Source organism: Tamandua tetradactyla, chromosome 2 (genome assembly GCF_023851605.1).
Source record: "Tamandua tetradactyla isolate mTamTet1 chromosome 2, mTamTet1.pri, whole genome shotgun sequence".
Classification (NCBI taxonomy): domain Eukaryota; kingdom Metazoa; phylum Chordata; class Mammalia; order Pilosa; family Myrmecophagidae; genus Tamandua; species Tamandua tetradactyla.
In genome coordinates this window covers 200,140,861-200,255,530 of record NC_135328.1, presented here as the reverse complement: position 1 = coordinate 200,255,530, position 114,670 = coordinate 200,140,861, and the positions used below count along the sequence as shown (strand labels likewise).

At 45.4% G+C, this 114,670-nt stretch overlaps 4 protein-coding genes and 2 long non-coding RNA genes across 10 annotated transcripts; 2 read left to right on the top strand and 4 right to left on the bottom strand.

Moving 5' to 3' along the window:
- Nucleotides 1-19,268: 19,268 nt before the first annotated feature.
- On the bottom strand, nucleotides 19,269-54,370 carry PAFAH2 (platelet activating factor acetylhydrolase 2). The gene is given in 12 exon segments (XM_077150763.1): nucleotides 19,269-20,855; nucleotides 29,630-29,784; nucleotides 31,543-31,713; nucleotides 33,176-33,267; nucleotides 38,595-38,708; nucleotides 39,653-39,794; nucleotides 40,180-40,248; nucleotides 44,053-44,149; nucleotides 44,998-45,025; nucleotides 45,027-45,152; nucleotides 46,172-46,312; nucleotides 54,049-54,370. Coding segments are annotated over 11 exon segments (1,179 nt in total). The 5' UTR covers nucleotides 46,262-46,312; nucleotides 54,049-54,370; the 3' UTR covers nucleotides 19,269-20,760.
- LOC143674698 (uncharacterized) lies at nucleotides 54,258-64,321 on the top strand. Its single transcript, XR_013171178.1, has 3 exons — nucleotides 54,258-54,432; nucleotides 61,621-61,738; nucleotides 61,835-64,321. It is a non-coding gene; the product is annotated as an uncharacterized LOC143674698 (long non-coding RNA).
- Nucleotides 64,322-69,462: 5,141 nt separating this feature from the next.
- Nucleotides 69,463-71,142, bottom strand: LOC143674696 (uncharacterized). The gene is made up of 3 exons (XR_013171177.1): nucleotides 71,046-71,142; nucleotides 70,462-70,652; nucleotides 69,463-69,588 (listed from the first exon to the last, which is right to left on the bottom strand). It is a non-coding gene; the product is annotated as an uncharacterized LOC143674696 (long non-coding RNA).
- A 2,645-nt stretch (nucleotides 71,143-73,787) lies between these two features.
- On the top strand, nucleotides 73,788-87,707 carry EXTL1 (exostosin like glycosyltransferase 1). Of its 4 annotated transcripts, XM_077150758.1 has the most exons (11): nucleotides 73,788-75,299; nucleotides 80,120-80,210; nucleotides 80,490-80,597; nucleotides 81,466-81,585; nucleotides 82,137-82,269; nucleotides 82,494-82,600; nucleotides 83,441-83,536; nucleotides 84,239-84,325; nucleotides 84,714-84,874; nucleotides 86,105-86,276; nucleotides 86,449-87,707. In XM_077150758.1, exons 1-11 carry the CDS (start codon nucleotides 74,521-74,523, stop codon nucleotides 86,617-86,619), a joined length of 2,025 nt encoding a protein of 674 aa, XP_077006873.1. In that variant the 5' UTR covers nucleotides 73,788-74,520; the 3' UTR covers nucleotides 86,620-87,707. The 4 variants fall into 4 exon arrangements, with proteins under 4 accessions (XP_077006873.1, XP_077006874.1, XP_077006871.1 ...); XM_077150759.1 differs by lacking the exon at nucleotides 80,490-80,597; XM_077150756.1 differs by having other exon boundaries at nucleotides 86,105-87,707.
- On the bottom strand, nucleotides 84,053-95,912 carry SLC30A2 (solute carrier family 30 member 2). Of its 2 annotated transcripts, none has more exons than XM_077150761.1 (8): nucleotides 95,664-95,912; nucleotides 94,763-94,983; nucleotides 94,046-94,192; nucleotides 93,190-93,343; nucleotides 92,256-92,412; nucleotides 91,385-91,490; nucleotides 90,723-90,857; nucleotides 84,053-85,068 (listed from the first exon to the last, which is right to left on the bottom strand). In XM_077150761.1, exons 1-8 carry the CDS (start codon nucleotides 95,711-95,713, stop codon nucleotides 85,040-85,042), a joined length of 999 nt encoding a protein of 332 aa, XP_077006876.1. In that variant the 5' UTR covers nucleotides 95,714-95,912; the 3' UTR covers nucleotides 84,053-85,039. The 2 variants fall into 2 exon arrangements, with proteins under 2 accessions (XP_077006876.1, XP_077006875.1); XM_077150760.1 differs by lacking the exon at nucleotides 84,053-85,068 and adding an exon at nucleotides 88,954-90,219.
- A 5,535-nt stretch (nucleotides 95,913-101,447) lies between these two features.
- Nucleotides 101,448-112,519, bottom strand: TRIM63 (tripartite motif containing 63). Its single transcript, XM_077137620.1, has 9 exons — nucleotides 112,222-112,519; nucleotides 111,166-111,338; nucleotides 108,602-108,770; nucleotides 107,730-107,825; nucleotides 106,266-106,499; nucleotides 105,513-105,535; nucleotides 105,220-105,344; nucleotides 102,709-102,786; nucleotides 101,448-102,020 (listed from the first exon to the last, which is right to left on the bottom strand). Exons 1-9 carry the CDS (start codon nucleotides 112,378-112,380, stop codon nucleotides 102,010-102,012), a joined length of 1,068 nt encoding a protein of 355 aa, XP_076993735.1. The 5' UTR covers nucleotides 112,381-112,519; the 3' UTR covers nucleotides 101,448-102,009.
- Nucleotides 112,520-114,670: the final 2,151 nt, after the last annotated feature.

Below are 114,670 nucleotides of genomic sequence, written 5' to 3'. Positions count from 1 at the left end.
CACAAATGCCTCAACATGACAGAATGTTTCCCAGGCAACAAGATTTAGCTGTAACTCACTAGAATATCTTCACACAATTAAAGAAAGAATGTGCTGATTGGAACAGAAGTTAGGAAACCTTGGAAGCACAGAAATGGAGAGTTGTAAAGGCAAATGCAAGGCTGTCCCCATTCAAGCCACAAGATACACCAAGAACCCTGGTACCCTGGCCCAAGAACCCATTTTAATGTCCTTGGTGGCAATGGTTTAGCCATATCATGGACTCACCTATTGCCCCTTGCTGCATTTCACTGCTCAATCTTCTGATTACAACATGGGTCGATCAGTGGAGGGTTAACCTGGACAGAAAGCTCTGGCTGGGGGACAGTAGGGGTTGTTTTCCTTCACTTAAATTTCTCATTGTAAATTAGTGAATTGGCATTCTGGGTTTGTAAAACAGTCTGTGAGTATGGCTAACCCTTCTTCCTCTGCTGATATACTTACCAGTTTTCTATGCCTACACGTCATCTTGGGTGATAGCCAGTAAATCCGACCTGCTGAGATTGAGAACTTTTATTTCTTATTGAATTTTCTTATGAGTCAATTTCTCTCATAGGAACGTACCCAAGGGAAAATCAGAAGTTGAAACAAACATGTGCTTACAAAAGAGGTTACCTATAGTGGTTTTTTAAAAAGCACTTTATGAGATCATTGTAGATGCAGATGTAGTTGTAAGAAACCATACAGAGATCCCATATAATCCTTCACCTAATTTACCCCAATGGTTACATCTTGCATGATCACAACCAGGAACTTGACACTGAAGAATCTACTCACCTCATGCAGATTTTCCAAGTTTTACATGCATTCCTATGTGTGTGCGTCTATTTAATTCTATGCAGTTTTTAGTTATTTAACCACCACAATCAAGGTAAAGAACATCACAAGAGTAACTGGTAATTTTTAATAGTTAACTTTCACATTAAAAAGATCAAAACAACCTCACTATCCAAGATTAGGAGATTAATTACATAAATTATGGTATAGTCATAAGGAAAATATTATCCAGCAATTTAAAGTGGTGATTATAAAGGTTTTTTAATATGGGAAAATGCTCATAAGTTGTAACATACACAGTTTGATGTTTGATATCTATTTTTGTTTTGCATTACATATATATTTAAATTAGTGTTGAGAAATACTTGAAGTAAATATACTAGATGTTTCTAACTATTTATCTTTAGATGGTAAGAGCTGGTGCTTTTCTTCTGATCTACTTTTTTATATTTTTCAAAAATGTCTACAACAAGCATTTTCTACTCAAAGAACAGGGGGAGGGGAGTTGTAAAACACGGGAGTTAAAAAAAAGAGAGAAATCAAAACAAAAAATAACAAATAAAAATAGTGACTCAAGCCTGAGATCCTAAAGTGAGGAGGAGGTGCTCCCTGGGGAGGTAATCACCTTGTTTAAACCAGGGAGCAAAGGTCTAAGGACTGTGACCTCTTTCTTCTCCCAGCCACCCAAACCAGCTTAAAGGAAGTTTTACAGGCTCACCTGCTCCTGGGTTTGAACTGGGTGGAGCAGGAAGGCATGGGTGCCCCTAGGCCACAGCTTTATTTATTAAAGATGAGGAAGCTGGGGAGACTGATTGGCAGGGCCTGGTGTGGAAGCAGCCAGCTAATTCACCCTTGCCGGTTCCACCCTCACCTTCCAGATCTGCAACCTAGAAGGGAGATGAAAGGGGTGCCGGGAGTCAGAGGAAGGATGGGTAGAGCATCACCTCTGTCCGACTGTCCTGGCAGTGACCTACAGGAGACAAAGGAAGGCAGAGTCTGGGCCTGGAATCTGCCTGCCATGGCCCAGGCTCACTCTATCAGGAGACTGTGCCCTATCTGATATGAATATTGGTCTGGAAATTGAGCCACCTGAGAGCCATCTGATTCCTAGTCAACTGTGCCTCAAAGCAGGGCAGTTTGGCAAAGCCATTTGGCACAGGGGACATTTTAACAAGGAAAGACTCTTGATAGAAGTGAGTTAAAATATAAAATCCCTGTTCAAAACAAAGCAAAACAGAAAAGCAACAAGTAGTTTACGAAAGTTATATACCCAATCCTTACTTTCTCTTTGACTTTTACTCTGTCTCTGACTTTCATTCTACCACTGACCTCTACTCCATTCCTGATTTTCAACATGTCTCTGATTCTCTCTCCACTGCTGAGCATGCCTGATCACCAAAGGTGGGAGCTGGCATTGAGGTGAGGTCCACAGTAGAAATGAGGATATCTGCTTTGTACATACCACTTGGAAGTTTAAAAACAAAAACAAAACCCAAAAAACCTACAAATTTAATGATTTTGCTTTTAGGGTATGGTAGGTTGAATTTTATACCCCCCAAAATGTTAATTTTAATCTATTCCTGTGGTGTGAACCCACTGTAAATAGGACCTTCTGAAGATGTTATTTTTAGTTAAGGTGTGGCCAAATGAATGCTAATGAGTTAAATCCTGTTACTGAAGGCCTTTTAGAGAAGGCCACCAGAGAGCCACAGAGAGGAGTAGAAGCTGGAAGTCAATAACCAGGAAGAGAAAGAAGATGCCACTATGTACACTGCCATGTGACAGAAAAGACAAGGACCCAAGCTACGCTGGCAGCCAGCCCCAGTAGGCTACACAGTCTTTGGGGAGAAAGCACCACCTTCTTGACACCTCCATTTTGGTCTTCTGTTAACCTCAAAACTATGAACCAATAAATTACTATTGTTTGGTCAACTCATTTAATGGTATTTGTTTTAGCAGCTGGGAAACCAAGACATAGGTAAATGTCTTGTAATGAAAAGTGCTGTTTCAATGATTGATTGACTGCCTCAAAATCTGCCAAAGGGAAGGGAAGTGCTTTTTATACAAACTGAGCGAGGAGGGCTTCTTGCTGAAATTGCCTGAGAGAAAGATAAAGGCATCCCCATTAGGGAATGAAATACTGTAGAGTCCTTATGAGGTTATGTGTGGTCTGTCTGGAATCCTGCCCTTTGGACAATTGAATGCCCTCCTGTCAAGTTACATGGTTCTGGTAAACAGTCAGCCACGGCGTCATACCTGTTCTGGGCAGAAAAGGTGGGCCATGACCCAGACCTGGGCAATCTCAATGACTATGCTCTGTCCACAGTGGCTGGTCCCAGAGGTAAGTACATGTTCCAAGTAAAGCCAGTCTTCCTCAATGGGATTTAGTAACATGGTCGCTCGGAGATAACACCTCCAGCGTTTTCCTCTGGGACTGGGGCCCAGAAGGATGATGGGCATGTGGAGCTGCTCGCAGCCATCTTCCATCATGAAAATATCCTTCTGTGCTCAAAGCCAGTTAGCAATTCCACTTCAAACTTCCCAAGCCACTAAATTCCCTTTTTGCTTAAACTAGATTAAGTCTGTTTTCTGTCACTTGCAACTAACAGATCCCTAACACATTGTTCCACTTCTTATTTTGGCACTTAACAGGGGGTTCCAAGATTGCCTAGAGGGAAGCTGGGTTATTGAGAGGCCCCACTCACTTACCCAGAGCCTACAGTGAGACTTCCATTTGGAAAAGAGATACTCTATGTCAAGAAAATCTCATACAACTAAGAAGAAACCTATGCCAATTAACTATCTATACCAAGCAACCATGTTTTTTATTCATAAAACTCTTTCAATTGAAAAGAGATGCATATCTAAGCACAAATTGATGAAGTTTATGACCTTTAAGGATAAAGGTCAACCTCAAAAGATTTCAGAAATAAAAGAGCAAGACTTAGATTGGCATCAGATATTTCATGACAGTACTGGATGCCAAAAGAGTGAGGTCTTCAACATTTTGAGGATAAAAAATGAATTTGTACCTAGAATTTTCTTCCCAACCAAATTAGCAAACACCCAAGAGTAACTACAAGGACTTCAAATTTCCCTTTCACACATCTTTTCGAAATATTATGCATACTCCGGCAAAATGAAAAGGAATCCCAGAAAGAAATAGGGGGACTAACCCAAGAGACCTGTGAAAATGATATTTTACAAATTGCATGAAAAAGAATCATGAAATTCTTGAATCTAGGCAGTAAATTTCTTTGAACTATTATTTTAGCTTTTCTCTACGTTTGAATAAAAAGTTGGAAAAAGTAGTAGTACAAGGATTAGAAAGAAAAACAATAACAGCCTATATCTTTGCATCGACAATAAAAGAGGCAGTTATTTACTAGGATAAACAAAAATACTGTACAATAGTCATGATTCAAATGTAAAGCAAGCTAAAAAATGCTTTCTGGCATGACCAATTCAAACCACTGTCAATCAAGTAAGTTAAGAAGGGAGAAGGAGACTGACTGACCATCTGAATTTATAGATGAACTCAGAAAATAAGGGGTTTGTTTTTTGGCAAGGGATTTTTTTTTCTTCCTTTTGTCACCCCCACTGAATGTCATTTGACACTTAAAGATTGGCCTTTCCCTATTAAGGAATATTAACTTTAGCTGGAACATTATAAGAAAGAATAATTTTTGCCATGAAGGAACATTTTTGTATGTGTTTCATTGCACACACAAGCAAGATATCAGGGAGGACAACTGCATTGCAACTCTATTAGATATTGTCAAATTGCTTTCCACAGTGGTTATATCAACTTACTGCTATCCCACCAAGAGGGTATGGATGTTCCCAGTGCCAACACTCATATTTTCAGACTTACACATTTTTGGTTTGAAATCTGAACCTTGTTTTTATGGAGTAAGGGTGAGTAGTACATGGTCTGTCAGCTTAAAGGTGAAGACAGTATCCAACACCTGGTTCAATAGGAACTTGTCCTTCAGAAAGCCCTTTGTGTTAAGGGAGGAACCACGGTACACAAAGAGGATCTGGATAAGAGATACATACAGAGAAAATAGAAATGGATAAACCTGAGTATAAATCCAGGCATTGATAGCAAGACAGGAGAGAGAGGATGCTGGAGAAGATTACACGAAGTCGGCAGGGTAGGCTTCTGAGAGGAGAATTGGCAGCAATACTGGAACAGAGGGCAGAAACAGAAGTTGGTGAAGAGAAGATGTGAGGGGGTCTTTAAGAGATTATAGACTATTTCAAAGCTCAAAACGGGAGAATTCTTAAGCATAAAAGGAGAGAAACATCAAGGTAGAGAATCATCAGGAAAAAAAAGGGACCCCAAAGTAAAATTAAATCAATCCATGTCTCAGTATCATAACTTCACAAAATTGGAATACTAATAGTACTTGTATAATTGTTGGCAAAATTAAATGAAATAACAGCTCTAAGGTACTTAGCTTAATGCTTGGAACATGGTAAATTCAATTAGCATTAGGTATTGTTAAGTAAATAGTCCAACATCACACAGTTACTAAGTCATTGTCTAGGATTTGAATAGTTTCTCTGACTCCAAAGCCAAGGCTGTTAACCACTGTTCTTTACTTTATAGTAATTACCATTTACTGAGCATAGTGCTCCATATTCTACGTTATCTCATCTAATCCTTACATCTTCCCTGAGCTGGGTGTCTCCATATTATAGAAGAAGAAACTGAGCTTCATTTAACTCACTTGGAAATTCCCACAGCTGAGATTCATATCCAGGCCTGCCTGGCTCCCTATCACCCCACTGGGAGTCAGGAGGCTTGGGTACTGGTCCCACATTTGCCACATAACCCCCCAGCTGAATTACTGAGCTTCAGTTTCTTCATTTTTTAAGTAATAAAAATAAAAGCTGGGTTAGAAAATTATCTCTATGGTTCCTTTAAGCTCTATGTGTTCTAGGTGGATGGATTCAATGAAATCAGACAGCATTCCAGGTAGGAAAGAGGAGTGTATCTGAGTCAGACAGGATCTCCGTCCCCATCTGACATACGACATCAACCAAGAGAGATCCAGAGGCGCCAAGAAATGAGCCCACGTCTCCAAAGCATTAGTCATCGGCTGCTTCCACTCCCCAGGGGTCCAGGAGAGCTGCTGCTCCAATTATATTGGATTAATGAGGGATCTCCAGGATGATGAAAGAGTAGGAGAGGAGAGACAATAGGAAAGCTGGATCATTCAGCCTGGAAAAGAGAAGGCCAAAAGGGCCAGTCTTCAAGTCTCCAGTGAGTATGGGGACTAGGTGGCAGGGTGGGAAGAATATTAGGTCAAGACTTGGGTACCTGGGACCAGAGCCCTAGTCCTACTCTGTCACTAACAAGAGATGTGACCTTCAACAAGTTATTTTACCTCTCCAATCTTCGAGTTCCCATCTAAAAAATTTTAGGGATGTGAAACTTAAGGGAAATAATTCAGAAGGAGAAACAGCCTGCCAGTTTATACAAAGAAGTATATAATATTATAGCTAAAAACTAGAAAAGGCTCAAATAGCTGGTAAAGGGGAGAACTCCTCAGCAGAATGGAGTGAACTGATGCAACAGGATACTAAAATGCTATTTGGAATGCTGAATAAGAACTAACATTTCTTGAGCACTTACTATGTGCCAGGCACTGGATGGAGGTCTTTTTTCTTTTTCTTTTTTTTTTCATTTATTTTTATTTACGGTACATAACCACATACAAACACAAACATTCTTATCATATGATCATTACGTTCTTGTTATATAATCAATAACTCACACCATCATCACATAGTTGTATATTCATCGTTATGATCATTTCTTAGAACATATGCATCAATTCAGAAAAAGCAATAAAAAGAAAACAGAAAAAAAAACATACATACCATATCCCTTACCCCTCCCCTTCACCAATCACCAGCATTTCAATCTACTAAATTTATTTTAACATTTGTTCCCCCTATAATTTATTTATTTATTTATTTTTAATTAAAAAAAAAATTTTATTAATTAAAAAAAAATTACAAGAAGCACAAACATTCCCAACACATACACTCAGCAATTCACAATATCATCACATAGTTGCATATTCATCATCATGATCATTTCCCACACATTTGCATCAATTCAGAAAAAGTCATAAAGCGACAACAGAAAAATAAAACAAAAACAGGAAAAAAAAATTTTGCATACCATACCCCTTACCCCTCACTTTCATTGATCACTAGCATTTCAAACTAAATTTATTTTAACATTTGTTCCCCCTATTATTTATTTTTATTCCATATATTCTATTCATCTGTTGACAAGGTAGATAAAAAGAGCATCAGACACAAGGTTTTCACAATCACACAGTTACATTGTGAAAGCTATATCATTATACAATCATCATCAAGAAACATGGCTACTGGAACACAGCTCTACATTTTCAGGCAGTTCCCTCCAGCCTCTCCATTACATCTTGAATAACAAGGTGATATCTACTTGATGCATAAGAATAACCTCCAGGATAACCTCTCAACTCTGTTTGGAATCTCTCAGCCATTGACACTTTGTGTCATTTCCCTCTTCCCCCTTTTGGTTGAGAAGGTTTTCTCAATCCCTTGATGCTAAATCTCAGCTCATTCTAGGGTTTTTCGCAATTCCTTGATGCTGAGTCTCCGCTCATTCCAGGATCTCTGTCCCACGTTGCCAGGAAGGTCCACACCCCTGGGAGTCATGTCCCACGTAGAGAGGGGTAGGGTGGTGAGACTGCTCATTGTGTTGTCTGGAGAGAGGGGCCACATCTGAGCAACAAAAGAGGCTCTCTTGGGGGTGACTCTTAGGCCTAAATTTTAAGTAGACTTGACCTATCCTCTGTGGGGTTAAGTTTCATATGAACAAACCCCAAGACTGGGGGCTCTGCCTATAGCTTTGGTTGTCCACACTGTTTGTGAGAATATCAAGAATTCAACTTGGGGAAGTTGAATTTCTCCCCACTCTCACCACTCCCCGAAGGGGGCTTTGCAGTTACTTTTCCACTCACTGATCGAATCACTCTGGGATTCATCGGGGCATCACTCTGGACAAACCAACAAAATCTCATGTCCTACCTGAGATTCCAAGTACTTATAGCGTTCAATCAAACTATCTACATAAGTTATATTAGGAAATGCACTAGTCAAAATATTAATTTTGTAACAGATAAACATTTTTTGCTTTAGTCTCACACAGAAGGTGACATTTTAAAATATTAATACCATCTATTTTCAGCACCCTGCAATAATGACATTCCTTTGTTCTTCCTCATGCAAAAACATTTTTAAAATTGTACCTTGTACATTTCACTGTTATTATACACTCTAGGCATTCCTAGATTATACCATCTCAATCTTTAACATCTATCTTTCTGATTTCAATATGTCCCCAGCCCTCCTCCCTCTATCATTCTCACATGCAGCTTCATTCAGTGTTTTAACATAATTATATTACAGTTAGGTAGTATTGTGCTGTCCATTTCTGAGTTTTTGTATCCAGTCCTGTTGCACAGTCTGTATCCCTTCAGCTCCAATTTATTTATTTTTAATCCGTATGTTTTACTTGTCTGTTGATAAGGTAGACAAAAGGATCATCAGACACAAGGCTCTCACAACCACACAGTCACTCTGCGACAGCCATATCATCATATGATTATCTTCAAGAAACATGGCCACCGGAGCACAGCTCCACATTTTCAGGCAGTTCCCTCCAACCTCTCCATCACACCTTAACTAAACAGGTCATATCTATTTAATGCATAAGAATAACCTCCAGGATAACTTCTTGACTCTGTTTGGAATTTCTCAGCCATTGACACTTTATTTTGTCTCATTTTGCTCTTCCCCCTTTTGGTTGAGAAGATTTTCTCAATCCCTCGATGTTAAGTTCCAGCTCATTCTAGAATTTCTGTCCCATGTTGCCAGGAAGGTCCTGGGAGTCATGTCCCAGGTAGTGAGGGGGAGGGCAGTGAGTTTGCTTGCTGTGTCGGCCGAGAGAGAGAAGCTGCATCTGAACAACAACAAAAGAGGTTCGCTTGGGGATGACCCTTAGGCCTAATTTTAAGTAGGCTTAGCCTATCCTTTGCGGGACTAAGTTTCATATGAACAAACCCCAAGTTTGGAGGCTTGGCCTATTGCTTTGGTTGTCCCCACTGCCTGTGAGAATATCAAGAATTCAACTTGGGGAAGTTGAATTTTCCCCCTTTCTCACCATTCCCCCTAGAGGACTCTGCAAATACTTCCCTATTCACTGTTCAAATCACTCTGGGATTTATCTGGGTATCACTCTGGACAAACCTACAAAATCTCATGTCCTACGCAAGGTTCCAAGTACTATGGTGTTCGATTAAGCTGTCCACATAAGTTATATTAGGAAATGCACTAGTCAAAATATAAATTTTGTATCAAATAAACATTTTTTTGCTTGTCTCACACATACACTAAAGTTTTAAAATATTAATTACAATCTATTTTCAACACCCTGCATTACTGATGTTCCTTTGTTCTTTCTCATGCAGAAACATTTTTAAATTTGCACATTTAGTCACTATCATTATACACTCTAGGCACTCCTAGATTATACCATCTCAGTCTTTACTGTCTATCTTTCCTTCTGATTTCATTTGTGCCCCCATGCTTCCTCCCTCCATCATTCTCACATTCAGCTTCATTCAGTGTTCTAACATTGTTGTATTACAGTTAGAGAGTATTGTGCTATCCATTTCTGAATTTTTACAATCATGGATGGAGGTCTTAACATGCAATATCTCACTTAATATCTCAAGAATCTTCTGAGGTAGATATTAATGTCATCTTTCAAATGAGTTAACTGAGGCCCTAAGAAATTAAGTCACTCAATTAGTTAATAAGTGATGATGTCAGGACTTAAACTGGAGATCCATGTAACTCTGAAGACCATACCCCTAAGTTTTATGCTTGCTGTCCCAGACTGTTGACTGTGAGTACACAAAATTAGAGAAAGGAATATATGAAACAGTTCTAAGAGGAGAAAACTCATGAGTGATTATTATAACTTAAGAATGTTGCATCAACATTAGGTTTGGAGATTTGTAAATAATTGGCAATTTAGGATGCTGGGAATTTATTTTGGGCTGCTACCATTTAGATATTTCTGTTTAATTTTTGGCAGTAGAGATGATAAAGCATATAATACCAAAGTGAGGTGATGAGGCCTTTCTGGCACAAATACATTTCTAAAGGAACAGCAAAGGAAGGGACAGCTGCTCTTCACTATTGAGAAGACACTGGAAATCTGATCACATGACTCTCTTGCTTCAAGATTTTCTTTATTTTATGTTGCCTACAGTGCTGGTTCTCCAATCTTGGCTGCATATTGAAATCATCTGGGAAACTTTAAAAAGAAATACTGATGTCCAGGTCCCACCCCCAGAGAGTCTTATTTAATTGATAAGGGTATATAGCTTTGTCATTGGGATTTAAAAAATCTCCCAGTGATTCCAATATGGAGCAAAACTTGAAAATTACTAGCCTACATGATAAAGACCAACTCCTTCAATTGGCACAGAAAGCCCTCTCTGAATTTCTTTAATATGCCTCCTACACTCTTAATTTTCACCAGTTTTCTCTAAACCAGTTACAATTCCTGAAACACTATGCCCTGCTATTTCACATTCCCATGCCTGTGGTTATTTTGTCTGCTTGGAACGCCATTCCTCTCCTTCATTCAGCCGGCAAACTCCATTCTTCTTCAACACTCATCTTCAACCTCCACGATGGTCCCCAAAGATCCCCACCCCCCTAGTATTGATGCCCTTGTGTAGTCCCCTCCCACATTAAATGGGGCTGACCTGTGTAATAATAGGATATTGTGGAGACAATGGAGTATGACTTCTAACAATTTATCATACAACACATTGCTTTAGGAGAAGCCAGCTGCCATGTCTTGAACAGCACCAGTAGGAAGAGGTCCATGTGGTAAGGAACTGAGGCCTTTTGCTAAAAGATATGTTGACTGAGACATCTTGGAGGTGGATCCTCCAGTGTTAACTGCCTTGGATGACAGCAGTTCCTGCTGATATCTCGAGTATAACCTCATAAGAGACCTTGGGCCCTAACCACCCAGCTAAGCTGCTCCAGAATCCTGAGTCATAGGAAGGCGAGATGATAAATATTTGTTGTTCTAGTCTGCTAAATTTTGGGATAATTTGTTTTACAGTAATAGATAACTAGTATAAATATCAAATCAAGCATATGATACTCTGAACCCTTCTTAGCCCTCTCCCTTGCTGAAGTTGAACTGATCAACCTATACCACTTCTGTTCTAGTTTGCTAGCTGCCGGAATGCAACACACCAGAGACAGATTGGCTTTTAATAAAAGGGGATTTATTTCGTTTGTTCTTTAGAGGAAAGGCAGCTAACTTTCCACTGAGGTTCTTTCTTATATGGGAAAGCACAGGGTGATTTCTGCTGGCCTTCTCTTCAGGCCTCTTGGTTCCAACAACTTTCCCTGGGGTGATTCCTTTCTGCATCTCCAAAGGCCTGGGCTGAGCTGCGAGTGCTGAGATGAGGTATGCTGAGCTGCTGGGGCTGTGCTACATTGAACTCTCTCATTTAAGCACCAACCAATTAAATCAAACATCATTCATTACAGCAGGTACGCCTCTTAGCCGACTGCAGATGTAATGAGCAATAGATGAGGTTTACGTATCATTGGCTCATGTTCACAGCAACAGAACTAGGTATCTTCACCTGGCCAAGTTGACAACTGAATCTAACTACCACATCACTTCCACCCCTTGTCAACTTAGCAACTACACACATCACCTTAAACAATATTAAGGTGCAAAAATTCTCTTTTAGCTGTGGACCTATGAATCTCAAAACAAGTTATCTGGTGCCAATATGCAAAGGAGGGACAGTCGCAGGATCCATAGGGAGAAACTGGAAGGAAAACCTGCAGGTCAAATGCCATTGGATTTCAAAGTCTGAAAGTCATTTATTCTTCAGCTTTAGAAAGTGGAAGTCCCACCCTTTCTAAGGGCCTATGCAGTGGCCTGCCTCTTTCTAAATCAACCTCAGGGAATACTGAGGAGACCACCTTATTCTCAGCTCCACTCTCCAGGCCGCAGGGCCACACCTGGGCTCTCTGCCATTTCCGGGGCACACGTTCAACCCCTCCATGTGGTGCCATCCAGGCTCTCCCCAGTCCCCAAGGAGTGTGCTGTACCTTTTCAAAGGCCTGAGGCGGCACAACTTTTTAACTGCAATGAGAAGGGAGACTCATCCTCTGCCCTCAGGGCAAACTTGCCCTCTCCATGTATATGGGTGGGTCCACTCTCCTGGCCGAGGTTTCTTGGCTTCAGACCCGAGATTCCATGCTTCTCACTCTGCAAACTCCAATTTGTCCCTTTGTGTTCCCCTTTGTCTAGATTGGCAGTGGTTCCATTTACACCAACAGTCTCTTCAAGCACTCCAGGACTTCTGTATCATTCTTTTCACAGTTCCTCCCAAATCTTCCCCTTATCCATCCAAAAAATCGTTCCAATATATCTGGTATTGCAAACTGCAGCAGCACCCCACTCTCCAGTACCAAAATCTGATCTCGTTTGCTAGCTGCCGAAATGCAACACACAAGAGACAGATTGGCTTTTAATAAAAGGGGATTTATTTCGTTAGTTCTTTGGAGGAAAGGCAGCTAGCTTTCAACTGAGGTTCTTTCTTACATGGGAAAGCACAGGGTGATCTCTGCTGTCCTTCTCTCCAGGCCTCTGGGTTCCAACAACTTTCCCAGGGGTGATTTCTTTCTGCATCTCCAAAGGCCTGGGCTGAGCTGCAAGTGCTGAGACAAGATATGCTGAGCTGCTTGGGCTGTGTTTTGTACAGCTCTCTCATTTAAGTACTAGCCAATTAAATTAAACATCATTCATTGCAGCAGGCATGCCTCTTAGCCGACTGCAGATGTAATGAGCAACAGATAGGTTCAGGTACCATTAGCTCATGTCCACAGCAACAGAACTAGGTACCTTCACCTGGCCAAGTTGACAACTGAATCTAACTACCACAACTTCTGAGCCACATATATCACTTCATCACATGGGAACTGTTGACTTGCCTTTCTTGCCCTCTAGACTCAGTTCCATGAGGACAAGGCCAGTCATGATGGAGGCTTATAGAATAAACGAATAAACATGAGAATTGCCATCTGAGTCAATTCTCACAGTCCTTCTAGCCCAAGTCTGCCTCCAAGGAATGGTTGTTGGAAATCATGGATATCACAGTGAGTGGGTCCTGGGGATTTCTGAATATTCCAACAAAATGCTGACACCCATGAATATATCTAAAGCACTAGACTGGAAGTCAGAAGATCTGGATTTAAATTCAAGTCTGCCAATTACCTGATGAACTGCTTTGGGATCCTTATAGGCCAAATGACTTACAGACTTCCAACTCTAAAATTTAATGATTCCATATTTTCAGCTAGGAGGTATTCTTATTCCATAAAAGATAAAATAGGCTTAAACTATAGCAAAAGTTCTTAAATCTGGCTGTTTATCAGGAATCCCCCTGGAAATTTAAAGAATAATAATATAAGCATACACATACAAATACTTGGGTTATCTGAAATCTGAAGCAGCATCTCTGGAGGTATGGCCAGGACATCAGAATTTTTATATAATTCTCAAGTGATTCTGAGGTGCACTGACAGATAAGAATCACCACTAATCTTTAATAGGTAGGGTAGAGATTTTTAAACAATTTTCAGAGTTGGCTGGCTCCAGGGTTTATAGTGTACACACTAACGGGTTTGTTCCCAGGACTATTAATCTTATATAAGGTATATGAATGGATGGAGCCCATCTCTACTGCTAGAAAAGCAATTCAAGATGAACACTGTATTGTCAGGACTTAGGTCTTCAACAAAAACTGCTCTTTGTATGACCCACCTGATTAGTGCATTTAGCTGGAGATCAGATTCAGGATTACTTTAGCCTATATAGAGTCAAGAATCACTTTATTTTTGTGAGATTGTAATGAGCAGAAGTTAAGAGCACTGGCTTTGGAGCCCAATAGTTTAGGTTCAAATCTCAACCTCCAGCACTTATGTGCTGGGTGACTTTGCGCTAACAAATCTTTCTGAACCTCACTTTTGTAATCTGTAGTAAGGAGGTAACATTCACTTCACTGCCTTACAGGAATGTTGTCAGGATTAAAATGGTACAATATATGTAAAACACTTAGCACTGTGGTTGGCACAGAATAAGTGCTCATGAAGTAATAGGCCACTTATAGCAAAAACAAAATTTGGTACTTCATTAACAATGCATATTTCTCCAGTGTTTTGCCAATTAAAAAGTGTTCTTACATCTTACATTGAAGCCCCTCCCCGCCAAAAAAAAATTCTGAGGTGAACAAGGCAGTCCTTAGTGACCCCATTTTATAGGGAATAAAACAAAGGCTCAGAAGGGTTCACCGTCTATAGGTCAAATGGCAAAAAACTATCAATGACTGGATTCAATACTGGGTGTGATTCCATAAAGATGAATAATTATATATACACGTTTGGCAGGCTGAGCATCTAGGGACCATCTGGCTTAGCAGGCTGAAGAGGACTGTATTTTGAAATAGCTTCTTTTTTTAGATGAAAGCAAGATGGGAAAAATAAGCTGGCAAACTGCTTTCCCTCATTTTCTACACTAGTGTGATTTACGCTTAGCTCTGTTCTCCTCCTAAATCCCAAATATTACATGTCCATGTATTGCAGAAGTTTGTTCCAGCTGCCCTTGGCTGCACTGTCTCTGGCTGTGTCCTGGCCCACACAGCTGGCAGCTACGAAAACCAAAAGGAAGAAGGAGCAGCTGGAGGTATCAGAGGAATGGGCAAACACCAGCTGTTGCCAAGACTGGGTGGGGAACAAGAAACCTGCTGATGGAGTGGAAGGGTAGGAATCCCTGTTCCCTGTGTCAGTCAACCGCAGGATGATTTTTCCCATCTAACAGATGGGTACTGCACCTGGAATAATGTAATGAAGTGCAGTTTTAAATGTGGCACAGATTATGTGCCAGTTTGAAACTGCTGTGTAACCCAGAAAAGCATTGTTCTTTAATTTTGATTTGATGTTGTTGGACGGGATCTTTTTTAAGTTGTTCCCATGGATATGTGACACACCCAGTTGTGAGTGGGACCTTCTGATTGGATTATTTCAACTGAGATGTGACCCGCCCTATTGTGGGTGTGCCCTTTTGATTAGGTGGAAATGTCTCTGCCCATTCAAGATGGGTCTTGATTAGTTTAGTGGAATCCTTTAAAGGCAGAAATATTTTGGAGAAACTTCAGATGCAGATGCTTGGAGAGCTGACAGAACCAACAGGAGACCCAGACATTTGGAGGTGCAGAAAGTAAATGCCCCTGGGGAAGCTGTTTGAAACGAGAAGCCAAAATCCCAACACCAGCCAAGTGCCTTCCCAGCTGACAGAGGTGTTCTGGACCCATCAGCCTTTCTTGAGTTGAGGTATCTTTCCCTGGATGCCTTGGTTTGGACTTTTTATAGCCTTAGAACTGTAAACTTGCAACTTCCATTTCTGGAATATTGCATTCTGACAACTTTAGCAAACCAAAACAGATTATATTTCTCTTGGGGAACAGGAGGCAAAGGGATCAAATATTAGTTGAATTGACTCAAGAAGGCTTTCATAGAAGAGGGGGACTAGAAATGGGCCTAAACTATTTGGATAAACGGAAAGGAGATGGGAAGGCCCAGCAAGATAAACATCATGTAAAAGGTGTACGTGTTTGTTTGGGAAATGAGTGGGGTATATTAAGGGGACTGTGGAAAAGGAAGTATGAACACTAAAAAAGTAAAGGTTGAGAAAAGGAGGGCAAGGTCAGACAGACTGAGGAGGTGAGAGGCAATTCAATGGGAAAGCAGAATCACCACAGATTTTCAATGATTCAATGAGACACAAAATGCCAGAACTGAGAATCCTCAGAGACCAGTCAGTTCTACACTTATTGCTCCACATTCCGATTTACAGATGGGGAAACTGAAGACAAGAGAGGAAAAGCATGCACACAAGTTAACAGAGCAAAAGAGAATGAGAGTCCAGATAAGAACCCAGAGTACCAAACAACCAGTTTGGTCTTCTTTTGATTCAATTGCTTTGCCAAACTGGTAGTTTGAAAACAAAAGCTTTTCAGCAAGAGATGACAGCAGAATGCAGGAGGGAAAGAGAGGCAAGAGGGTTCAGAGTCCAGGAAACTGTAAAAATTAGTCCAGGGGAGAGTTGATGGGGGAGATTAGGCTGAAGTGAAATAGAAAGGACTGACTGGGTATGAGAACCACCAAAAGGGAAGACACAAGAGGACTTGGTAGGAAACTGGATATAGCAGCGAGGGAAAGCCTGTGTTAATTCACAGGCTACTCCCTCCCTACCTGAGGAATTGCTCCTAGGAATGTCACAGGCCACTTTAATCTTCCTCATCCTGGCCTCAAAGGCAGCAGACAAAAATTACTGTCATTAGCCTCTATCCCTTGTCCCCTTCCCTTTGGCCAACCTCCACACAAACCTTCTCTGATTCTCTCTTTCATTATTTCAGGGCCTCTACTTTGCATCCAGTGCAGAGTCAGGTGTGTTTGGATGACTACGGGTGAAATTAAAACCCACCCAGAGTATAAGAGTGTGGGCTATTCCTGGTGGGAAAGAGAACTTGTGAGTTTAGAACTGTGATATGGATTTTGATTTTTGATGCAGGGAGTAGGGAAATAGAAGCAAGGGCAAATTATATCTAACTTTATAGATATGTAATAGGAGGACCAAATAAAACAATGTTAATAATAGCTAACCTTTAAGCTCTTATTACATTCAGACACTGTGCTAGCACTTCACATGGGTTACTTCATGTAATTATCACAATAGTCCTATGAATTAAATATTATTAGGATCCCCATTTTATAGATGAGAAAAGTGAAGCTCACAGAAGTTAAAAAAATTAGTATAAGGTCACAAGGCTAACAGTTGTGTGATTTAAAAAAAAACATGTTCTTAATCCCTGAACTGTTTTCCCTACCTATCTTATTGACAGAACACCTGGCCCTCAGTTCTCAGGAAAGCTTGGTTCTCTCACCCAACTCATTTCTCAATAGCACTGGGGATATCACTGAATCTTAAAACAGGTCCTATAGAAACTGCTGGAGATTTGAACATCCTTGATTCAGTCTGTTATGAAATTACATTCCCTATATTCTGCCAGTTTGAAGAGCAAGGAGAAAGGGCAAAACCGAGTATTGAATATTAGGCAGTATGCCCAGTGACTAAGGGCTTAGATTTCGATGCTAATGTCTCAGGTTTGCCACACTCTTTGCTATGAGAACTTGATCAACTGCACTTTTCTAAGCCTGCTTTCTCAAACATAAAATGAGGATAATAGCAACTGACCTCATGGGGTTATTGTGAGAAGTAAATGAGATAATGCATGTAAAGCACTTAGCCCAGTCACTGACACATAGTAAAGGCCCAATAAGTGTTGGCCATCATCATTATCATCAACATCATCATCATAGTGCCATGCAGCTATAGCCAGGAACGTTTGGCTTCTGCATATGGCTATGATGGGGCATGCTCCATCCTACGGAGAGAAACTTCACTAGATACCTCTAGGAGGCCTCCATGGATACAGTCCTACAATGGAATGCGGAACTGGAAGATGCAAAAGAAACCCAAGATATCTTCTTCACTTTGGAATTCACTAGAATGCAATTTATCTATTCATGCCAATTAGTATGCAGCAATTATGTAGAAGCCATTTGTTTGGTGTCTCTGAAAGCTAACCAAAAACTAGGATAAAACATCAAAGGCCTTGTGATACTCCTTCTGAGCAGTCAGAGAAAGGGTTACAAAGTCCATGCACTAAAGGTAATGCATTTTAGTTGTAGGAGAGTTCCTAAAGCCCTTTCAAACTGACTAGTTTTACTTCAGACACAGAAAAAATGTGGCTGATTGCTCAGTCCACTGCACATCAGAAATCACAAATTTGAAATGAACATTGAGGGCTACTAGGGACTGGCATAATCAAAGGCAATGAAGAGTGATGGCTGGCATCCTGACCTTAAGGGAGACGACACAGACTATGCAATGAAAAGAACGAAAAGAATAGCTGTGGGGAGCCATACAGAAGTACCAACAGCTATCCATACCTTCAAAGACCAGAGGACACCACTGCTCTGGTATTACAGCTGGTCACAAATACTTCAGATCTCTCCCTATCCAGGTATGGGATGTTATGTATGGCTATACAACTTGCTTTGGCCATGAAACAGAACTTAAATAATGGTGGTCACCTGAAGGCAGAAGCTTTCGGAGCTTCACCATGCTCTCTTCCTTCTGCCATGCAACCAATACTGCTTCCAAAGGGTGGCACCTCCACGAGCCTAGGTCCTACAAATGAGGATGATAACAATGTAGGCAGAGCCTCAAGCCAACCCACAGTGGACAAGTGCCAAGGATAAGAAACAAAATTTTGTTGTCTTCTGGGATTGTTAATAGCATCTTAAAACTGAAACATCCTAAAACGTTACATGAGGTTAGTTCACTCTGATTAAGAAGTGTGTGCATTATCTTTGTGGTATACTACCACTGGAAACATAACAGTGAATATTATGTTTTATGACTTAAAGGATAATTTTCATTTTCATGGAAAATTCACCTACTCCAATATTGCTGGGTAAATGAGTCATTATGAAAATACCAACTGAAAGGAAGAGATGAATCCAGCTTCCAAACAAGTTATTTCTCTAGTGAGGCTCCAGGTCTTCTGCTCAGTTTTATAAAATATATTTGTGTTACTTAATGGTCAAGGCTAGAAGCAAGATTCCATGTGCTATTGCTCTAGAACTAGCTCTTCAGCATTTGTGGAGACTGCCTCACACAAGGGGCAGTATCCACTCAGGGTTGGCCAGGGGTTGGTTCTGCAAGTGTCAAGAGGCTCTAATTCCCATTTGGGGGTTGGAAGGCCCAAATATATATCTTTATAACTCTCACAGAAAGAAATGTGTTGTAGAGTGAAAGAGGAAGCCAACAATGTCAGAGTACAGTCTTTCACAGCATACATAGAACATTTATATAAAACTGACCTCTCACTGGGCCACTAAGCAAGTTGCAACAAATCTTGAAAGTTGGGAACCATATGGGTAATTTTCTTTGACCACACAAAACCATTAAGCTAGAAAACAATAAGTAGAAGATAACTAGAAAATCCCTCATATATTTGGAAAGCAAGAAACATACTTTCAACTAACTGATGTCATATATTCTTTCATTAAATCCTAACTATTCATAAGGCAGATCCCCATTTTAGAGATGCAGGACCCAGGATTGGAACAAGAACATAATTTTCTCAAATTTATCCAATTAGTAGTGGTGGAATCAGGATTCAAAACCAGGCTACAAATAATTCTAGAGTCCAAGGCTTTAATGATCTCCTCCTTATGCTGTATCTCATTCAAATACACAGATCTTCCTAAGGGCTCCAGCCTCAATGGATTCACTATTTTACCTCTTACAAAGAATAGTTGGGGAGAATGGGAGACTTAGTCCTAGCTTGCTTTGGTGGCACTGACCTTGGACTGATGGTACAGAGACACATTTCCCTTTTATTCTTGCTTCCTCTGGGATCTCCTACTTGGACTGAGCTGAGAAGTCTAGGGTAGTGTTGAGGGTGATATTCCCAAACAGCTTTGAACTAGATCCCTGGGAAGAATTTCTTTCCTTTTAAAGTTTTTTTCCCACATGGCCCAAGCAGTAAGAGAATAAAGAAAGACAGAAGGCAAAGTCTCTTCCAGATGGCTCCTCATCTTGCTCTAATGTAGATTAAATAGAAAGACTTTTCCAACATATCAATAGGCAAACAGAAGTATTAATATCATTCACATTATAAAACATACAAAATGGAACAGAATAGAAATGCAGACTATACCCTGATTTAAATTTGGGGCTAGGGCATTAGAGCTAAAAAACAGATATCCAAAGGACCTTGATTCTGAGCTACGTGGAGTCTCACAATATTTCAGGTAGGAGGTAAGAGCAAGGTTTTCCTAGACTGCTTCAGGGGTAGCCTCCTGAATTCTGACTGAACTACCTCACTCTGTGGCAAGGGTCTGTGCAAACAGATGCTTAACACTGTTTTTCTCTCTTCCCCTTCTCTACCTATTTGTGCTAATTTCCTGTGAGGATACATTTTTAGCAAAACCTCCCAGAGCATTCAAAACTTCTCAGGTACCCCTCTGGACCTTAGCTTCTCTCCCTGTACTATAGAGACAATGCTGTCTTCCCACCATGGACTCACAAATAGAACTGAATACTAACTGAATTGAACCATGTTTCAAGTAATGGGAAAGCTTGAAAATAAACAGAAAATCTGATGATGGTCCATACTCTAGAAATTCACCTAAAGTGCTTAGAACTCACCAAGTGACCCTGGGAAAGGAGAAGATTGAGAGGTAGGAAGAGACAATGCCAGGTTGGGCAAGAGATCCCGAAAGTAGTAATTTCAACTCCATCCTTCCACTCCATCTCTTCCACTGCAGAAGCCACACTGGCCCAAGATGAAGGAGTAGCTCTCTGGGCTAAGACTGCCTATCCAGGCATCATAGTGCTCAGCTTGGGGCCTGGGTCTCCCATTAGCCCCACCCCCTGCTTGCTCTCTACCCATCAGGGCTCAGATCCCCAAAAGTTAATTTCTCAGTAAGTAATCCAAGTTACGGTGTGAATTTAAGATCAACATGTCCAAGATCAAAGTATCCAATTATCATCAGCAGTGTAATTATATCCTTTCAATCTGTGAAGGATTGTGTTGACCACTTCCTAGTGGGAGGCTGTGAGTGCCCTTAGGCAGCCCCAAAATGGAAGCTCAGCTCAAGTGACATTTTGAAGATGGCTGGTTGTGTCTATAGGCTGGACAAATGGTGTGGGGACCCTGGAGCAAGAGATGGTCCAATGCCTTCAACAAAGTTGTTCCATTGATCGTAGTTCTTCTTTAGATCTGAATGGAAAAAAACAGATAGGTTAGGTAAACCATTGTAAGGTTAGATCAAAGAATAGCTACCATGTAGCTCAGTGGCTGAATTTTTGCCTGCCATGCCGGAAACCTGAGTTCGATTCCCAGAGCCTGCCCATGTCAAAAAAGAGAGAGAGAGAGAGAGAGAGAGAGAGAGAGAGAGAGAGAGAGAGAGAGAGAGAGAGAGAGAGAGAGAGAGAGAGAGAAAGAATAGTTACCATGGACTTAGTGGATCATCATAGAGAAAAGGGGTACCTGGGATACTAAAGGGACTAGTTATGGTGGTGGATGTGATGGTGTACTATTTATTTGGTGCCTTTATAAATGTGCTTTATAAATGAACTTGTTCCATCATAACAACTCAATAATGATAATAATAGAGTGTAACATTTATTGAGGGATCATTTGCCTTCAGCCCTGTGCTAACTGATTTACATGCACTGTTTAATTTTCACAACATTCCTATGACTTTAATACTACTGTTAGCTCTATTTTATAGTTGAGGAAACTGAGACTCAAAGAAGTTATCCAATTTGCCCAAAGTCATTACAGTTGATAGGTGACAGAGACAGAATTTAAAGCCAGAAGGGTGAGAAAATAGAATGCCTAAGGCTTACGGATGCGGCTTAGTAAAACGAGGCCCTTTTACCATAGCGCAGTGGATGCAAAGCCAGTGCCTCCTCAGTGAAAGGCAGAAGAAAGAGGCGGGTAACATCTTAGGGCAGCATAAGGCTGGATATGATTAAAAAGAGGTCCCTGGGATCATGGCAGATAGGTCTAACTACATGGCAAGAACAGTCAGAAAGGGTCCAAGGCGTCAGACTGAAGGAGTAGGGCACAAGCTAAGCAGGAAAATGGTGCCCTTATTTAGAACAAACTAAACATGGGAAGAAGAGAGGGACCATTCTCATTCACCTTTGGATCCCCAGTGCCCTGCCAAGGGACTGGCATGGAACAAGTCCCCAGTTAATAACTGCTACATATTCACTATTCAATAAATATTGAGTATATTTACTATGTACTATGCTCTATTCTAAGTGCTAAAAATACATCTGAACTAAACAAACAAAAACTCCTATACTCATAGAGCTCAAATCTATTAGGCACAGACAAATAAAAACATAATAAATTATGCAGTACGTGAAAAGGTATTAAGTGCTATAGGGAAAAAAAAAAAAAGCCAGAAAAGGAAAATGGTGGTGGTGGCTGGTAGTTAGAGGGTAAGGTAGGAAGACAGACAATATTTTTAAAAGGTGGTCATAGTGGGATCACCAAGGTGAAATTTGAGATAAGACTTGAAGGAGGTGGGGAATGAGCCACAAGGCTGACCGGGAGACTTGTTCCTGGCAGAGGGAAGAGCAGCACAAAGGCCCTGAAGTGAGAATATGCCTGGAGTGCCAGAGGCTAGTGTGGTGAGATCAAAAGTGACCAGGGGAAAAGATTTGAATAAACATTTTTCTAAAGAGGATATACAAATGGCAAAAAAGCACATGAAAAAATGTTCAACATCATTAGAGAAGTACAAATCAAAACCACAATGAGACACTATTTCACTCTTTAGAATAGCTATTATTAGAAGAGTTGAGATGCAGAGAATCAGAGACCAACCAGCTAGTGCAAACAGCCTAGGGTGCCCATTTCAAGACAGAGGCCCCGAGCCGTCAGGAATGCACACATGGGAGATGGGGACAAGAAAGCACTTCCTCGACCCATGCATATATATACCTGTTGTGCTCCTCCCCACGCCCCACATCCTGCTCCATACGGATCCAGCAAATACAAAACTTCGGCTACTGAAGGAAATCAACATCCAAAGTAACCCTATCAAGATATTTTCATGAAAAAAAAGATATTTATAACCTGCAAAGGCAAGAGAAGATCACTAAGCACATGAAGATGCAGAGAGATACAGCCCAGTCTAATGATGAGATTAAAACACCAGAGAAGACACAGACTTTGGAACAACCAATCAAAGATGTTCATATAACTTAATAAAATAAAATCAGTGGGATGGCAAATAACAAAAAGGAGATGAAGAAGACACTAGAATTGTTCATATGAAACTAATCCCCACAAAGGAAAGGCTAAGCCCAGTTAAGATCAGGCGTAAGAGTCACCCCAGAGAACCTTTTTTGTTGCTCAGATGTGGCCTCTCCCTTTCTCAGCCAACACGGCAAGCAACCTCACTGTCCTCCGCCTCTCTAAGTGGGACATGACTCCCAGTGGGGTAAACCTCCGTGGCAACGTGGGACAGAAATCCTAGAATGAGCTGGGACTCAGCATCAAGGGATTGAGAAAATCTTCTCTACCAAAAGGGGAAGAGAGAAATGAGACAAAATAAAGACTCAGTGGCTGAGAGATTTCAAACAGAGTTGAGAGGTTATCCTGGAGGTTATTCTTACACATTATATAGATATCCCCTTTTTAGTTTAAGGTGTTTTAGAGTGGCTAAAGAGAAGCGCCTGAAACTGTAGAGCTGTGTTCCAGTAGCCATGTTTCTTGAAGATGAATGTCAATGATATAGCTTTCACAATGTTACCATGTGATTGTGAAAACTTTGTGTTTGATGCTCCATTTATCTATGGTATGGACAGATGAGTAAAAAATATGGATAAAAAATAAACAAATAATAGGGGGAACAAATGTTAAAACAAATTGAGTAGATTGAAATACTAGTGATCAATGAAAGGGAGTGGTAAGGGATATAGAAAAAAAATAGGGGGAACAAAGGTTAAAATATATTGGGTAGATAGAAATACTAGTGGTCAATGAGAGGGACGAGGGGTATGGCATGTATGAGTTTTTTCTTTTTTCTTTCTTTTTCTAGAGTGATGCAAATGTTCTAAGAATGATCATGGTGATAAATATTCAACTATGTGATGATACTGTGAGCCACTTATTGTACACCAAGTATGGAATGTTCATATGTTAAGAATGTTTGTGATTGTATGTTGTTTTGTCAATCAAAAAAAAAAAAAATCCCAAAAGAGAAAGATTTCTAGCCAAAATTCTGCACCCAGCCAAACTGTCCTTCAAAACTGAGGGAGAGGTTAAAATTTTCACAGACGAAGACTGAGAGAGTATGTCAACAAGAAATTAGCTCTACAAGAAATACTGAAGGGAGTTCCAGAAAAAAAAAAAAAAGACAGGAGAGGGAGGTCTGAAGGAGAGCACAGAATTGAAGAGTACCAGTAAGGGTAACTGAAAGGATAAAAAGAGAAAGAAGGAAAAGAACATATAGATCTGACAAATAAAATCCAAAGGATAAGATGACGGATTCATGAAACACCTTTATAGTAATAACTCTGAATGTTAATGGACTAAATTTACCAATTAAAAGATACAGATTGGTAGAAGGGATTAAGAAATATAATTCAGCTATATGCTGCTCATGAGATTCATCCTAGACACAAGAATACAAATAGACTGAAAGTGAAAGATGGAAAAAGATGTTCCACACAAGCTGTAACCAAAAGAAATCAGAACTAGCTATACTAATATCAGACAAAATAGACTCTAAATATAAAGACATCATAAGTAACAAAGAAGGACAGTATATATTAGTAAAAGGGACAATTAAACAAGAGGAAAAAACAATCATAAATGTTTATGCTCCCAATCAAGGAGCTCCAAAGTTAAAAAAAGAATAGTACCATTGACAAAACAGAAAATTACAAGTGTTGGAGAGGATGTGGAAAAACAGTAACACCCATTCCTTATTGGTGGGAATATAAAATGGTTCAGCCACTGTGGAAGACAGTTTGGCAGTTCCTTGGAAAGTTAAGTAAAGAATTATCATATGGCCCAGAAATCCCACTTTTAGGTATATGCCCAAAATAACTGACAGCAGGGACTTGAACAGATATTTACACACCCATATTCATAGTGGCATTATTCACAATTGTCAAAATATGGAAGCAACCCAAGTGTCCATCAACCAATAAGTGGATAAACAAAGTGTAGTGTGCATGTGTATATATATATAATAGAATATTATTCAGTTGGAAAAACGAATGAGGTTCTAATACATGCTATAGAACATGGATGAACCTCGAAGACTTCATGTTGAGTAAAATAAGACAGACACAAAATGACAAGTAATTATGATCTCACTGATGTGAAATAATTAGAATAAGCAAATTCAGAGTCAGATTCTGGAGCACATGGTTAACAGGGTTAGGAGTAAGGAATGGGGAGTTTTAATGTTTGAATTGTGCAGAGTGTCTGTTTGGGTTAATTGTGAAGTTTTGGTAATGGTGTTGGGGGTACAATATTGTGAATGTAATTAACGGTACTGAATTATACATGTGAATGTGCTTAAAAGGGGAAACTTTAGGTTGTATATATGTTTCTAGAATTGGAAAAAAAAAAAAAGGTAGGCCAGGGGAAGAGCCGCAGTCAAGATCAGGAGGTACTATTGGACTGAATCACATAAGGTCTGCAAGGACACTGAAAGTGGCTTTGATTTTCAGAGAAATGGGAACAATTGGAGGATTTCAAAAAGAGGAATGACAAGATCTGACTTACTTTCTAAAAAGCATCACTCTGGCTGCTCTATTAAGAAAAGACTGTGGAAGGGGGTAAATGTGGCAGTAGGGAGAGCAGTCAAGAGACAACAGCAATAATTTAGGTGAAAGATGATGATGGCTTGGACAGGATGGCAGCTGTGGAAGTGGCGAGAAGTGATTACAGTCCTTACATGTTTGGAAGGTACAGCCAGTTGGATTTTCTGATGGAGCAGATGGAATGAGCGAGGGAAGAGACAAGGACGAAGATTTTGGCCTGAGTAACTATAAGAATGGAAGAATGGAGTTACTGTTAGCTGAGAAGGGAAAGAGTATAAGTGAAATAGGTTTTGGTTTGTGATATCCATTAGACATACCAAGCAGGTAGAAATGGGTTATATAAATCTGAAGATTTATCTGGAGATGTAAATTTGGGAGTTGTCAGCATTAGAGAGGGCATTTAAGCTGTGAGACCAGATGACACCAGGGAATAAAGAGACAGAGAAGAGGTCCAAGGACTGAACCCTGACAGCAGCAAAGTAGACTGAGAAGGTACAGACATTGAGATAGGAGAAAATTCAGTGTGGTATTCTGGAAGCCAAGTAAAGACACCGTTCCACAGAGGAGGGTATATTAATTATGTCAAAAGCTGCTGAGAGTTCCAGTAAGATGAGGAATGAGAATTGACTACTGGATTTAGTATTATAGAGGTCAATAATGACCTTGACATAAGTGGTTTTGATGGAGTACTGGGATGAAAAAGCCTGACTGGATTGGGTTTAAGAGAGAATGGAAAGAGAGGAATTTGAGAAAGTGAAGATAGATATTCTTTTGAAGAGCTTTGCTATTACGCTGTTATGGGGAACATAGAAATGGGATGGTAACAGGAGGGGAAGATGAGGGAAAGAGATGTTTTCAAGATAAATTTCAGCACGTTTGTATTCCTTTGGCAATGAACCAAAGGAAGAGAGGGAAAAGTGATGATGTAAACAAAAGAGAAAAAAGTGCCAATGCAATCATCTTGAGTAGACAAAAGCAGATAGAATCTAGTATGCAATGGAGAGGCTGACCTTAAGTAAATAAGTAGGAAACTCTAGTAACTGTAGGGGAAGCAGAGTAAATGCTGGAATGTGAGTAGATGTGGTATTGGGGATTTGAGGAAGTACTGATATCTCCCATTTTCTCAGTTGAAGTGGGAGGCAAAATTAATTAGCTGAGAGACAGACAGGGAAAGAAGTGTTAGAAGCTTGAGGAGAGAGGAAAAGGTAAGATACAGTAATCCAGGAAAGTGAGAGAGAAAAGGAATAGCTGGAGACAAGAGCCGAGTATAGTTAATGTGAAGGAAACACCAATCTTCATAATAAGATAATATTCCTTAGCTAGAATCAGTGGAACATGTGCTCCAAGAGTTATTGTTTAGGTGTAGTGAGAGACTGGGCTGAGTCACCTACAATCTATTTTAGTTTCCCATGTGACAATGTACTCTGTCCACCAACAAGCTTTTCTTTTTGTAAAGCTAATTAACCCAAACTGAGAGCTCTTCCCTTTTTTTCAGACTTTGTCTCATCACTTACACCTGGATTACAGAAAGAGCCTCCTACCTAGGCTCTCTGCCTATCAATTTTCAGCTATCTTGCCCATCCTCCACAATACAGCCAGACTATAAACACAAAGGCTTTGGAATAAAATTCAAACATATTTTAGCAAATCCATGGGATTCCAGACCTGGCTTATGCTCACTTCTCTAGCTTTATCTTCCAACAATTCACTGTCTTAAGCCCCAAAATTCACTAGCTTACACAAAGCTTTGTGCCTTCTGTTCAGAAGATCCTTACCCCTTCCCTGCCTGGTGGAACCAACTCATCTACTAAAGATAAAAAAAAAAAAAGACAAGCATCACTTGGTTTAGAAAGCCTCCTCCCCTGACCGTGCTTTGCCTCCCATCAGAAGTTAGGTGCCTTTCCTCTGGTGTCTCCCAATGACTAAGTGTAAACCTTGGTCACGGAACTTAGCACTCTGTATTGTCATCATAGTCACTGGCAGTATAGTGCAATGATTAGGCACATGGGCTTTGGAATCAAAAAAGCTGGCTTGCACACTGGCTTGCCACTTAACCAGATAACCTTGGACACATTACTTAAATTTTCTAAGCTTCAGTACCCTCATCCATAAAATGGAGCTAATAATAAAAATACCTGACAATGCATGTAAAGGCATTAAGGCATATTGAGGCATTAAGTAAGGCCTCAACAATCTTTCTACAGTCTAAGTCTCACTTCATCTTCTTTCTGCTGGACTCCCCTATCATCTTTAATCTTTAGCTCTTACCAATGAGATAGGGCTTAAGAGGAAATAGGGAAAATGGGCTGAGGACCATGCAGTTAGGCCCCGTCAAAGTCTTAAGACATGAATCCATTCCTCTCTTTCTAGGCAACAGGAACAATGTTCTAAAGTCTCTATTAACCCTAAAGTCTCTAAACCCAGGCTGGAATAATGGAGCATAATGGGCAAGATGAAATGAACAGGCATAAATATAAAGATACAAATTTAGGTTCAAAAAGTCAATGCATTCATAACAGGACAGACGTGTGAAAAGCAAACTCAGTAGAAACCAAATTTGCTATGTAGTTACCAGAAATGTTAATGCACTCAGGCCATCCAACTAGAAGTCTAAGGTTCAGAGCACTGAGGTAACAGTCCTGACTTCTAGGCACTGGTCAGAACACATCTAGCATGTCATGTTCAGGTCAGGGCAACACACTTTAAAAGGCATACTGATATACAGGGTACATTCAGTGAAAGGGGATAATAAGAATACTTCCTGGGAAACATGTGGAGGTATCAAACCATAATGTTTAGTTTAGTGAACAGAAAACTCAGAGAAGACACTCTGGGTGACTTCAAAAATCTAAAGAGTTGCCATGTGCAAGTTGTCTGAGATGTCTCTGGATAGCTATCGAGGAGATAACAAGAGTAAGTGGAGAGGAATTGCAAAGTATCAGATCTTGGTCTTAGGTTAGCTTTAGGTCAAACCTTAGAAATCCAGGAAAGCCTTGATATCCTTCTGAAAAACAAACAAAACAACAACAACAAAAAAAAAACTGCCCTATGCACAGACTCTGCTAAGGAATCAGCCTTATGCAGATACTGGATCAGAAAGGGGCATTTGATCAAGGGAGCTCTGAACCTAGGCTGGACAGTGACCTACTATGTGTCCTGGCATGGAAAGAAAAGCTAGTACACTCAGATTGAGTCTCTTGAGAATTTGGCTTAATAAATTTAAGAGAATTAAGCAGGAAGCTGTGAAAGATGAAGATGAAAGGATGCCACAAGGTAAAGAGAACAAGCCATGAATGTTTGAAGCCAAACAAAGTTACAAAGAAGCAGAAATTATGAATAAGTAAATGCTATCTTATGTAGAAAAAAAATACCGAGCAGAAAGAAAGAAAAAATCTGCAGTTTGAGGTGAGAGGAGATTAAAGCAAAGAGAAAGAGATGTTACAAGAAGAGACAGAGAAACTGAGTTTATGAGAAAAACCAAGACAGAAGTCAGTCCTGCAAGCTACCTTAATTCCTAACTTCTCACATCCCACACGGTCCAAGTGCATACTCATAAGTAAATTTCCCTTTCCTTGAAGTAAATTAGTGAATCTCTAGTCTGTGTAACCTAAAAAACTTAACTAGACTATCCTCTCTTAAAACTATTAAAGTTTCTAGTGGTGGAAGGGGTGACTCACATAGCAGGGCTCTCTCCAGGCTGTTTGATCATGTAGTAAGGAGAGAAAAGCAACTCTGGGTTGGAAACTGGACCAAATAATCTCTAAAGGCCTTGCAGTTTAGTTGGGCTTATTTATGACATTAATTATAATCCTTTCATCCTTTGTTTTTTAAAGCACTCCCACAAATTTAGCCCATTTATCATCATAGTCTCCACCACAATGTAGATAAAGTAAGAGGTGAGCCTGGATTAGGACAGAGGAGTGGAGAGAAGTGAATGTTCCACCTAAGGTGAGGAAATCAAGGCTCAGAGAAGTTAAATGACTAGCCTAAGGCTATTCACTAGGAAGAGGCAAAACAGGATCTCCAAACTTTCAGTTAAGTGTTTTTTCTAAGATTCTGTATAACGTTACAAAAGCTTTCTTTTGCCATAAAACCCCTGATCCCAAACACATCAGAATAAAACACTGTGTCCGGGGGGGTGGGGAGGGAGGAGTACCCCACAGCTGCCCCCAAGAGCCCAAGTTCTCTCCTTACCAAGGTGCTTCTGGAGGAAGGCCAGCATAGCCCGCACCACTATCTCCTGTCCTTCATAGGGGTCCAAACTCCCACGGGTTTGAGTGGAGAAGAATTTACCAATCAAGTTGCTAGTCACAAAAGCAAAATCAGTTTGACTCCGATGAACAGAACCACTAGAGGCAAAAAAAGAAAGACAAGTAACAGATATATGTTCAGGGGCTAGAGTACACAAGTATTTGTTAAGCATTTACTATGTACAAGGTGCTTTATATGTATTATCTCACTTAATTTTCACAAAAACCTTATAAAGAAAGCATTTTCTCCTTTGACAGAGAGGAAGCTAAAGCTCCAAGCAGTGAGATGATCTGTCCAAAGTCACACAGCTAGTAAGGGGTGAAGCTAGGATTTGGACCCAGTTATGCCTTAATTCAAAGCTGGCTCATCCCTTGAACAAGGCAAGGAAGAAGCAGAATTTGCTGGAGCAGGGATAGAGGCAAGGAGACAAGGTCTGCAGCACTTGCCATCCCTATCTATTACACCATGGCTTTTACCTGGTGACTTCTGAACATTCACAAAACATAATGGCTTCTACTTCAGAGCTTTACCATAAAATAAACAGGGAAAAGGCACTGCTTGCCCTTATTTAAATAATCAGAAATGTGACGGCAAGTGCATATACTGGATTAGAATGCAAGTCCTTTGATACCAATCATATTGAATTTGCAGGTGAATTCCTGACTAGGTTCATTTTGGACAAAATTACTCATAATTAAATGTACTAGTCCATTCAGTGATGGAAGGAAAATCTAACATAATGCAGAAAACACAACTTTAAAAAAATGCATAATTTAAGAACACAAAACAAGTATAAAGAATAATATAATGGAAAATTATTCAGCACCCAAGTTCAAGAAATAATACATTGTCAAATGTATTATTTCCCTTGCAGATCCCTTTCCAACTGCTTTCTCTTCCCTTTCCTCTAGATACTACAATTACCCTGAATTTGACTGACTTAGGGAAACTCTGAAGCAGTCCCCTGACTGCCATGAAATAAAAAATGAAAGGTACTTGAGGGGCTGGCTTCAAGGAAAAGGTCTGGCCCAAGATGAATAAGAGAAGAAGCTGCTGACTACCGAGCAAACCCCTAGCATTCAAGGGCTTTGGATGTGGCCTTGCAACTACCTGGGTGGTTCCACAGGTTGAAGGCACACAGTCACTTGTTGCTTTGCTGAAACAGAAACTTGGAATCCTGAAGCATGTGTGCTGTGACATTTGCAGGCCGGATGGAGCAAGTCGGAGAGCTAGTCAGTGAAATTTAAGTCCTGCAACTGCAGTTCAATGCCACTTCCTATATATAGTAAATTTCTTAAAATGACTTAAAAAAACATATTTCTCTGTAAAAAAAAAATGGTTCCAAAAGAAAGCCAACTGATAGTGTTGGTGATGGAAGTGAGAAAAATGTGGTTTCTCTTAGCCAGAATATAGATGTTTTATGGAAAAAAACATGTTACAGTGATGACTGAATTTAGGTATTCACAAAGATCTCTAAAACTCTATCTTGTAAATATAAAAGGTCTAATAGATACACACTCTTCCAAAGACCCAATAAAATTCCAAAATCAGGCTGAAAAATCTCTGGAATTCACCCAGACCCACATCCCTTCCTCTCTTACACAAAATGCCACTACAGCCTTTCTCTAGAAAGCAGCAGGTAAATTCTGTCACAAAATCATATAAACCCGCCGAAGGAATCACTACAAGTGAAGCTAAGTGGAGAAGGGGAACAGATACAAAATTTTTAAGTAATTAAGAGTTGAAATTCAGGAAGTATTCAGGTATTCTATGAATGGGTAGAAACTTCTAGATAATCCAAGGGCTGAGTGGCAAATGGAGAGGATACTGGGGGCACAACCTTGGCGTTTACTCACAGGACAGTTATGATCCTGGATTGTTCATGCTGCGCACATATCTTCTTCATCATATTGACACTCTCCACTGTCTGAAAATTCTCAGAATTGATGAAAAACACAGGGCCTCGGGCATTGGGGTAAAAGGCACGTTCCAGTGGAAACATCCAAGCATCCAGAGCCACAGCACACCTGAACAGAACCAGATCTTTGGAACTGCATGCATAAACTCCGGGATAGTTAGGACAGTGGGGGAGAGGGGGAAGTTCTTCTCTTCAGTAGGCAGAAGGCTCAGAAAGCCAGGAAAGGGATGCCAGAGACCATACCATTCAGTCAGGATCTTGGATCAGGATCACTGTTACCTGTCACCAAGGGTCCTTCTGGATTTTAAACTCCTTGAGAGCCGAGTTCAGGCCTTCTTCTCTTTTTCCTAAATCTACTCTTGGGTGACTGACTTGAGTTACACAGAATGGTACTTAATCCATTTAATCACTTATTCATTTAACATTCATTGAGTACCTACTATGTGCTAATCTGTGCTGTGGATATGGAGATGAATGACACAGTTCGTGCTCTCAAGGAGTTCCCAGTTTAGCAGGGGAAATGGAACAGATATGTAGTAAAAAAATTGTAGCCAAGGGCCCTTTTGTACAAGGTGCTATATAAGCCTAGAGGGTACTCAGCAGGGAAGGTCAGAGAAAGCCTCCTTAGTGTCACAACTCAAAGACCTTGTCAGCTTGTTATGTAGCAATCTCTGTCATTAACGGCAAAACCCTAAGATTCAGCACCTTGTCCCTGAAATGCTCCTCCAGTCTTCTCCATCTCGATATGGGACATTATCATCCCTCCAAATGGTGGACATGCAAATGAAAAATCATCTTTACTCTCTTTTTCTTCATCTCATACATCACTAAATCCCATAGACTATAAAATATACCCTGACATCATTTACTTCTCTCCATCCCACTATCCTCAGGCAAATCCATCATCTCTCATCTCATCTGGACTCTGAAATTGTTTTCTCTCTAATGAACCTGCTTGCATTTATTCTTGTCCTACCACAATCCATTCTTCACATAGTAGCCAGTAGGATCTTTTTAAATGTAAACAAGATTGATTTTTCTCTGTTAAAAACCTTTCAATGGCTTCCCATCATACTTAGAATAAAATCTAACTTTGTACCCTGACTGAAAGGTCCTAATCTGACCCCTGCTTATCTCTCTGATCACATTTCGATTCAATCTCCCCTCACCCACTATGCTCCTCCCACAATTACACAGCAAGCCTGTTCCACCTCTGGGCCTTTCCATTAGCTATCCTCTCTGGCAGGAATGATCTTTCCATAGACCTCTGAATGGCTGCCTTCTTTGCCTTTTGGTTCTTGGGTTATATCACTTTCTCAGTGAAACCTCCAGACACTCTAGCATATCAGTCTGTTTTAGTTTCTTCATTGCACTTTAGTGCTGGGGATTTTATTATTCATGAGCTTGCTAATTAGTCTGCATCCTCCCATAATGACATAATTACATGAAATCAGAGATCTTATTTTCTTGTTCACCATTGAATCTCCAGCCCCCCAAAATGCTTAGCATTAGTACTTGTGTAACAAATACTGAATGAATAGTGTGTGGGGCAGCATAACTGGAAAACTCACCGAAACTGGGTCTCCTTGACCAAAGCCAGAACAGCTGTGGCCCCTCCAAACGAATGTCCCATCACAGCCATGCGGCTCATGTCAATGCTGCCCTGAGGAAAGGAGAGAACTTAGCCAAGTAAAAAACTCAGGGCTACTTCTTTAGGAATTCTTCAGGGGCAAGAGGAAGAAATAGTGAGGCAAAGAAGCAGAAGACACAATACAGTGGATGAGCCCACCAAAACTACACTATTGAGAACATCTTGCCTATGGAAGAACAGGCAGTCAGGTAATTCCCGGATTGAGGTAACTTCTGTAGGCAGGAATTCTGAAAATCATGTTTTTTCTTATTATTTTTGTAATGACTGGACTAGGGTATACATTCAAATATCTATAAATACATGAATGGGTAGAAATTATGTCAGATTCTACACAACCCTATCAGTCTATGACCACATTAAGAATAAGAACTCTTACTATCTTCTAGGGATTCTAGAACCCCTACCTTATAAACCATCCAACATGAATGACACATAGACCAAGCTGAGGATAGAATGAGGGAGTTTCTACTGCTCAGTCTACTTTGCTCTGGAGCAAGAGATGCCTGTATAGGAATTAACTGAGACTCTAGTTCCTCTGGATGTCTATCCTGATTTTTATCCAAAGCCCAGGAGGAAACAGAGTAATCTGCTTATTTTAACATGCTCCGCAAGTACCTATTTCTGCTTGCCCCCAGAAGTCTTCAGGGCATGATTTTATAAAAAGCTACTGCAGCTGCCTGCTAAGGGACTCAGGAAATTTCTCCAGGCTTTGCTGCCTAGGCTCTGCTCTGAACCCTGGCACTCCTCTGCCATCTCCCAAGGTTTTGGGCCTAAATTCTCCCTCTTTGCTCAGCATCTTCAGATCAATAACTTGGTTATTATAGGGCTTGTTCAGACATTTTTTTTAACAGACAAATATATATTTACATATCACTAAATGCAAAAGTATATAGGGGGCCACGGTGGCTCAGCAGGTAAGAATGCTTGCCTGCCAAGCCTGAAGACCCGGGTTCGATTCCCGGTGCCTGCCCATGTAAAAAAAAAAAAAAAAAAAAGTATATAGGGAAGTCTCCCACTTATCCCCTTCCCTATCTACATGGTAGACCACTTCCTACCCTCAAACAAATAACCAGTGCTATTAGTTTCTTAGCTATTCCTGTAGAGATTGCATATGCATAGCTACAAGTAAACAGGAATATATACACTCCCCCTACAACAATATTAATACATCAAGAGCTTCCTTTTCCTTTCTTACAGCTAAATTTGATTTCACCATGGCACAATCAGCTAGCTGATCGCCACACATTTGTTCCTCTTTTTCCTGACACGTAGCTAGGCTGTATTTCCCTTGCTTCCCTGCTGTTAGATATAGTCTAGAGTTAGATGTTAGATTGAGTTCTAGCAAATAAATGTGAGCAAAAGTGGTATCTCCACTTCCCAGTACTGGTCCATTAAAAAAACTCCCTCATACAAACCTCGATACCGTTCCCATTCTGCAGGCCTAATGTACACAATGTACACAACGAAACTGGGTTTCACAAGTTGAAGAGGATAGAATCATAAGATGAAAGGAGTCTGGATCCAAGTCACTCCTTCAGAGGAACACCCGTTTTTACTTTATGTTGAAGAGAAATAAATTTCTACTATGTTTAGTCACTGAGATTTGAGGTTTATGAAGAAATAAATTTCTATTATGTTTAGCCACTGAGCTTTGGGGTTTATGCGCTATAGCAATTGGCATTACCCCAATTTCTTGTACCAAAATCTATTAAGCCAGCTAGTTCCCTTATTGATGAACATTTTAGGTTACTACCAATCTTTTGCTATCACCTCAAAACTGGAAAGAATAACTCTGCACATACATCATATCACATGTATGCAGGTATTTATGTGGGATAAATTCACATAACTGGAAATTGCAGGGTCAAAGAACACATGCATTTGTACTGCAGATAACTATTGCCAAATTGTCCTCCATGGGGCAATCTGTACTGTCACCAGCAGTGTAAGAGTGTCCACTTTCCTACAGCTTTGTCAACATGGTGAGTAATCAATTTTTGGATCTTACCCAATCTAACAGTTGAACATTTATTAAGCTTATTAACCCTGTATCTCTCCAAAAGGCTGACTTTTCCAAAACCATTCCCGCCAACCCTAAAGAATACCTAGGGCTTCATCTGAAATTCTAGAAAGGTTTCATGCACTATGATTACTTTCTACAACCTCCAGCTGGGTTCCTAGGCCAAATAAGTCCTGAAACCCAGAGGGGCCAATCTCTCCAGAACATCAACTAGTTCCATCCCCATATCCTATATTATCAATAGCCCTTTCCAACATGAAAAATTTAGAATGGTCATAGCCCAAATACCCCTAAAGATTGGGAGAAAGATCAAAGGAGAAGGTACTCTTATAACAGAGAAGCTAAGATTTAACAAATGAGTATGACTGCTGAGTTATTATACTGATATTTCTTTTAGTCTGTAGTGTCTTGGAGCAGCTAGAAGGAAAAACCTAAAATTGTGGAACTGTAACCCACACCGAACTCTGAAATCTGTTCTACAACTAATTGTTGCAGCGTGCTTTGAAATTTATTGTTTTTCCCTTTATAAGTTATTTTTCATGATAAAAAAATGAAAATAAACTTAATTCGAATAATTAATAGTAATACTATACTATTCTTGCAAGGCATTATACTAAATCTAAATATCAACAATAGGGGGATATATCAAGAGTATGGGGTTTTTTTCTTTGGAAGAAATGAGAATGTTCTCATATTAACTGTAGTGGTGAATGCTTAACTATCTGATTATAACAAGAGCCACTGATTATACACTTAGGATGGATTGTATGGGGTGTGAATAAAACTGCTAAAAAAATAATAGGGGGTATGGGATGCTTTGGGTTTTCTTTTTTATTTTTATTTCTTTTTTTTGGAGTAATGAACATGTTCTAAAATTGACTGTGGTGATGAATGCACAACTATGTGTGATACTGTGAGCCAATGATTATATACTTTAGATGGATTATATGGTGTGTGAATATATCTTAATAAAATCGCATTACTGAAAAAAAAAGCCTGCCTTTCAACTAATCCAACTGTACTTGCCATTTCCCGATGGCTATTTCAGGTTCACAGTCATGCGGGTCTTGGTATCAGTGCACTGGGCCCCTACTTGTCTGTGGCGGTTGATTACATGCACCAAATACTTGGGAAAGCACTCTAGGTTTCAGGTTCTGCCTTATCTACTGGCCACCCAGACAGATGCTTCTCCCAGGAGGACATTACCAGAATCTTTCAAAGAAATTTTCTAAAGAGGCTTTGGGGAATACAGGACAGGTTTTAGAATCAAAATGCCCCACTTTAAAGTTTCAGTCTACCACTTACTTAGCTGATTTAACTTTGGGTAGCTATTTAGCCTCTTTGATCCTTGGTTTCTTTCTACATCAAAAGGTAATAATACTCCATATGTTTAAGTGAGGCTCTGTTATCAGAGTAAGTACTTATAAAACAGTAGTTGCTATTTTTTTATATATACCACCCTCATTTATACAATGGATTATTGCATGGCTGTTAAAAATCATTCTGTAGAAATACTGATGTTCATAGCAGTTTTATTCACAATTGCCAAAAAAATGGGAGCAATCCAAGTATCCGTCAACCAACAAATTGATACATAAAATGTGGTATATACTACAATGGAATATTCTTCAATCACAAAAAAGAATGAAGTCCTGATACATGTAACAATATGGATGAACCTTGAAGAGCCAGACACAAAAGAACAAATACTGTAATGATTCACTGATTTGAAATAATTAAAATAAGCAAACTCAAGTGTTAGAATCTAGAATGTAGGTTACTTGGGATGGGGTGAGGGATAGGGAATATGAAGTTAAGGCTTAGAATGTACAGGGTTCCTATTCGGAATGGTGGAAACGTTTTGGTTAATAGCTGGGGGTGATGGTAGTACAACATTGTGAATGCAATTAACAGCACTGAAATATATATCTAAATATGATTAAAGTGGGAATGTTAGATTGTACATATGGTGACAGAATAATAATTTTTTAAAATCCATGGAACTATACTACACAGTGAACCCTAAGTTAAATCATGGACTTTAATTAATAGTACGATTATAAAAATGTGCTATCACCAATTGGTTTCAAACCAATGCAAGGTGGTGGTGGTAGGGAGGTATGTGGGAATCCTGTATTTTATGCATGATTTTTCTGCAGACCCGCAAGTTCTCTAGTAAGGAAAAAAATTTTTTTAATAATTCAAGAAAAAAAATCATGCCCTAGAAATATATGAACTGGGGTGGGCCAGAGTGGCTCAACAGGCAGAGTTCTTGCCTGCCATGCCAGAGACCCAGGTTTGATTCCCAATGCCTGCCCATTCAAAAATTAAATATGTGAACTGGCATGAGAAGACATTTATGTTGTTTTGCTAAGTGAAAATAAAAGCTATAAAACAGATTGTATTAAATAAACATTATTGTTTAAAACACACACATATGCATACACATAATATGTATTTTAAAAGAACTAGAGGGACAAATGCAAAAATGTCCAAAAAAATTGGCTCGGGATAGAAAACTTTTAAGTAAATTTTTTTCTTTCTTCATGTTTTTGTGTGATTTTGTGGTTTTCTAACTAGAACCTGAGCTACTTTTGAAATCAGGAGGAAAAAATAAAGATTGGGAGTTGAGAGAGGTGTGGAGAGAAAAGGGAAGAATGTAACTTTGTAGACAACAAATTTCCTAGCCAGGACTTTCTTTTATTCTCCTGGAAGGGTTATTGGGATTCCCTCAAAGGAAGGAACAAGCTGTTTACTGCTCAATAGCCCATGCATTAGGGAACAAGCCATCTCCCCTCTATCCATGTGGCCCTGATGGGGTCATCAATACCGGTGACCAGCTTCCCATGACCCAGAAGTGGGTGTTTAATCTGAGCAGGCCAATAGAATACTCTATCCCTCTGGCATAGTGACTGGCCCAGAAATGGACATGTAACCCAAGGAGGGCTATAGTCTTCCCAGATTAGTGGATGCTAAGAGAGTTTAAATAAGGAGCTGTGAGTTGAGATGCAGGCTTGGTCTGCCAGCAACCATCTTTCTTAATCAATGGAGAGGGTCTGATGAGAACGAAGCCCACAAACAAAGGGAGAAACTGAGCAAAGAGAAGGCAGATAAAAATACCAGAGCTTTGATGACAGTGTTTGAGTACCTGGATCCAGCTTCACTAGTCTAAAACTAGTCTGTCTTTGGTCTTCCCAGTTATGTGAGCCCATAAATTCTCTTTTGGTTTAAGCTAGTGTTGGGTTAGGTTTCTGTAACTTGTAACCAAGAAAGTTCTGATGAATACATTAGCTTCAACTCAAACCAAATGCTGCCATACCTTCAAGGTCGTCAGATCCAGCCCACCAGGCAAGATGTTGAGGACAGTTCTCCCAGCAGTGACCTCTTGCAGGATCTTCAACACCCGCACACACTCGCTCACCCTCTGATGTACCTGTAACAGAGATGGTTCTTGTGGGCGCTAGAACAGTGCATAATCACCAGAGGGGATCTCACTTCCCTACAGGGCCAAGGAAGAATTAGGGGGTAGTTTGCCCACCACACCTCAGCAAGCACCAAGGGCGCCAAAGTTCTGAGAATGATTCAGACCCCTCACAGCTCCCATAAGCACCACGTAACAGTACAACAGAGTCAAAAGCTGTTCAGACTCTACCTACTTACCCAAAAGTTTCTTGGGAGGATTAAATGAGTTAACGTATATGAAAGTGTTTGTAACAGAAGTAAATAAGAGTGTTCTTATTATCAATCCAGTACTGGGTTCTACTTGTCCATTTTGAGTATACATCTATTGCTCTTGTTTGCCTAGCACTGTCCGCTCTTCTCCTCTTAATCCTACCTTCTAAAGAACTGTCCCCGCTATCTCATGCCAAATCTAACCATGTATTTCTGGTGGGGACTTCCAATTTTGGTACTTCTCCCCAGTACACCCCCAAGATTTTTCAAATTGCAACTTGGGGCTGGGGAAGGGGCTAAAGGTGCATCACCAAATGGTCCTATTCTCTCAAACAACAAGGTTACACATATGCAAGCTCAATGCTGTCAAGAGCTGGGGTTCTAACCTTATAAAGTCAGCCAGTTTGCAGATGAGGTCAACAGGAGAGGAGAAAAAGATAAAAAAATGAAGTGCAAGTCCTAATGGCATTCAAGTCCAGTCCCAGCAGTCTTGCCCTTCCTACAGACTGCTTGTATGAGCCAATTAACTCCTATTTTTGCTTAAACAAACTTAAGTTGAGTTTCTGTCACTTGCAATTGACAATGTGGCAAGCTCAGAACCACGATGATTAATATTTCATGAGAGAGGATTAGTTACAATCCTTACTGAGTATAGCATAGAAAGGATATATTTATTAACTCTCCCTCCAACTGGAACCAGCCTACCTGAGGATTCCGAACATGGAATTCCTTCTCCCCTTCCCCAACTTGACGGTATGGGATCCATTCCTCCTCCAGTGACTCAGTGGAAAGCTGGTTTTCCTCTGAGGCCTGCTTGCAGAAATAGGTGGTTGCAGCTGATCGGTCCCTGAAATACATATGCTATCAGAGAGAAACATGAAGACACTCTTAATCTTATTTTTTCCCTTTACCAACTCCTCCTCTTGAGTCAAGACATCTAGATCATCCTATAGCCAGTAAAGAAGATTTGGGGCCATGTATAGTAGACCAGAAAAAAACACTGATTTGGAGATCGACTTGAATTTGAACCCCAACTCAGTTGTGTCACTTTGGGCAAGTTAATATTTCCTATCTTTGAATATTGGTTTTCTCACTGTTAAAATGAGGCTAATACTTGTCTTGCATGGTTGTGGTGAGGATCAGAAACAAAATATCAATAGGGGACTAGTCTATATCCTAGCCCATTGAAGACACCTAAATCATGATAGTTTATTATGATTGTCATCTCTCACCTGTGTTCTGGCACAGCAACCACAAAGCCATGGGAGGCCAGCTCCATGCAGAAGGCTGAATACAATGTCCTAGAGATCAAGGAAGGAAAACAGAAGCAATCAAAAGAATAGCCCAGTCTTAGCCCCCATTCTAACCATGCTCTGCTCTACTGACCACCTCAAAAGAGTGAATGGAGGATGTTTCATGTGGGGCAGCCCTCATCAAGGTGCTTTCTCCAGCCAGCATATTCCTTTTTTGTCAAGGCTATGGACGTCCTCCTCCAGGAAGCATTCATAAATCAATCCATTGTACTTTCCAATCCCATACAAACACTGACTCATCTTTTCTTCTGAGATATACCTTGATAACTTCGATAACTGTGTTTTTATTGACTATATATATCTGTTTACCTCCCAAAATAATCGGTAAGCTCCTTGAGGACAAAAACCCTGGTTAATTCATTAATATGCAGCTCATCTGTGATTTATCCTGTAGATTTTTCTGTCTGTCCTCCAACTGTACAGGAAAAAAAGGAATACGTTCCTGTCATGCCATCAAAATATCGCATTTCCAAGACTTCCTTGCTACTAGGTATGTCTATGTGATTTAACAGCCCAGCACATTCCAAAAGAGATATAATGCTACCATTATAACAATATAAGGATAATTTTAAATTTTCTGGTACACACATTAAAAAGTAATAGAAAGAAACAGGTGAAATTAATTTTAATAATACACTTTATTTAACCTAATATATCTAAAATATTATTTTAACATATAACCAAAATTTTAAAATTATTGAAATATTTTACACTCTTTTTTCCTAGAAAGTCTTTGAAATCCAGTGTATATTTTACACTTATAGCAAATCTTAATTTGGAAAAGCCATGTTTCAAGTGTTTAATAGCCACATGTGGCTAGGGACTACTAAAATGGCCAGAGCAGCTCTAGTCAACAAGATATAACCAGGTGTGTTACATAAAACTTTCAGGCGGTGTCCTTAAAAACCAAACTGCTCCCTTTTTATTGCCTGGAATGTGGGCATAATAGATAAGAGTTAAAATAACCACTCTGTGTCATGAGATAGCCTTAGCAATGGAAGCCATACATGGTAGAACAAGATCATGGAAGTGTGGCTTTCTGATGATTTTGTGGAGCTACCATATCAACCCTGGACTATTTACCCCTACACTTCTTATCTGGGAGAGAAATAAACTTTATCTTGTTTAAATCACTATTATTATTATTTCTGTTAAATACAACTTACCCTAACCCTAATTGATACAGGAACATCAGTTTCTTATGTATCTTTTTATCTTCTCCCACTTTTCTGAAGGAGGCAGTAAAAGAAATACTGGACCTAGCCAGAAAGAGTTCTGATCCCTTCCTAGCTCAAACGTATAAGCCTGGGGCAGATTGCCCTTATGAGCCATTTCGCACATCTGTAAAATATGTACTCTGCCTGTCTACCTCACAGTACTGCATGAGACTGAGATGAGACAATGGCTGTAAAGGCACACCATAAATGACTAAGTAATATTTAAATGTACTTATTCCTCCAAGAGATGGGAAGCCATAGATCTGAAACCTATGGCAAGGATTTCAGAGCCTGAATTAACCACTAACATAATCAGAGGAAATAACACCCCCTTCCATCCCTGCCATTTTTCTTGGAATTTCACTCTGATTAATGAAGAGTATTTATAACTGACTTACCCAGATTTATAGAGGTATGAAGTCTCAGCATAGAGTCCTAGACCAAAAAGATCACCCTCTAAAGTCATGTGCTCACCTCTATATAAAATATTTATGAGGCTCAGGAGGGAATGATTTTCAGTTTCTTTTCCCCAGTAGACTGTAATCTCCCTGAGGGCAGAAACTCTATCTTCTTTTTCATAACCAATTCTGATAAAAACCTTGGCACATAGCAGGTACACAATTTGTTGAATAAAAAGTGACACTGAAAATCATCTACTTGCCTTCTAACCTCTTCTCCATATCTATTCTCCACCCTCTGCCCTGTGCAATAGTTATGAGGGTCCACATTCCGGCTCCCCTAGTAGATGCAAGTTCCTAGAGGCAGGGATCATGATTTATTTATTTCTCTGTATCCCACCTTTCCCTCATGTCAAGGATCTGGCACAGATCAGGTGCTCAAGAGATGTTTGCTGAATGAATGAATGAGAACCTAGCATGATAGACCTTTTGTATTTATTCTTTTATTCATTCAATAAATATGTATTGAGAAACAACTACATGGTCTCTGCCTTCATGGAGCTTACAATCTAGTGGGGGGGGCAGATATTGAGGAATAATTACACAATTAGTTCATTACAATTATGTTTAATATTGGGAAGTACAGATTTTCTTATGAGGGCACATTACTGGAAAACTTAATTGAATATAATATCTGGAGTTAAGATTGGTGTCCTTAAGGAAGTGATATCCAAACTAAGACTTTAACAGTAGTCAGGAATTAGCTATGCAAAAGAGGGAAAGGGGGAAGAGGATGAGAGAAGCAGAAATATTCTGGACAAAGGGAACAGCCACAAAGCACAGTACAGATGAAAATCCTAAGGCAGGAAATAACATAGTGTCTTTAAGTAAATGAAAGAAGGCCAGTTTGTTTTGAGAGCCAAAGTAGCAATTAGCAAAAACAAGGCTGAAAACATTTGTCTTGGACAGGCATCCAGGTAAGACCATGTAAAGAAATGGATTAAGTTCAGAAAGCCATTAAAATTTTTTAAGTAGGAAAATGACATTCATTCATTCAGCAAGTAGTTACTGAACACCTACTATTACTATATACCATGCACAGTTCCACGTGCTAGAAAGACAAGATCATATATATATATGGTTTTAAAATAGTTATCTCTGGGGTGGGTGATGGTGGCGCAGTGGCAGAGTTCTTGCCTGCCATGCTGAAGACCTGGGTTCGATTCCTGGTGCCTGCCCATGCAAAAACATAAAAATAAAATAAAATAAAATAGATATCTCTGGCTACAGTATGGACAATGTTTTGGGGGATGGGGAAGCAAGAATAGATGTCTTTTAGATTGTAACACTCTGGGACATAAACTAGACTTATATATGCTAATGGATGAAAATACATAGGAACATTCACAAGCCTAAACAGGAACGTATGTATTAGGAATAGTTATGAATAGAATACCAAGGTGTAGAAATGAGAATTCATGGAAAGAACTCTAAATGGATACTGATTTGTAAAACTTAGGCCAAAATTTTCTGAAATCTGGTTAAGATATATTAGCTCACCTTCACCATGTTTCTCCATGCAGAGAAAGGGAGAGAAGTGATGTGCATAAACATCTAGGTGCCAATCTAATTGAATCTCCATAAGCAAATCTGTGAGAGCATCATCCTCACTTAACACATTACTAGATGTAGACTCAGAAAGTTACAAACTTTCCCAAACTCTCAGAGTACTAGTAGTACAGCTGAGACTTATGCATTCAACTGCTAGCTCCACCAGTGCCAAAAACAAGTCTATCATTCACTGCTACACCAGTGCCTTGTACATAGTAGTCACCCAATATTTATTGGATGAATGTTTATCTCACTATAAAGCTCAGGTTCCTCCTAAAATTTCTGGGCTGTTATACAGAAAGAAAGCTAAAAGTGTTTGTTTACATAAATGCTGGAAGATGAGAAATGAAGGATGTGAAACCTCAGAGAAGAGGTGAAAGGGGCTTGGGTGAGGTCTTTCAGAGAAAGTGGACCCAATGCTATAGAATGAAGCAGCAGTAGATAAGATGGAAATAAGATAGAATTCTAACAGATGGAAATGTCTGTTCTCTGCCCTTTGAGAATGAGACTCAGCAGTTGTCACTAGGTAAGGAATATAACAAGGTCTGAGAGAGAAAAACTCTTACCTAAAGGTTCCCAAGCCATGGGAAAAGACGATCAAAGGGTATCCAGAATCCTTTGTCTTAAAGGGGCCATTCCAGCTGACGGGCAGGCGACAAGATCCTAGCAGAGACAGGGGCTATAGAACCTCTGAATGCCGCAAAGCTGTAATCCCAAAGGCAGTACGGGCATAGGCATGGGTGGGAGCATGTGTTTTCCCTTCAGTAGAACCACTGTTCCCCGTTCCCCCCTAAGCAGCCCAAGGCAATTTACTACCTCTTCTTTCCCCTTTTCTTCCCTGGGGAGCATGAACAATAGAACAACAGAAAATAGGAAGTTAAATCCCCAGAAGCAGTACTGAACAACTATGGAATAAATTCCTGAGATGCCAAGGCAGTGGCATCTAGAGCTCCTAGAGATGGGAGCTTTGGGAGAATTGGATGAATCAACATGACCCTACTCAGAAGAGGAGAGAACTGGGAGGGAGAACTGCAGGAGACTCTTTGATCCTTGGTAGTTAAGAATGTTTCTCTGATCCAAAAAATAGCTAGCACAGAATGGGAATGAATACATGCTGATAAATGAGTAATAACCACTATTTATAGACTACACTCTGTGTCCCAGCCACTGCACAAGAATGCTTTACCTACATTCCCAACAACCCTGCAGGGCAGGCATTTTACAGATGAGGAAACTAAAGCTGACACAGGTTAAGTAATTTGCCTAAGGCCCATAGCTAGTAAATAATAAGTGTGGATTTGAACTCAAATCCCAATCCATAACACAAGCTCTTATGTATATAATTCTCAACTCTCTACACTACCCTGAGTGAATGGATGTCCTATTACAAAAGGCTTGGACAATACCCTCCCCTGAGCAATGCAAACTACAAGGTGGTGTGTCTTCCTGGGGATCTCCTAGGAACATGATCAAGCAACTGGAAATGCATCTCGGATCACACTAGCCCTTACCCACAGCCAGATTGAACAGCAACCCCCCCCCAGCGCTTATTAAGCTGCAGGTAATCAGCAAGGCCGGTGCAGTACTCATAGCGGGGAATCCACAGGGGCCGTTCCGTGGTCTCTTCTGCCTCTTGGCAGGGGTAGAAGAGTCGAAAGAAGCTACCCTGCAGGAAAGAAGAGAACAGCTGCTTGGAGCAAAGACGCCCGGCACTGCTAGATTTCCTAATTGATACACATGGTAGGTGTTTAGGTCATCAGCAAAGCAGGGCAGCAAAACAGAGGGAAATTAAGCTTCAGTTAATATATCTGAGTTTTACATTCAGAAAATCCAGAAAAAAATCAATTTTATTTTTAGCATACATGTGAGTCATGTTATTTCAAATATCCAACTGTATTTTGAATTATATCTTGGGGGCACCAAAATATTTTCAGTGTTTGAGACCTTCAAAGGTTTAAACCTAAGTCCTTAGCCCAGATTTAGAAGAGTTCCAGGACCTAGTGATTAGGACTAATACAGAATGAAGTGGCTTGGTGGGTCACCCAGGCCACTCCTCCAGACTTGTCCTGGGAAAACAACAGCACATTTATTTTACACAGGTTACTAGAGTTACTAGAACATGTGGCCTCTCACAAGGGGTAGGGGACAGTCCAAGGGCCAACAGAGAAAGACATGGAAACTAACAGAGGGAGCCAAGAAGCCAAAGGAGGAGAAAACAGAATGAAGTGGGAGAGAAGTAAAAGGAGACCATCTTCCTACCCAGGCTGGGAACCAGAAGCCAATGGCATATGGCTCATTGCTCCTCCTCGCATATACTCAGATTAGGATGAGATTAAAAAAAAAAAACAACACCTCTCCAGAATCAGGCATCTGCCTTCAAGAAAGGTGAAAGGTTCTGACAGTTACCTTTGACACTTAAATCTGCTTTCCTCCTAAATGGAAAAAGAACCCATCATCTCTGTCTATTGGGATATTCAAAATTAGAAAGAGGAAGAAGGGCAGGGAAGGCAGATCTAGACCTGGGGCTGAGCATCAGAATCACCTGGGCCTTACAACCAGACCCACACCAGTTCTGAGTCAGATTCCCCACCCGGGACTCCACAATCAGACTTACTATCAGGAAGTCAAGGTGCAGGCAGAAGGAGTAGGAGGTGCAGCACCAGGGACGGAGGTGGAGACACTTACCTGGAGATTGTGACCCTCCATCACATCTCCACAGCCTACAAGGTGGGGTCCTGTTACAGGTGGAAAGTCCATAGACTGGCTGAGTCCCATTTCATCATCGGCTGAATCAAACAATGACTTGCACGGTGCTGAACTTGATGGCTGGCGGGGTGGAACATAAAAGAGCTTCTTGCTGGTTTCCTCTTAGCTTCCTGTTGCGTACATGTGCTATCTGCTGTTCCTCCCTATCACGCCATCCTCCTGTCAGTTACTTTTTAAATCTTGCACATTATGTTCTTTGCCTCACTGACTGTGCCAAGGTTTAGGGGCAGCTGTTTGTTTATGGTGGGTGGTTGTGGGGAGATAGCTTCCATACTCAAAACCATTAACAAGTGTTTATTCAGCACCTACTACGTGCCCAGCATGGACACATCTATTGCAGAAAATATAATGCAGACCTTGCCCTCAAGAAACTAATAAAAATAACCACAAAGATCTATACTGGGTCAGCACCATACAAAGTTCTTTACATACATTAAATCATTTAATTCTCTCAATAACTCTCTAAGGTAGGCATGATTAAGATCTATTTTACAAAACTCAGAAATGGACAGCACAATACTACCTAACTGTAATACAATTATGTTAAAACACTGAATAAAGCTGAATGTGAGAATGATAGAGGGAGGAGGGTTGGGGGCACAAATGAAATCAAAAGAAAGATAGACGATAAAGATTGAGATGGTATAGTCTAGGAATGCCTAGAGTATGCAATGATAGTGACTAAATGTACAAATTTTAAAAATGTTTTTGCATGAGGAAGAACAAAGGAATATCATTACTGCAGGGTACTGAAAATAGATGGTAGTTAATATTTTAAAATTTCAACTTATGTGTGAGACTAAAGCAAAAAATGTTTATTTGGTATAAAATTTATATTTTGACTAGTGCATTTCCTAATATAATTTATGTAGAGAGCTTAATTGAATACCATAAGTACATGGAACCTTGAGTAGGACATCAGATTTTGTTGGTTTGTCCAGAGTGATTCCCGATAAATCCCAGATCAGTGAATAAAAAAGTATGTGCAAAGTCCCCTTCGGGGAATGGTGAGAACAGGGGAAAATTCAACTTCCCCAAGTTGAATTCTTGATATTCTCACAAGCAGTGGGGACAACCAAAGCTATAGGCTGAGCCCCTAGTCTTGAGGTTTGTTCATATGAAATTTAACCCCACAAAGAATAGGTCAAGCCTACTTAAAATTAGGCCTAAGAGTCACCCCCAAGAGAACCTCTTTTGTTGCTCAGATGTGGCCTCTCTCTCTCAGCCAACACAACAAGCAAACTCACCACCCTCCCCCTGTCTACGTGGAACATGACTCCCAGGGGTGTGGACCTTCCTGGCAACGTGGGACAGAAATCCTAGAATAAGCTGAGATTCAGCATAAAGGGATTGAGAAAAACCCGAGAATGAGCTGAGACTCAGCATCAAGGGATTGCAAAAAACCCTAGAATGAGCTGAGATTTAGCATCAAGGGATTGAGAAAACCTTCTCCACCAAAAGGGGGAAGAGTGAAATGAGACAAAGTGTCAATGGCTGAGAGATTCCAAACAGAGTGGAGAGGTTATCCTGGAGGTTATTCTTATGCATTAAGTAGATATCACCTTGTTATTCAAGATGTAATGGAGAGGCTGGAGGGAACTGCCGGAAAATGTAGAGCTGTGTTCCAGTAGCCATGTTTTTTGAAGATGATTGTCTAATGATATAGCATTCACAATGTGACTGTGTGCTGTGAAAATCTTGTGTCTGACACTCCTTTTATCTACCTAGTCAACAGACAAGTAGAACATATGGTATAAAAATAAATATTAGGGGGAACAAATGTTAAAATAAATTTAGTTTGAAATGCTAGTGATCAATGAAAGGGAGGGGTAAGGGGTATGGCATGTATAATTTTTTTTTCTGTTTTCGTTTTATTTCTTTTTCTGAATAAAAGCAAATGTTCCAAGAAAAAAAAAGATCTATTTTACAGATGAGGAAACAATGGCATAGAGAGGTTAAATAACTTTCCCAAGTTACACTGCTTATTGATGACAAATCCACATCTAACTACAAAACTTGAGCTCTTATCCATGACCGACCCTGCTCATGGAGAGACCCAGTAACAAATATATGAAGTCACTGACCTGAACTACTGCTGGGAGTCCGAGTGATGTTTGAAAGAGAGAAAGACAATGAGAGTTGCCAGGACTAGTCAAGGAAGGCTCCTTGAAATCCTTAATGCCGGGCCTTGAAAGATGAGGAAGTTTAGAGAGGCAAGGAAGAAGATGGAATGCATTTCTAGACAAGACAGAATATAAGAGCAAAGAAAGGCAGTGATAGGGAAGAGTATGATGTGGGCAGTAAGTCAAACAGTAGTATTCAACATGGCAAGTATGTGCACTCCTGACTAGACAGCATTCCCATAGGCCAGCTCCTTCCTAGACTGAGGCAAATGCCATTGCTCCCTGCTCCTCTTTGATTTCACCATCATCATCACAAAGCACTTACTCTGTGCAGGGATAATGCTGAATGCTTTACATATATTATTTAATTTAATCTTTGCAACATGTATTATTATCTGAGATATGTATTATCTCATTTTACACTTGAGGAAACTGATGCTTGATAAAGTTAGAGAATTTACCCAAGATCACACAACTAGATCACGGGCAAAAAACGGGCAATGTGACTTCAACGATGGGCAATGTGATTTAATCTCCTCCATCCATTACATAACAGTCACATGATTTGGGTGACATCTCCCTAATCTCAAGAGTTGGAATTGAACTGATCTGAATCAATCAGTTCTTGGTGTTCCCCAGTCAGTGTTTGGATGAAAAGTGGGCCTATAACATAATTTGATCCAGTGACAGCAAAACCCAGGACTTTGGTTTGATGGCAGAGAACAGAAAAGTTCTTTCTTGCTTTGAACCAGAGTGATGTGCAGATGCGGGGTGTAGAACTCTGGCAGCCATTTTGCTACTCTGAGAATGAAGCCATCCATGGGGGATGGTAAATCTGGGAGAATCACAGAGAAATGGAGTCAGGGTCCCGAAGACATTAAGAATCTCTGGATGAGACTATACCTGACACCTGATTTTACCCCTAGACTTTTTAGTTACATGAGTCAATAAAATCCCATTTTTGTTTAAACCAACTGAATTTAGCTTTCTATTGCTTGCAAGCAAAAACAAAGCATCTAAACTGATAAACTGAATCTGAGGCCCACATTCTTAATCATTAAATTATTCTGCTTTCTTTAAGATGCTCTGGGAATGAGCAGATGGTTCAAGCTAAAGCATGTCTGGGCAAGAAGAGACCTTAGAAATAATTTCTATCAACCCTTCCCATACCCTCCTTTCCCCTTAGTACATACCATGTACTTGTACTGATGGAAAAAAATGAGGTTCTGAGAGGTTAAGTGAACTGTTCAAGGTCACAAGGGAATCACTATTACACATAGATCTCCTGACCGTCACCTTCCAATTGTCTGATCTAATGGAAAACCCAAACAGCCAATAATCCTAATGTCATTCTGCTTAACTGTTGGAAGATAATGAATGCTTTCCTTTCTACTACAGACTTAACTTCATTTTGTTTCTCTGAAGAAAATTTACAAATAAACCCAATTCTTTTTAAAAGAAACTAAGCTCTTGATGCATTGTGAGTGGACTGTTCAGCCAGAGTGAAGTTGGATGTGTGCTTAGTTTCAGACCCTGGCCTTTCTCCCTTGTGACTGAGGGCAGGAACACAGGAGACAGATGGCTGGGGACACATGTCACCCACATGACAATGAGGCAGCTGCAAGTTCTAACTGCCATAAAAGAGGATCAGATAAAATACCACAGGGGTTCTGAGAAGAAAGAAACTACCTTTAGCTTTGAGAGTAGAAAGGAGAAGATTGGAAAGGGTGGTTTAAAGTAGAAGAAAGAGGAGGAGCAAAAGCATAGGGGAAAGAAAACACATATGAGGAACATTAAGTAATCAGTAATGTTCACAAGGTGAGAAAGGGGTGCTGTGAACAGATTTGGAGGGTTGCAAAGTAGGGAGTTGGGACTACTCTGAAAATGAAGTCAAGGGATGAGAGCTATTAAGACTGAAAGACCCAAGTTTGAGTCCTTTGCTGCCTAGTTTTCTTAGCACTGGCAAATCATCTGATTTCTCTACACCTGATTCCCCATCTGTACAATGGGAATATTACCCACCCTCATAGGGTTGCTGTGGAGATAAAACGAAATAGTGCATTTAGAGCACCTAGTGCAGTGCCTCTTAGAAATCACCCAGGAAATATTTGTTGAAATAATAGATTTTGCAGCTGAGTGGACGTGGGGAGTCAAAGGAGAGAGGGAAGAACCAAAGATGAGTCAAATTTCAGAACTGGGTAATCAGGATGACAGTAGCTTCTTATCCAAAGAGATTTTTGTCACACTCTGCATACAGAACAGTGTTTGGGATAGGAATCAGGATGAGTGGACTTGAAAACAGCCAAACAGAAGGGAAACAGAACACTTTGGAGGTCCCTGCAAGTTTCTGGAAGGGTCATTAGCTAAAGTAAGTTTGGAAATAAATAAATACTAAGGAAGTAAGTTAACTTCTTTAGTCGGAGTGAGATTAACATGAAAATGGATCTGTGTTCCCTGGGCTCACACTGATGTCCAAACAGGATAGGGGAGGCGGGTAAATCCTACCTGACTTGCAGATTTTGCCAATGAGCTGTCCACACAGAGCATCTAGAGTCATTTCTAATAAATGCCCATTCTAGTAGTTTTCAATCAGTGACATGCTTATGACCAGCATTCCAGTAGAATCTAGGCTAGGAGTTGCTGAACCTATCATCAGATCACCTGGGAAACTTTTCAGTAAATGTTGATTCTACCACCCCCATTCCCAAAGGTCTGGGATGGAAGTTAGGATACGTCTATTAAAAGTTTCCCAGGAGTTTCTGACCAAGGTTTACGGACTTCTGGTCCAGATGGAACACAGGACTTTTTTTTTTTTTTTAATTGTAAAATATAACATATACACAGAAAAAAGCAATAATTTTCAAAGCACAATTTAACAAGCAGCAACAAAGCAGATCTCAGAATTTGTCATGGGCTACCATTCCATCATCTCAGATTTTTCCTTCTAGCTGCTTCATAGGTCAGATAAATCCTGAAAGCCAGAGGGACCAGCCTCTTTAGGACACAGGACTTTTTTTAAATTCAGACATGCACGCATACAACAAATACAACAAACACTAAGCATACACTATATTCTGTCCACCATTTACATAATGAAATTGTACCTATAATTTCACTTGATTTAATCCTCATGGCCACTGGGAAGTATGTTCTTGCTAGTCACTAGAGCCCAATATAGGGCCTTCCATATATAGCTCCTCTCAATATTAATTTATGAAACGAATGTTATTTAACTTTTTACACACCTATGTCTTATCTCTTCAGACACTGCTGATTTGAAAGGATGTATGTACCCTAGAAAAGCCATGTTTTAATCCTAATCTCATTTTGTAAAGGTAGCCATTTCTTCTAATCCCCATTCAGCACTGTATGTTTGAAACTTTAATTAGATCATCACCCTGGAGATGTGACTCAATCAAGAGTGGCTGTCAAGATGGATTAGGTGGAGTGTGTCTCCACCGACTCCAGGTGGGTCTTGATTACTTTACTGGAATCCTATAAAAGAGAAACATTTTGAATAAAGGGGGAGATTCACAGAGAGCATAGAAGAACCAGAGAGCCACAAGAAAGCCACAACAGAGAACGCCGCAGAACCACGAAGCAGAGAGTCCACCAGCCAGTGACTTTTGGAGATGAAGAAGGAGAACGACTCCCGGGGAGCTGGAGAGGAAGCTAGCAGATGATGCTGTGTTCGCCATGTGCTCTTCCAGCCGAGAGAGAAACCCTGACTGTATTCGCCATGTGCCTTTCCACTTCAGAGAGAAACCCTGAACTTCATCGGCCTTCTTGAAGGGTATCTTTCCCTGGATGCCTTAGATTGGACACTTCTATAAACTTGTTTTAATTGGGACATTTTCTCAGCCTTAGAACTATAAACTAGCAACTTATTAAATTCCCATTTTTGAAAGCCATTCTGTTTCTGGTATATTGCATTCCAGCAGCTAGCAAACTAAAACAGACATACTCCAGGGGTAAAGCCTGTTTTACATTTCTTTGCAGGCTAAATTATGGATCTCCATGCTTGTCACATAGTAGGGGCTACTATAAATGCCCATTCATTTGGCTTTGATTTAAACCCCCTTAATTCTTCTTAAATCTCTGTCTTTTTTATCTAGAAGTATCTGTTATGTGGTATAACAGGAAAAGGCTTTGGTGATAGTCTGAATTCTACCTCTGCCACTTACTAATTGTGTGATCCTGAGCAAGTTCCTTAAATCCTACAGTCTCTGATAAATTCTCAACAAAACACAAACAGTAACAACCATGCATGAGTTTAAAATGAGATAATGTATGTAAAGTACCTAACGTGTAGATGAGGATTAAATGAGATAATGTAGATAAAATATCTGACATATAGAAGGCACTAAATAAAATGGTAGCTACAAATATAATTATTAAAACTAACCACATGACCTCTCTGAGGCTAAGTTCCTTACATATAAAATGGGAACACTTCACAGGTGAAATTTAAATATAAATAATAACATTGACAATGGCCTCTGATAAGTGCTCATAAAATGTTAGGAATTAATGAACTATACCATATCTCCCATAAGTCATGCCCAGCCAAGGTCTCTTTATTTTTTTCTCTCTTTTGATCGTCTTTGCCCAACCTTTATGGGAATGAAACACCCCAGTCAAAGCCAGAGTTTAGGAAACAGGCCGAGAAGGGCCCAGAGGGAATGGATCAGGTTCACACTGCAGCTGTTCATCTCCTGCTGGGGGCCTGTTTCCAGTGAGCAGGGAATGCCCCTCTGCCAGCTCTTTGGACTTTTCATCACTTTGGACTTTTCATCACCCTCTATGTCAGGGCAGAGTCCAAGATAAGCAGTTCTCTGATAGTTTCTTCCAGACAAAGCTTTCTGGAGATTTAAACTTCACTGGCCCGAGCCATGGTCTCGGGAGGAAATGAGGCAATATCATCCTGCTCTTAGAGAATGGAGACACTAAGCGCTCAAGCGAAGGGCCTGCGCACCAAGGTGGCAGACCTAGAAAAAGAGCCAACATAAGGGGGTGCCAGAGCATAAACTGTAATAAAAAACATCTCTCGACCTGTGAAGACTTCAGAGATTACAAAGCACTTTCACAAACATTAGTTCGTTGGCTCCACAACACAGCCTAAGACTGATAGGGCAATCGCCCTCTCCAACTTATAAAGAGAATGAGTTTCAAAGACACGGGATTTGCAGAAAGTCACACACAGAGCGAGCTGCAAAGCTAGACTAGAACCTGGGTGTGCTAACTACTAGTCCAAGACTCTTGCGAGGATCGGGAAGAAGGAATGGGGGCCCTTCTCCCAACAGCATAAAAACAAAAACAAAAACAAAAAAACAGGAAAGCGAGAGTAAGAGTAAGGCACACGCAAAATATGGATGGAGCATAAAGAACCCCACAGAGATGGGGTAGGGAGGAGGGTACAAGATGGGAATGTGGGGTTAAGGTGGGTTCCGCGATTGGCTTCCACGGACGTCAGGACTGAACGCTAGAGTAGGAAGGTTAAGGACATGGGTGGATAACTAAAGTTTCTGAATAGGAAACAGAAAGGACGAAAGACTAATGTGGAATCCCTGGGACTAAGAGACGAGGAAGCCCCAAAAGAGGCTCGAATACAAGAAGCCTCGTTCTAAGCTCACACAGCGACTGAGAACAGGGAGTTTCTCCAGTCAAACTTACCCGTCAAGTTGACCCCTTGAAGCAGCACCAGAAGGCTAACGCGACGGAAACGAAAACCTCCCTGGAGCCCGTTGCCCTTTGGTAGTTGTAGTTTCCAGGACTCAACATGGGAACGTAGACGCGCCTTCCGCCTTTCAGACCGAAACTACAACTCCCGGGATGCACCGCGCAAGAACGCTCATTACTAGCCCGGAACTACAATCCCCAGAAGTCCACGCGACCTCTCGTCGTTGGGCGAAGCCGCCCAAGGTCCGGGTGCGGTACGATCCCTCCCCCTGGTGGTCCGAGGAGGCAGCCGCCACGATTACAAGGGCCGAAGCGGAGGGTTCTTGCGTTACTCTTTCTTAGTAATCCTCCGCGTTCCTGAAATAGTTCCCAAGCGTGGTAAGAAATAACCGCACTTTACATCATTCCCAGAGAGGGAGAGGGAGTAAGTCAGATCTTGCTTTGTGTACGCCGCATTTTGCTTCCTGTGAGAATGTGAGATTGATCGCATTAAGCGTACATTCTCTACCAACTTGTAGCTGTGACGCTTGTGAGTTTCCATTGTCCTCTAGCGACTCACCTGCTAAGAACGGGGAGGAATCTGAGAAATCAGCTGGTCCCTCCTCAACTCCCTCCTCTCCACTCTCAGTTCAGTGGTTCTGTGCTGGTTTTTAGGGCACAATGGTGAACAAAATACAACGGAATTCACGATCAAGAGGGGAGGGGAGTGGGAGGCGTGCAGACAAATGAACAATTACAACGCATGAGAAATGTGCTCTAACGGGAAACACGGGGAGCTGTGGAAGACTTGAAAAAGGTCACCTGCCCAGTCTTGAGGGGGAGGAGGCGGTGTCAGGCTAGGCTTCCTAGAGGAAGAGATGTTAAATTTGACACCTGAAGGAGTAGGAATTAGCCAGGGAGTGTGAAAAATGTTCTAGACAGAGAATGGCAAGTTCAGTGCTGGCTCCAGCACAGAGTGTAAGCAGTGGGATAGAAAGAAAGAAACCTGGGAGTTAAGCAAAACCCCATCATCAAGGACCCTGTGAACTACAATAAGAAATTTAAGTCACTCAGCTCAGAAACTCGACTGTTGCCTACTACCTAGGGAATGAGGTCCCAACTTCTTAGCCTGGCATTCATGATCCTCCCACCCTGGCTTCCACCTCCCCAGAAGTGTTGCTGGAATTACTGCCTGACAGGAATCCCCCATCTCTGTCCCCGCCCCCCTCCCTATTTCAGGACACATCAGGTTCTCATTATTACCTGTACATTTTCACTCATGCTGTTTCCCCGCCAGGTACTCTCTGCCCAATCTTGTTACCTGTTCTTCCTCTGAAGTTCCTCTAGGTCCTCCCTCACCATGAAGCTTCCTTCATCCCTCCAGCTCCAAAGGGTTTTTTCCCCCTCTCAGTTGCTGGGACATTTGTTTGCATCTCTCATTTGGACGCTTACCTCATACCACTTTGTGCCATCTCCTAGGTTGGAGATTTTAACTCTAATCAATCGTGAGTTTCTAGAGGTCAGGTGTTGTGTTCCGCCCTCTCTACCACCATCACTTGCCATACACCCCCAAATCACCAGTGTCCAGAGTTCATGCTTTAGGTTTCTTTGGGCTTATCTTCCCTCCTGACACCACCACCCTGCCAAGAGCCAATGAAGTCATCAGGACAGGGTGATGGCAGCACTACATTGTGGTAATTAAACCCTGGATTTAATTAAACCTGTAAGTTGGTGGTGATGGCAGTGCAGATCAGAGAGCCAGCACTCCCTTTGGCTGATTAATTAGTGCTTTGCAGTTGGCCCAGCACACAAATGACAAAACTAGAGTTCCTGGTCATCAGAAGGAATGCTGAAGGTTGTTGGTCTCCTATTCCCAGACCAGGTCATTTCCCAGGGCCATTTACTGGCCAGCGGAATTTAAAGCTTCCAGAGATAGGAATGTCACAGCTTCCTTTATCTCCAGGAATTTCTTTGTCACTGTTGGGGAATTCTTTCCTGGGGCCAAACTCTTTCTGATTACAAAATAGAATTGAGTACTTGGTGTTCAATTGCATTTCCTTCCAATCTAGTTTTTAAGTTTTCAGCAATCAGTTGGTTTCCCAGACTTTTCATCATAGCTCTCATCTTTCAATGGCCCAAGGTTCCCCTCAAGTCAACCAACATCCTAACGCTGGCCTTTACCTTGTTGTTAAATTGCTTTAAATTGATATCTGGTATTCTCACAAGCAGTGTGGACAACCAAAGCTATAGGCTGAGCCCCCAGTCTTGGGGTTTGTTCATATGAAACTTAACCCCACAAAGGATAGGTCAGATCTACTTAAAATTAGGCCTAAGAGTCACCCCCAAGAGAACCTCTTTTGTTGTTGAGATGTGGTTTCTCTCTCCAGCCAACACAACAAGCAAACTCACCACCCTCCCCCTATCTATATGGGACATGATTCCCAGGGGTGTGGACCTTCCTGGCAACGTGGGACAGAAATCCTAGAATGAGCTGAGACTCAGCATCAACAGATTGAGAAAACCTTCTCGACCAAAAGGGGAAAGAGTGAAATGAGACTAAGTGTTGATGGCTGAGAGATTCCAAACAGAGTAGGGAGGTTATCCTGGAGGTTATTCTTATGCATTAGGTAGATATCACCTTGTTATTCAAGATGTAATAGAGAGGCTGGAGGGAACTGCCTGAAAATGTAGAGCTGTATTCCAGTAGCCATGTTTCTTGAAGATGATTGTATAATGATATAGCTTCCACAATGTGACTGTGATTATGAAAACCTTGTGTCTGATGCTCCTTTTATCTACCTTGTCAACAGACAAGTAGAACATACGGAATACAAATAAATAATAGGGGGAACAAATGTTAAAATAAAAAATAATAATAATAAATAAATTGATATCTAGGTGAACAGCTTTGAATTTCCTGTTCCTTCTCTCCACCCATTAAGGTTGGTAGACAACACTTTTTTTAAAATCATGATACAATATGTATGCAATAAAGTATGTAAAACGCACAAATCTTAAGTGTATAGCTTAGACTTTCTCGTTTTTACATTTGGTGTAGCCACCACCAAGTTAAAAATTTAGAACATTTCCAATACTTTCAAATTTACCTTATGTCCCTTCTTAGTTTATAACCACTCATCCCCACTTCTTAAGGTAACTGTTATTCTTCCTTCAATCATTATCAATTAGTTTTGGGTGAGCAACATTTTATAACTTTAAACAAAGTATATATATATTTTTGGGGGGGGTGCATGGTCCAGGAATCAAACCAGGGTCTCCCACGTGGAAGGCAGGCATTCTAACCACTGAACTACCCGTGTACCCTTGCTTTTAACAATATTTTATGCTCAGTGATCCATCAGTGTATGATACATATGTCAAGGCCTTCTGTTAAAGTCCACGGAAACACACCTGTAATTAATTAAACAAGTTGGGTTACATTTCTCCATTGCAATGAGGGCGAAAGCATACCATGGGGAACCAAGGGGCAAGGTAGTAAGAGGTTGCTAAGAAAGGACTTATTATAGAATTTAGGCTTGTGTTAGATGATTTGGGGGAAAGTTTAAGGAAATAGGGCTTTGCTATGGATTGGATCCTATCAGGGAGTGGGGGTAGTTTTATAACTGGATATCTTTTTCTTTTTTTTAACATAGTGATTTTTTTTTAATTAGAAGAGTTATGTGTTCACAAAGCAATCATGCATAAAATACAGGATTCCCGTATACCACTCCACCACCAATACTTTGCACTGGTGTGGATCGTTTGTTACTATTGATGATAACACTTTTTAAATAATTGTATCGTTTATTTTTAACAGTAGTTACCTTTGTTACAATTATTGAAAGATTATTAAAATAGTTCTAGCTATTGTCCATTATTTACATTAGGCGTATTTTCCCCCATTTACCACTCTATTATTACCACCTTGTAATACATTTCTTATAACCCGTGAAAGAACATTCTCATACTTGTACTATTAATTATAGTCCATCATCTACAATAGAGTTCACTATGCTGTACAGACCTATGCTTAGTCTAGTAACATATACATCCTAAAGTTTCCTCTTTTGACTACTTTCACCTGTATATAGTTCAGTGCTGTTGATCATACTCAATAACTGGGCATCTTAATACATTTTATCTAGAAGGAGGGCAGATTTGTCCAAGACTAAACTGTCATTAGTAAGATGCAACAGTTTCTCAGGGGACAGGAGAACAGCTATTTCTTTTGAGGTTTGGACGATATTCCTATTTTTCAGGCCTGGTTATGGAGTGGGCTTGTTTATGTCTTCATCCATCACAGTCACAGAGTGGCCTGGTATGATGTACATGTTCTGCAAACTGTTTATATTCAACAGAACACCAAGATCTAGCCATGAGTGCCAAGCCAACTTTTCTTTTTCTTATAGCTACCTATGTTGGTGTCTCCTCTGGGCTGGGAGCTGAGTGTATGAAAATGATTCTCTGTGTCCTTGAGAACTTCATAGTTGGTGGGGCAAATGGACAAGGAAACATATATACCATTAGAAAGCACCATAGTTAAGGGTCTGAGTTCTGGGGGCAGGCTTAAGGAGTTTAAATCCCACCTCCTCCACTTATTAACCGTAAGATCTTGGACAAGGAATTTATTCCCTGAGCCTCAGTTTCCTCGCCTCTAAAGGGGAATAACAATAGTACCTACATTGTAGAGTTATTGCAAGCATTAAGTGAGCTAATCCTTGGATCACTGGTTAATTAAATAGGCTGGACTTGAAAACAGGCAGAGATGAATCCAGGTTTTGTGTGGTTTTGAGCTTTTACAATCTGGGGAGGCCCTCTTTAAGAAAAAGAATGTTTAAATTCTTCAAAATTTTCTAAATATATGACTGTGTGAACACATCCTGAGGTCCCCCCTGCCCAGGGCCTCAGGAGGGGTGCTGAGGCTTAAGCTTCATTAGCTTTGAGTTATATCTGACTCCAAAGAGGTAAAATTATACAATAGCTTTATTCTTTTCAAATCACTGCCTTCAAACAAGCTCTCCTGGAATACTTTCATTTGCCCTTAGCTGAGGCATTTTCCAGGGATCTTCATTCTCTCTTGCATTATGTCCTGGAAGTGGCCAATGGGCTAATGATGGAGGAATTGATTTGGGTCCTGATTCTGAATATAGTTGCGCCTACTATTTTCAGCATGGGGACCCAGCTGGAGTCTGGGTGAATCCTCTTTTAACATCCAGTTACTCAGATATAATATATACATAATAAAGGTCAAGAGCAGAACTTGTTATTCTCTGTGATTGTTCCTATAATCATTCTTCCATTCAAAAAGTATTTTTAGAATTCAAAAGAATTGAAAACAGGGACTCAAACAGATATTTGTACACACATGTTCATAGCAGCCTTAGCCACAACAGCAAAAGATGAAAGGAACCCAAGTGTCCATGAATGAATAAACAAAATGTGGTAGAGCCATGCAATGGAATATTACTCAGCCATACAAAGGAATGAAATTCTGTTACATTCTACAACACGGATGAATCCTAAAGGCACCATATTGTGTGTAATAAGCCAGGCACAAAAAGACAAAAATTATTCGATTTCACTTATATGGTGTGGTAGTTAGATTCAGTTGTCAACTTGGCCAGCTAGGTGAAGGCACATAGTTCTGTTGCTGTGGACATGAGCCAATGGCACCTCATGTGTTGCCGATTACATCTGCAGTCAGCTAGGAGGCATGCCTGCTGCAATGAATGATGTTTGACTTAATTGTCTGGTGCTTAAATGAGAGAGCTCAACGTAGCACAGCCCAAGCAGCTCAGCATACCTCATCTCAGCACTCACAGCTCAGCCCAGGACTTTGGAGATGCAGAAAGAAATCACCCTGGGGAAAGTTGTTGGAACCCAGAGGCCTGGAGAGAAGACCAGCAGAGATCACCCTGTGCCTTCCCACATAAGAAGGAACCTCAGTTGAAAGCTAGCTGCCTTTCCTCTGAAGAACTAATGAAATAAATCCCCTTTTATTAAAAGTCAGTCTGTCTCTGGTGTGTTGCATTCCGGCAGCTAGCAAACTAGAACATATGGAATTCCTAGAATATGCAAATTCTGAGACCAGAAATAGATTTTTGGTTACCAGTAGTGGGGGTAGGGTGGGGAAGAAGGGAATGAGGAGTTAATGCTTAATGGGTATGGCATTTCTGTTTGGGGTACAAGAAAGTTTTGGCAATGGATGGTGGTGATGGTAGCACAAAACATTGTGAATGCAATTAATGCCACTGAGTTGTAAACTTGAAAGTAGTTAAAATGGGAAATTCTATGCTGTATATATGTTATTACCTCAATAAAAATGTTATACACACCTACAGAGAATAAAACCATATGTGTGCCTAATAGGCCCAAGGCAGTAGGCTCAGCTCTGGAGATAAAGTGATGAATAAAAGAGATTAATTCCCTGTTCACAGGGTGCTTTCATTCTAATGAGAAGAAACAGAAAATAAACATATAAACAAGACAATTACATACTATGCTAAATGCTCTATATGAAATAGACAGGATCCTTTGATGGAGATTAAAAGGAGTGAGCTGATCTCAGTAGTATGAGCAGAGAAGAATTCTCTGAGAAGTCAGTGTTTGAACTGAGCCAACTATATCTGCCATCTATGGATTATTGATCATGTGTGTTGTCAGGCATTTTCAAATATTTTACCACATTAAATCTTGTGATGTGCATCATATTCTTTCCATTTTTCAGATGAGAAAACAAAAGTTCAAAGAGGTAATAGCAGACACTGGTGTTGCTTGCCTCATATCTGCTTGGCCCCCCTCTGTGTTCCCTTGCTGACAGTTTCCCAATGCCGAGAACCCCTCCATGCAAAGACCTCTTTCTCTCTGCTTCCTCGCCTGAGGATTTACTCAGGTATCTGGGAAGTAGGAAAGGGGGTTTTGTTACTGAACTACAAGGGCAATTCGACCATCCACAGAGTTGACGCATCAATGCTCAGCCTACCCATCCTCAGATAAGTCACTTTTGAGATGCATTTCACACCATCTCTCAGAGGGTCCCCAAGGGAACAGCAGCAACCCACACACCAGTGCACACCTGTTAGCCTTTCTCTCTTCCCTAGTTTACTTTCCTCATGCCCTCACTTTTGCTTCCTGAAATGACATCCCGAATATACTACCAGCACCCAAGTCCTTGTCTCAGCATTTGCTTTTTGGGGAACTCAAGCTAAATCAGAGATTAAGTGCCAACCAAGTGGCAGAACTGGAATTTGAATCCAGTCCACATGGATCACAATCCCATAGTCCTAACTGCTATAACACATGCCAAAAAGTTTAGCTGATCTTTCCTGTCTCATTTTCCTGTTTCATTCTCTGTTACTCCTTGCTCCAGGCATAGCAAACAGCTTGGAAACAAAACATTGTCCATTCCTTCCATTCCTTGCCATCCTTCCATTTAAAAAACAAAACAAAACATATTTAGACATTTTATTTAAAGATTTCTACAATATCAGTTTTCATCAGACAGATAAAGAGCTTTAATACAAGCATAAAGAATGGAGACATTGATTGTACACTTTAGATGGATGTATTTCCATGCCTTTTTTGCAGGTGTTGTATCCTCTGCTGAAAAATGTGTTGAATCTACTGTGGTCTTTTCAATGTCCATCTTGACTTCATCTCTGTCACCTTCTACCTGATAAATTCCAACCACAAGCAGCCAGCACTGGTAAGAAACAGTTGGTGCCGAGCATTTGATATACCTGGTTTCATCCAATTGGCACAATAATTCTGAGAAGTCCATTTCACCATCCCTATTTTGCAGGTGAGGAAACAGAGGTTTACAGAGGCCAGGTGAATTGCCCAACATCTTATAGTTAATAATTGGCAAAGGCAGGATCGAAACCCAGATGTACCTGCTCTACTACCACACTTTGATACCTGGCTCGTGAGAAAGAGAAGGATTTGGGGGTCTCCAAGACTGCTCCCACATTCCCCTCTGCATCAGGTCTTAACTCAAGAGCTCAAGGCAGTCGCTAGAACCCCAGCTGCAAGAAGCAGGGAGTACAGAGCTCAGAGGAAAGAGGCCAGGCTGAAGGAGCTTCCTGCAAAGGAAGGGCCTGGGCATCCCACTCAACCCCACGTGGGAGCAGGAAGCTGCTTTCTGACTCCTTCCAGGCCTCTGGGAGTTTATTTGAGCTTCCCAACTCCCTGCTCTCATCAAAAATAATGAACAGACCAGGGATGCCCAGAGGCCAACGTAGGCCTGAATTCCTAGGTCTTAATCCTCTCTTCCTGGCTCCCAGCCTTGTTATCATCAAGTCCTCCAAATGCCTTGTAAAGGCTTGCTGGCCTGCAGAGCCTGGGCTGGCCTGGTGGGTACCAAGTTCTCAGCAGTCTGAAGAAGGGGGAATGAGGGAAGGGTGCAATGTAGGCCTTATCATCAATTCTGTGCCAGTCTCTGCTTAAGATCCTTCTAGGACAGCTTGCAGTCTCCCTGACAAAGGAAGAGCACAGTTCTTAACAGCAGCCTTCAAGATCTGGATCACCTTCCCTCAGCCAGCCAGATTCACTCCTCCTTCTCATCCAAAGTGACTCCTGCCTCCTAGACACACCAGCCCTTGGCCACCGCTATGCATTTGCTTGTACCGTTTTCTCTACCCAGAGCGGCCTTCCCTTCTGCTTTCTATCCAGTCTTGCAAACCCAGCAGAGATGTCACTTTCTCTTGGAAATCCTTTCTGGCCAGTTCCCCTCAGTGCTCTTCAGTGCTCCCCTCACTTTCATTGACTACCCCATGACAGCACACATAACAAGGCAGTGAGGCAACTTGTATACAGGTTTGCCTTCCCATGTGACTGTGGGTACCTCGAGGGCAGGGAGATCATCTTGTTCATCTCTGTGGGCCTAGCATGGTGCCTGGCACAGTGGGGGTTGGTTAAAGGAATGAGTGAATGAGTAAGAGGCACCCAGAGCAGGAATTGCAAACACAAATGCCTTCAGGGTCCAAGTTTGTTAGGTAAATTGGTAAAGTGGGCCCCTGTAAGGCAATAGGGAGCAGGAAGGACTGTGGCAAACTGAACAGTGAATGACTTGCCTAAAGGAATTAAAATTCAATTAAAACAAACTGGTGGGTGAAATTCAGCCTCTGACAAAATAATAATAATAATAGCTAGCATTTATCTGTGCCAGGAAATATGGTACAGCAGTTCAGGGTGTGGACTCTGGAAACAGTCTGCTAGGTTTGCGTCCTGACTCTCCATAGCTGTGAGCTTTGGTCATTTCACTTAACCCCTCTGAGCCTCAGTTTCCTTACCTGTGAAATGGAAATAATAATAATACGTACCTTATAGGTTCAGTTATCTTGAAGATTTAAAGAGTGAATACATGGAAAGTACATAAAATAGTGCCTGGCACATGGCAAACATTGGTTATTATTCCCCAATAGTGGGTGTTCAGGGAAGAGCTCCCTGAGAAGATGACGCATAAGCTGAGAACTGGATGTTGATAAGGAGTTTTGAAAGAACATTCCAAGTAGAAGTAACAGCTGGGTTAGAGGTCCTACGCTGGAGATGGCTTTGCTGGGGCTGAGAAGTGGAAAGAAAGCAGTGCGGCTGGAGTGGAGTGAGCAGGGACAGGGCAGGAGGCAATGTCCTGGAGGGCAGGCCAAGGCCAGGCCCCAGAGGGCCTTCTAGGCCGTAGGAAGGAGCCTGGATTTTATTCTAAGTGGGATGGAGGGTCACTGGAGGAGTGAAAGCCAAGAAGGGATGGGTTTCTCTTTTAACAAGATCCTGCTTTGGTGAGATAAGAGGGAAGCAGAGAGACTGGGGAGAAGGCCTTCAAACAATGTGGCCTCCATAGGGTGGGAGTGAGGCTGGTCTTGGGGTTTGTTTGGACGCAGGACAGACAGGACCTGAAGAATACCTGGAGGGGTCACTGTTTGGATTATAAGGGGCAACTTGAGGCCCATCCCATCTTATTTCTCTGTTTCCTCCCCCAGTTATGACTGTCCTATCTCACCCCTCTGATGTTAATGGCATAGTGAAGGGATTAGATGGCATACAACCCCCTACCTCCAGGATTAGAGATAGGCATGCAGTGTCCAGTGTAATGCCGGCCTGTAGGTACTCAGCAAGTTGACTGCTTTTCTTCTAAAGAAAGAAACTTGGAAAGTGGAAAGAAATGGGGAACGTGGAAAGTGCAGCAGACCTGGCATCAGACAGACCCAGGTTTGGGTGAACTTAGGCAAGTGATTTCACTTCTTGGTATCTCCCTTCCCTAATCAGGAAACAGAGGTAAGATCACCTAGCTTTTCTGGGGGCTGTGAGAATTAAATGAGGCAATGCATGTAAGATGCCCAGCCTCGCAGGTGTTCCATTCATTATAGTGATGTTTATCACATACCAAGGAATGTCAGTCTGGGGCCAAGACAGAGAGACATGGGACGGAGCCCCCTCCATCTCTTCCTCAGGGCCCACCTCCAGGCCTGCTTCCCCCAGGCCTGATCCGTGGCCCCCAGCTCCCACCCCTGTACTGCGCATCACCTGGAAGAGCCCACAGAAAACTCTGTTTACTCTGCTAAGCAGCATCCCTGGGGAGGGAGCTCGGAAGAAATAAATCTTCTTGCCTTGGGTGTGGAAAACAGGCTGCGAATTACCTGGGGTTTGCAGCAGACTGCCTGCTAGGAAAACACTTGCTGAACTGGCTCCATGGATTAACTCCTTGCACCCAGGGCTGCGGGAGAAGTGCCGGGGTATGTGCTGCCCCTGAGAAGGTCCAGCCGCTTGGGGGAGGCTGGGCATATCTTTTGGAGCCTTCCGAGAGGGTCTGATTCAGGTGAAGCATTCAGGAGCATGGACAGAATGACTTCAGCACCAGGGTATGGAATTCACTTTACTTGGTTTGCTCAGTCCTGTTGCTGCCACCCCTCCTCTCAGACCCCTGTCCCAAGAGTGCAGGTCCTAGAGGAAGGGCCAGGGCTGAAAAGTCAGTGTTCAGTTTGAAGGATGCACAGTGCCCTGTGTGTGCCCTCACAGGTTGTGGACACCTGCTCACACCAAGCCCCTCTGGCTTCTCCTGGCAGTGGAGATCCACCCTACAGGAAGAGGGACTGCTCCCCTCCCCTGAGCTATGCCTAGGTGTGGCTGATTGAAGGCAGCCTTGGGTTGACTCTAATTATTCACATGTACAGACCCGGACAGTGTGCCAAGAACTTTCCCAGATGTTAGCTCTTTCAACAAGTCCCACAGCAAGCCTATGAAGCAGGAATTAACTCCCTGGGATGCGGTGGTTGAAATCTAGGCTCTTTTACTCACTGGCTATGCAGCCTTGGGGCAATCACTTCACCTCTCTGAACCTCACTAACCTTGCCTGTAAAATGGGGAGAATTGCCCTCCACTCCACCCTGGGGAGTTTTGCTCTGAGTGTTGCCCAGCAGTTTTGCTCTGAGGCTTAAATAAAATCATGGATCTAAAGAGTTCCATGATGACTGGCACATGGTCAACAAATGTGGTAGCCTCTCCCTGGAATTCCCTATATTAGAGAAGAAGAAATGAGGCCTCGAGGTTAAAAAATGCATTATACAAATGCGTAGTAGGCACACATTAATGCAGCATTTCACTCATTCATGAGGGAGCTATCAGGAACACAAAGCTGTTTCCGAGAATTCATTCCTAATAGTCCACGAAACCCAAAGAACGCTGAAATAAGATTGCTAGGTTCAAAACCGGTGAATGTCCCAGAGAGCATGACCTCTAACCTTTGGGGTGATCATTTCTATTGATCAGAAATCACTGGTATCTCTATGGAACAAAAGTCGTTTGTATTTTATTTGTTCTCTACAAATCAACGTCTTACTTCTCAGACTTGTGTCTGGGCTCTGATCCACCGTGAGTAAAAAGAAAAAGGGACAACATGGATGCATCCTGAGCACATTCTGCTGAGTGAGAGAAGACACAGAAGGACACAGATGTTATGATTGCACTTCTGTGAAATATCTAGAGTAAGCAAATTCATAGAGACAGAAATGGATTAGAGGTTGCCAGGGACTGGGGGAGGACAGAATGGGAAGTTATTGTTTAATTGGTACAGAGTATCTGTTTGAAAATAGATAACAATAATGGCTGCATAACATTGGGAAGTGTAATTAATTTCACTGAATTCTATACTTACGACAGGATTAAAATGATCAATTTTATGCCGCGGTCCAGCCGCAGCAGAGGGAACGGGCTTGAAGGTGTGGAGGGTCGTCGGCGCAAGAAGAACACCAAGAGACAGCTCAGAGAATTTTCCTCTGAGAAGAGTTGCTTAGATTTATTTTTGCTTAACTGATTTTATACCCTTATTTTTGGCAAGGAAACAGGTATCACAGAATCATGGTTGTGTCATGGCTTACGTTTTAGGTAAAGTTACAGGTTCAGGGAAGCAAAGCGAAAGTACACGTTTTGATTTTCTTAGGAACACTTACACAAGATTTTAATAGCAGCAAGATATTGGCTTAAACCACAGACATTGTGTTTGCAGTTTTCTGAGTTTAGACTTTCTGTTTCTATTATTTTACAGGTGAGGCTATATGTCAAGACCTATTTTAATCTGGTTAAAGGTTAGCTTGTTTTGATTAAAAGGTTACATTGTTTACTTAGATTTTTTATTGTTTTATAGCAATGGACCGGTGCCGTGGTGGGGGAGTAAATTTCCAGGATGGCTCAATGCAGGGTTTTTTAATTGTAAGTGTTTACTCTCTATGGGGTACTTTTCTGTGACTTGTTCTAAAAGCACTTCTGCCTGCTGTATCTGCAGCATGACTTGCTTAATGGGGGCGTCCCAACCTAATTTTTTCCAAACAGTCATTAACAAGGTTTTGCAATTTGTACAATTTGTATCATTTTTTCCAATTCTTTTGCTTTCTGATTCGTTTTGATATAATGCTTGGAGCACAACCAGCAACAAGAAACACACAATTGGTGTCGTTAATCCCAGTATTTTTCTATTACACCATTTTATGCCTCGTCCTCTTTTGGGGCGTTGAAGGCCTTGCCACCGCCCTTCCTTCCAGGGAACCATGTCAAACCGGGGAGGAAAAAGAGGACGCGGCAATTTTAGTGTTATATATATTCACCACAATATATATAAAAAATTAAGCATTAAAAAGCAAAAGTCGAAGTGACCTCTCTAGAGAGTCACATGACACTTAGGGGCTTCTTAGAGGATGCTGCAGTGGGATAACGGAGATCACGCAGCCTCCTCAATGCCCACTTCCAAGTTCTGGAAAATTTTCCTTAACAAAGTCAAGTACTGATAAGATGGGAAAGAGAAGGATTGACTTTTAAACCTGTGTCAGGATGACTTCTAAGCAAGAATTCCAGATCTTTGCTCTGGGAAGCCCAGGTTGATGCACTAGTCCAGCAACCACTTTAGACTGATGATAAGAAAATGAAGACCCAGGAACAGGGCGTGACTTATCCAAGGCCCCATGACCATGCCTGGTAGAAAAGCAGAGGCCAGAACCCACTCCCATCTTGGGGTCCCCTGGACTAATTCCCCGGCCCTGCCCCAGCTGGGGCCCAGGTGTGGGTCATCCCTTACGGGCATGAGCTGCTCTGCACTCTGTGGGTGGGGGTGGCAGGCAGACTCACTCTAGTTGGAGCTCCATCAATGTCTCAGGGTCCTGTGGAGGTTTCATTGAGGTTGGGCTTATCTGTGCTTAAACAAGTGAGAACCGAAGCCCCCGAGCCTCCTGCAGCCTCCTGCAGCCTCCAGCCCCCACACTTGTTCATTCTGCCATAAGTCACATGGACAGCTCAGAGCTGGAGGAACAAACAGCCGCAAAGAAGCGACAGATGGGTTTCCATGGTGATCGCCTACTCCAAGGATCTCCTTTCTTCTGGGGCAGCGACAGAGATGCAGCAGGAGGCACATGGGCACAGGATGGGGAAAACCAAGTCCTGGTTCTGATCTTCCTCTGGGAGGAGGGATGCAGGTGCCTACTCTATGCGAGGTATGGCATGCTGAATGCTGTACACTCATTATTTCATGTAATCCTCCTCCCAGCAAGCCTTTGAAGTTAGCAGCTATTATTATGCCCATTTTGCAGATAAGGAAATAGAAGACAGAGAAGTGAAGAAATTAAACTGGAAACACACAGCTTATTAAGGGTACTTGGGCTGGGCTGTTAACCACAGAACTATACATTGCCCCAGCCACTCTTCTCCTGGAAAACCAAATCCATTCCTTCTGGAGGTTGCAGGCTCAGCTCAGAGAAGGGAGGGAGTGCGGCAGGATGCAGAGAAAATACTTCAGATCAAACATTGTGCTGTTGCCCACCCCCCCACCCCCCATTTTCTGCTTGGACATATTGGCCAGTATAACACCTGGCACCTCGGGCAGGAACTAAACCCATGCTCAGGGCCCCTGAACAGCTGTGACACTGCCACAGCTGTGAAACAAACAAGGCAATGCTCAGAGGCTCCGGGATGCCATCCAGAGCCCTCCTTGTCCTCAAATCCACTCGAAGCCCTGCTCCAATCCTGCCCTTCAGGAACCTAATCTTCTACCCACTCTGGGAAGCCTCCTTATCCTGAAGCAGATTCCAGGTCATGTCCTCTATTTCTCACTGCCGTCTTCTCCCACTCCCTGCTCCCCAAAGTGTCCCCAAAGTGTTCAGAGCCCAGGTATAGGATAGGAACTCCGGGGTGGCTATCATAAGCCCTGAAAAGCCCAATGGCAGCCTCAGAGTTCTTGGCAGTGCCCAGAGATCTATTTTTAGGGCGAGCCCAGCTCAGCCCAGCTTACCAGGATGCCCTTCATTCTCTTCCTTCATCCAAGCCCCAAGGACAACCCTGTGAATCTCAGTCTAGAAAAGCACAGTCTCCAGCTGGTCTGAGAGCCTCCCCTGCAGGGATGGAGGTAGGAGAGGGCTTGTTTGTGTGAGCAAGTATGGACATGAGCCTGAGCAGACCAGGATGATCAAGGCTGGGGGTAGGGGAGTAGGAACAAGATCAGGTGCTTCACCCAAGCCTCATCGGCTGACCTTGACCTTCTAGCTCCCCCATCCATTCACCCAACCATCCTTGCATCCATTCATCCATCCATCCATCCATCCATCCATCCATCCATCTATCCATCCATCCATCCATCTATCTATCCATCCATCCATCCATCCATCCATCCATCCATCCATCCATCCATCCATCCATCCTCTCATTCAACAAGTACTTATTGGGCATTTGTTATTCCAGTGCCAGGGATGAGAAAAATGAATGAGCCTTGATTCTTGGCCTCAGCACTGAGCTCCTGACCTTCTTTCCCAAAACCGTTCCCCTCTCAGTCTTCCCCATCTCAACTGATGATGACTCCAGCCAGCCAGTGGCTCGGGCCAAACCTCACACCTAATTTGTCAGCAAATCTGTCATTTCATTATGGTTCAAGATATATCCAGAATCCAACCACTTCATGCCTCTTCCACCCCTGCCAACCCAGTCCAAGCCACCTACATGGCTCACCTGCATTTTGACCTGGCACAAGAAGTTTCCTGCTCAGCTCCTGACCCTACGAGTCAATCTCTTACCGAAAGCTGAGTGGTACTGTGAAGACAAGATCAGATCATGCCAATGCATCTCTCCCCTCTGGAACAAAAGCCAAAGCCCTTTAATGGCTTTGAAAACCCCTAAGGGACACCCCCACCCCCACCTCTCTGACTTCCTCTTCTGCTCTCCTCTCTCCCTCAGTCTGCTCGGCAGTGTTGGCTGCCTCCAACCTGGCAGAAACACTTCCCTCTCAGAACCAGTACCTCGGCTGTTGCCCTGCCAGGAATGATCTCCCCTGAGAAATCCACTCTGCTCACTTCCTCTTCTCTCCAGGATTTTATACAAATGGCAACTTTTCAATGAGGCTGGCACAAATCATCCCATTTAACATTGCAGTCCCTCCCTTCTCCATAACATCTACTGCCAAACAGCATATGAGACATTTAAAAGATTTATTTGGTTTATTTGCCTATTTCACCTTACTGTAATGTAAGTTCCACCAGGGCAAGATTTCGTCTGCTTTGTTCACTGCCCTTAGAACCTGTCTGCCCCATAGGATGGGCTCATTAAATAAATGTTGAATGAATGAGTGACTTGTGTGAGTGATAGACCTGTATAAAAGCTGTCCCTGCCTCCATTCCTGCCATTTCCTGTCTGTTCTTACACAGCCAGCCACAGTGATTTTCCTAAAACAACTGACCATATCAGGCCCTGGTCTAAAACTTATGCCTTTCCCATAGGAAAGCTCCTTGCATATCCCACTGGCCTCTCCTTAGCACCTCTCAGTTCAGCCTCTACCTGCCTCTCCAGCCTCCTCCCCATCACTCCATATTGGACTCCCTTCAATCCTCAAACCCACCATGCTTTCTTCCCTCTGTGTTTTTGCCTTTACTGGTTCTCCACCGGAAGCATTCTCTCCCACCTCCTCACCTGGCTAAGTCGTCTGTCAGGTCTTCGGTAGGTGTCACTTCCTTGGAAGACTTTTCTGGCCTTCTGGGTTAGAAAGCCCTTCAGTGTACTCCCACGGTGCCCTTTCCTCTTGTTCTGCAGTTGCCTGTTTACTGGTCTCTCTTTCCCCCGGACATTAGCTTGGTGAGGCTGGTGGCCATGTCTCTTTGACTCTGGAGGTAGAACGGTACAGTGGCTAAGGGAATGGACTGTCTGAATCTAAATCCTGGCTCAGCTATAGGAATTTAGGCAAGTTACTTAAGCCCCAAAGTCTCAGTTTTCTTATCTGTAAAATGGGAATAATAATAGCAACTTCCCTGTGGGACTGGGGAGAGGATGATGGGATTCGGTAGAGGATGAAATGAGTTCATGCATTTAGCTCTCAGAGACATGCTTGGCACATAGTAAGTGCAATATGAGCATTAGCTGTTCCCAGTGTTGTATTTCCAGTGCCTACCATAGAATTTGGCCCATTTCAGTACTCAGTAAGTACTTGTTGAATGAATGAATGAGTACGGGGATAGAGGAATAAAGAAAAGGTATGAGAACATAGAGGAGGGCCCTACCCCAGCCTGAGGGGAGTCAGGTCTCCTGCAGGGAGATGGAAGGAGGGCATGCCAGGCAAGAGAAACAAGCAGCCCTCTTAGCACATGAGGACCTGATGCACAGAGGGAACAGCCGCCCATCACTTTGTGACTGACCCATTAGTGTTAAGAGTCTGAGTATCCCCTTTGTTGGCCATTATGAGGACAACCTTGGGTGTATGAACTGTGCCCCCCACTCAGACTGGCTGCCTACAGAGGGCAAAACGTTTCCATGGTGGCTCCCTCACCAGATGAGGAGAAAGCAAGCAAGGGAAAAGAAGCACCACTTGCTGAGGGTCCCCTATGGGACAGCCCTAGATTTAACCTGGCAACGATCCCATGGGTGAATATTACTGCATTCTAGAGATAAGGGGTCGGAGGCCCAACATCACCCATAAGTAAGAGGTCGAGGCAAAGTTCAACCTCAGGTCTGTCTGACCCCTTGTGGCCTCCTTCATCAGGCTGGGGCTGCTGGTAGCAGAAGTCTGTGTCTCCCCATTCCCTTAGCAACCTTGACATCATTCATTTCTTGACTGCCTTCATAGAGTCCAGATGAAGGAACTGACCAGGGGAACCCCTCAATAGCACAAGGACTAATGGAGAGTCAAGTTCAAAAGTTCATGAAGACTGAGACTCAGCATCAAGGAATTGAGAAAACCTTCTCGACCAAAAGAGGGAAGAGCGAAATGAGACAAAATTAAGTGTCAAAGGCCTAAGAGATCCCAGAATCAGTAGGTTATCCTGGAGATTATTCTTATGCATTAAACAGATATCACCTTGTTAATCAAGATGTAATGGAGAGGCTGGAGGGAACTGCCTGAAAATGTAGAGCTGTGTTCCAGTAGCCATGTTTCTTAAAGATGATTGTATAATGATATAGCTTTCACAATCTGATTGTGTGATTGTAAAAACCTTGTGTCAGATGCTCCTTTTATCTACCTTATCAACAGATGAGTGAAACATATGGAATAAAAATAAATAATAAGGAGAACAAATGTTAAAATAAATTTAGATTGAAATGCTAGTGATCAATGAAAGGGAGGGGTGGAGGGTATGGTATGTATGAATTTTTTTCTGTTTTCTTTTTATTTCTTTTTCTGAATAGATGCAAATGTTCCAAGAGATGATCATGATGATGAATATGCAACTATGTGATGATATTGTGAATTACTGATTATATATGTAGAACAGAATGATCAAAAGTTAAGAATGTTTGCATTTGTTTAGTGTTTTTTGGTATTTAAAATTTTTTTAAATTAATTAAAATAAATAAATAAATGGATAGATAATGGGGGAACAAATGTTAAAATAAGCTTAGATTGAAATGCTAGTGATCAATGAAAGGAAGGGGTAAGGGGTATGGTATGTATGAATTTTTTCTGTTGTCTTTTTATTTCTTTTTCTGATTTGATGCAAATGTTCTGGGAAATGATCATGATGATGAATGTGTAACCATGTGATGATATTGTGAATTACTGATTATATACGCAGAACGGAATGATCATATGTTAAGAATGCTGTGTTTCTTTTTTTTTTTCTTTTTTTTTTTTTTTTTAAAGAGAGAGGGAGGAAGGGAAGGAAAGACAGAGAGAAGGAAGGAAGGAAGGAAGGGAGGAAGAAAGGGAAACATCTTTAAACATTTTCTTGTTTTATTATATTTTGTTTGTTTGTTTGTTTTTTACATGGGCTGGGGCCGGGAATCGAACCGGGGTCCTCCGGCATGGCAGGCAAGCACTCTTGCCCGCTGAGCCACCGCGGCCCGCCAAGAATGCTGTGTTTCTTGTCATATATATTTTTTTAATTTAGAAATTAATGATAAAAAAAAAGTTCACGAAGAGCTTCCCAACTCAATAGACAGAGCTCCAGGCAGGGGCAGATCTGTGTGCCTGAGTGGAAGGTGCCAGGGGTGAGCCTGCAAAGGCTGGAGCTGGAGGAGACTGGGGGCTGGAGGTATAGGTGAAGGAAGAGGGAACCAGTTCTGAGGACAGTTGGGGGCACCTTTCCCAATACCCACCCCTAGGCCCTTAACTCCTCTCTTCTGTCATCTGTTGACTTTCCCATCCATTGATCTGTAACTCCCAACATTCTGGCACCTAGCTGGGGTGGCCAGTGGGACGCTCAAAGGATTAGGATGAGGAGTTCAGCATTCAAATTCCCACCTTGCTACTGATTATATATGTAGAACGGAATGAGCATATATCAAGAATGTTTTTCTTTCTTGTAATTTTTAAAAAATTAATAAAAAATTTAAAAAAAAGATAACCAAAAAAAAATTCCCACCTTGCCACTTTTTAGCAAAGTCATCTTAGGAAGGTGAGCTTCCATCTCGTCAGTGAGCTTCACTTTCCTCAACAGTAAAAATGACAGTGGTAAACCTCTGCCTTGGATGATTGCTATGTGAATTCAAAGACAGAAGCTGTGGCGGTTCTTGGCAAGTTGTGCAATGTAGGATCTGCTGGCTATTATCTTAGCAATCAAGAAAGTGGCTTGGAAGGGGTTAAGTGCAGACCCTGCCTCCCAGCCAGGAGCAAATCAGGGCTGGCCGGGGAGGAGCCAGGCTGCCGCTGTAAAAGGGATCTAGAAGACCAGGTCCTTCCCAGAGAGGGAGCTGGAGGAGACGCTAGCAGGGCTTGGGGGCCACTGGGGCAGGGACTTGGCTCAGGGGGCCTGGCCTCTGCACTGTGACAGCTCTGAACCAGAGTGCAGGGTCAGCTGCTCGGGGGTGGGGGTGGGGTGGGGAAAAGGGCAGCACTGCCTGAACCAGAGAGAGCAGCAAAAGGGAAAGAACCAGAACCTAGAGTCCTCCTGGCCCCCCAAGGCAGGGGTCAGTGGCTGCAACCCTGTCCCTGAGCCCAGCTGGCCCTGAGGGCGCACATGGGATGGTGGGTCTAATTTTAACTGCAGTCGCAAGGCCCATAGTCCAGGAGTGCCCGTGAGTGGGCACGGGGACGGCCAGGGCCGCTCAGGCAAGGGAGAACTGGGGAGACCAGCCCTGCTTCCTTCCAGCCCTGCACCCTGGCCAAGCCATCCCCTGTGGGAGCCCTGACGGGTCCCCCATGGCCTGGCAGGTGGCCCTTATCTCGGGAAAGGGCAAGGTCAGGAGGGCAGAAGGGCACAGTCTTGCAGTCTGGTCAGGGGTTACGTCAGCCAGGGGCAAGGGACTATGCAGGGAGGGCGGCCTGGTTGTCCAAAGGCTGAGCAAACAAAGCCCTGACCACAGAAGGCAAGGCCAGAAAGCCGGATGCTACCTGGCCTCCTCATGCCTGGCTGGTGATTCACTGTTTGATCTTAGGCAGATAGCTTGCTCTCAGTGGGCCTCAGTGTTCTCATCTGTACAATGACGCCCCTGGACTAGAAGATTGATCCCAGCTCCAGCCACCCACCGTCAGGCCCCTGCGCTTCCTGCTGCCCAGCGGAGACCTTCTAGCCTCCCCGAGCCCCAGCTCTGGATGGCCACATGCAGTCGTGGAGGAGAAAGTCCCTCTGGCTGGCGCTGTCAGCCTCCTGGCTCCTCCTCATCCTCCTGGGGGTCCCCCCACTTCTCCGCCTGGCAGAGCCCCCCAGACCTCAGTCGGGGGTCCCTCAGGGCTGGCCTCGTTGGCTGGATGCAGAGCTCCTGCAGAGTTTCTCCCAGCCTGGGGAGCACCTGGAAGACGCCCCTCGACCTCCTCAAGCTCCCCTTGGTGGCAGCTGCAGCTGGGGAAACTGCTTTGACACCTCTCAGTGCAAAGGTGCTGACCTCAAGGTTTTTGTGTACCCGACAGCCGCACCCATCTCTGAGACTCAGCGTTGGATCCTGGCTTCCATAGAGGGCTCCCGCTACCATGCATCCAGCCCCAGCGAAGCCTGCCTCCACCTCCTCCTCCTCAGCCCAGATGCCCCAGCTGGAGGGCCCAGCCTGGTCCCGCCACAGTGGAATGGGGGCAGGAACCATCTGGTCCTCAGTCTCCGCCCAGCCCCCGGCCCCCAGACCTTCCAGCTGGGACAGGCCATGGTGGCCGAGGCCAGCCCCGCCGCGGACACCTTCCGGTCAGGCTTCGATGTGGCCCTTCCACTTCTCCCTGACGCCCACCCGTTGCGAGGTGGAGCTCCTGGCCAGATGCGGCAGCACAGCCCCCACCCCGGGGTGGCCCTGCTAGCCCTGGTAGAAGAGAGGGGCAGGTGGCGCACGGCAGGCACTGACGCCTCTGCCTGTCCCTGGGATGGGCGCTGTGAGAAGGACCCTGGACCCGAGCAGTAAGTGGACTCTTTCCCTTCGGGGCTGGAGTGGGATGCAGATGTGATAGGCGGGAGCCCAGAGGCCAGGGTAAGGGCAAGATGAAGAGGGGAGAATCAGCCGGTCCAGGCAAGTTTTAGGCCTCAGTTACAGCAGGAGGGAATCAGATTAGACAGCAGAGGGCATTTCCCAAGATAGTGATATGCTGCAAGCAGTGTCAAAGGCAGGTTTTGAGGTCTCCCTTGGGGATCTTCATAACGTAAGACACGACTCACTCCTACTTACTTTCCTTCATTCCAGACTCTCCTCCCTATATTTTATATTTATATACTTACATAGCACCTACTCTGTGCCAGGTACTGTTCTAAGCACTTTTATAAATATTAACTTTTTAATAAAATGATTAAAATAATATTAAGTGCTATCATTGAAGTGTTTGTGTACCAGACACCGAAGCTCAGAGAACTTGTCTGAGGCCACACGGCTAGAAAAAGCACAGCCAGTATTTGAATCCAGGATTGTTCATCTCCAAAGCCCTCCATATTAGAATTCTGAGTTTTGAGAGTCTGTGATCAGCCCTGTCAAGTGCCTTTGGTTACAGTACATATGACTTAGGTCAGACCTAAAGTAGAACTTCCTGCTGGTGAGGAATACTATATAAGGTGCCTAGGAGCTTGCAGGTCATAGATAACTTGTCAGAAACTTCTCTTCACTGGGCTACTTGGGTTAACCCCTAGAATCCTTTGCACCCCCAAGAGACCAGCAGTCTCCAAAGGCTGACTGGGCAGACAAGAATTAAAGTCAGGTCTTCTGAGCTCATCCAGGGTCCCCTGTGCAGGCTTAAGTTGGAACCTTTCCCTCTGGTGTTTTTCCCAAACTTGCTCCCTCAGGTATCTTTTTGTTTTCTGCTAGAACAACAGCAGCTATTCTGAGCTCCACTTCCCTCCCGGGAATTCCTCGCCTTGCAAGGCTTCATTTTTTTGCCTCTGCCTGGGGGGACTCCAGGGGATTCTTTCAGCCAAAGAGCTTTTGTGGGAATGGAATCCCTTTACCTCCTGAGGTCACACGACCACCAGCAGCTCCGGCAGCCAGGGGTAAGGACTGAACTGCAACTGCCATTCTCTGCCCCACAGCTCTTCTGCTGGGACCCATCCCTGATGGGCATTCTCTCTGCAGATAACCTGGAAAGCTGGGGATCTCTCCCAGGCATCCCAAGCTCAGCTCAGGCAGAAGCTTGCCTCTGACAACAAGGTTCTCTGTTCCCCAAGCCTGCCTTGCTTTTCTGATTAGGCCCTTAGCTATTCTTGCTTGCAGGGAGTTCTTTTTCCAGCTACTTTAGTAACAGCTCAGTGCAGCCGGTTAGTGGTGAATCTGAAGCATTTTTTAGTCTGGCCTTCACAATCACATTTGCTGGTCACCACTGAGGCCCAGGTCTGGACTCTAAGAGAAGAACCCCAGATCTAGACTCTGTAGCCCCATGACCCTGCACCCAGCCAGTGCTCATTAAACATTTACAGACTGATCAAAAATTGGCCAGAACTGGTCGGGGTTTTCTAATCAGCTTGGGCCACTCTCTGAGTCCCACTTCTGGTAAGTTTATCTCCACAGTATGAAGCTTGAAGGCTTCTAATTATTGTCTTCTGAACATCAGGGAGTTCTGTCGCGCCCCAGCCCACCTTCAGGTAACAGGACTTGTCATCTCGAGGATAACTTAAACCTCAGTTTCCCCTGAAGTGCCAGGGGGCTGCCTGGCCAGACAGGCAGTACAGGGGCAGAGCAAGAGAGGGAGGCCTCAGCCATCGAGTCAGCCCCCAGAAGGTGACCTGAATAAACAGGCGCTGGCCAGAGAAAGAGGCAATTCACAGTCCCCTTCACTGGCCCACATTCACTCAGCTGCGGGAGAGGGGGAGGGGAAGAAGCTAACATTCGGGGGAATGTCTGCCCTGGGCAGGGGGTGGTGCCAGGGACTTGACACAAGTCATTGCTACTCCTTTCAAGCTCCCTTCAAGGAAGGCATTATTTTCCCCACTGCAGAGAACAGGAGATTGAGGCTCAGAGATGTGGCACAGCCAAGGGCCTGTGGTGACAAAAGTCCCCATTCGCCAGGACCTTACTCTCCTGATTAGGCCCCTGGAAACCATGGAGCTGGCATTCATTCCTGCACTTCTGGCTCTGAAGTGCATGCTTCCCCACCTTCCTTGAACAGTCTCCTGTTGCTTTGGAAGAGTCTCCACCCATTTAAATTGTTCTTTCTTTATTTTTATGAATAGGTAATTCATTCACAGGGCCCAAAATTCACAAGGCACAAAGGGTATACAGTAAAACGTCTCCCTCCCGCCCCTGTCTCCAAGCCACCCAGTCCTTCTTCCTGGAGGAAAAACACTGTTTCCAGTTTCTTGTGCGCCTTTTCTGAGCTACTCTGTGTTTGTACAAGCAATGTGTACATATATTCTCCACTTTATAAAATGTAAATTCAATGCCTGTTTTCAACTCCCCCAGCCCATACCCATCAGGCACAGGATGCACAGTACCCCAGGCCCACGATACTTTTAGGGAGTCACAGAAATATTTTCATTCTTTCAAAATCAGAAGAAAAAATAATGAGTTTTTAGGTAGAAGAATAATTTTTCATATAAAATCTTAATATATCTGCCCTTATACCTATGTAGTTATAAAATATAATTTTTAATTTTTATGGGGGGAGGGGCTTGACAAGGGCCCAGGGAAGCCACAACGCAACCTGGCCCCCTGGCAGTCCTGGAGCTCTGGGTGGAACCACTCTGGCTTCACCATTGGCACTGAGACTCTGAGTCAGGGGAAGCACCTGGCATGGTCACAGAATCCGGAGACATCACAGGGAGTCACCACCCAGATGCACAAGTCCCTTCTGTAGCACATCACAACACACACTCATATAGGCGCCCATCTTGCCTCTGCTTATTTACCTCCACTGGTGGAGCACATCGCCTCCCAAGGCCACCAGTAGCTCCATTCTCAGATCCATGATGACAATCTCTCATTCTTGTCACTCGTCCTGCATCTGCCCTCTGGTGACACACTAAGCTGGCGTTCATTTAACGCTTACGGAGGCCCTTTCTCTGCCAGGAATTCTGCTAGGCCCTGGGGATACTGAGATGAGGGAGGTACGGCCGCTGCCCTCAAGTAGCTCAGGCTTGTAGGAGAGACAGAGGTACGGCCGCTGCCCTCAAGTAGCTCAGGCTTGTAGGAGAGACAGACAGTGAATGGTGACTTAAGAAAGAGGCCATGCATGCCTGGCTCCTCCAGCGAAGAGCCATGTGACCCTTCTCATCTGCAAAAGGGGAAAACATCCCCCCAGTGCAGCCGCTGCTAAGGGAATGAAGTGAGCAGGTACACTGCCTGCAGTCAAGCATGGGCTCAGTGAAGGTTGGCTGGGGTCCTTACCATCACAGTGGGCTGGAAGCAGAGGAGGGCCATCTCTGGAGGGACGTAGGAAGGCTTGCTGGAGGACGTGACATTTGAACTTAGACACTAAAACTGAGAAGAAGGAATTCTTCCAACGGTCAAGGCAGGGAAGGACATGCCAGGCAGACAGAAAGAGATACTCAAAGGGGACAATTGAGGTTCATAAGGATCAAGGTCTACAGTTCACTCAGCAGGCCCTTTGACCCTTGCTGGGCTCCCTCAACCCTTAACCTTAGAAGCTTTTGTTCCCTGGAGCTTTAGTGGGGTGCTACGCCTGGCTGGCCGGGGCTGGGGCTCTTAGTGAGGCAAAGGGTATACTGGTATTTACTTGTGGCTTCTTCCAGGGGGGGCCTGATGGATGCTCGCACATTGGGTGAAAAAGAAAGGGGGCAGGTGTCGCCTGGTAGACCCCTAAGCAGCAATTCTGGGCTGGTTCCAGATAACCTGGGGTTGGGAGTTGGCACACCTTGGTTCTGGTCTCAGTTCTGCCCCAGCTGTTCTGTGACCCTGAGCTGGTCCCGGCCCTCTCTGGGACTCAGCCGTCCCATCTGTTCACTGAGGGCTGAGGCACTTCCCGGTCTGCTTCGTGAAGGTTCAGGCTCAGAGCCAGGGGGATCCTGAGGCTGTTGGTTCTGCTGTGAGGATCTGCCAGCCTCGGGGCCCTAGATCCCCATTCCAGCTGGGGCTCGGGCACTGGTTCCCTGGGTGGAGCGATCCCAGGGAGGTGGCTCTGAGCGGGCTGTGACTCCTGTCCCTCCCCCACAGGCACACACAGCCTGAGTGTGGCTAGTGGGGCTGGGGAGAGGGGTGGGAGGAACAGAGGAGGCCTGTCCTCTGGGCGAGGGGGCCTCTGGGCGGTAGCTTCCTATGTGGTTCCAGGCTGGGGGCCCAGCCCACCTCAGAACAGAGAAGTCTTTCACGGGCCTGGGCAGTCAGGGTGGGGGTGTGTGTGCTGGGCATGAAGGCCACAGGTGAAGGGTGCCTGAGAGTCTGCGTGTGGCCGAGTTAGTGGGAGGGCAAACAAGCATCGATCTCAAACAAAGGCCTTGGGAAGTCAGGGCCCACCTCCCCCCATTTTGCAGATAAGCAAACTGAGGACCAGAGAAGAGGAAGGAGGTGTTTAAGGCCACCAAGGCAGAGCCAGAGCTAGGACCCAGTGCTCCTGCCTCAAGTCCAGCAGTGGGTGGAGGGTGGGCTCGCGGCTTGCACTGGTGCTAGCATGTGTGCCGCTGCGTGTGTGCACTAGTGTTATGGCACCAGAACACAGTGGCAGGTTCGTACATTGTGAATTTGGGAGTGTTCGGGTGCTGGTGGCCTTGAAGGATCCAGCTGTGGGTGGTGGGGGAATGGCTGTCTCAGGCCTCATGTGTGCGGACCCTCTCATGTGCTTCCTTAGGACCCAGCTTGGGGCAACGCTGCCCAACGCCACCTTCTGCCTCATCTCTGGCCGCCGCCCTGATGCCCTGTACTTCCTCCAAGCTCTGCAGGTACAGCCCTGACTTGGGCATCCCCCATCTCTGTCCCTATACTCCCACCCCCACCCCACCACGCTCCCGAGCTGGCCTTACCCTGGGACCCACTGCTGCCTCTGTCACAGTCAGTGAATGCTGCAAAATGTGCCCCCTTCCTCCGCCCCATAAAAACCACCAAAACCCACTTTCCTGTCCTCTTTGTCCCTTACCCCCAGCAGCAGCAGCCGCTGGCTTGGAGGTAGGAGGGTATAAGCAGGGTGAGACAGGGCTCCCCAGTGACCCCCTCCCCTTCAGGCAGGCTGCATTCCTGTGCTTCTCAGCCCCCGCTGGGAGCTGCCCTTCTCCGAGGTCATCGACTGGACCAAGGCAGCCATTATAGCTGACGAGAGGCTTCCACTTCAGGTAGCTCAGGGCCCTCCCTGCTTATGGGGGGGGGGGGGGGGTACAGATGGGGGAGGGGCGGACCCAGATCATGAGAGGGCTGGCCTCAGTCCTCCTACCTGCCCCCATCTGTGTATATTGAATTTGCCCCCAGCCCCAAGCCTCTCTTGTGGAGCACCCATAGAATCAGATGGAAGCAGAGACTCCTGAGGATTTAGGAGAGCGGACACCGGCTGGAACTCAGGAGTCCTCTCTGATCCAGAGCAAATTCTAAGTTTCTTCCAGCCTCAGTTTCCCCACCTGTACAGTGGGATAAGTTAGACAAGATGATCTCCAGGGGCCCAGCATTACTGGTCCATGAATGTTTAAGGGAAGCCAATAGAAAATCCAAAATCAGAGTGAGTTCTTTCATGGGATGTGGGGTGGAACAACAAAATGCAGACTGACTTTTCCATCTGATGAAATTACATTTGCCTGGCTTTGGAAAACATACATGTAAGTCTGCCTTGAATCCCCTGAGGACTCAGAATGGTGTGGGGGTTGATAATGATTGTTGTCATTTACTGAGCCCCTGCTGTCAATCATATTATCTAATTTAATCCTCATATCACCCTAGAAGGGAGGTATTATTATTCCTATTTTACAGATGAGGAAACTGAGGCCCACAGAGGTTAAGTAGCTTGTCCACAATCACATGGTTAACCCAACCCTTGTGACCCCTGAACTCTTGGTCATTATGTTACCTGGGACTTGGTCAAGGCTGGCTGCTGTAAACCCACTTGGAGAGCTGTGGGAAAAGGGTCTCTGGTTCTCAGGTCTCTGGGTCCATTTTCTTCCCAGCAAGGTCAGACTGGGCCTTGCCTCCTCCTTTCCTCCCTCTGTGCCCCAGGTCCTGGCCGCCCTCCAGGAGCTGCCCCCTGCACGTGTCCTCGCCCTGCGCCAGCAGACCCAGTTTCTATGGGATGCCTACTTCTCCTCGGTGGAGAAGGTCGTCCACACCACTCTGGAGGTGAGCGGACGTCTGGTGGGGACCCTGCCCCTTGGCTCCTGCCTCATCCCTGTCCCCTCTCCACATTTCTCTCTCTGGACACCTCACCTCCCCGGCTCCAGTGTTTGGGGGTCCCCCCTTGAAGAAGCTTCTGGGGAAAACATGAGACCTGGCTATGAGACCTCAGATAAGTTCCTTCTCCAATCTGGGCCTCAGTTTCCTCATCTGTAGAGGGGACAAATTTCTAACCACGTACCAGCTCCAGCTGGTCAGCAGTGGCTGCCTGGACCCCTGTGTTGGGAAGGATTCTGAGTTTGGAAAGAATGTCACGACCTGTCGGTGATGCAGCCAGCATGCCGCCACCGCCACCACCTGCCACCCCTGACCTTCACCACTGAGTGTTCCCTACTCTGGCTACTGCATCTGCGCCCCTTTATCCCCAGAAATGCAGCTGCCACCCTCCCTGGAACCTAAAGAGGGAAGTGTGGGGCTACACCAGGTCCTCACCCCTTCTGGCCCTACCCACAGCCACACCGGCCACTCCCTTTGCACAGTCCTCCCTCTCATTTCAGATTATTCAGGACCGGATCTTTGGCGCCTCTGCTCACCCTTCACTGCTGTGGAACAGCCCCCCAGGGGCACTCTTGGCCCTGCCCACTTTTTCTACCAGTCCACAGGACTTCCCCTTCTACCACCTGCAACAGGGTATGCCCTGAAGATGGGACAACTTAAAGTCCTTTTGTCAAATCTCCCCAAGGCTGCCCCAGCCCGATCTACAGAGTCCCACCAAGACCCTCCCCGAGTTCCCACTATCTTTTGTGCCTCCTCTCACCTACCCACCCTACTGTCTTCTACTCAGGTCACTTCCCACGGGATTCTGTCACCTTCTGTCCCCTCCCACCCTGATGGCCTGTGTCTCATTCCCCCAGGCTCCCGCCCTGCGGGCAGGTTCAGCGCCCTAATCTGGGTGGGGGCTCCAGGCCAGCCCCCACTGAAGCTCATCCAGGCAGTGGCAGGCTCCCAGCACTGTGCCCAGGTCTGCCCCCTTTCCAGCTTCGGTCCTGGGATCCAGGGTGGGGACGAGGGAGAGGGCAGGGCCCTGACAATATCCAGACCCCACGATGTCCACACATTTTGGAAGGAGACAGATTTGGGAGGACTTCCAAATCTCCATGCTGCCTTCCTCTTTAAGTCTTAAGGGATTATTCCGCTCCCCCAAGTGGAAATTGATGAGGCTACCTGAAAAGCAGATGCTGCTGGGGAGGCTAGAGAAGTCAATATTCTGTCGTTCACTCACTCTGACTGTGGGCAGTCATTCACGCAGCAGTCATTTTCTGAGTGCCAGGCCTTGGGCTTGATGCTGAGGATGTAAAGAAAAAGCAGGAAAGGATTCCGCCTCCTACCCCACCCCACACTTCAGATTCAGTTAGCATTTCCTGGCACACAGATCATCAAATCTCACCCCTAGGAATGGCAGCTCAACTCTAGAGCAGACTCATAGAGGAGGGAAGCAGCTAGTCCAGCCAGGGTGCAGACAGAGGGGCTCCAGAGACCGGGGATCTTTGAGATGAGTTGGAAATGATAAAGGAGAAGGAAGAGAATGAAAACCTTTGAGAGTAGATGGGGATGGGGCAGAAGGTCAGGGCCCCAGGCTGGGGACTACCACGACTGACTCTCTTATGTTCTAACGCCACAATTCCTGACTTTCAGAAGCCCATAAGGTGGCAGCAATGAAAGGGCCTTGGGTCACTAAGCCCGCCTGCGATATGCACATATGCAGTTGCTCTCCCATATTTCTTCCATCCTGAGAAAGATCACTCTGTCTTCTTCCCCTGCCCCAAACCACTGGCTTCAGGACCACCCCTTTTCCTCCTAGATCTTGGTTCTCTGGAGCAGTGAGAGGCCACCCCCACCCAAGGGGAGGTGGCCTGAGACAGCAGTGCCCTTGACAGTCATTGACGGGCACAGGAAGGTGAGGGGTGGGGAGGGTCATGGAATGGGTGGGCTCAGCCCATGACAGCTGGGAACTGGGGAGGGCACACACAGTTGCTTTGCTTGAGCTGAGCTGAGGATGGTATTAAAGTTGATCCTGAAGAAATCAGGTAATGGATTTTGGTTGTGGGCCTAATAGAAATAATTCTCTTTCATCCCTGGCTCTTTTGAATTGCTTCTCTAGAGAAATCGGGTTTTATATAACAAGGGAAGGCAGAGGGGTGTGTGTTGCTATTTCCTGAGACCTTGAAGAAATATGGACAGGATGGGGATAAATTTGGCCAGGGCAGGGGAGTGGGTGGCTTCTGAGAACCTAGGTTGGTTTGAGCCACCTGTTTACAGTGTGGTTCTGGGCAAGTCAATTAACCTCTCTGGACCTTTTGCTTTGAAATGAGGGATGTCTGATAACCCCGCCCAGGATCAATGTGAGCACCTCATGAGACAGCAGAGGCATCCTGAGGTGTTAAAACCGATGCCCCATTTTATTGCAGGGGAAATCAAAGCCCAGAGAGGTAAAATCAGTTGCCCAGGTCCCAGAGTGAGCAACGGGAGGTCTTGCTGTCATTCACTGCCCTCAATCCAGTCCTTCAGGGGTTCCTGGTTGGCCAATATTCAGTCGATAGCTGTGGGAGCTTGGGGTGGGGTCCTACGCCAAGTCATCTCCATTTCCCTCCCACTGCAGGTCAGTGACCGCTTCTTTCCGTACAGCGCCATCAGCACCGAAGCCATCCTCAGCCTCAATGCCCACAGCAGTCTTTCCACAAGTGAGGTGAGGGCTGGGCCCGAGAGAAGCCGTGTGAGGCGGGGTCAGAGCCGGAGGGCCTGGGCAGCCTCAGGATTCCCAGAGCTGAGAAGACTAGAGGTCATGATGTCCAGCCCCCTGCTTTTGAAGCCACCCCACCAAGCCAATCGGCCTCCTCATTAGAAAATCTAATAGAGGCTTCTACAGACTTGTAGAAACAACCTTCAGTGGCTCCCAGCTGGCAAAGTTCCCCTGAGCATCGCCCCCAGAAGCTTTTTTACTACAGCTGTAGCCAACAGGGTAAAGGGTCCTGTTTCCTCTCTCCCAGGTCCTGCCCCAGGCCTGCCTCTACATGTCTGGATGTTCCTGGGGGTTGGAATGTCCCTCCTCACACCTCACTCAAATCCCTCCTCAGGTGGACTTCGCCTTTGTGGTGTGGCAGAGCTTCCCGGAGCGGATGGTGGGCTTTCTGACGTGGAGCCACTTCTGGGATGAGGCCCGGGGCATCTGGGGCTACACTGCCGAGAAGGCCAATGAATTCTCCATGGTGCTCACCACGGCCGCCTTCTACCATAGGTATAGATGCCGCCACGGGTACAGGGATTGCAGGCCCAGAGACCCCTCCCTGCACCAGAACAGGGCCACATGGATGGGAACACAGCAGTCAGCCCAGAGCCCAGAGGTCTGGAGTCAAGGCTCAGATCTGCCACTTCCCAGTTGCGTGGTCCTAGGCAAGACTCCTCACCTCTCCTGAGCGTCAGTGTCCTCACCTGTAAGAAAGGGGAGTGTTCAACTCACAAGACTGGTGTGATAATCAAATAAGAAAGTTCTTGGCACATAGATGTTCAACAAATGATAGCTAGGGTTATTTTAATATTATTATTTATTATTATTTTTTTGGATTTTTTATTTATTAATTAAAAAAATTTTTTAAATGAAATAAAACACTGACATAGATAATCAGTAATTTATAATATCGTCACTTAGTATTATTATTATTTTTTAATGCATGGTCTGGGAATCAAACCCAGGTCTCCCACATGGAAGGCAAACATTCTACCACTAAACCACCTGTGCACCCTAGCTAGTATTATTTTAAGACTCACCGAGCAGAGGATGAGTGGACAGTGTATATATAGATCAGGGTTTTGTGGAGGGGAGGAGGGGGTGACAAGAGAATGGTCCTGACACTTTATAAATGTGTGTGCATTGGGTTATGGATTGTCCCAGCCCCTCCAAAAGCTGCTGAAGCACCCCAATCTTGGGTCAGGACTGATTCTGGAAGACTTGTACTCTTTAGAGGGGTTCCTTAAACATGTGTAACCAAATATGAGTAACCTGGACCCTCTTGCCCATTTTCCCAGGAGGTCTGCAGGGAATTCTCAGTGAAGAATAGGCCTAACAACTGTGGGGTGAGCCCAGATTGTTCTGTGGGGGGGGGGGGTTGTGTGAAGTGAGGCTCACCTGGAGTAGCGTCTGCCTGGCTAATCCTCATCCCTCCTGATGCTAATCTTTGGGCTGCCACATATGCCTTAGGAGTCGGCTGATGAGTTCTGTAGTGGGGACCCGAAAGAGCCAGGGACGGAGGGGGCAGGGAGTAGGGAGCACAGGCGGCAGACAAGCCATAGGGCAGGCCCAGCACAGTGGAGAGCTGTTCATACCAAGGATTGGTGCTAGGGTTCAGAGGAGGGGAGCAGGGCCCTCACATGAAACCTGGGGATGGGGTCAGTGGGAAACTGAGGTTAAGAGACAGAAGAATGGGGTGGGGGGGCGGGGGTGATCTCAGCTGTCCTCTCCCTTGCCCAGGTATTACCACACTCTGTTCACCCACTACCTGCCCAAAGCTCTGAGGACCCTGGCAGATGAGACACCCATCTGTGTGGACATCCTGATGAATTTCCTGGTAGCAGCAGTGACCAAACTGCCTCCTATCAAGGTGCCCTACGGGAAGCAGCACCAGGAGGCCAGCCCTCCACCGGTGAGGGCAGAGGGGGACAGGGTGGCATCGGGAGGGCACTGGCTGGAGGAGGAAGAAGGTAGGGAGGATTCCCTCTCAGTGTTAACTCAAATCCTTCTTACTGGGTGTGGGAATAGGGCAGGGCAGTTCGCAAAGACAGAGAAGCTCTCCAACACATCTCTCTCCCTCTTAGGCGCCAGGAGGGCCGGAGCCGCAGCTCCCAGCCAGGGACTGCATCAACCGTATGGCAGCAGAATTCGGCCATATGCCCCTGGTGTCCTCTCGCCTCCGTTTGGACCCGGTGCTCTTCAAGGACCCGGTGTCCGTGTTGCGCAAGAAGTACCGCAGTCTGGAAAAGCCCTAGATAGGACAAGTGGCCACCCCTGCCCTGCTCCTAGGTGCAGCACGTGTCTCGGCTCCCAAACCCTGCCCAGGGTTCAGCGAGAGAACCAATCATGGTAGCAGGTTGACCAGTACGTCATACAGCTCCTGACCAATCACAGGCATAGCGCCGCCAATGAGGGGCGGGGCCCCGCGCTGCGTCCCCGCGCTCTGTGCTCCTGGCACTCCGGTCGTTAGCCGCAGCGTCTGATAGATTTGCTTGAAAAGCCTTTCTGCCTTCCCGCTGGGCTAACGTCTCCGTACCTTTCCGTCCCTTAGCTCCTCCAGGGACTCGGAGGCCCCTTCCCCGCCCCCTGGATGGGCTTGGTTTCCTCCTTTGTGCTCTCCCAGCCCAGGGCTTCCCGCAGTCCCAGCTGTTCATGCTGCTTTGTACTGTCTACACCTTCAGGCCCCAGGACTGACCTGGGAGCTCTGGGAGGGCAGGGTCGTGTCCTCTTCTCCCTGGCCTGGCAGGCGCACGATAAATATTTAACGAATAGAGGGAACAGACATTTACTAGGCGTCTATAGCAAGCCGTGTGCCCGCTGAGGCTGGAGTGTGGACGGGGCGTTCCAGACCGGGAGGAAGAGGCTCAAGCCTTGCGCCCCGGCGAAGGTGCAAGGAGGCGCCAGGAGGCCAGTTTCGGGGCTGTCTTCCCCGCGGAGCAGCGGGCGGGGAGGAGAGGAGGACCTGCGCTCAGGTCCCGCGCCGCACCCTGCACCACCCGCTTTGACCACTAGAGGTCAGCGCCACGCTCCTTCTTCCCAGAAAGAAAATGGAGTTTTACACTCACCGGGTCAGAGAACCCGCAAGGGGATGTAGAGGGCGGGCGGTATGTGCGGCCCCAGGTCTGAACACTGAGGGGACGAATCTGAAAGGTCTCCACCCCTTTGGCCTTTACCCTTGGGATTCTGTAACAAGGGGTCATTTCTAGGAGGGCTGAGTGGGAGTAGGGCTGTCCTGATTGCTCTGGAAGTGAAGGTGGAGTGAGAGAGGGGACGCTGGGTTCTCCCGAGTTCATCCACTGGAATTATCACTTCCGAAATAAAGCGCGCAACCTTGCCCCCTCACGCTCAAACTATAAATAGCTTTGCAGCAGCTGCGCGGGGGAGGAGGGTGGGGCTTGGTGGGTGGAGGTGGGGGGAGTGCGGACTCAGGGTTTGGAAGTAGGGGCGTCTCCAGCGAGGTGGGGGGGGGGGGTGGGTCCAGTCCAGGCCCAGGGTGACTGGTGTTTTCCTGCTTTGATGGCCTCGGAGCTTTGAAAACTCTCATGACTAGCTCCCTGGCAGGAACATGCCGTCCCCCAGGGCCTTTCCAGGGCTTCCCACCCCTATCCTCCAGCTTGACCTCTGATCTCTGGATTACCCGGGTCCTCCCTAGAGTCTATCACAGCTTTAGGTACACCCAGGTCTCTTCTTTTGGAGGACTAAGGCTGTGAGATGCTGGAGGTGGAGGGGGCTTGGTTGCTAAATGGAAGCCAGGAGGAAACAGGCTGGCTAAGAGTTAAGAACAGTTGAGGGTGGGTGAGGAAGCACACAGCTGCAGCCCAGGCAGGCTTCCCGGGGTGGGGAGGGCTCTGAGAGTCAGGCCCAGCCAGGGGAAAGAGGCACCTTTCCTCTCTTGGCAGGCACCCAGGTCACTGAGCTGCCAAGGGTGGCCTTGCCCACGGGGCGGGCACTGCCAGATTCAGAGCTTACACTGTACCAACATGCAGTTCAGAAACAGGTCCCCAGCCCCTGCTAAAGGGGAGGTCTAGAGGACTGAGGCAGAAATACCAGACTTTCCTCACTCTGGCTGTGTAACTTCAGACAAGCAATTCAACCTCTCTGAGCCTGTTTTCTCCTCTGTAAAAATGGGGGATGGTAATGACTGTCTTTTGAGTGGGATGTAGGACTTGACACACAGCAAAGCCCAGGACCCTGGGGCCTGCCACGGCTAGGAAGGGGTCGTGGTTGATTTGATTCCCCTCAGATTGGGTAGAGTAGAGCCGGCACCACAGCAGTCCCTCCCATGCTAATGACTCCCTGGCAACTGGGAGTGGAAGGGGTGTGGCAGATGAACCCACTGACCTAGATCACCAGCAGCCCCAGTTGACGTGCTAGAAAGGCACAAAAATGGGAAGACAGAGACTCAAGGGGTTAGGAGTGACCCATACCCTGTCCCCTGCTGTGAGTCAGGGCAGAGTCAAAGAGGAAACTCGTGCTGCCAGCTGGGCAGGCTGTGGCTCCCACCTGGCCCAGACCTTCTCAGGGACGCAACCTCAAGCCCCAGAGCTCCCTGTTTTCTGGATGATAAAAATAACGAGCACACTTCAGTATCCACCAGGTGCTTCGCATGCATTGGCTCTAACCCTCACAACAACCCAGTGAAGTAGGCATTACCATTCTCATTCTGCAGATAAGAAGGCACTAAGAGGCACACGTGCCCACTTGCTTATAATGAAGGACAGACCTTTGGACCCAGAGCTCCCTCATGACTGGGCATGTTGCCTCTTTGAGACTGGGGACAGATCCCCGTCTCCCCTAGCCCCCCATTTCAGGAATATCTACACACAAACTCCAGGAAGCCTGTGTCTCCTCTCCCAGTTGGCTCTATAGTCCAGCCCCTCTTTATCCTTGTCCCCAGACTCTGACCAAGTCAGGCCACACTGGCAGCAGAGCTGACCCAATTATATCTGTTCAGGCTCGCCCATTCCCTGGGACACCATCAGAAGTGCCACGTTGAAATCCCTGCCCCATCGCTCACGACCTGCGGCACAGCTTCTCAGCCAAAGGGAAAGGTCCTTACCCAGTAAGAAGGCTCCCCTCCAGGAAAGGGAAACACTGGGCTTACAGCTGATGTGACTAAGGCACAGAAAGGGCTTGGGTGCCCCCTAGTTCCTCATCTCATTGAGGCTTTTATGAGAGGGCAGGGTGTTCCCAACTCCCAACCCCCGTGGCCCCCTCGAACCACACTGTTATAGGCAGAGGGAAGGGCTCCGTTCCAGGGATTCTGTACAGATACATAAGGTGAAGGCTGGACAAGCTGAGAATGAGAAACAAGGTAGGAAGACTAGGGGAGGTTGAGGTCAGCTCCCCTTCTATTCTCCAGCCCTGTGCCTCATTACCTTGCCCGCTGCTGGTGGTGGTGGGATGGCTTTAACTGAGGATTAGACCCAAACCCAGCCCTGCCAAGATCAGGCCCAGGAGCTGGGGAAGTGGGGGGTCATACCAGCTTTACACCTACCAAGCTCCCACCCTGGGGAAGGCTGTGGTCAGAAGTGGGAGGCAGAGGAAGGGCCCCATTCCTAGGCTAAGACATGGCCTCTCCACACTGCACATGGAGCAGAGGTCATGTATAGGACGGCCAGGGCAGGCAGAGTCCTGGCTGGGCCTGGTGGACACTCAGCCCTGCCACCTGCAAGTCCTGCCCTTGCCCCAGTTGGCGCCTGACCACATTCAGTCCAAGGGGCCTTGGCACTCCTGACAGTCCTTCATGTCCTCAGAATAGTCCTCTATCTGGATGGTCATCGTGTGGAAGTGGAACTTCCCCTGGAGCTGGGCACTGGCCGCCTTCAGCACAGCCTGGGCATCTGCATTCTGAGCTGGGGACCAGAAGGAAATACCAGGGAAGGCACCAGACAACCATTTACTCACTCTTGGTCCCTCAGGAGCCACCCAGGAGCCCAAGTCTCATATCCTACTCCAGCAGATCAGGACAGGGAACCATGGACTTTAACCACCCCCTCCCCCCAGATTCTACTCCTGCACCAGGCAACCCTCCAGTCCCATACCTGATAAAATCTTGAAAGAGCAGGAAAAGCACTAGCCTTGAGGCTAGGGATCTGCCTTCCTCTGCCACTTAGCTGTAAAAGCTTGGGCACCAAACTTTTTTTACCATCCCCACCCCCGGCCTCAGTTTCTTCATCTATCAATGGGATTGTGATGATCAGATGAAAGAATTCATGTAAAGTACTCAGTAGGGGGCCATCTGGACCCATAAACAGGCACCGCAAGCATGTGGGGCCATCTGGGCCCATCAGGAATGGCCCCAGTCCTTCGGCTGCCCCTCTCCCTCACCCCACCCTGAGTGTCCCCAGTCACTCACCGATGGCAATGTGGACAGACAGCACAGGCTGGGTCACGGTCAGTGCCCAGATGTGCAGGCTGTGCAAGGCTTCCACCCCCTCCACCGACAGTAGCAGATCCCGCACAGCTGTGAAGTCCACACCCTTGGGGGTCCCTAAGGACAACAGGGACAGGGGCTGAAAGGGAAGTGCCTCTCCCACCCATCCCCATCTGAGCTGAGCTGATGCTGTCCCCACCACCCCAAATTCCCCATCCTATCACCCTGTTTTAATTTCTTTCACACTTCCCACTGCCTGAAATTATCTTATTTGTTCATTCGTTTATTATCTGTCTCCTGCTGTACAATGGACACTCCACAAGAGCACAGCAGGCTGTTTTGTTTACCACGGTATTCCTGGCCTGGGCAGTGCTGGGCCCATCGTAAGTGCCCAATAATTATCTTTTGAATGGAAGGAAGGAAAGAAGGGAACCCCTGAACCCATGTGAAGTATCATAATTATCATCACTACTCTTAAGTGGGCCAGTCAGATCCTTAGAGAAAAGGCTCAGACCTGCAGCCAATGCTCCTGCTGGCCAGGCCAGTGGCTGGGATCCTCCCCCTCGTCCCCCCAACCCACCCCAAATGGAGGATGATTGGAACTGGAGGCCAAGAGCAAAAAGGGAGTCCCAAGCCCAGATTACCCTCCATGAGCACCAGGATTACGTCCCTCAGGATGGTCAACGTCGTCCCCAGGACAAGGATGGAGAAGAGGAAGGTGCAGATGGGGTCTACACACTTGTACTCTGGCTGCAGGAGAAAAAGGTAGAGCCAAGGTTTACCACACAACACCTCAGCTTCCCTTTGCCCTTCTCACCCAGCACTGTGGGGAGGAGAGGGGCTCTTTCCACGGTGGGCATGAGTCTCTTTCTGGTCCTGGCCCTGAATTCTCCACCTTTTATTCCACCTCCTGAAAAGCAGGTAGGACAGACAGAGTTCCGGATAAGGCACAGTGCCTTCCCATCTGTCCTTGTCCAAAGTGCTGAGACATGGACATTGTGAAGAGAACCTTAGATACCATCTGGTCCAGCAGGCCCACTTTATAGATGGGGAAATTGAGGCTCAAATAGAAGAACTGATTCACTCAACATCACATGGCTAGCAGGGGAGGGGCCAGGCTTCAAACTCAGGCCTGACTCTAATACCTGATTCTTTCGACTACACCACACTGCCTCTATGTGATGGGTCACACACTGGGCTTCAGCACCACACAGTCTGGGGTTTGCATGTGACTCCACAACTTACCAGCTCTTCAATGCAAGCAAGTCACTGAAACTTTCGGAGCTGCAGAATAGTTTTACCAGCACCTACCCTTTCGGGCTGCTGTGAAAATTAGAAGTGCTGACCCTTGGTAGGTGTTAGATAAATGCTAGTTCCTTCTCTCACCCCACTCTTTTGCCCAGTGTGGAGGGGTGGGGGGTGGCTAGAATGTGGGAAGGGCCCTGGCGGAGAAGAGCCCCCAGATAATCTACACTCCCCTGCCCTCTGGCCCACCCCCACTGCCCCAACTCTGACCTTGAAATATAAAATATAGGCTGCCACCAGGACACCCAAGCTCTGCAGAAAGTCCCCAATCACATGGATAAAGGCAGCTCGGACACTGGGGTTCTCCTGCTGCTGGTTGGTGTCATGGCTGTGCCCATGGCCAGACTGGTGAAGGGTCAACCCCATTCTACGGAAGCAGAGACAAAGCCGAGTGGTTCATCGAGGCAGCAGATAGAGGCTTCCATTTAGGTAGACAGAGGCCACCCATCTGGGCTGGCCTCCCCATGAGGCTCAAATCCCCATCCCCACCCCCAACTCTGTATGCTCCCTTTGGCCACGTGAGGGGCCCAGTCCACATGGCCTCAGGTCAAAGGGCCACAGAAAAGAGAGCTCAGCTCCAGTGCCAGGATGAGTCTCGACACAAAAACACCCCAAGGCCAAATCTCAAAGCCGGTGGGCCTCTTGGAGCTCATCTAGTTTACCCCGCCATGAGACTGATGGAGAAGCTGAGGCTTAGGGAGGGGAACGGCTTCCCCAAGACCCCTGAGCAAGGAGGCTAAGGAGCCCAAATGAGATACCCCTGCTCTCCATGCCACTGCCTCTCACTAAGACCAATTTCATGCACATCACCTTGAAAGGACATGAATTCTGTCCTGCCCCCAGGGACATCTGCTACTGCAGGAACTAGACTCATCCCTCCCCACATCAGGTATGAGGCTCCAAGGTCATTATTCACTGACGTCTATGGGTAGAAGGGAGCTGGTGGTGTGTGAAGTTGATGCTGCTCCAGGTTTGCAGTTCCAGATGGCCTTGGCCTAGGCCTCAGGCCGGACCCAGGTGTCTCAGGTTCCAGTGCTCGGAGCACTGGGGAAATTCTCCCTGCAGCCTCTAGTGGACCGTGGCATGGCCTCCTTCCTCCAAGACTGGGTATGAGAGTGTGTGTATGAGAAGTGGCCATACTCACATGATGTTCACGGCCACGGCACAGCCGGACGTGATCAGCATGGTCCCCCCCTTGATCTCATAGTCACCAGAGACCAGCCGCTCTGCCGCCAGGTACACCAGCACCCCAGTCACAACCCAGATGGATAGCACAGAGAGCAGGGCTCCCAGGATCTCTGAGGAGAAACCCAGCCCCCAGCACCAACCTCAGCCTAGGTCCCTAGGGCTGTGGAGAACCTCCCCTCTATGATCCCCCTCACCCCCAGAGAGCCAAGCCAATGCCTGGGCCTAACTGGGCTCTGCTGAGGGAATGACTGGCACGGGTGCACCTTGCCCCACTACCCAAATATCAGACCTAAAAAGGATGTAAGTCATTTTTGTTTTATATGGAAAAAAACTGACCTACATACCCATTGCTCAGCTGGCAAGGATGAGGACAGGCTGGGCCATCTCCCATCAAGAGGAAAATGACAGAGCAGCCCAGAATTAAAAGGGGGTTTAAAGCCTGTATCTTTCAGAAGGCTTTGTTAGCTATCCCTCTCCGCCTCCCCACTGAGCTGCTCCATGGAGGTGAATGCCAGGCATTTTGCTAATGAACTTTGGCCCCTGAATTTCTTAGGTAAGTGACCTCCTTTCCTATAGCTTGGGAGGTCCCGATGACTGGGACCAGGGTTCCCCCAACACCCTGGGAGTTTCTGGAGGACAAGGGTCAGGACTTCTGCACCAGATTGGGAGCTCCCAGAGGCCAGAGGCCAGGGTGATCAACGCAAGGCATCCCCCTGGCCCTACCCAGGGCTCCATCTATTTCAGCCCCCTGAGAACCTATGTCCTAATCCCCTTTCCCTGAACTCTATCTCCAACCTGACCAGGGTCCTCACCAGCTCGCTGCCAGCCAAAATTCATGGTCTTGGTGGCTGGCCTGGAGGACATCCAAAGGGAGAAGAGGCTGATGAGCATGCTGGCAAAGTCAGTGAGCAGGTGGGCTGCATCTGTCATAACGGCCAAGCTATGTGCCAGGTACCCACCTGCAGGGGAATGGCCAGGAAGATGGAGGGTCCTCACCAGCTCCCCAAGGAACAATCTTCCCAGACTGTATGTGCAGTGGAGAGACCAGGGATTCCAGAGACAAGCACACTGGGTTCCAGATTGCTCTATCCACTGGCTGTGTAATTGTGGGCAAATGACACTCTCTGGGCCTTAAATTCCACACATCCATGAAATGGGGATAACATCTACTTAAAGGGTGAATGTGAATATCAAATTCAAATAGTAACAGAAAGCATAACAGGTACTCAGTCAATGCTCTCTGCTCTCTCCTTATAGGCATTCAGGCCTTCCCTTCCCTACTAGCTATATGTGAATCTTGGGCAAGTTACTTAACCCCAGTGTACCTCAGTTTCCCCTTCTGTAAAATAAGGAGGTTAACAGCACACATATGACATCACACTTTCTTGTAAGCAATAATGTATGTAAAGGGCTTAGTGAGTGTTCAAAAACTGGGGCTATTTAGTGTGAATATTCCTGGGAACATCGAGGAGAGAGAAAAGCCTTTTGGATCATTTAGTTAGACTTCAGTTGAATTAGCACAGACTTACCAATGACTTCACCAATCATGAACACCAGACAGATGGCAGAGGCCACATAGAGCTGGCACTGGGCCCTCTCCTTCTTGGGGTCTCGGAGAGTGCCAGGAGCCCTCTGGGCATGACAGTAATGGTTGCTCTGGGTGGTCAGCTCAATGGCTTGCAAGTCCAGGCCAGGCTGCCGCATAGGGATCCAGCCAGCCCCATCCTGCCACAGAGATCCCGTGTATGACCTGGCCAGACCGGAAGGAAGAGGACTCAGCTCTGAGGTGGGGGCAAGAAGAGCTTACTCTAGGCTCACCTTGCTGTGAGGCCTTGGCGTTCCCAATGGGTCGAGTTGGGGTGCTGTTTAGGGACACTGCAAGCTCTCAAAGTCTCTGAGGAGTGACCAGTAGGTGAGAAGCACGTGTTCTGTGAAGGCTTGGGAGATGGGATGAGCAGTATAGGAGTCTGAGGGCCTTAGACGAACAGCCAGAGCTGTTCCCTCCTCCCCCAACCCTTCCAGGAATTGGCCAAGAGGCGGGGCCGGTTCAGCCTAGCGAGAAGAAGGAGCAGAGCTCAGGGAGGACAGACCCGTCCCCCTCCTCCTCCCACCTGCACTTGGGGACAGAGGGCCTCCCCTGGGCGGGGCCTACAGGGGGCAAAGTGCTGGGCTGGTCGCAGGGCTCCGGGCATTCGACCTGCAGCCCCTTTCTTGGCGGGTAGGGGTCGGGATCAACTCTTGGCTTCGAGGGATGGATAAGCCCCCGCCCCCCAGCCCACGCTCGATTTCCCCTCTCTGTCACCTCACCCCATCCCTCTTGCGTGGTGCCAATTCAAGCCGCCACCAAAACCGTCCACTGCCAGGGTGGCAAACCGGGAGTTTCGTCTAATGCCGCTCCAACTCTCGCCCCTCCCCATGCTCTCGCCTTACCGGGCTCCGGGTCTGGCGTCCAAGAGATGCTTTTTCTCCGTGGCCTTCATGCGGCCCCGCGCGCCGGCTGCCCAGCCGAGTGCGCCTTCGAAGGAGCGCGCGGGACGCTCCGCGGCGCTCGCGCTCCTGCGCGGGGAGGAACGCTCGCGCCGCTCCGCTGACCCCTCGCTTTTCCCGCCGCTTCTGCCCGTGGCCTCGCCCGCCCGCTCGCTCCGCCGCGCCCCAGCTGCGGCCCTGGCCACTCGCCGGCCGCCCCTCAACGGCTGCTGCTCCGGCTCGGCGCGCGGCCCTCCCACCTTCGGGTGCCCGCCGCTGCGCCCCGCGTGCGGCCCGCTTTATCCGGCCCCGCCACCCCGTGTGAAGCCGCACGTCGTGTGCAAAAGCCCGCGGGGAAGGGGGAGGGAGGGGACCGGCTGCAAAGGGTGCTCCGCCACTGCCCCCGACCAGCCGTGGGGCCCGAGGAGCCGACCTGGCCTGCGAGGAGCGCCTAAGCACCTTTGCCTCGCTCGGCCGCTCCGGCTGACTGACTCAGGGCTGAGCCAGGCCCACTCAGGCCCCCGCGCGGGGCTGGCCGCACCCCACTCCGAAAAGTGCTCGGACCTTGGTTTGTAGGAACCCTCTTTGGATTCCCTGAGGACGGCAGGGTGGCTCCTTGCCTCATTTTTAGGGGCTCCTGAGGCAGGCTGTATTCCCCCTCCACCTCGGGACTCCTGAGGTCTGCTTGGTTCTTGCTGTCAGACTGAGGCACCCCTGCGGGCGGTGGTGCGCCGCTCCCCTCAGGCCCGAGGCACCCGCCCTCCACAGGACTCTCACTGAAGCAGTTCCTCCTCTCCTGTCCTCCGTCCTCAGAATCTGGAGTGGCTGGCTTTATTTCCACCCCGCGGAGAGCGCTGCGGCACTTCATCAGGAGTTGCCTCTGGGCAGAGCCATCCCTCCCCGCTCCGCAGCAGGTCACAGGAGCCCCAGGAAGCCGGGCCTGCCAACGCGGGGAGATGCGGGCGGAAGGTGCGGGACAGCGCGGGGTCCCTCCCTGACAGCTTGGCGGCTCGCCCACTTGAAGCAGCATCCTCCTATGGTTCCTGAGCGGTGGGGACCTTGCGTGCCCCATGCTGGCCTTTTACAGGTGCTCTGTATGAAACGGCTGCAGCCTCCCTGGCCAGTCACCCCAGCATACCCTAGGTCTTTGTCCCCTGGGTTGAGAGCATAACCCTGCCCAGAGCAGAGAGTCTGGGGTTCAAGTCTCTTGCCCACACCAGTAGGAAAGGAAGGGACTCCTTCAGATCTCACCCCTCTCCCCACTGCTTCCCCACCCCCACCCCCAACAGGAGCCATCATAGGAGGCAAGGTGCTAGGAGCCAGGGTGGTGTGGGATATTGCATGCCTGCTCTGGTTGGGTCCCCACTGAGTGCCTTTCCACCTCCTCAGGATTCTGAGTGTGGAAAACTTTACCAAGCTTCCTGATTTCCTTAAAGGTACAGTCTAAGAACCAGTAGGCTCAGGCATTACCTGGAGAAGGTGTTAGAATGCAGGTTGCAGTTCCCTGCATCAGGCCAACTAAATCAGAATCTCTGGGTGTGGAACCTGGAAATCTGTGTATTTGCAAGATCCCTATGGGATTTTCTGCACAGTCGTTAAACCTCTGCATAAGCTCTTGCAAGATGTCTCAGATAGGTGTTCATCTTATCTCTCCATTCGATTTTAAGCTCTTTGAGGGCAGGGATAGATCTTGTACTTCTATTACATTTTAGCTCTGCTCTGAGCACCTACTGGGCACTTAATTAAATACATGTGAATTGGATTGGAGTAAAAAAGTAGACAACTATAGGGCTGGTCATTTAATCAGAGTAAGTGAAGTGGATGCTGCCCACAGGAAGAGTTTCTTACTGGGTGATCTCAGTTGTAGCTTCAAACTGCCCTAGGCTTAGATTCTTGTCTTTAACCTCTCTGAGGGCAAAACATTTATGCGTTATAAAAGTGTCTTTTAGGTCGGTGCTATGGTGGCTCAGCAGGCAGAGTTCTCACCTGCCATGCCGGAGATCCAGGTTTGATTCCCGGTGCTTGCCCATGCAAAAAAAGAAAAAAAGTGTCTTTTAGGTCCCTTTTGCTCCCTTTAAAGCAAAGCACATTGTAAATTCTCAGTAAATGCAGATTTTAATGGGATCCAGCTACATATATTCACTTTATAAAAATATGCACAACAAATTTTCCTTTAAATTAACAATTTCTCAAGATGCATTTTTTATGATTTGCAAGATTTTAACTAACCAAAGATTAATCAAGACTTGAAGATACTGAAAAAGGCCAAGACCATTTGTATTATATAAATGACTCCTTCAGAATCAAAGGAAACTTCCTCAATATCATAAAGGGTATATATGAAGAACCCACAGCCAGCATCATTCTCAATGGTGAGAGATTGAAAGCATTCCCCCTAAGACTGGGAACAAGACAAGGATGCCCATTGTCACCACTATTATTCCACATTGTACTGGAAGTTCTAGCTATGATGAGGCAGCTAGAGTATGCAAATGACTTCACAAGCAACTGCTTCCATATGTTTCACATTTTTAACATTGATCATTCAAAATTAAAAAAAAAAAAAGGCTCCTATAGTGATGCCCAGGAGGTCCTACGCAGAATGACCTAGCAGCTCCCAATGACTCACCATCACTTGATGAATTTTATCTGAGAATGTAGATTCCCACATTCCAGAACCAGAGTCTGATTCAGTAGGTCAAGGGTAGGGCCTGGGAATCTAAATTTTGAAAATCCCGCTCTGTGTTTGATCCTATTGTAGAATTATTGATAATTTTTTATGGTATACTGACTACTATTTTTTTAAGTACCCTTATCTAAAGTATTGAAGATGAAATTATCTGTATATGTCTGGGATTTGTCTTAAAATGATTATCCCAGTGGGGGAGTGGGTAAGGGTATAGAAGAAGCGATATGGATGATCTGTCAGTAACTGTTGTTGAAACTGAGTAATGGTCCATGGGGTCACATTATACTATTCCTTCTACTTACTTTTCAAAATGTTTTCAATTTTCTAGAATTAAAGGTTTAGGGGCTGAGGGTGGGAAATAAACCTCCTTGGTGACTCTGATGCAATAGCCCATGTAACTGTAGTCCAGATTCATTGGAATAATGCCTTTGGAGCCAGTTTCCAATCTTGTAGCATGCTCTTAAAGGAAGATTCTGGATCAATTTTTTACCACCCTTAAGTGTTCTAGTTTGCAAGGACAGGAAGAGACCTTTGTGTGGCAAAGTAGAGATACACTTATTTGCAATTGATAGATATCTTCCTGGAATTTAAGCTTTGACTGTAGAACCTTGAGTGCCCTCTCTTCTCTGGCAGATAAGTGACAAGCTATCAGGCTGACACGCAACAAGCATGTCATGTAATTCCCACATAATCAGTAACCTGAGAAATAATCTGGAGAAGGATATGCATAAATTGAAATACTAATTGTTTTTTAAAAATTGTTATGCACAGGCCTGACACAGTGTTAATTCCTAGTATACATGAACTGTTATTGTGTTTACTATTATGACTACTATTTTAGCCCCATGGGCATCCTGTGACTTTTCACAGCAAGGCTGCAGACATCTTCCATTATAATCAATCCAGATTTATTGTTTCCCTAAGGGGCAGTGGTTGCTCCTCTGGACAAAGTGCTATGCTTTATATGTTCAATCCCTTTAGACCCTGAGGTTATGTCTCCTTTTTTCACTCCTATAAACCATCCTTGTTTTACATCCTTGTGGATTTGTACAGTTATGTTCTGGAAGGTGCTTCCTGGAGACCTGTTTTACCTTTTTTATGCATTTTTTTTTATGTGCAAATTGCATAAGGAAGCTTTGAAGGCAGGGGGCAGCAGGAGCAATTCCAGAGAACTGCCAGGGACTGGGGGTCGCCACACAGGCCTGAGACCCAGAGCCATCCTGCTCCTGTGAAGTGGGGCTTAATTGCTGCTTGAAGGTTATGAGTGAGACTGGGCTGAGTGTAGATGACAGGCCTGTGTACTTAGAGAGAGTAGTCTCCATCCTGCCACATTCCACTCACCAGAACTAAACAGGCACCCATCTCCCTCTCAGCTGCAGTTTGCCCATCTGTCATGTGGGCAGATAAAGGATGTGTGTTTGGGGTAGGACGGACAGCCCTCAGCTGGGGCAGGCCTCAAATTGGAATCTGGTAAATTGATGGGGCTTTGCTGGGTAGATGTTGGGATTACAGAGACGAGGGAACCCCACGTCCCTGTGGAGGTACAGGGCCAGCCATGACTGTGAAAAAATATATAGCTGAGGAGAGAGACCTCTTTGGGGGTCATCTGGTAAGTTGAGGCATACAGTGGCCATGAGGGAGCTGGCACAGACTCCTCTGTTCTGCCTGATCAGCCAGGAGGTGCAGCTGCAAGGGGTGAGGGTGCGTAGGCCTCACCCTGTTCCAATTTACCTGGCCTCTTTTTATTTTTATTTTTTAAATTGTGGTAACATATATTCAACATAAAATTTCCCATCTCAACCGGTTTCAAGTCTGCAATTCTGTGGTATTAATTGCATGTACAATGTTATGCTCTCATTGCCACAAACGGTTACCAAAACTTTCCCGTCAACCCAAACAGAAACCCTATAATCATTAAGCATTAACTTCCTGCTCTCCGCTCCTGGTAACCTGTAATTAATTCCTGTCTCTATGAATTTTCATATTCTAGGTATTTCGTATTATTAAAATTATACACTATTTGTTCTTTTTCATCTGGTTTATTTCACTCAGCATGATGTCCTCAAGGTTTATCTAAGTTGTAAATGTATCAGAACTCCATTCCTTTTTATGGCTGAGTAATATTCCATTGTCTGGATATGCCATATTTTGTTTATCCATTCATCTATTAATAGTTGTTTTGCTTCCACCTTTTGGCTATTGTGAATAATGCTTTTCTGAACATTGGAGTAAAAATATCTGTCTGAGTCTCTGCTTTTAGTTCTTTAGGGTATATCCCTAGAAGTGGGATTATCAGGTCATATGGTAATTCTATACTTAATTTACTGAGGAACTGCCAAACTGTTTTCCATAGTGGCTGCACCATTTTACAGCCCCAACAGAAGGTTTGTATTTTCCGTTTGTTGAATAATAGCCATTTGAGGGGACATGAGGTGGTATCCTTCGGGACCCTTTGAAACCAAATGATGTAGAGTAGAGGTGCAAGAGAGTTAACGCTCTGGGAGACAAACTTCCAACCCTGAAAGACAGGAGATGGGAAGCATCTCACAGATAAATGTCTTTCTCCTCTTCTCTTCAATGAATTGTTCTGAGTCACAGAGTGTTCTTTATGGCCTGCTTAAGGCATCTCACATGGCTGATCAACCAGCCATGTCTCCTGGTGAAGCTACAGCCAGCACAGTCACGTGACACTTTGTACTTTCTTCTCTGCTTCCCTACTTTGCTGCCATTTGTCTTCACTCAGGCAGCTCTGGGATTGTGCCTCCAGCTAAAGCATTTAAGCATTTTAGCAGTTAAGCTTTGCCTCCGGCTCTGGTTAAGAATATGATACTTGAACCTGTTTTTAAGGATCATCTCAGGGCAGTTTTCCATGGAACTCACATGGGGAAGTATTGGTTTAAAGAACTCCCAGTGGGATATAATCCTTTCCTTATGATTGTCTTCAACCTCCTGCCACAAACTTCCTACCAGGTTTTCTGCCCATCCATTCTGAACTCTTCCTCTCCAGAAAAAAAAAAAAGGCTATATGAAACCCCAGTTCCTTTAATGATAACAAGAAGCAAGTGCTGTGCGTTTATTAAAACAACATATAATACAAACTTGGTAATCACCCATACATAAGGGATAGGCATTGAGATACAGTACATTATCCCTTTCTAGGCCTGTGAGTGCCACCCAGCCCTCCCACCAAGGAAAGGAAGTAGGCAGTTATATCAGCCTGGCTTCCTTCCCTTCCTTCTGACAATTGCCAGTCACACAATGACCAGGCATTATCATACAAAAGTTCCTTTACAAAAAGCACCAAATTGACATACATAGACAAGTATATACAAAAATCACATCTTAAAAATATACAAAATATTCCATTTTGCATCAATGTAGAAAAGTGTCCTGTGTGGTTGTTTCAAGCATGTTTCCAATTCCGGTTCAGTGGCCCCTGGACACAGCTGTGGGGTCCTATTCCTAGTCCTTGTTTTCTGCGCAGAGGGAAGACACACCTCCCCAAGGCCCCTCCAGGGGCCCCGGCCCCTCCCACCCTGGCCTGTCACCAAGGTAGCTGGGCCCATCCCCTACCCTCCCCAGTCGCTCTGCTTCTAGAAGTTCTTTCATTCATTCAGCTCCTTATTGGTGTCCTGAAATTAAAAGAAAACAAGGCACGAGGTGAGACAGGAGGATCCAGGGTTTACCAAACTGCAAGGAGCAATAAAAGCAGCAAACTCCAGTTTCTTGCCAGGTCTCTTCCTTTTTTGATCAAAACAGAATGCAGTTTCCAAGTCACTATGGATTGCACATTCAACGCAAAACTCCAAAAAACTACTCTATATTCTTTAACTGGATTGGAATTTAGCTATAGGAACTATGGCTTGAAAAATAACATTAGCGAATATATTGAGTCTTCCCTGTGAGCCACTGTGTCAGATGATTTAGGAGCATTGTCTAATTCACTCCCACCACGACCCCATGAGCTCAGTACCATTATGCCCCTGGGCACAGAGGAGAAGCCTGAGACTCAGAGAAGTCGCCAACTGTTTTGGTAGACCCATGATTCAGAACCCAGGCCTTAACCACTCTGTGGGTTGGCAACCTCAGATGCCTACATTGCTTTCCATTTAGGAAAGTCATTCAGCAGTAAAATAGCAATCTTTTTGTTATGAATAGTTTGAGGTTGCCCCGCCCAGGGTTAAGGGGACAGGACTTTACCCTTAATCTAAGCAACACCCCCAGTGTCTAGCACAGAGCTCTGCTCACAGGAGCTATTTCATGTTGTTGAATGAAGGAGGAAGGAACAAAGGGATGACGGAAGGTAGATGGATATCTTACCATCTTCCTTCCCCTCTGTGGACTCTTCCTCTTCCTGATCTTCTCCCTCTTCTTCAATGAAGTCTTCCTCTTCCTCTTCTGTATGTGAGAAAGAATGATTGTGTTGGGATAGGGCTGGTGTCTCAGAGCAGCTGTCCATGGGACCCAGGCTGGAGAGGGCACTTATCTAAACCATTTCCCTTGCCCACTTGGGGAAAAAGGGTCACACAGAGGCAGCGGTGGCTGGTGGCCGGGAGGTGAGGGCCTTGCCAAACCCAAGCTGCACAGAAAAAAAACGTGCCTTGGGGGTCCTGCTTCTTTATCCCTCAGCCTGCTTTCTTCCTTCCCACGCTCCTCCTAGGGAGCAGGAGGAAGATGCTCCTTTGTTCCAGGAGCAGCAGCCTCTTCTATCACCTGATCTTCCTGGGCCGGGAGGGAGCACTCTGTGCTTTTGTGCATTTCTCAATTAGATAATGGCCACCTTGGGAGGGTGGGCAAAATCTCCTCCGTTCTCAGCAAAATCCTTGCCTTAAAGAATTTGTTCAGCCTTTGAAATCTGTTTGATCAGCACGCCCCGTCCCTCATTCCTCATTCCTTATGTTCCTCATTCCTTAGTTCACTGAAGGGTGGGCATGAATCTGGGAGCTGGGAGCACTTGCAGCCATCTCTGCTCATTGGCTGTCTGAAACAAAGCCACAGAGGGCCTAAGACACATGTGTCCTCTCTTTCCTATCCTGGGAGGTCCTCGTAGAGCTCCTCTAACAAGGAACATATGCACCTCCTCTCCCAGGTCACATCCTTAATCCTTTGGGGCCCCCAGGCCATGGCAGTGTCAGGGCGTGACAAACAGTGTCTCCCTGGGGCTGGAAAGAGTTAATGCCTCCAAAATGACAGCCCAAATTCCCGCTGCCAAGTAGCTGGGATCTGTGTACAACCCAGAGAGTTTTATTGTTGTTGTCGTTATTTAATCTTTCTCACAATTATTACTCATAATAGCACTTAGTACGTGCTAAGTATTGTGCTAAGCACTGCGCACGCGTTATCTCTGTGAGAGAGTGCTGCGGGTTGCGTAGGAAGAGCTGGTGCAGCCAGATACCCTCCAGTAGAATTCAAGTGAGCTTCTTACTAGCTGTGCGACCTTGAGTAAATTGCTCCCCCTCTTTTAGTTTTGGGTTTCTCAACTATAAAATGGAGATCATAACAATAGAACCCATCTCATAAAGTGGTTGGATTAAATGATAGGATCTATGCAAAGGGCTTCATACCTAGGACATGGAAAGTACTTGATAAATGGTAGCTCTCAGTGCTCCCCCATTTTATTCACAAGGAAAATGAGGCCCAGGGAGGTTGTGGAGGGCAGTGCAGGTCTTTGCAACATTCTGAGGTCCACACAGTATGATTCAGCCTTGACCATCTTAGCTTAGGGATCTGCAGCAGTGGATATCCTTAAGTCCATTGGTACCTCAGCTTAGGGGTATATTTTGTCCTTATCCATAATTGGGATGTTTCTGGGGGTCTGAGAATAGAGTTAACGCCAGATACTGAAGGTTTACGGGACAGCACAGGCAGTTCTGGGAAGCGTCTTGCCTTTCTCACCCTAGCCTATTCCCATGGAAAGTTCCTCCTTGCTCCTGCATCTGCCTCCTTCTCTCTCTCTTTATCTCTTTAAAAAGCTGATCATGGGAGCCTCACCTCTCAGACCAATGCAGCCTTCAGCCAAATCAGATCAGCTCTCCCTTTTCTGTTGTTTTAGCTATGTGACCTTGAGCAAATAATTGATATCTTTGTGTTCCTCATCCAGTTTCCTGATTTTCCTTAACTTTAAAACGAGGGTAATATAAACATTTATCTCATAGAGTTGTTGTAAGGTTTAAGGGGAGCAATGTTTTAAAGCACTTAGCCCAGTGCTGGCGGCAAAGTAAATACATAATAGAAGTTTGCCCTTATTATTGCTATGGTTACATTGTTACAATTCTTATGGATATTCTGTTGGAGAGAAATTGGAAATGAGGATATAATATAGATACATTAGAGTGCCTGAATATCATGGATGATAGCACTAAGAAGCTCTCATCTGACTTCAGACAGTAACTAGTATACATCCAGTACTTGACAAGATCCTTCTTTATTAATACCTCATTTGTTGCAACCATGAGGTGGTCATTACTAGTAGTCCCACTTTTAGCCTCATTTTTTAAGTTAGAAAATGAAACTCGAGACTTGGAAGGACTTGCCAAAGAGCACACAGATAACAGGTGGCAGAGTCAGGATTTGAACTCAGGTCTGCCTGATTCCAGGCACCATGGTCTTCCTACTGCCCCCAAATGCCTCTCTGCTAGGGATTCACTCATCATTTGTTGAACCACAATTATGTAGTGGACACGTGCTAACTCCGGGCTCATGTAGAAGTTTGACTTGATGTCTGGGGATCTTTGGGAATGCATCTGCCTCCCCATGGGGCTTGGCAGGAGGGAAGCTGGCTTCCAGGGCTGGAGCAGGGAGATAGATGAGTGGCACCATCACTTTCCTTACCTGTCCCAAAGTCAATGGCCTTCAGGGTGTCTGCTATGTGCTCCAAGTCCAAAGTAAAGTAGTCCATGTTCTCAAAGCCCTGCTCTGTCTTCCCCAGATGGCAGCCCTTGGATGCTTCCACAATGCTGTGGGGGAGAGAGAGAAGCAGGGTGAGGTCTCCAGGGCTCCATGTGGAGTGGGGGGTGGGTGCTCCAATTCGTACGGGTACACAGACTTGCACCCACACGCAGGACTTGCAGCTCAAGGTCCTGGTGGGAGGCTAGGGGCTTGGATCATAGCCGGGAGATACTGACCTTTTGATGAGTTGTTTGGCACTCTGTGGAAGGAGAAAGAGAGAGCAAAGAATTAGGATGGCAGAAGAGGTGGCTCCAGGAAATCCACAGAACCAGTGAGCGGTGTTACAGTTGGGCCATACCCTAGCCCAGTTGCCATCTGCTTCCCACTCCGAATGGAAGAGAACTCGGATCTTTCCCTCTGTCCGTGGTCTGCATGGGTCTTGTTCATCACCCTAGAACCCTCCCCTGGTCCTGGTGGAAAGCTTTGGATTCTAAGAGTGTCAACTTCTTTTAACCCTGAGATCTCAAAGATGAGGACTGTGTCCTAATCACATTTTATACCAATGTGCTAGAGTCTGGCCCAGTAGGTGCTCAGGAAAGTTTTATTGAACTGAACTGTGAAGTCTTTTAGCTAAGCCCTTTCTGTCTCCCTCACTAGCCAATGAGCTCTCCAAGGGCAGGGCTGTGCCTTGTTCGTCTCTGCATCTCTCTCTCAGTGCCTGACCTACAGTTGGTGCTCAATCAGTAGTCTCTTCCAAGGACGTCATATTCTGCAGCTTACAAAGCCATTTCACAACATCTTTTCATTTGACCCTTATAAAATCAGTAAGAGGAAGATAGGGATTGTCACATTCCCATTTTGCAGATGAGAAAACTGAGGCTTAGAGAAATTTAAATGACTTAGGGGTGATAAATCAAGAAGCAAATGCTTGAATGTCGTACAAAACGGGTGGGTTGATGTAGCCCTGCCAAGACCCTTGTCCTGCTCACCATGAGGAAGGTGGCCCCGCCAGGCTCATCCAGGGACTGGATGGCTGTCTCCACCAGCTTGGTGGACTTGTCGAGCTGCTCCTGGTACTGCTGGATGAGGGCTTCGATGAAGCTGAGCTTCTCTTCCTGCTCCCGTGTGATCCGCTGCAACAACTCACTCTTCTTCTCATCCAGGATGGCGTATAGTACGTCGAACTTCTGGCTCAGCTCTTCCTTCACCTGGTGACTGTTCTCCTGGGGACAGAAATCTTAGCGTCACATGGTCTGAGGTCCTACTCGTTATCCCTGATACTCCCTTCCTGGGACAGGAGAACCCAGGAGTAAAGACTCTAAAGCTGGGAGTGATATTACTACACCCCCATTTTACTGAAGAGAAAATAAAGGCCTAGTAAGAAGGAAGCACTTGCTAAGGTCTCACAGCTAGTTAGTACATCAGTAACATTTGGGGGCTGGTGTCATGGAGAACAGCTATCCCCTTCCTCAAAAATAGAGACACTAGGGTTAAATAGGATGACATATTCTGGATCTCCTTTGTACCCCAAGTCACATTTATCCCCCCATTTCAGGGCCAAGACTGAGTTCAGGAAGGTCTGCTCTATTTGGTCCTAGGAGAGGTGGAGAAACAGCTCCTTCCCCAGTGGACTCCTCAATTGAGACTCCCTTCTTTCCAAGAGAGATGTTACATCTCAGTTTCCTTATCTGTAAAATGGGTATAAAAATCACATCTCATCAGGCTGGGGGCTCTGGTGTTCTCCATCAGACAGGGAGCCTTCCATAGGTGAGAACTTTATCACTTTCCTCCCTTTGAACCTGCCCTTCACACAGGCTTCATTCTCCAGTGATATGATGAGCCCTTCCTGCCATTTCATCTCCAGTTCCCATATCAAGTGGAGATGAAAAATCAGGGATATGTTCTCAGAGATGGGAAAGTTCCCTTATACTCTTTTCAGACTTGCTACTCAAAGTGTGGTCTGTGGACCAGCAGCTTGGGCAAACCCTGGAAGCTTGTTAGAAATGCATAATCTCATACCTCATTTCAGACCTACTGAATAAGAATCTGCATTTTAACAAGATCCCAAGGTGATTTGTGTGTTCTTTAAAGTTTGAGAAGGGTTAATTTATAGCAAACTAGAAAACAGTGCTCTGAAAACTACTAATGCTGAATAAATGCTGGGAATTGTTGGCATTGGCATGCCAATTATTGCTGAACAAATGCTAGGAATTATTGGCATTGGCATGCCAATTACTGGTATGAAATCAGGGACTGAGACTGTGCTCAAGAAGCCTTTGTAGAGTGAGTGGATGAATGAATTCGTCCCTCCCCTGCCATCCAGGCTTGGCCACCCAGGCTTCAGGGCCCACCCTCTAGCCACAACTCATGAGTGAGCCTTCAGGCCTTACCCAGAGACTAGGCTGCACTGGGAGGTGCCAGAGCCCCAGGCAGGGCCACCCTGCCCCCCTCACCTTGGTCACTCGACAGGAGTCCTCCAGCTGAGTGATGATGGTCTGTACACGGTCATTTCCTGCCACCAGCATGGAGATACAGTTGCTCAGTTCAGTCTAGATAGGAGGAGGGACGATAGCAGAGGAGAGAGAGAAATAGTTTCAGGGACTTTCCTCTCGAGAAAGACAGCAAAGTGGCACCCTCAACCCCCCTCTGCTGCAAAAGACCTCCGGAAGGGGTCTGACCCTTTCTTTCCGGGTGCAAAGCAGGTTCACAGCAGAGAATGTCAGAGAGACACTGCATCCCCTTATTTTACAGATGAGGCCCAGAGAAGGGAAGAGCTGCCCAAACTCTGCAAGGTACTAGCAGAGGAAGGGCTTGTATCTGGGAAAGGAGGGACAAAGTAAAGAAACAGAGTTGGAGAGTTGTGGGAGGTACAGTATGGTAAAAGGGGCCAAGGCTTGCTGCAGGGCAGGACAGTGGGGGTCCCACCAGCCCAGGGGCACAAAGAGAAGGTTCTAAACTACCTCCTGCTGCAGGGGAAGTTGAAGTCAGGAGTTTTGAGGATCCTGGGAAGAGGCCTCTGTGGCCCACAGCAAGCTGAGATAGAGTGGCCATGGCCTGAGAGGGCCCTGGTGGCCTGACCCTGGGGTCTGGCCTCTCCCCTGTGGCCACACCCGGTGCTTCCAAGCGGTTCTAAGTATAACCCATGAGCTCAGCCACCTCCCCCAGGAAGGCAAAGGCTGCAGTCCCTGCAGACTGGGAAGTCCCTTCAGAGCGACTGTTCCCAAAAGGCCAGCTCAGCAGGTCTACTAGAACCAAATCCATATCCTGAACCATCAGTTGTGCCCGGCAGGCCCAGGCCGGGGGTAGAAGTAGTTTGGGCCAGTACCTTTTGTCCCTGGAAGACGCTGTGCAGCGGGGCCACCTCACAGGCCTTGTGGGCTCCAAACACCTTGCACATGGAGCACGTGGGCACCTCACACGTAAGGCAGTAGATGTTGATTTTCTCATCTTCATGCTCCTTGCACATGGGGTGGCTGCCTTTCTGCAGGGGCCGGCTGAAGGGGGGAACAGTCACCAGTCACATGGGTCCCTATTCCCATGTCCTACCAGGGGAGGTGCTCCCAGAGGTCAGCTGCCCCCAATCTCTCCCCCCACCCCTGGGACCGAGCCCAGGAAAGTCAGGGACACCAAGGCTGTCGCACATCCTAGGACTCAAACTCCAGGGGTAGAGTTGGCTTGGCTCCTGCCAGCACAGAGGGCATGGAAAGGGCTGCAGAAACCCAAAAGTCAGACCAGTTGGAGAAGAGGAAATGGGGCCCAGAAAGGTGAAGTAACTTGTCCAAGGTCACCAAGCAGGTCAGAGCAGGGGAGGCTAGCATTCATTCGCTCTAATTATAGTCACTATAGCTCTTAGTTACCACAGGCCGAGCTCCGAGCTAAGCATTTTATACTCATGGCCTCATTTAATTCTATATTTAATCTACCAGACTGTAACCTCCATCAAGGCAGGGAAGCTTGCCTGTTTTCTTCACCCTGAATCTACAGTGTACAGAGCCTGGCATAGAGGGAGGTAACTAAATACAGGCAGAAAAAAGAAATGAAAAAGCAAGCCGTGAGGGTGCACCCAAGGCCAGGAGAAGGAGGCAGGGTGACTGCCCCAAGACATCCAGCTGTTATGTGGGTAACCCAGGGCCATTCAACAGTTCAGCACAAGCCTTGATTCATCGACCAGAGACTCATTCCAGGGTCCAGAGTCTCTTCTTTCTTTTCTACCCGAATGCACAATCTTGATTGCCCCTCAAGTTCTTCAATAAGCCCCTTTGCATACCTTGTCTTTCTGCATCTTGAGCCCAGGTCTCCCATGCTGAGAAGGATCTCCCTTTGCCATCTGTTTCTGTCCCTGGGGAAGGGAGCACTGGGATGGCTGAGAGGAGGCACAGGTCCTGTGCATGTGGTGCCTTGTGCCCACCACCATCCCAGATGCCCAGGCTTCAGCATCTGGGTTCAAATCCAGAGTGTTCTGCCGCTTATCTGTCTCAGACCAGTGATTTCACCTCTCTATTGGGATCATGGCAGGAGTTGTTTATAACGAATGGGTCATGCCTGGCACAGAGCAGACCCTCAATGGACGGCAGCTCTCACTGTCATATAACTGTGCAGGAAGGTCTTGAAGGGGTCAAGAACAGTGTGTCCTTCATAGTTAGCCACTAAGTAGTATTTTGGCATGATAGTGGTTTTATCAACAGTCTGCTTATATTTTTAGGGTCATGCTCTATCACCATGAGAGCCCATCTAGCAGAGGGCTAGGAGTCAATCAATCCAGGCTTTCTCTCAACTTAAACCCTTACTAGCTATGTGACCTTGAAAAACCTCTGCACCTCTCTGAGCCTCCATCTCCTCATCATAAAATAGAGGTAAGAATGCCATGTACATAAAGTATGGTGCCCACACCGAGTAGGTGCTTAGTAAATAATTTTATTTATAAATCAAATAATAAATATTTGATATATATATATTTTTTACCTTTCCTATTGTTTTCCTATTTGATAATCACAATAGTAGGTCTTATTGTCCCCTTCTGCAGACAAAGAGAAACAAAGCCCTAAAAGCCAGTGACTTACCCGAGATCCTACAGTGTGTTAGTTTCAAGTCAGCCTACAAACACAGTGCCCAGGCCAGGGCCTTTCCTCACTGGGCCTGCTTTGTCCCCCTCCATCGGGGAAGGTCCTGCCCTCAGGCAGGTGCTCAGTAAAGGTTTTAGACCATAATGGCAGCAGGTCAGCAACCTGGAAACTCGTCAGGATGTCCTGATTTGTAAAGATCGCTCCAGCTTGAAGCCTAACACCACACGTCCTCCTCTGTTCACGGACAAATTGTGCCTGAGACTGGGCTGTTGTTTTATAAACAGGGAGACTCAGCGCTCTATGGCCCAGGCCCACTCCTAGCTCTTCCAATGCCTAGCCATGAATTGGAAGCATGACCTTGGGGAGATGACTTCAACTCTCTGAGCCTCAGCTTCCTCATCTGTGCAATGGGAATAATGAACGCTGCGCCTGGTGCATAAAACTGTGGTGAGGCCCCAAGGTGTGGCATGCCTGGTGCCCAGTGAGGGCATCCAAGGGTGGCTGCTGCTATCAGGAGGGAGAATCTGGCTGCCTTCTCACCGGACACTTTTTCTCTGCTTATTTGGGTTATTTTGCAGGTCCCAATGCCTGTCATTCCTTGTCACCTCTCATCTTTCCCCTGGTTTCTCTCTCAGTCTCTCCTGCAAGGCAGCCTGACCCCTCCCCATCACTGAGCTGGGGCATGGGCCTCTGTCCTTCAGCCTGAGGGAAATGGCCCTTTGGACTGGCTTAGGTCCCAGCTGATGGAGGAGGAAGGAGCCTGGGCGAGCTGTGCCCGGCATGGCTGGGAAAGGAGGGCGGGATCCCAGTAGCCCGGAGAGCTGACCTGGAACACTCCTGCTTGTAGATGTCGATGATGTTCTCCACGAGCAGATTCCTCTGCAGACCGTAGACTCCGTGGCGGTCCATGACCACCTCGTGGCGGCAGGAGGGACAGCGGAACCGGCCTCCGGACATGGACACTGAGCTGCCCCGGCCAGTCCAGTAGGGATTTGCGGCCTGCAGATGGCAAGGTGGAGGTGGGCCTGGGCGCCTTCCCAGCCCCTTCCCTAACTCATCTCCTGTTCCCCTCCCCCTTCGCCCACCCCAGTCATCCCTGCCAAACCCACCCTGAGATGAGAACCAGCCCATCTTACAGACGGATCATCTAAGAAGCAGCTGAGCAATCAATAGGTAAGCATTGGCTTTGGGAATCCACAGAACTGGGTTCAAGCCTCATCTATTCTCTGAGTAATTTTTGGCCAAGCAACCTTATCTCTCTAAGCCTCAGTTGGACCATTCATGAAATGGGCATAATCAGTAGAACAAGCCCCTATGGCTTCTACTTTGAAGATAAAACGGTGAGAGGGCATTTTGCAAAGTGCTCCTGGGGAACCCAGAATCCTGCCCCCCAAGCAGGACGTCTACTTCCATTCCTTCTTTAGGGAAACAGAGCGCCCCCCCCGGCCTCCCCCACCTTCATATTATAAGGAACAGCCTCAAAAGAGAAGATGCTCTAGTGCCCAGTGCCCCCTCACGCCCCTCCTCCCAAGGCTCTGGGCCCCCTGCCACCGCAGGCCTGGCTCCAGCCCCAGGGGTCTGTTTTCTCTCTCTTCTCTGCCTGCCTCCCCGACTTATCACTTGAGGCATTTGACTCTTGAGTGGAGAGTCAATTGCCACGCTCAGGGCAGAGGTGGGGAGGAGAAGCAGACGTCCCGGAGAAGGACCCGGGCAGCAAGAGCTGCCTCCCCACCCCGCCCCACCCAGGCCGACATGGCGGGGGGGCCTCATTTTGGGGAAGAAAGAGCCAGAAGACTCATTTTCGAGAGGCAGGAACCAGCCTCGGTCCTGGTCGAAGGGAGAAAGTGTTTTATCACAAAGAAGCCGAGCGGCCGGCACTGACCTGGAAGATGTCATTGGCACATTTCCGGCACAGGTTGTGCTGACACGGCAAGATGACCACCGGCTTGGTAAACATCTCCAGGCAGATGGGACAGATCAGCTGCTTCTCCAAGTTCTCCATCGGGTTCCCATCCTGGATCAGGTTTGACTTATAATCCATGTCGTCGGTGATGTGGGAGCCCACTTGGCTGCCTCCTTCACCCGCACCTCACCCCAGGCAGACCTGGAGCCCTGGCCTTTGTCACAAAACACCCACCCGGAGCCCCTCTGCCTCCTTCCTCCGGCGCCCGTGTTCTGCCTTGGTCCGAGCCCCTCTGATATTTATAGCTGGGCCCCAGTCACATGAGCCCCGGGAGAAGACCAGCTGAGCATCCCCATGCCAGGCTGCTGGCGGGGCTTGAATTTCCTCCAGGCCTGAGAAGCTCGCCTTCTCATATCACGTGTGGGGATGAGCAATCTTTGTCCCCTGGGATGGGGGTCGTAAACAAGAACAGCCTGTTCAGGGGCTGGCTTCCGGGAGGACTGGGGACCCAGTGTCTCATCCAGGAATTGGTCGCCCCACCCCCAACTCCGGGATGGTGACTAGGGATGGGACCCATCCAGTGGGCCACTGGGATTTGAGGGGTTAATGGCCGATGGCCCCCCCCCCCCAAGGACAGGAGAGTGACCTTCTGATACACATCAGGTCCAGACCCTCCTCTAGAGTCTTGGGCAGCTCCCAAGATGAGGGTCAGGGCAAGCCCTCTTTCTGAGCCCATCCCTCTGCCTTCGACCTGAGCATCGCATTTTACTGGAGACTTTGATGACTCTCCCAGTCCCCCCATCCCTTGGCCGCCAAATCTGCTTTAATGCTACAAGGGCTTCCTCAAGGTGCAGTTCAGTCCTCTCATTTTTCAGATTGTGAAACTAGGCTCCAGGGATGGAAAGGGCCTTGTTCAATGTTACTTAGAGAGTAAGTGGCAGTGAAGAACCTTATCCATGCAAACACTTGTCTGAGCACTTACTCAGGTGCTAACTAGTAAAGGTGACAGATGAGTAATTCTTTTGCCTGACCTGTGAGGCTCACAGCCTAGGAAGAGAGCTAGCCACAAAGTCCCTGCCTAGATATTTAGAAGTGATTCAGATGCTCCCCTCTATTCTCTGCACAAATTTTAATTTTTCTCCCTGTCCTTCTGGACACCTTTCATGTTGGCAGGTAGAAGTCATTTGAGCAGTTCCAATGTCTCTTTTTAGGGAAGCGCCTCGAGAAAAGCAATGCTGGAGCCATCCTGGGGTGGGAGTGTGGGTGGAGTATCAAGATGAGAGCCTAAGAGGTCGAGGAACTTACAGGGGGTGTGTCCAGGGTCTCAAGAGAGAGATTCAGCAGAGTTGATTCACTCACCTCAGCCTCCAGAGGATTTGGTGATTGGAACCAGGAGATAAGACCTAGAGAGTGGTGAGGGCAGAGGAACCAACCTTGAGAAAGGGAGAAACGAGAGGGACAAGGAGGAGGAGGAGGAGGCAGGAAAGAGAAAGAGAAGATAGGAAAAGAGGAAGAAGAAGAAAACCCAGTCGGAAGAAGAAGAGACCTAAAAGAAAGCAAGAAAATTTTAAGGAAAGGGTAGTCCCCGTAAAACGTTAATGGCTAGTTATTGCCAAGCACTTCCTATGTGTCAGGCACTTTGCTGAGTATTATTTCATTCTAAGATCTCAATGGCAACAGCGCAAAGAACCATTATAAACCCTATTCCACAGGTGAAGAAACTTGGGCACAGAAAGGTACAGTAACTTGAATGAGGTCACAAGGCCAGCAGAAGGTGGATTTAAGACATGAACCTGGATATATTGGGAACAGGAGCTCAAGCGCCTCATGTCTTCACTGAACTGTGGTTCAGCACTGCCAGGCCAGCGGGGGGACAAAGGATGATGAGGGTGGGAAGAGACCATCCCTTCTTCCTTGCTCACGAAAGTTCCGTTCACGCACAGGCAGCACCGTGCCTCTCCACTGCCATATGAGACAAATCATGAAAGATTCATGCCTAACATGGTAATCCCATTCCCCTCTGCCTAAGGGTATACAGGTAGCTATGCTAATGAGACTCAAGGTCAAGTCTGCTGGGGGAGGGGGAATAAAGGAAAAGATTTGATACAAATTAATGTGTAAGGAGAAAACTTCCCTCTTGCCTTTGAATGGGGTGGTGAGAGGATGGAGCAGCTATCTTGCAACCATGATGAGACAAGCCTGAAGGAAAAAGAAATCAACACTCTGAGGATGGAAGAGAGGAGCTAAAGAAAGCACCTGGGTCACAGGTGCCTTCCGTTGTGTTGCCCATTTATACAACTCTGAAGGTGTTAACGATGTGAAATAACACATCATTGTAGTGTGATTATTCTGTTGCCTGCAGCCAAAAGCATACTATATGCATTTATCTTTCCAATTCCTAAAATGCCAGCGATTCTCAGATCTCTAA

Bases quoted from the DNA above. Each gene is read 5' to 3' on its own strand.
- SLC30A2 (XM_077150760.1), bottom strand. From the start codon at position 95,713: ATGAAGGCCACGGAGAAAAAGCATCTCTTGGACGCCAGACCCGGAGCC. The intron at 93,344-94,045 runs GTGAGGACCCTG...GTTTCTCCTCAG, and splicing joins TTTTGGCTGGCAGCGAGCTG to AGATCCTGGGAGCCCTGCTC. The intron at 91,491-92,255 runs GTCAGAGTTGGG...TTTCTCCTGCAG, and splicing joins CCTATATTTTATATTTCAAG to CCAGAGTACAAGTGTGTAGA.
- EXTL1 (XM_077150756.1), top strand. From the start codon at position 74,521: ATGCAGTCGTGGAGGAGAAAGTCCCTCTGGCTGGCGCTGTCAGCCTCC. The intron at 81,586-82,136 runs GTGAGCGGACGT...CTCTCATTTCAG, and splicing joins TCGTCCACACCACTCTGGAG to ATTATTCAGGACCGGATCTT. The intron at 82,601-83,440 runs GTCTGCCCCCTT...TTTTCCTCCTAG, and splicing joins GCTCCCAGCACTGTGCCCAG to ATCTTGGTTCTCTGGAGCAG.
- TRIM63 (XM_077137620.1), bottom strand. From the start codon at position 112,380: ATGGATTATAAGTCAAACCTGATCCAGGATGGGAACCCGATGGAGAAC. The intron at 111,339-112,221 runs GTCAGTGCCGGC...TGCCATCTGCAG, and splicing joins GTGCCAATGACATCTTCCAG to GCCGCAAATCCCTACTGGAC. The intron at 108,771-111,165 runs GTCAGCTCTCCG...TCCCCCCTTCAG, and splicing joins TACAAGCAGGAGTGTTCCAG to CCGGCCCCTGCAGAAAGGCA.